Consider the following 130,711-nt stretch of genomic DNA (forward strand, 5'->3'; position numbering starts at 1 on the left):
GATAGGAGGGTCACCCCTGCACTTTGGAACTCCCTGCCTATTGAGATCAAGAAGGTAGCTGCACTCTGGTTTTGTCGGTGTATGCTGAAAACATCACTGCTCAGCCAAGACTTCCCAGATGCTCAGAAAGTTAAGGTAATTTTAATAAAAAAAAAAAAGTATGTTTTAAAGTATGGTTGTGAATTTTTCTTGATTTTGTTATTTCATCTTTTTGTAAACAACTGAGGTTATTGTCCCGCCCCCCTATCAAGCGACGAAATTAATAAGCAAAAATAAATAAATATACCCCCCAACTACAGTCTTAAGTACTACCACGTCAGGGAGAACTAGCCTCCCGTTTGCTACAGTGGACAGCACCATCCTACGACGATATCACAACCGGGGCCCAGTCGGGCGCCACAGCCCCCGAGGACTTGGGTGATTTAAGCGAACGCGGCCCCTGAGGCAGCAGAAAAGCCGCCATCTTGACCGGAAGCGCGTCACGGAAGACCGCGATGGCCTATTTCCTTTTCCTCCTCCTCTTCCCTGGCTCGCTCGCGCTCTCTCTCCCGCGCGCCTCTATGGTCGCCGAGCAGCATCCGGGTCCCTGTTGCAGCGGAGTGCAGCAAAGGCCGCGAGCGAAGTGAGGACGTGGCAAGCTGTGAGGGAGAGCGGAGCGGACGTGGAGGGGCCTTTCCGGTGAGCGGCGGCGGCGGGCACAGGAAGCGGAAGCCGGCGCCAGCGGCGGCCCGACGACCAGCAGGAGCGGGGACAGCCGGTTGAGGTAAGCGCGAGGCCGGGCCGATCTCTTTTGAGGCGCGAGGTTGTGAGGGGCCGGGACCCGGGGGGGGGGGGGGAGGCGGCTCCGCGACGAGGCCGGGGCTGAGGGATAAAGCGCCGACCGAGTCCGGAGCGCGCCTGGCCTGATCCTGGCAGGCTTACGCCTCCGGCCTCCCGGGGAGGCCCTGTGCTGAGCCGTCCGGATGGATCCCCGGCTTAGCTTCTCCCTTAGCGAGTTCTCATTACCAGGCCTTTGGCTGATTAAATGCCATTTTAAACGTGTTTGTGAGAGGATTTTGTCTGTTCTTTTTATTATGTATTTTGTGTGATCTCATTTTTTGCACTTTTATGTATTGAACCGCTCGGTGCTCTTCGCTCGAATACACATTTAACGAATGAAATTGAAATAAATGAATCTTTCCAACCCAACCCTCCCCCAGGCAGGAAATAAGCGGCGCTTTTCCTTCCTCCCCGCTTTGCTTCACACAGGCACCACGCAAAGTGTGTTCCGCTTGACGTGTGCTGCATTCACAAGTGCAGGTTGATAGGTGCGGGTGAGTGCGTCCCCGAGGCTTGTCGGTAACAGGTTTAATACAGGAGTTGGGGGAAATTATTCGGACAACTTCCAAATAGAGAGCAGGGAGGAAATGTTTTCCCTGGCCTGCTGGTGTTTTCTATATGTGGGAGATTTAGCTCATAGGGAGTAACCCCACACTCTGATCTGCAGCAAAAACGGGAAACAACCTGAGAAAAGCTTTACCAGTCGATCCTGCCGAACGTGTGAACAGGGCTTGACAAGGTGAAACTGAGATGAAGCAATATTGTGTTTATGTAGGAGTCAGGCTGCATTTCAACAAAAGCGTTACTAGGCGCCTTTTTCCCCCTTTTCAGAAGTAGTAGCAGTGATTACTATTAGAGACTTCTTTTGAAATGCTTGGTATTAGAAGCAGAGTTGGAAGATACCCTTAGGATCATATAGCCCAACACCCTGCAATGCAGGAAAATGCAGCTGTCTCTTATGGGGATTGAACCTGCAACTAATGGAATAACTTTGTTTTGAAACTTGGGTTCACCTTGAAGATTTCAAAGCACACCGTGGTGCTTTCCTTTTCCCAAGCAGTGCACATTAACTTGCATTCGTGCTAAATTGTACTTTGGACTGCAGCATTAGTTACGCATAGAACTCAGAAGAGTAGCTTCTTCATTTGCGGATTATATATGGGGCCACGCTTTAAATTCCCAAATTTTGTTCTATCCCACTACCTCATGCAACAGGACATTTACATATTGTTCATTTTCTAAGTTTTGTTAGAAAAGGGTTTCACTCTTGCCAGAAGAATGGATCAGTTTTATGTACAAGTGGTCCACTTATTAGTCTGTGCAAGGCTAGATGTGTATATAACAGGATGATTATGCTAATACTGTACAGAGACATTTGGAATTTTGGGAGTGTGTTGTGGGCACCAACCCTTCTTGTTACTTCTCTTCCCCAATAGAGAAAGCGCACAGGCATAAAGAGAGTCATTGTACTTCCAAGGGATCTGGGTAAAGGTTGAATATATAGCAGGATTAAAATGTTTCCTTTTCAGTCTACACAATTTTACATAGTATCCCTAAATAGTCACTGCCAAATTAAAGCTTACCTTGGTGGTAGACTGCGCAGTAAAAATCACAGAGCACATCTATGGATACAGAGTTGACCTCTGATTGGAGGGGATCCCTTGTAAAAATTATGATGATCCATAAGTTTCTATACCTATAACTTCTATACCTTTTCACAAGGGCAGTGCTAGAAAGCATCAATTCTGTGGTTTTTGGTTTTGCAGTTCATTCAGTATATGTGACATTTATTTGATTGCCAATGGGAAAGGAGCCTGTGAGAAAATAAGAGTTTAAAGAGGATCTGTTGTATTGGATATGGTGTGCATATGTGAGTGTGCATTCCTGACTTCTGTCCCACCAGCTGCTCCATTATTCTCTACTTCTCTTCCGTTTACCTCCTACTCTGTCGCTTCTGTTCAAGTGCCAATTCGGCAATAAGAGCCTTGAAAAGCACATAGAACTGAAAGAAGTGGTGTCCTTTTCAAGGGGTGAGGAAGGGAGCAGTGAGTGAGGGTGTTGCAAGCACCCCAGCTGTGGTACTAACGTAACAGTATGATACGCAATGTTGGACTAGTGTAGCAATTCTAGGTGATGTTATTGCATCCTTTTAAAGCACAGGTGGGCTGAAGGCAGATTGAGATCTACTGATAGATTTCAGGGTGATCATCCATAGATTGGCAGGGATTTCTGATTAATTGTTTAATCATAGCAAAATTGCTTTTCCCACCTAAAGTAGGCTGCTGAAATGAACTAACTAGATGGGGACTTCTGTATGAAAGGGCTGTGAGCAGTTCAGTTCTAGGAAACTAAACACAAATTGGTTGGTTGGTAAAAACAAATTCCTAGGCTCAGAATGTACTCAGAAACACCCGTTCTTTAACCAGTTCTGATTGGTAGATCTTGGGGGGTTCTAATAAAAAAAAACCAAGCAGATCCAACAAGCCTAAGTCTGCCCACTCCTGTTTTAAAGTCTTAGCGTGTTAGGTGGATATGGAGAGGGATAGGATAAGTCAGTGGTCTCATTAAGCACAACTTTATCCATTAAAGGGAATCAGTTTGCACACGTGCCATCCTACTGCGCTGTGGTGATCACAAAACAAGAGTATTAATTCAGAGTGAGGTGTGCCAAAGTCCATAGCTCAAAGGTCTTAAAGGAGTTTGAGTGTATACCTCACAGTACTGGGCTGCATACCAGCTGTACAACATACTGGCATGCTTAGACACTGTCGTAGAACCCACTGTGCCGGCACTTAGATATTTGCAGATGGCAAAAATAAAAAAGATGGAGAAAGGGAAATGAGCAGGAAGCTTGCAGAACAAAAAAAGGGACATAGCAAATGCCATTCCCCTGCTGTAGCTTCACTTGCTAACCAGGATGCAAAAATTAAAACATGCATTATGGAATAAGCACTGTCCTCCCAGTATGATTCCTTGTAACATTTCTAAAAAATGAATTCAGTTTTATGCTTGTGCATTTTTGGTCAATACTGTCATTATACCAAGCCATAGTCTTTACACTATAGTTTAGGACCAAACCATGGTTTGAATTTCTAGACACATGCTAGGGAAACTGTAGCTTAGAGCTACTTGTTGAGAAGGTAGAAAGCAAAACTAGACAATCAGCTTCATAGTGATGGCCATAACATTAGATTCGCAAATCATGGTTTGTACTATTTCTTGTTTGATAGGTGAACCATGAATTTAGTTTGGCCATCATAGCAAACTGTAGTCTTTTAAAATTTGTTACGTCTATTTGTTAATACTACAATAGCGCAATGACATATTTTATGCTGTTGTAAATAGGGCTGTGTTTTGCTGTTAATGGTTGTAGCCTTGCTTTAAACTAAAATTTCAGTGTGTTATGAAGGCAATGTATTTTATTTCTTCTGGATTATGTGTGTGCTGATTCAAATCACACCTGCAAAACATCCCTTGCACTGATACAATCTGACATACTACTAGAAATGCTTGATTATCCTGCTATAAATGAACCTTTTTGCTACTAGTAGATAGTGTTCTGAAGAGTATCAGCTACTGAATACAGATTATTGCAGGAGACTGACATAAGGACTAATCTATTCTTTAAACCTTATGTTCAGAACCATGTAGTATATACAAAGTTCCTATAAACTTTGTCCCCAAATAGTACCTGGTAGTTTCAGGTCCAGCATATCCAGTAGTCAGGGACCATGGGAACTGTAGGACCACAGGTTAGACAACCAAGATGTAAGGATATGCTGGCTGGGCCTCACGAAGGTTGTATAAATGCCTTATTTGGTCATAGCTTTTAGACCTTAATTCTTGTTGAATCTGTGTTATTTTAAAATTTTCATGTATGAGATGTTTTTTATTTCTAAAATAAGTGCTTCATAACATCAACATTATTTCTCATTGATGGCCCAGTTTCTTCTGGGGGTAATTGGCAGGGACCATAAACTGGTGATGAATGGGGCCAGAGATAAAAGTGTTCTAGATTAGCTAATCCAGAATTTAAGATTAGAATTCCCGATTCTAAGGAGATCTGAGAAGTAAGCCCCAGTGCTATACTCACATAAGTATGTGGATAATTTTTTTTTTGTACAGTGAACCAATAAAGTTCATTGTCTAGAAAGCAACTGAAAGTATTTTCTGAATTAGTCATTCCTATTAGTCCTGTAAGGGACGCGGGTGACGCTGTGGGTTAAACCACAGAGCCTGGGGCTTGCCAATCAGAAAGTCAGTGGTTCAAATCCCTGTGACGGGGTGAAATCCCGTTGCACAGTCCCTGCTCCTGCTAACCTAGAAGTTCGAAAGCACGAAGTGCAAGTAGATATATAGGTACCGCTCTGGCGGGAAGGTAAACGGCGTTTCCATGTGCTGCTCTGGTTTGCCAGAAGCAGCTTAGTCATGCTGGCCACATAACCCGGAAGCTGTATGCCAGCTTCCTTGGCCAATAAAGCGAGATGAGTACCGCAACCCCAGAGTCGTCCACGACTGCACCTAATGGTCAGGGGTCCCTTTACCTTTTATTAGTCCTGTATGCTCTATCCTGTTTTATATTACAAACGTATATAAATGGCAGAAGCCTACTATTTTCTACCCAGATGGGGGGGGGGACTTATCCCCAAGCCATACAAACCAAGGAAGAAATGAAAAACAAATCATTATTTTTTTTATTAAATAAAATATTTTTTGTCTGATTGCTCTGAAACTACACAGAAAGAGTTAAAAAAAACCTCCTGCCTCTAAAGGTCAGGAAAAGCAAGGAGCAAACCAACTAGAAGGAAGAAATTTTGATGGGATGAAAAGGTTGGGCAGCTTTAAGAGATACACCTAAAAGAAGCTTGGAGCTCACAAGTTACTCAGCTGTAGTGTAATGTGTGTGTAAAATTAGTTTAGAAAACTGCACACATTTGCTAGCGCTGCAAGGTCTGGTTCTTCATTTCAGCTCTTTTGCACAAAATCTTGTTTTGAATGATGGCTCCTAATGTTTCTCTTTCCTTTCTCACAGGTGAAGGCTAGTTTGGGGATGTGAGCACAATGAGCGTAAACCAGCCAACTCACACAGGGCCACCTTATGGGCAGCCACAGCCTGGATATGGAGGATACCTGCCGCCTGGTTACGGAGGGCAGCCAATCCCGACCGTTCCCACCTCACAGTATGGTGCTTACAATGGTCCAATGACAGGATATCCGCAGACAGCCCCCCCACAAGGTATCCTTCATTGGTATAAAGGGGGAAATAACCTTTGTTTTTAGATTTTTTTTAAAAAACGTTTACCCTACTTTTTAACCTTCTGTATGTGCCCCTGAGGTGGTAGCAACAAAAAAATTCAAAAGTGCATCTAAAATATTCAGTATAAGGATTTATGGTACCACTCTATTCTTCCCGGTTAGACCACACCTAGAGTACTGTCTCCTGTTCTGGGCACTGTAGTTTAAGAAGGATATTAACAAGCTGGAATGTGTGCAGAGGAGGGCAACCATGTTGATAAAGGGTCTGGAAACTCAGCTGTATGAGGAACGCTTGATGGAATTGGGTATGTTTAGCCTAGTAAAGAGGAGACTGAGAGGAGATATGATCGCCGTTTTCAGATATCTAAAGGGCTGTCACATGGAAGATGGAGCAAGCTTATTTTCTCCCTCTGCAGAGGGTAGGACCCAAACCAATGGATTCAAGTTATAAGAAAAGAGATTCTGACTAAACATCAGGAAGAACTTTCTGACAATCAGAGCTGTTTGACAGAAGAATAGACTCCCACGAGAGATGGTGGACTCTCCATAGAGGTTTTTAAGCAGAGGTTTGATGACCAATTGTCATGTATGATTTAGTTGAGATTCCTGCTTTGGACTAGATGACCTTCAGAGTACCTTCCAGCTCTAGAATTCTCTGGATGCAGATAAACGTCCTTTGTTCTTCATGATTTAAGAACTTGTGCATACAATTATATTTCATAAAGCAATGGGAGATGGTTCAGGCGGCAACGTAGTTTCATGGTTATGCATGGGGTTTGGGAGGGCTCCATGCTTTGGTGGTCCACAAGCATTAAAGCAACTGGAAGCCCCTAGCACAAATTTAGCTGCCTAAGAAGTTGTGCTAGATGCTTAGTTGTTAGTCAGCTGGTGTAAAGAAGTGGGCATTAATGGCAGCAGAACTAGCTGAAAGGCCACTTGAAGGAGTAAAGTTTGTGGTGTTAACCTCAGGAAAACTAGCTGCTTTATCATGACTTACAGTCTTGGTATGGGAATTAATATTAGTTCTCTTACCTTTGCACATGGGAATCATAGTGGAGACCATAGAGAGTTGTGTTTATACTAGGCTTTAATGAAGGAAGCTGCTGCAAATGTAATAATAATAATAATTAATAATAATAATTTATTTAAACCCTGCCCTCCCCAGCCAAGACAGGGCTCAGGGCGGCTAACAACCAATAATAAAAACAAGTTGATTAAAATACAATTTAAAAAGATTAAGATACAACATTAAAACATTAGGGTGCAATCTCTTCATAGGAGGAGAAAGGAAAAAGAAAGAGGGGGAGGGAATCAAACTGATTCCAAGCCAAAGGCCAGGTGGAACAACTCTGTCTTACAGGCCCTGCGGAAAAAAATCAGATCCCACAGGGCCCTGGTCTCATGAGACAGAGCGTTCCACCAGGCTGGGGCCAGTGTTGAAAAGGCCCTCGCTCTGGTTGAGGCTAATCTAACTTCCTTAGGGCCTGGGACCCCTAGGGTGTTGCTATATATGGACCTTAAGGTCCTCCGTGGGGCATACCAGGAGAGGCGGTCCCGTAGGTACGAGGGTCCTAGGCCGTGAAGGGCTTTAAAGGTCAAAACCAGCACCTTAAATCTGACCCTGTACTCCACCGGGAGCCAGTGCAACTGGAAAAGCACTGGGTGAATATGCTCCCATGGCAGAGACTCCGTGAGGAGCCTCGCTGCAGCATTCTGCACCCGCTGGAGTTTCTGGGACAGCTTCAAGGGCAGCTCCGCGTAGAGTGAATTGCAGTAGTCAAGCCTGGAGGTGACCATCGCATGGATCACTGTGGCCAGGTCGGGGCGGGAAAGGTACACGTACTACATTTAATAGTTATTTATGTTAAACAGAAAGGTAATGTTGATGTTGCATTCTCAGTTTGAAGGCATGTGTAAAATTGGCAGATATTTGTGGGGGAGCTTCTTGTTTTAGGGTAGCTTACTGGGTGAGCTGCTCAATTTGCTCACCAAGTAGTTCGCTCATCAAGCAGAAGGTTCTTCTGTTTGAGGTGAATCTTCTCATTTTTTTTTACTTTGGAACTACTCATCCCTGATGTCTCATGACAGGTAGCAATACAGTGGTGCCCCGCAAGACAAATGCCTCGCAAGACGAAAAACTCGCTAGACAAGAGGGTTTTCCGTTTTTTGAGTCGTTCCGCAAGACGAATTTCCCTATGGGCTTGCTTCGCAAGACGAAACGTCTTGCGAGTTCTTGCGAGTTTGTTTCCTTTTTCTTAAAGCCGCTAAGCCGTTAATAGCCGTGCTTCGCAAGACGAAAAAACCGCAAGACGAAGAGACTCGCGGAACGGATTAATTTCGTCTTGCGAGGCACCACTGTAAACTATATTGAAAATAAGCAATGATTGCTAAGCAGGAGGAAACTCCAGCATTTGTAGGACTAGCACAATGCATTTTATTTGAAGTTTTCCAAGTCTATTCTTACTGATGCATATATTGTCTTTCTAGGTTACTTTCCTTCAATGGGGTTTCCTTCTAAGGGCTCTCCTGTCTCTCTTGATTCTGATGCTTCTTTTACTCCCAACTTCATAGGTAAATGCTTTCCTTTTCATGCACTGTCTCTTATGAGAAAAGACTGTTTCAGATGCATTTCCTTCTGAAACATCACTCTTGTTTCATCTGAAAGCTAAGCCATGTAATTATTAGAATGTGTGGAGCTGTGATGCCTTATTACAAGGAATGTGCAGGTCTCTGGGACACAGCGGTGAGATCCAACTAAGTTGTACTCAGAGGAGACCTAAATCCATTGATTTCAGTGGGTTTGCTCTTGAGTGTGGCTAAAGGTGGAGATCACCCTTTGAACATGATTCATTTCCTTCAAGTCTTTTTGTACTCAGGGTAAAGTTTAAAAACAGCATGTACTCCTTACTTCTCGGTGTGCGTATGCTGCAGCAGAGTACATGTTTATGCATCTTTCTTACATGGAAGTGCTGTCACTTTAGCAGACTGATTATTTCTAAAGTAAGGAGGATCATACATACTCTGAGCAGGACTGGTGTTGGATGAAACCCTCTGACTTTTATGTAGCTGTAATCTAGACTACTATTCAAAGGTAAGGGTTGCATCCATTGCTCTGACCAATTTGCCTCTGGCCCCGCCCATCACTAGCATGTAACTGTCAGAAGATTTTGCGTGAGGAAATGAGCCCCTTAGGCTGAAAAACTGGTTTACCGCTTTCATGTCATAGTTGCTCAGCCAAATGGCTTAACTTTTGATGATTGTGCTTCTCCAATAGAAATTCTTTCTCCTTTTGAGAAGGAAGTGCATTAGATTATATGACCACTGGTGAAAAGGGAGCAGCAAAGCTTAACTTCACCATGGCTGTATAAATCTTTATATTAAAGTGCATTTCTCCTGTACTTTACATTGTTGAAGTAATTTGACAAGGCAGTTAACTTTTATGAGTAGGCCTACTTCTGTTGTTACCCTAATGGTTTCCCTAACAATTCAAAAAGGATATTAGGCATATGTTGTAGTAGGCCATTGGTAAACCCATATTGCCCAAAGGAGAGGAAGCTGAACCAGAGAAGGTGACTAGTGATAACTCTTCTTACTGTAAACTACAAATTTGAGTGGACTTGGCAGAACCTCAATAGATGCATAGAATGTTACTAGAGGAAGAGAGCAAATAGAATGCAAATCAAATGAAGTTTTGGTACCTCTTTCTCTTGTATACAAGCAAGCAGAGCATCAGTTCCAAATCGCATGCATGTGCACACAGTGATGCATCCCCTCCCCTCCCCATATGTACTGCCTTCTAATCCTTTGGTCTGTCAACTCCAGTGACAACCATTTTTTCTTCTGAGAAGCAGATGCCACCAGAGAATCCTGAAAGATGTGTGTTAACAGTATTTGTCTTAGAGGAGTGACTGGCTAATTAAAATCTCACATATTTAGCAATACATGGTGAATACTCAAATGAACCAGCAAAAGGCAGTCTTTCTTTAAAAAAAACAACATTTTATTTGCCCAGAGATATAAGAACAAAGTAGTTGCACTTACAAGACACCTGCCTTTCAACTCAAAATATTTCAATTGATGATATAATCCTGCCATTCTTATGTCAGAATTTTCCTGAACTTTGGCAGATAATACATTATTCCTAATTTGTGCAACAAATTGTCTTTGTTTTATAGTATTATTTTTCAGGCCTTTTAATGATAAAAAGCTGGAAAAGCTGTACACCTTAACTCTAAATCAGCTCCCATATTTTGGTAATAGTTCTAATATTTCCAGTAAGACTTGTTAGAGAAGATTCTCATGCAAATAAAGATTGTACACGGCTTGTCGAAAAAGAAAAATGTTATAAGTAATCTGACAAATCCTTGTCTGTTCCTATCGTCCACAATAGTGACTTTTCTTGGGATCTGAGATGCTCTTTAAAGCAAAAAAAAAAGAAAAAAGCTAGGAACAGCAAGCCTTATTTTTACTAGCATATTTACATGCTTCTATTACTTTTCTGTCTTTGCTGTTGAAAATCTTGATAGCTTTCTGTTCTTCCTTGTATTCATTTGCTTCCTGCTAATCTCACGAGAGATCATGCCTCGCATATTTTAAGTATCTTCCTAAGTGGGCCCCCGCTTATTTACTTGTACATGACTGACATGCAGTTCAATATTTCTAGGTTCCCTGAGAGCTCCCACTACTTCTGGAGCACCTGCTTCAGCATCTGGCACATTAGTTCCTCCTGGGCAGCCGGCCTATAGTCAGTTTGGACAAGGAGATGTACGCAATGGGATTCCTGCATCTACAGCTTCATTGCAAAGGTAATTAGGACAACAGTCATCAGACTCTAAGCCTGTCAGTACAGACAGCGACCATTTTACAGTCAGATGCTCGATCACACACACACTTGTTGCTGCCAACCTGGAAGTGGCCCGAAAATGGGGTGTGGGAGGGCTTATGCGCATTCCACCAACGCTTGTGGGTTTCAGGAATGGAACCCCCATGCAGAATGGTTTCCGTCTGTATCAAATTTTGGGGGACAGAGCACCCATCCACTCCCTGTAGGGCAAAATAGTGTGTTTTTGGTTTGTTACGTAGAGAAGTTGTTGGGCTGACTTCTAACAGCTACTAAATGTGGTGGTAACTTTCTATTTTCTATAAGCACACTTAATTGGATATACTTCATTTATTTGTAATGCACCAGAATGCTCTTCTCAAGACAATTAGCAATTAGTATTATAGTAAAGCTTTAGAACAAAGGTGAGCAGTACGTCTCTCTCAGTCAAGCAGTCTACCCACAGCTGAATTTGCGGTTAGGCAACAGGGACAATACATAGTTCACCACCACACCTAATTCATCCATGTTGAGTGAGCAAGTTACTCATCATCTGGGTAATCAGGCTGCTGCTTGCGCAATTGGGCTGTGCCTTTCTCCCTTCTGCAGAGCAGGAGCTCTGCCTCCACTGCTTTTGCAAAATAGTATGTCTTTGATAGCTACCGTGTAGGCATAAGCTTGCACATAACTTTCTTATTAAATTAAATATTTTATTTATTATTTAATTTAATATTTATACACACATGTAACCAAAATACACCATCACAGTGGAAATCATTAAAAACTAGAAGGAAAAATAGATCAAAAATTAAGTGGGAAGAAAGTGAACCCATTAACCACAGCTTGCAAGTTCATATTTTACTTTGAAACAAAGCAACCACATTTTGAGTGGTCACAGGCTTTAGGAGTAGGGGAGCAGCAGCATTGGCACTAGTGCAGAACCCCAGAGCTGCCTCTGCAAGCCACTTATCCACCTTTGTCTGCTTTCCTAAGAACAGAGATTGCAACCTATCATCCCAGGCAATAAATGTAACAGAGGGTTGTGAAACCAACAGATGATGAACTGGACAGTTTCTCCTTTGCTTTTCATCTTAGATTAGGAAAGTTGAAGTGCCTGAACGTTTGTTGCTTTGATTGATTGGTGTGCTGCAAAGGGGTTTTAGAACCTTCCCATTCTGAAAACTGCAGAGCCACTGGGAAGATCTTCTTCATCACCACTGTCTCATCATTAATAATAATAATACATGAGTGGCTCATGTAACAAAGGACTGTCTTTATTCTGCTTCCTTTTCTTAGACCTCCTGCTTCTCAACAGTTCATGCCTGGAACAACGCCCACATCTGCTACCCAGTCAGCTACTTTCCAGTCATATGGGCCACCTCCAACGAGCACACAACAGCTGACCAATCATATGGCAGGAATGCATATAGGTGGTGCATCGACCTCTGTTCCTTCCCCAGGTGTACTGGGCTATGGTGAGTAACTAGAACGTTTGAATGCTGCTTGCTTGCTCAGACTGATTTGGACTTCCCTTGAGAAGGATCTTCCAGACTGCTATGGGTACAATTACCAGTACTTCTCTCTTTTGCAAGTTCTATAAAATGCAATAAAGCAGGTCCCTGTGTTGCAACTATTGCATGCTGTCAGAACAACTCGTAATTGGAACTCAAGTAGTATAATATATAAAATGGCTCCAAGATATTAAGCAAGGAAAAAGGACCAACTAAATTAACTAAGGTTGATAATCCAGCGTAGGTCATACTCGCAGTAGATCCACTAAAACTATTGATTTAAGTGGGGCTACTCAGATACCAGTCAAAGTAATCTGGGGTATTCATATTAAAAGAATCTCTGAGAACTGCAGAGACAGCCCATTTAAATGCACATAAAGTTTGTTATGTTTGGCCTTTATTTCAGCTCCACTAAAGATAATAACAACAACAACTGTAGTAGTAGTAGTAGTAGTAGTAAGGTAAAGGTAAAGGGACCCCTGACCATTAGGTCCAGTCGTGACCGACTCTGGGGTTGCGGCGCTCATCTTGCTTTATTGGCCGAGGGAGCTGGCATACAGCTTCCGGGTCATGTGGCCAGCATGACTAAGCCGCTTCTGGAGAACCAGAGCAGCGCACGGAAACGCTCTACTTATACTTTGACATGCTTTCGAACTGCTAGGTTGGCAGGAGCAGGGACAGAGCAATGGGAGCTCACCCCGTCGCAAGGATTCGAACCGCCGACCTTCTGATCAGCAAGCCCTAGGCTCTGTGGTTTAACCCACAGCGCCACCTGCATCCCAGTAGTAGTAGTAGTAGTAGTAGTAGTAGTAGTAGTAGTAGTTAAAAAAAAAAAGTATACCGTCATTCATCCAAAGAGCTCAGGGCAAAATTCAAGTGGGAAAACTGCAACTTCATCATGCTCTCACTTCCACTCCATTCTTAAAACTGAATGTTTTGATAAGTAGCTCTTTACAATGGTTTTCTTACCATAGGATACCATAAGGTCCGGTGACGAATACCAAGTATTGGTATCGGTAATCATGAAAGTGAATGGTAAAAACTGCTTGTTAATAAGCACCTCAATTTCTGTTTTTTTTCTATCTCTCTCCACCTTGAAATAACTTTGGATCCAGGGATGAGGGGCTAGTTTACTAAAACACCTTATGCACACTGGGAGAAGAACAACATTTTTATAAAGCAAGATGTGAGCATAATTAACTTCTTCTCCTCAGGTCCGCCAACATCAGTCCCTCCTGCCTCAGGAAGTTTTACTTCGAGTGGATCTGGGCAGTATGTGCCCTATTCAAGCCAAGGACCGCCACCTCCTGCTGTGCCCCACGGATTGCCTCCTACCACCTTGTCTCAGGGTCTTCCTATGGCACAGCCTGCTATTTCTGGTCCTCCGTCAGCCCTGAACCTCTCCCATCAAGCTCCTGGGTTTGCCCCGCCGCCTTCATCTTCTGGGGTCGGTGCTTCCAATTACCCTCCTGCTGCAGGAGTTTCAAGGCCTCCCCCGATGCAGGGGACATCATTACCGGGACAAGCAGCTACTGGGCCACTCACTTCCCAGCCAAACCATGTGACCTCACCACCACCTCAGCCAGCTATGACTGGGCCACCCCTTGGACCACCAATGGCGGGCTTGCAAGGACCACCTCCCAGCCATCCTTCCCAACCAGGATATGCACTGCAGCAGAATGGTATGTTCAGTACATTGCTAAGGAATAAAAGTCAATTGAGTTTTAACACTTGTTATAACACTTGTCTGTGCTAATTTGTAGTGAGGTCTTTAAAATACATCACATTCTCTACCCTTCATGTACAGGGTGGTTCTGATTGCTGTTATTGCATCAAGGTTTTTTTCTGTAGTTGTTTAAACAAATATATTTTTCCTGTGGATTTTAAAACCTAAATATAAAGGTGGGGATTGGCTTGTTAATCAGCTACTGTTTTTTCCTACATTCCTCTGATGGAGACTTCCAAAGTTGAGTTTTCTTTGCTTCCTAGCTCAGTGAACAGTGAGTTGGAAAGTTGCTTTCAACCTGTATAAGAACTGCTTGCTTCTCTTTGGGGAGGTCTTTTTATCTTTTGGCAGGTCCTTTTTTCTCTATACTCAGAATCATGCTGTTTTTGGATTACTTGGTGTACAGAACTGGATTGTTAAGTCTTGTGGCTACCAAACACACATAGTTCTGTGTATGAAACTTCTGAAGAAGGAATGCAAAATCTGCCAGCAGAGATGCGATATGCGCAATAGGTTGGAGCTAGAGAAACTCTGCCATAGCATTGCTCCTGTTGAAATCACTGAGACTTAAGTTAGCCACGGCTAACTTATTCCTTTAGTTTCAGAGAGGCTAAAGTGGGACTAAGTTTCTCTGGATTCCAACCCTTTTCATTCTACTTGCATAGTTGTTTCACCATGGAGTTATTTGGAATGCATTAGGATAGAGCAGTGTAAGGCAATGAAACAGAAATTATTGGGGAAAGGGGTGCCTTTTCAAGCTGATTTTCCTTACTGAACTTTACAGTATTGAAAAATCTGTCTGCAGGTATGTTTATCAGGCATCTTAAAATTGGTTTCATTCTTAGTCATATAACTAAATCATAATTGAAATTTTTGAATTTTAAAAAATTTATTTCTTGATAAATGATACAGGAAAAAAAGTAAAATAAACAAACAAATGCTGATACAAAATCGACCAAAAGAAATCAAAACAAAACACATATATACCCTACATTACAAACATAAACCGTACACCCCCCCCCGTGACTTCCCTCCACCACGACTCGACTTCTTTTAGTTCAAATTTGAATATTGTCATTGCATTCTTTAGGTAATACGTCTTAAATCTATTTCTGATCTATATTCTTATACTTTACATACTTAATCCATGCATATCAATGTACCGTATTTTTTGCACCATAACACTCACTTTTTTCCTCCTAGAAAGTAAGGGGAAATGTCTGTGCGTGTTATGGAGGGAATGCCTACGGGTGGCATGCCTACGGATTTTCCTCCTCTAAAAACTACGTGCGTGTTATGGTCGGGTGCGTGTTATAGAGCGAAAAATACGGTATTCTTTGTAGAGCAGTGTTTTTCCATATATTCCTCAAAACATTGCCATTGTAATCTTAATATTTGATTTTTCTGGGGCCTTATGGCTGCTGTTAACTTTGCCAGTTCTATAAATTCACTTAATTTACATATCCAGTTTTCTTTTGTGGTTATTGTCTCACCTTTCCCTTTACTAGCGAGAACTATTCTGGTGATTGCCGTGGCATATAGAAAAATTGTTTTCTTTTCCTGTGGGATGTACTTCCCTAATAAAACTAGTAAATACGCCTCTGCTTTCTTTTCTATGGGGATTTTAAGCATCAATCATAATTTGAAATTTGTATCATCAGAATCTTGGAATAATATGTATTGAAAAGTGGTTATAGGTGCTTTTGTGGAGATGTGTTTACGATCAAAGTTGAATTTATTTTAATTCTATTGCATACTTAAATCTAGCACATATATTTTTCAGGGTCCTTTGGACAGAATAGAGGTACCCAGCCAAACTATGGGCCAGCTTACCCTGGGCCAGCAAATTATGGGAGTCAGCCTGGACCTCCACAGCCACCTCCACCAAAACGTCTAGATCCAGACTCCATTCCTAGTCCAGTAAGTTGTATCCATTTTAGAAATAAATATCCTATCCTAGAAAGTGATTCTGAAGATTAAAAACCTGCTTCTTTGTAGCTTCTATCAATTTGTTTCATTCTTGCTCGTTTTAAACAGAACAAGGCATGCCTATGCACTACTGTTATTGGCAATCCTGACCATCTCTGTATACTTATATAAAGAAATGTAGCGTATCAACTGGATTATCACAAGATAATAATCATCTGCAGCAAGCCCTGCAATTACACTACCTGGGAAAGGATCACAGGAACTACTGTGATCTAGTTCATATCTTTTTCCACGTGATTGGCCTCGGTTGGAGTATGTTAATGTTAGTAAAACAGTATTTTGAATGGCTTCTTTGAACTTGCGAAATAGGGCTAAGCAACTTAACTTTGCTTATGGCGGGCTATTATGCCGCTACTCGAGTTGTAGCAGAATGGCATTTGGTCGGTTTTCTAGCATATAATGACCCTTGCTAGGTTAAGGCCATGTTGTGCAAAACAGCTGCACAGCGCAGTCTGGATCCAAAGAACTGCATGAATCTTAAGGGAGAATTACAGAATTCTTAAGGGCGCTTTGGGTTTGGGTGCCTTGAACACCAGTCTCCATACTTCAGTGCTGCCTGGCCTGAAGACACGCCTTTTTGAAATTAAGGGGAGTTTCAAAAACAGTTTGTTACCAGGTACCAAGATCAGGTGTTCATGTGGGAGAGTAAGCTTGACGTGCCCATGCCCAAGGGCATGTAGTTTTTTGCCAGCCAGTGAATGTAGGACTTGCATGAACCCTGGTGTGAAAACATGAGGATTTGTTCTTAAGTTTTATGTATTGCAACTCACATATGAGAGTTCTAGGGAACACCACAGCCGTCTATCCAGTTGTACAGAGCGTCTGCTTGCTTTAAATTCTGGTGTGCTGGTCTTTTATCCTCTCAATTCCAGTGGGGTTTTGTGAATCCATTGTTCCAAAGGCCACAACTACAGGCAGTTAAAGCAGTGACAGTGACAGCTATTTTTCCAGAGTAGCTCTTTGTATGTCCAGCTTTATGCTATCGTGCTAACTTATACTTGTGAAGGATGAAGCTACAGCCTCCTTTGCTGTAACCCTGAACCTGCAGCTTGAAAACTTTGAGATATGTTAGTAGCTTTGCTTCCTTCTGTGCTCTTCCTTTAATTGACATCTCAAAAGGAGTTGCATGTTCTTGAGCCTGTCGTTCTCCAAAGTTGAACTGAGCAAGCATGTAAGCTGCCAGCTTGGTCAAGAATAGTGCTCATTTTAAGTACATTTCTAGTGAGGGAGCAAGATGTGGAAATAACAAGTAGAACTGAAGATGGTAATGTTGTTTCACCTCTTGTTGCATGAACTGTTGTCCATTATACATATATCTAACAGTGATGGAAACAGGAGTAACATTGCTTGTTAGTTTTGTTTTACTATTCTCTCTCTTTCCCTTTTTGTGGCAATTTTACTTCTTTTTTCTTTTTTAAAACAAAAAAAAAGCAACTCAATGAGCTGCCACCTCAGCAGAAACCCAGACACAGAATAGATCCAGATGCAATTCCTAGCCCAGTAAGTGCGGTGTCTCTCTGTCTGCTATTGTCTGCATGTTGGTGGCTGCTTGTTTGTGTCTGCAAAATAATCTTACTCTTGCTAACTACCCCCTGGTGTTAGTCTTTCATCTTTATCCCACCCCTCTCTTTCTGCTCACAACATTACAATAAGTAGAATAAAATATCATGAACTTTGAAATCCTCTTCACACCACAAATCAAGGGGCAATAGAAGTTTGGCATTATAAGGTAATGAAGTGGTATTTCCTTCTTGAAATTAAGTAATTTATAAGCAAAATACTTCTGAATATTACATTTGTCAGTTTTGCACTATGAATAATTATGAATTCAGCATTGAATTTGGCATAATCCACTTGGAACTCTCTTTCAGTCCTGCGCTTCTGAAATGAATGGTGTGCTTTTTCACAAGGCCCACTGAACTAAGAGGAAATTTCCAGTGGATTTGTGCATAACCTGTATAATATTCCTGGACAGAAGTCCTAAAACTCATTTTATTTATGTCATTCTGTTACATTTAAAAAAGGGTTCAAGTTTTAATTTTTTTGTGAGATTCAGAAGTCATTATTTTAACTAATTTCCCTCCTAATACAAGAAGTTCATGCGTGTATATTTGAGAGGAAATGGAGATGATAAATACATTGAATTTTCTACTGTAATGTCTCGCTTAGGCAGCAGTTTATTGAATATGGTTTATTAATGAAAGATAGTCCATCACAATACTATTTCAGTAACAGACAAAATGACAAATTGCAAATTGGTTTGCAATTAAACTTTTCAGTGTGGCTTGTCTATTGCCCCTGCGATGTTGTGTCTTGAACAGGCTGAAGTTGGTTCACAACACTAGAATCTCCTCAGTGGTGTTAACAACTTCAGTTAGTTTGTAGTATCTTCCCAGCATGGTCACTCACCTTTTGTACGCAGCCTCTTCATTGGTGTGTTTCAGACCCAAGTGTAAGGGTATTTATTAGTGCTCTTGTCATAGGAGGCATACTAGCAAAGGAATAAAGACATGAAGGGAAAGGGAGGGTTGAATGTCCTCATTCGCAAGGTGAAGTAGATTTCCATCCTAGTACTTAAAAGCCATACAGCGGTGGATTGCCAGAGAATATCATCTTTTCTATAACTTTTTTTGGAAGAACAAGTACATATTTGTAATCTAATAGGTGGAAAGTAGTTTCAAATAATATTACATTACCATTTTAACTTGCCTTATTGTTTTATGTTGAAGGGCTGAAAGCAGGATTATCCAGATTTTAAAAACTTGTGGCCGCTCCTTGGGTTACAGACCAGCAACTACTGTGGTTAACCAACTATTGCTTAATGGCACGATTGTTCTTAGATTCGAACTGAACTCAGGGTAGTATGAATGGTAACCTGAGATTGCAATCTGGGAAAATGTGAGGACAGGTGCCTGATAAGTGGACCTGAAAGGGCTTTGCAGAAGTGCATTTTTGGAGAAGCAGCTTGCCAAAGACTGTGGTGGCTTGACAGATGTGGGAATTCCTTTCCAGACATTGGGATTAGTACGTCCAGATTGCCCAGAATGGCCATAGTAAGATGAGAAGTGGGAGGGAAGAATTAGTCTGGCTGGGTGTAAATTAGCACCCAACTTAGCCTTCTTCCTGATGTGAAGCTTTTAGGTGGATTTTGTCTTGTTTTGAGAATCAATTCATTATATCACTCACACCTGCATTCAGAAGTGGCACAGCCCATACGCAAGTTATCTCGGTGAAAACTAAAGCTTAACTCTCACGAGTTCTTAAATTTGCCACTGTATTGGTTTTGTCTTGTTGTTTATCATCTTAACTTGAATCACCTTTTGAAAACAAGCGTACTGGGACATGGCAAACTACAGTGCTGCCAAAATACTGCCAAAATTCTTGGGCGATAAATTCTCAGACCCTGCTGCGTAGGCAGTTTGCAACAAAAGTTGCTGATGAGCAATGAGCAGGAACTTCCTTGGGCCCGGGATTTTTAGATTAGTGGACTTAATATCTGGAAATGTAGAGTTTAACATGCCAATTGTATTATCTTCAAATTGACTATTTACTTATCCCCAAAATCCTCAGCAAAAGCAAAATGATAGACTCCTAAACCATACGTAGTTGTTATTTAGTGATCGATTGCAAATCTTTGGCTACCGCTAAACTTGAAAGTTGCATTATCACCAGTTTTTGCGCAGCGTCCACTGTACCACTAACTTTCTGCTTACCATTTTAGATCCAGGTAATTGAAGATGACAGGAATAATCGTGGGTCAGAGCCATTCATCACTGGAGTCCGTGGGCAAGTCCCACCCCTTGTCACTACCAATTTTTTGGTCAAAGATCAAGGTAAAATGTTCACCTAACCAAAGATTTTCCATAGGTCTAGCCGTGCTAGTCTTTTGCAGTAAAGACAACAAAGTCTCTCATGAGCTACAGTCAAAGATAAGTAGCAGTCATTGCCGGAAAAAAGAAGGAAAACAACATGGCCTTTTGTCATAGAGACTGTGATCACATAGATTCAAGTGATACTTGAAGGTGCTCATACTGTTTGTGTTCAGAACAACTAACTCAACCTGAACATGAACACAGTAAACAGGTTTTTTAAAATAAATGTGTCAGAGCTGTAAAGAGACAACAGGCCCCTGATGCAGGAACTATGCATAAAGCTAAGTAGGCTTGGATTTTATCAGTACCAGAATGGGAGACTGCCTGGGAACCTGGTGTGTGTTCCATTATGAAATAAAAGGTGATTAATATATTAAGTTAAAAAAATAAGACAAAGCTAGAGGTTCCTGAGAACCACAGTATTAAAAACAGCATGTTGGAGTGGGGGCTTGACTTGCAAGAAAAGTTTTAGTTTCTGAAGTTGCATAATACCCTTTGGTGTTAGTCGCACATGGGTGCTTTTCTAAAATTGATTAGCTTATTATGACATGAGATTTCATTGAAATAATCAATTTCATAGGGTTAAGTCCAAATCATAGATTAATCTGAGTATTTCCCTTACTATTTCATATAACTAGATATATCAGTGCTAGTCACCGACATCCTGGCTGCGAACCCTAATGTCCATACACACAGGAGTCCCTTCTTCCACTTGAAATTGCCTGCATGCCAGTATATTCTTCAGAGGTCCTTCTCCAGGTTCCCCTGTGCCCCAAGGTTAGGTGGATGGTGACTAGCAATATGTGACTGTTAGTCCCCCTTGAGTGTAAAAACTGAAGAGTTGGGATATAAGTCATTGAAATAAAGTGATTTGTTGGTGTTGATGTATGGATAGAGTTTTGATTTTCTTCTTCTCTGTTTTTCAGGTAATGCCAGTCCCCGCTACATAAGATGTACGTCCTATAATATCCCATGCACCTCAGATATGGCCAAGCAGTCGCAAGTTCCTCTTGCTGCAGTCATAAAACCGTTGGCTGTGCTTCCTGCAGAAGAGGTGAGACTGATATCCCTGACCCTTCAGATAAAATAGCAAGTTTGTCAGTAGCACCTGTTTGTTTTGTCACCACTCATACTTTTAGCACTGCTAGTTAATGAATCTATCCAAATAAAAGTGCTCAAGTAGATGTTCAAAATTATTTGCTGTGCAGTGTTATGTGCTTGTGTTTATTACCTAAGCACTAGCAATCTTTAATTCAAACATTTGTGTCATGTTCCACAAGGTTCCAATGTGTTGCCCATCCTCTTTAACATCTAGATCGGAGTGGGGAAGCTTTTCAGCCCGGTAGGCCAGATCCTTAGCATCCAACTTGAAGCCACTGAGCCTTGGCACTGATCTCATGCACCCTTTTTGGCAGGGATTGGCTCCACTCCTAAGTAAAGAGCTCCAAGTAAAACCAATTCCATCAGGGTTTGGATTTGGTGCAAAATTTAAAAGGCACAGAACCTAAGTCCTGCTTTTCAAGGAACAATTGGGAATGCATTTTAAGGCTCCTAGTGGAGTCATTGAAGCTGTGTCCCCAGACCTGACATCATATTTACTGCCCACTGTCCCCAAGTCATAGGGGAATGCTGCAGATTTTGTTACCAAAGTCCAGTGCTTTACTTTATCCCATAGGAGTGAATGAAAAGCTGAACAAGACTGTTCGCTGCATATCCCTGCCTTAGGTCGCATTAGAGCATGACAGCACAATGAAACCCAATTTTTTCTACAACCTGTTTCAGCCATTCAAACCCTTTAAGCCAAAAAAAACTATCTGTAGAGAAATGAAAGCTGGACAGATGTTTCGCTTTCAAAAAGAGCTATTAATCTAATTCAGTAGTCTCCTATCTCAGGCTGATGAACTGGTTTTTAGAAGCCGATGCTTATTGAGGGAAGGGGAAGGTTTTGCAGTGGCCGCCCGAAAGCCTTTTGATAGCTTCATGCAGAGCCTAGCTATGCAATACTTTTTTAAAAATTGGCAGGTGTTGCTTCCAGTGTCCAGGGACTTGTCTGGCAGCTGTGTCCCCCACCTGTTAGGGGAAATAAGACACTGAATCAGTTAATGTTCAGAAGTATCCAGGAGAAGGGGTGTTAAAGTGAGACTAGCAAAACCCAGCTTTCAGAATGGTTGAAATGTTGCACCTGTCCTTTAGAGATGTTTGCTGCTTAGTGCAAGGAGGCTTCTGGAGGCCATGAAAAGGGGTACTTGCTGCCTTAAGGGCTTCATTTATAGCCTCTGCAATGGCAGCACACTACATATTTTTTATAAACACAAGTATGGATTCTGGTTCTCTAATATGAATAAAAATGGGTCCATATTTCTTACCTCTTAAGAGTAAGATGCTCTTAATCAAACATAAGTTGTTTCAAGCAAGGAGCTTGTAAGCTTTTAGCTACGCTAAAAGTTATGCTAAAGAATGGGTTTTCTTTTCTTGGGACGGAGAGCATGATAAGAAAAGATAAGGGATTTGCTGCTTGGTATAGTCTTACACAGCTGATCTTATATTACAGGACAGATGTAGGAAAAGGCAAGTTGCTTTGCTGACATGAATGCTAGAGCAAAGTGGCAGAAGGCATGCTCCCAGATATCACCTGTTGAGGAAAAGGGAAGCTACTTTAAATAGCACCAATGTCTTTCCCCCCGTTTTTTTCCAGGCTCCTCCGTATTTGGTAGACCATGGAGAATCAGGCCCTATCCGATGCAATAGGTGTAAAGCCTACATGTGCCCTTTTATGCAATTCATTGAAGGTGGAAGAAGATTTCAATGCTGCTTCTGTAGTTGTGTCACTGAGGGTAAGAGTTTTCAATTAAGAAGCAGTTCTAGAGGGTGGGGAGGGAGATGGTTCTATTTCGGCCGGAAAAAAGTGCAAAGACGGTTATCTAATGGTGGTATAACAAATCCGTAGTTTAATGGTAATAGTAAAATTCTGGGCAAATCAATTAAAATGCTCTAGCTGAAGAGACATGCCACTAGATTCTTGAGCAATTTTTCTTGCTTTAAGTATTCCTAAACTTTGGAGCAAGTCTGTGCATCAAACCTGTGTATATGTACAGCATTCTTCAGTTTTAGTATACCTGCAGACCTGATTAGGTAACACTGGTTGTAGCAGACTCTTCTTTCCATGCTGTGCCTATACTAAGACTTGGTTTGTGAGTATACACATAAGAATCAGGGAATTTCAGTTTCATGAGAATCCCTGCGTAATTGGCTGACTGCAATATTCATTAACATGGAACTGCTCCATTATTTAAAGCGGTCCGGGTAAGTGACAAAAATAGGAAATGTCATGCATGAAATTGGCCCATAGCTGGCCAAATCGCAATAAACTGGATCCAGGAGGCTTTTGATAGTTGCAGTTTCTTTCTTACTGGTGGTGTTTTCCCAAGTGTCTATCAAAATCTTCCTGCTTTGGTACCTGGAGTGCCCTTCCTTACCATGGTAAACATCATGGTTACCCATCTAGGAAATTGCATGTATTTGAGCTTCTCTCTTTTCTTCTCCCCTTCCCCTTTCCTTAGTGCCATCTCAGTACTTCCAGCACTTGGATCACACGGGCAGGCGGGTGGACTACTATGACAGACCTGAGTTATCATTGGGGTCCTATGAGTTCTTGGCAACTGTTGACTACTGCAAGGTACGATGACTTGTAAGCACAGTGTTGTCTTAAGTAAACGTCACTTTTGCCCCATTGCTCAAGGTAGGAGCAGTAGACTTTTATGGGTTTGTTCTTGAAGTCCTTAATTCTGCCAAGGGAGAAAAAAGTATTTTCTTGATGATAACCCAAATAACACAATACAAACCAGCACTGCACCAGGTTACCACTGTCAGATTTTTGAAACTAGAAGGCAAAGTACACAAAGTACAGTGGTACCTCAGGTTAAGTACTTAATTCGTTCCGGAGGTCTGTTCTTAACCTGAAACTGTTCTTAACCTGAAGCACCACTTTAGCTAATGGGCCCTCCTGCTGCCGCCGCGCCCCCGGAGCACGATTTCTGTTCTCATCCTGAAGCAAAGTTCTTAACCTGAAGCACTATTTCTGGGTTAGCGGAGTCTGTAACCTGAAGCCTATGTAACCCGAGGTACCACTGTAGTTGTTTGCTTACCTAAGAGCTGGACTCTAGGCTCTTAAACTCTTTGCATGCATTTAATGAGCTTAGGAGATCCTGTCCCGGACATCAGCTGAGGAATGCTCTCACATGTTTTTCTTTTACTGGTGCATTGGTCATTCTCTTCCTTTGAGTTCTCAAGGGAAGAGGGTTTCAATCTGTAGAAAAACCACTGGGAAAGCAACTTTGCTCTCTGAATGTGTAATATATGTTTGGGAATTCTCACTCAGGACATACATCCTACCAGGTTCTTTATAATTACCCACTTCGTTCTAGTGCGGTGATGCTAAGGATCATGATGTGATTTTTTCCCCCTATCACTGGCATAAGAAGCATAGTTATCAAGGCAACAGTGGAAAACGGAAGTGGAACTAGTTGCAGATTGAACTCTATACAATTTTTTGTGTTCAATGTGCGAAATACATGTTAATAATAAATGCTTAGTGATGGTGTTTTCTTCTTCTCTTGTCAGAATAACAAGTATCCCAACCCCCCTGCTTATATTTTCATGATTGATGTATCATACAATGCAATAAGAAGTGGCTTGGTAAGGCTGATCTGTGAAGAGTTGAAGACGCTCCTGGACTACCTGCCCAGGTAACCATTATAAAGGAATGAGTAGGATGAATGTGGAATGCAAGCTTCCCAAGACATTCTCATTGTGTGGAACCATAACTGCGTTGCTCATTTATTTAGTTAGAAAATGTTTAGTGATTTGCCTCTCAATAAAATACTCACAAGGTGGGAGCATTTGACAATTGTATGGTTTGTTTTATTTATTTGTATATTTTCTTTTCCTGCCCACCTAGCAGTTCGAAAGCACCCCTAAGTGCAAGTAGATAAATAGGTACCGCTTTATAGCGGGAAGGTAAATGGCATTTCCGTGTGCGGCACTGGTGCTGGCTCACCAGTGCAGCTTCGTCACGCTGGCCACGTGACCCGGAAGTGTCTTCGGACGGCGCCGGCTCCTGGCCTCTTAAGTGAGATGAGCGCACAACCCTAGAGTCGGTCATGACTGGCAGGGGTACCTATATTTTCTTTATCTGCTAGGAATTTTCAGTTGAATGCTGCTTGTAGAATCTGGAGCAGAATTATATGGTGCCACTGTTATTTGAGCTTACACTGCTTTACTTTGCATGTGTGTTTTCATGGCGTATTTAATTTATTCTCCCCCTTTTTTTCCTTTTTGGGGAAAACAGAGAAGGAAACATGGAAGAATCAGCCATCCGTGTGGGCTTTGTCACCTACAACAAAGTTCTGCACTTCTATAATGTGAAGAGCTCCCTGGGGCAGCCACAAATGATGGTTGTGTCAGATGTAGCAGATATGTTTGTCCCTCTGCTCGATGGTTTCCTGGTGAATGTTAATGAATCCCGCACAGTTTTCACTAGGTAAGTAGGAGCTGGTACAGATCAATCAATGGTTTGTATGTCCTGTTACATACAGTAGCTATCGTGGAACACATATTTCTAAGGTTCTTTTGCCCGTACATAAGCTTAAAGAAAATGATGTATTAAATATCAAAACCCATAAAAATAATTGTGGTTTTTGAGGATGAGGTAGAGAAAGGGAGCACCTCTTGTGGTGGGCTGGTTTACCCTCTGTTGTGAGAGCTTGCACTGCCTTCCTTTATAGATATAGAAAAAGTACAGTGGATGTTGGTGGCACCTAGGAGGGGCTCCTGGGTGGAGTCCAGGAGGTCACAATGGCAGAGCCTTGGCAGTGACTCCCTGTGAGGTCCTCCTCCTCTGCCTTGCAAATAAATAGTGAACATCTAAGCAGTTTGCTGTGTTTGCTTCACCAAAAGTGACCTCTCCAGGGCACAAGCCTGAGTAGTGTGTTTGGAAGTCCTGATCTGTCCAGACGACAGTACAGTTGTACAGGTGCTTGGCATCTTGGTTCGGAATGGGTCCCTGCTGTCACACTTGTTCTCTGGAATTCCCTCTGCTCTCAGCCTTGGTCTTTTGTTGTGTGACAGGGCCTTGGGGAGGGGGTTCAGAATCTTGGCAGGGCTTTGTCCCACTTTGCCCGTAGAAGGAGCCTCCCCTGAAAAAAGGTCAGGCAATTGGAAAAAGAAGGTGAATACATGACCCAAAACCTGCTGTTCCATATGCAGGGAAAGGAAGCAAGCACCTTTTCCCAGAAGCTGTTAAAATGGCCAAACAAACATGCCATATCTTTAATCTGCAAAGCATCAGTTTCCACTGACTGGAATTGACCTAGTGAATTTTACATGTCTCTTGACTTGCACTTCCTTGATTTGCAGCTTGCTGGATCAGATACCAGAAATGTTTGCTGATACAAGAGAAACAGAAACTGTGTTTGCCCCAGTAATTCAGGCTGGCATGGAGGCTCTGAAGGTTTGTTCAGCATTCTAAACTGACTTCTAACATCTCTTCATTTTGTATTGTAGTATTGGAACCTCTTTCCCAGCACCTCGTAAAGTTGCTGAAGCGTTGAGAGGAGGTCATAAATGTATGAAGCATTTATGGAAATGTAACTAATTTACAATTAAAAGTGGCTTTTTAACTACAGCTTGCCTTGCAACTTATAGGATAGTCTAACTGGTAAAAACGGGAAAAAGCAAAGAGGTATTCTGTTCCATGAGCACAGAGGATCTTACAAAGTGGAGATGGAGTTGGGTTTCAGGAATGCGTTGAAAGCAAGAATTTAATCTATCACTGCACACTTACCATACATTTCTAGTGAACTGTTTTAAAAATTGTTCATTACCAGCGGTAGCAAACACAGTCATGAGACTTCTCAGTAAGCTTTTGTGGATTGTATGTCTCCAAAGATAAGAACGATTTTTCCATGCTTTTGAGCCTGACATAGAAGTATCACAGCACTGTACATCTTCATGGCCTTTTGGTCCCAATGTCTACATCCCCCATACCCATTTTGCAAGCACATACAAAAATCTGCCAACACTTCATGCATCACAGTGAGCTCTAGTCCACAAAAACCTACAACACAATAAATCTGTTTGTATTTGAGCTTCCACAGGGTTCTTGGTGGGTGCTTTTCTTTTTCAAGGAGTTAAATTATCTGAGAGCGCATTTATAGGAACTGTAGATGGGCAGTCAGAAACCTGGTGCTATGTTTTCCCTTTTGAAAGCTTGTTCTTGCAGTCTCAGACTTCAAAGCTGTTTGAATGGTATGCTGAAGTTTTGGCAAACCTACTAAGTTAATCTGACAAGCGTACAAGCCGTATATGTGTAGCTGGTTGTTAAAGCTGAGGGCTGCCAAGTGCCCCCCCCCCCGCACCCATTCATATGGCCACTATTCCCTTCCAAATTTTGTAATTGAAAAACTTCAGTCTTCTGCTTTCAGGGGTAGCAGTCAGGCTTCTGGGCAGATATGGTGGGCTTCAGTAATGAGCATGTGGCTACTAGCATTTGCTCTAGTTTCTTTGTTCCCTTGCCAAACGTCTGGGGCTCCAAGATGAAATCATAGTAGTCTTTATGTGAATACATATTGCAGCATGTTGAGAGTAAGGAGACTGCATAGAGCACTATCTTGGATGACAGGCCATGTCAAGTATTTTAGGCCTTAGTTCTACTTGTAGGGGAGCCGAATTGCTTTTTATAGCAGACAGCACTCAGTATCTTACAACAACGTATGTTTGGAGAACATGGTTGCTGAAGGCAGACCCAGGGTCGCTGAACCCGGAGTCCCTCGGTTATATTTGTGTCTTACTTAATGGCTTTTGTATGCTTACTTGCAGGCAGCAGAGTGTGCTGGCAAGCTCTTTATATTTCATACATCACTGCCTATTGCGGAGGCCCCAGGGAAGCTGAAGAACAGAGATGACAAGAAACTGATAAACACTGATAAAGAAAAGGTAGCGGGACTTGTGTTCTGTGGATTGCATTTGGCTTTTGTTCACCAGTGGGTTCATTTAAGGAAAAATATTTCCTTGTTAACTCCTCTGCCTGCTTTTCTTCCTTTATACTTTCCTGTTTACAGGATGCACATTTCACACAAACACACCATGCCTTATTTTCTCTCCTGGAAATCAGCTGAAATTCTCAGCAATGTGGTCATTTTCAACATTTGAGGGACATACCGGTTCAGAAAGCTGTATAGATCTCTTCCATTAGTTGTAACCCCCCTGCTGTAACTTGCAGCAAAAAAATGAAATGATTGTTTTTAAATGTGGTGATTCCCAAGAGAGGCAGTAGTTAGTATGAAAGCATGTGTTGTCACTTTTTTTCAGCGGTCAGAAAAGAAAAAAAAGAATCCTATATATGTAAAACGTTTTAGCAGAATTCTTAGAACCAAATTTAACATTTAACTATGAATATTCACTCTGCCTCTTGAGGTACTCTGAACAGCACTTGGGAAGAGAGTTGTTGAGAGAGCCTTCCTTTTTTTAAACAGGAAGATGTGCACAGACCTGCTAGTTCCCATTCTGAGCAGAGGAGCTGAGCTTGCTAGTTCAGAACAGAGCTATTTGCAAAGTGTTTTGTTTTATTCTAAAATGGTTTCTGTAGCTTGTTTCTTAAAGGACATGCCAGGCAGGATTATCTTTTTTAAAAAGCTCTTTCCAGTAGTTCCCCACCTAAACTTTCCTCTTTTCTACCCTTGTAGCATCCTAGAAACGACAGTAATTAGTCATACAACAAAGAATAACCTGCAGTTATTAGAACAGGGGTCCCCAAACTAAGGCCCGTGGGCCGAATAAGGGCCAAGGGACTCGTTTATCTTGCCCGCAGCAACCCCCACCGCTGCTGCCCGCTCTTACCGGTGCTGTGCTGCGCGGCTGCCCACTTCCGGGTCGGAGGAGCACCGGAAATAGGTTGTGCGCATGCACAAGTGTTATTTCCTGTGCACATCCAGGTTGGAGGAGGCCTGTGCACATGCGCACAAGCTATTTCCGGTGCTCCTCCGACCCGGAAGTGGGCCAGAAATAGCGTTTGTATACACATATGGGCACACATTCCCCCGCCCTCCGGCCCACCGCGTGATCAGCGCTGGAGACACCGGCCCGAGGCGCAGTAAATTTGTGCTGACCGCTGTATTAGAATATAGCAGTACAATGGTATCTCGGTTTTTGAACGTCTCCGTTGACAAACATTTCGGTTTTCGAATACCGTAAACCTGGGTGTAAATGCTTCGGTTTTCAAATGCCCCTCGGAAGTCAAACATGCCACACGACTTCCATGTTGAGGCTTCCATTTTCAGTTTTCTGTTTTTGAATGTTTCGGAACTTGAATGGTCTTCCAGAACGGATTACATTCGAAAACAGAGGTATCACTGTAGTGTAAGCCTTGGAAAACCTGAGATGCTGGATCAAAAAACTCTGTAGAGGACCTTACTTCCTTTTGCAGGTTACTTGAGTTACTTGTTTATCTAGTTCTGATTTTAGTGATATTTTGTGCTCTTAAATTGTGGGTGGTAGGTTTTTTTAGGTTTCAAAATTGTGATTTATTATATTTGCTAAGTTGTAAATCAATTTGTAAATCTTTAGCTTAAAGCATGCTGTAAAAATATTTTACATTAAGAAACTTTGCTAAAAACTGGTTGAAAAATTCATCAAGGGTCTTGCAAAGCTGGCCTTGTGTGGAGTGTTCCAACATTGTCATCATTGAAGGTAGAACGTTTTAATGTTCCAGATGTACTGCTGGACATCACAGCTAGACATTTTGCTTCTTTTTTGTCACATGATCAGGAATAGAGAGCAGACCGTAAACCTGCTGCATCAGAAATTGTCAATTATTAATCTTATTTCTTGTCTCTCTGCTCTTTTCCCCCCTTTGCCTCCCTAGACTCTCTTTCAGCCTCAGACAAACTTCTATAACAACTTAGCCAAGGAATGTGTAGCACAAGGCTGCTGTGTGGATCTCTTCCTTTTCCCAAATCAGTATTTGGATGTGGCTACCTTGGGGGTTGTTCCTCATCAAACAGGTGGCTCCCTTTATAAGTACACATTTTTCCAGGTATGATCTATCTTTGATTTGATGCCTGCTCCATATAGATGATTTAAGTAGACAGTAGTTGCCCTGCTGATCTCAGAGGAGAGAAGATAAAAAGCTAGATTAACTTTTTCATTGGACCAGTTTGGGTTTTTTAGGCGTCTACACGCCTTTACCAGTTACATGAAGAACAGTTCTCTTGTTGTTTCTTAGTAATGACGCTGCCCTGCTTCATGATTTCTCTGAAACCTGTTGGCTCAGTAGTCCAATTTAACTTATCATTTGTACATGATGAAATGTTCAATTGACATTTTGTCATGGATAGATGAAAAATGTACAGAAAGAGCAATGGTTTCTTGCAGTGATACTCTTTCAGAAGAGTGTCTTGGCTTTCAGGTGAATTCCTCCAATCAGCATACACTAAGTAGGGGTTTAATTTCCATCTTAATAGTACAAAATAAAGCATAGCTTACAGAATGACGGCCCAGAATTTTTAGTTTGTTTGAAACAAGCAGCCTTCATGTTGTGCCAAAATGCGATAAAGATGGCACCAGGAGTCTCCTCTCTGGAAGGCCCCTCCCATGACTGGATTGCTGACACCAGTTCTCTCTCTGTAGTAGCCACCCACCTTGCCTCATTTTTGTGGGGAGGGCAGCAATGGGCACAAAACAGCACCTCTTAAGAGAAGCTTCAGGTTTAGGTAATAATAATAATAATAATAATAATATTTATACCCCGCCCATCCGGCTGGGCTTCCCCAGCCACTCTGGGCGGCTTCCAAAAAAATATTAAAATACTATAATACATCAGTTACAGGTAGGTAGCCGTGTTGGTCTGCCATAGTCAAAACAAAAAAATATTTTCCTTCCAGTAGCACCTTAAAGACCACCTAAGTTAGTTCTTGGTATGAGCTTTCGTGTGCATGCACACTTCTTCAGATACACTGAAACAGAAGTTGCCAGATCCTTCTATATAGTGAGAAGGTGGGGAGGGGTATTACTCAGAAGGGTGGTGGGAATGGGTGATTGGCAGATAGCTGTGATGAGCCTGTTGACGACTCTTAACGACTGCAATAGGTCATTGCATTGGATTCTTATCTCATTATACATGACAAAGCCATTTTTCACCTTCTCACCCCTTGCTTTTTCCTGTAAGACCTATTGCAGTCGTTAAGAGTCGTCAACAGGCTCATCACAGCTATCTGCCAATCACCCATTCCCACCACCCTTCCGAGTAATACCCCTCCCCACCTTCTCACTATATAGAGGGATCTGGCAACTTTTGTTTCAAGTGTATCTGAAGAAGTGTGCATGCACACGAAAGCTCATACCAAGAACTAACTTAGTTGGTCTTTAAGGTGCTGCTGGAAGGAAAATATTTTTTTATAATACATCAAACATTAAAAGCTTCCCTAAACAGGGCTGCCTTCAGATGTCTTCTAAAGGTCTGGTAGTTGTTGTTCTCTTTGACATCTGGTGGGAGGGCGTTCCACAGGCCCTCGGCGCTGGACCTCAGTGTCCAGGTAGAACGATGGGGGTGGAGACGCTCCTTCAGATATACTGGACCAAGGCCATATGCATGACAGAAGACCATTTTTCATGTAACCTGGTCCCAAGGTCCTAAGGGCTTTTAAAGTTAAAACCAGCACTTTAAATTGAGCCCAGAAATGAACTGGGGAGCCAATGGATCATTGTATAGCTTGCAGATAATGGGTTTCTTTAAAACTGCCGGTGTGCTTGCATATTTTGTGTGTTAATTTAATGGGATAGGGTTTGTTCCTGGAGAGAGTGTAGCAAGATGATCCTAGGCTAGTACCACTTTTAATATCCCTGGGGCACCTCTATACTTCTTGTGTGACACCTACTGTCTGTCTGTGTACGCTAGGTGGAAACGGATCAGGAACGCTTCTTGAACGATTTGCGCAGAGATGTTCAGAAAGAAGTGGGCTTCGATGCTGTAATGAGGGTCCGCACAAGCACTGGTACGTACGTATGAAGATGCTGTCTGGATTTTAGGAGTGTGCAGGGGTCTAGCGCTCGAACCTGTGAAAGTTAGGATGCCCTATACTGCCAGTATCAATCCCTTTTGCTCAGTGGTAGCTTTCTGGAATGATGGACTCTAAAGGATTTCTTACCACGTGTTCTCTTGCCTCCCAGGTATTCGCGCAACAGATTTCTTTGGAGCTTTTTACATGAGCAACACCACAGATGTGGAATTAGCCGGCCTAGACTGTGACAAAACAATCACTGTGGAGTTCAAACATGATGATAAGCTTAGTGAAGAAAGTGGAGCACTTCTTCAGGTGATGCATGCAAGATGGGCGATAATGGGTCGTGTTTTCCCTCCCTTATTCCAATTCTTGTTTAGCCCCAAAATATTCAGTGCTGTTTAGGCCTTCAGCCATTTAAGCATGGCACTTGTGTCAGATTTGTTGGAAGCCCACGTAGTGGTACCGAACTTTCTTTCGCATGCTAACGGTTCTGCTTGTAATTTCTCTCTCATGTAGTGTGCTATATTGTATACAAGCTGTGCAGGACAGAGGCGACTGCGTATTCACAACCTCTCCTTGAACTGCTGCACCCAGCTGGCTGATCTTTATAGGAACTGTGAGACGGACACACTTATCAACTTCTTGGCCAAATTTGGTAAGGGGTTGACCTGTAACAGTTTCCTGGAGAAGACAACTATTTACAAGAAGCTTTGGGAGGGAACATTATTCTTGTACTGTGAATATAGTTTAATGTAAATGTGTGTGTGCTGCCTTCCAAGCGAATGTACTTAAAGACAAAGTCAAAATATTCTTCTTCAGATACACTGGAAAAAGCAAGGAATCCAATAAGACCAGATATGAAAACTATGGAGAGGCCTGGTCTTAATAGAGATATTGGATCCCTGTCTTAATACATATGCTAATCATTTGCATACTATCCCTTGCTTTTTCCTGTAGGACTAATTGCCCTCGTTAACAGTCATCAGCAGGTTTACCATACTCATTGAGCCAATCACCCATCTCCTACTACCCTCCTGAGAAAAACCCCACCCCACCCTCCAACTATATATAAGGGTCTGCTGACTTCTGTTTCAGTGTATCTGAAGAAGTATGCACACACACGAAAGCTTATATCGAGAACAAACTTAGTTGGTCTCTAAGGTGCTACTGGACAATTTTTTTATGTAGTGAAAGACAGTTTGCACAGTGGGTGGTACATATAAGAGCATCCTAACCAGGACTTGGCAATAGACTAACCTGCTTTGACTAAGCCTGTTCTCAGTGTCTTAAGACCATGGCTAATGATGGGGAAAAACCTTGCTTATGTTTTCTCCCAGCTGTTTCAGCCTATGACAAATTTATCCCCTCAGTTTGCCAGCATGCATGTGATTTAGCACCACATTACATCATTGTGTGGCCTGAAACCATGGACTCGCCTTTAAGAGAGGCTGCCAAAATAAACACATGGAATGTATCGGCCATAATTTTTATTGAAAGCAAGAGGGCTAAGCAATAAGTGCTAAAATTACTGATGTCCGTGGTGAAAGTGTGTTTAGTAACAGTTGATCTCTCTTTATCAAGACAAAGCAATTAAGATTATTCCCCCCCCCCCCATTTCTCTAACACGATGATCTATAGTGGGGAAGCATGTAATTTGCATGCAGTAGATCCCAGGCCCAGTCCCTGACACCCCCAGTTAAAAGATCTCTTGATAGCAGAGCTGGGAAAGGGTCTGTCTTAGGCTTTGGGGAGACACTTCCAGCCAGTGGACAGCACTTAACTAGGTGGAGCCATGGACTGACTCAGTCCAAAGCAGCCTCATATTACCACAGCAGAGCAAGATACCTTGTTGGTGGTTTTCCAGGCGACTTATTTAAGTCTTTTTTACATCAGCTTGCATAGGACTTTCTAAGCAAGATGTTGTTCTTTTCCTAAAGCATATCGTGGAGTTCTGAACAATCCAGTCAAGACAGTGAGAGATACGCTGATCAATCAGTGTGCGCAGATACTGGCATGCTACCGGAAAAACTGTGCTAGCCCTTCTTCTGCTGGACAGGTAACTTCTTGGTTGTGGGGTACTAATCCTGAATTGGGAGGCTGGGAGAGCAGCTGGAAGTGGTCTGTCTAATAATGATGCTAACATGGAAAGGAACCTTCTGGCTCGCTCCTTAGAACTGCATTCCAGATAGTTGCTTTGTGAAATAGGGTAGTGGCTCCAGCCTTCCTGCATTTCATGAACTTTATGAAACCGAGAAATGAACCTGAGTTCATTTCTTGCAATAACGTTAATCTTACTATAGCACTGTGATAGTGAAGATACTTCACCATAGTATTGCAAGTGAAAAGAACCTGAAAGGCCATATAAGCCCCAACACAGGGACAAATCTATTCACTAGCTCCGATCAACATACACAATCCAGATCATAATATGCCTTGAGCTGCAAGTGGTTGTAGAAGCAATTGCTTTTACGGCAGTTTACTTCAAAGGCCCCTGCCTATAAGCAAGCCACATGCTACAGAATATGCAGTATGTACTAAACAGTGTTCAAGGAAGTTGTTTTCAGGTCTCTTCTGACATTTACGATAGGTTGCAGTTTTAGTCTGAAATACAGCAGTAGAAATTAAAGAATCCCCTGAAGTAGTTACCCTGATCTTTGTTAAAGACTGAGGGTTTTGTTTCTTTTACATCAGTGGTGTCCAAACTTTTTTCAAAGAGGGCCAAATTTGATGAAGTGAAGGGCCATAAGGGCCAACCATATTAGTTGAGGTTTTTTTAGGATTGAAGTTGAGCTTTTTTTTAGGATTAAACTGGACATACCTGTTTTGCATCTATGCCAATGTTAGTAGTGATTCTCTTCAATTTTTACAAAGTTAAAATGCTCGTAAGTTCTCTTTCTCTCTGCCACCCCTTTCCCTAACGAGTGATTTTCTCTAATTTCATCTCTTACCACTTTCAGCTGATTCTTCCTGAATGCATGAAACTGCTCCCTGTGTATCTGAACTGTGTTTTGAAAAGTGATGTGCTTCAGCCTGGGGCGGAAGTCACCACTGATGACCGATCCTACATCCGCCAGCTAATCACCTCCATGGATGTGGCAGATACAAATGTTTTCTTTTACCCCAGACTCCTGCCACTGGTAAGCATTTCTGCACATAGAAAACTTGTAATTGCTTAAACATACAACTCATGGAATAAGGGGGAATTAAGATGTTTGGGTGAGGCCGCTTTGTCTAAGTTGAGAGTACTTGTAACTTAGAAAATTGTAACATTTCTTCTGTTGGAGCTCTGACACATACAGTTGTGTTTATGTCAAGACATGCTGCCTGCAATATAAGAAAATAAAAAGTATTGTTCTCCCTGGTACTGCAAGAGTATCAGGAGACTCCATGCACAGTGCTACCCTTGAGCTCAGCCTGTTAGTAGCTTTGGGAAATTGGGCACAAGTGTCTGAACAAGGAGCCATGATTCCTGTGCGATACCACACAATATCCCTCTGCCACACTTTCCAGCTGTAAACCTGGAACTGCCGCGGGATGTAAGGAAGGCAGTGCAAGTCCACTGATAAGGGGAAGGTCAGCATCCTGGAGATCACAACTTTTGGTTCTGTACCAACACCAGCCAAGAATTGTTGAGCCCTGTTTGCATCCCCTTGATACAGGGAAATTGGGTCGTATTCTCAACCAGGTCTTAAAGACCAACTAAGTTAGTTCTTGGTATGAGCTTTCGTGTGCATGCACACTTCTTCAGATACACTGAAACAGAAGTTGCCAGATCCTTCTATATAGTGAGAAGGTGGGGAGGGGTATTACTAAGAAGGGTGGTGGGAATGGGTGATTGGCAGATAGCTGTGATGAGCCTGTTGACGACTCTTAACGACTGCAATAGGTCTTACAGGAAAAAGCAAGGGGTGAGAAGGTGAAAAATGGCTTTGTCATGTATAATGAGATAAGAATCCAATGTCTTTGTTCAGACCAGGTCTCTCCATGGTTTTAAGTTTGGTAATGAGTTGCAATTCAGGTGCTACTGGAAAGAAAAAGAAAAAAAATTTTTTTTTGTTTTGACTATGGCAGACCAACACGGCTACCTATCTGTAACTTCAACCAGGTCTGTCAATGTAAAGGTTACTAACAACTTAGGGCAGGTGTCTGAAGGGGCAGCACCTCTTCCCCATATCATTTTGGCCAGGTTTAAGGTTAGCTGGGAAGGCTGTTCTGGCAGTGCCATTGTTGCATGAGATTAGGAGATCCGTGGCTCACCAGAGAACTTCTCAGCAATAGCACCCCAGCTATGGAATATTCTTTCCCACCCATGAGGCGACTGTCATGGGCAGCAGGATCGCCAGGGGCAGAAGATCTGGGCTCCAAGGAATGCATTGCCTCTGCTGCTACCACTTCCACCGCCACGTTGGCAAAGTCACAGTGGCAGCAACAGCTGCGGCACATTCTCTGGAGGTCGGATCTGCTGCCTCAGCAGCCATGCAGCCTCTGTAGTGGCCTCTTGGCAAACAACAACAACAGTTTTATTATTTATACCTTCCCATCTGGCTGGGCCATTCTAGGGATTCCCCAGCCATTCTAGGGATTTCCCTAGGCACTGCTGGTCTCCTATCCCTAGGGAGGAAATGGCATAGGCTGGGTCTCCTGAGCTCTGCAACTGCTTAGCGTGATTCAAATCAGGCCCCTTTTCCTCCTGTGACAACTTTTGATTCAACCGGTGGGTAAGGTTAGTTTGATTCCCTTGTTCCCAGTGTAGATCTTTATTTCCTCCTCATTCTGTTGTAGATGCATATGGTTCACCTCTTCCACCATGCTTTCTGAGTGGGCCATTATGCGCCTGGGAGCTCTTTATGCACTGAGTTACATTGCCATTCTAACTGATATATTTTGTGAAGTGTGGTCAGTTTTGTTGTTACTGTGTTTGAAATGGTTGTGACTTGCCCCCAAGGTCCCATGTAATGGGGTGGGATATAAACGTAATACATGAAGCAGATCAGCTTGGTCCAGTCACGGACAGAAGCTGTCCAAGAAGTCTTTTCTAGCCCAACTTGGAGAGGTTGGGGGTTGAATCTGTGCCCATTTGCTTGCAAAGCATGTACTGTACTGCTGAATTACAACCCTCCTCCTGAACATGTCTATTTAAACAAAAGATGGGATTCGGAGAGTTTTGCAACGATTGCCACATTCTGTCCCAGTCTGTGTGATTCAGTGGTCATTTGCAAAACTGTCCATCCTGTTTAGTAATGTTGTGAACTTGCAAATGTCCCGCAGTGCAGTGACTCCAGTTCTATATCTACAGACCAAGATAGATCCCAACAGTGACTCCTTACCACCAGCAATCAGAAACTCTGAAGAGCGGCTTTCCAAGGGTGACATATATCTGCTAGAAAATGGGCTGAACATCTTTTTGTGGGTAGGAGCAAATGTTCAGCAAGGGCTGATCCAGAACCTCTTTGGAGTGGCATCTTTTGGCCAAATCAGCAGCAATATGGTAAGTGGGGTCATGCTGGGCAACAAGAAGATTTCTCCTCATTCTTAGGGTGCTGCCTAACTTTCTGCTTGCAGGATTTCCCCCAAAAGATCTGGCAAGATTCTGACTAGTGGGACCAGCCCTGTGTAAGGGTCCCAACTCTCTGATTTGTCTTCTGACTCCTTAACACAGTAGATAGAACAGATCAGTTACTTACAATTCCACACCTAAACCGTTGCTCCATGTAGCTCAGTATTGTTTAGTTGTAGTTCTCCAGGATTCAGACTGGGGGCATTCCCAGCCGTACCTTGAGATGCCAGCGGTTGAATTTGGGAGCTTCTACGTGTAGTGCAGATGCTTTGCCACTGAGCTGTGGCACTTCCCAAATCATGGGTAAGAGTGAGCAGTGCTGTGAAAAGAGTTTCGGCAAGGTTGGATAGCTCTTCTACATGTGGGTCAGGGTGGTTTTTGTGATTCATTCATCATTTTGTGTGTGTATGTGTGTGCTGAGGGACGCGGGTGGTGCTGTGGGTAAAACCTCAGCGCCTAGAACTTGCCGATCGCATGGTCGGCGGTTCGAATCCCCACAGCGGGGTGCGCTCCCGTCGTTCGGTCCCAGCACCTGCCAACCTAGCAGTTCGAAAGCACCTCCGGGTGCAAGTAGATAAATAGGGACCGCTTACCAGCGGGAAGGTAAACGGCGTTCCGTGTGCTGTGCTGGCTCGCCAGATGCAGCTTGTCACGCTGGCCACGTGACCCGGAAGTGTCTGCAGACAGCGCTGGCTCCCGGCCTATAGAGTGAGATGAGCGCACAACCCTAGAGTCTGTCAAGACTGGCCCGTACGGGCAGGGGTACCTTTACCTTTACTTATGTGTGTGCTGAACTGGGAATATTCCTTCTTGCTAGTTTTGAGAAGATCCAAGCTAGCTCTTTAGTACCTCTATTGATTATGACATATTTGTGACTAGTAAATAACTCCGCTGGCCCATGTGCGAATGGATGTTTTGAAGTGGTTCTTGATCATCTTGTGATATGTTTTAACTCTGTGTTGCAGTGCGTGCTGCCAGTTTTGGACAATCCCTTTTCGAAGAGAGTACGGTCCGTCATTGATATGTTCCAGTCTCAAAGATCACGCTATATGAAGGTAATTGATGCTTGCTTGTGATTGGGGTATTTTTAATCGTTGCCTTCTGTAATCTCTGTGCATCAAATAATGTATATGAAACTTATGTTTGAATAAAGGGGGGGGGGCGTAAATAACACAATACCATAGTACTTGCAGTTTCTAGAACCCCACAGTGGGTTCTAACAGTGTTTTCCCTATGCAGATTAGAACGGGGCTTCATTATATCGGTCGGAAACTTATTTGGTTGTACAAACCACAGCTAGCCAATGCTAGAACTTCCAAGGTTCCATCAATACTTTGCACCAAAGGCACCACTCTCTAACATCTTACTAACATTTTCCTTTTGCTTTGTAGCTCATGGTTGTCAAGCAGGAAGACAAACTGGATATGCTGTTCAAACACTTTTTGGTGGAAGATAAGAGCATGAATGGGGGTGCTTCATATGTGGACTTCCTCTGTCACATGCACAAGGAGATCCGCCAGTTGCTGAGCTAGAGCTGGAGATGCGCTGGATTCCAGCACTGACACTTCTATGTTCACTAACCGCCTGATGAATGGGCCCAGCTCCTTCGAGAAGGACAATACAGAAAGCTGTACAATTCCATAATTTTTAATACACTGTGCATAAACAGTTTCAGCATCTCCCAAAACCCCTTGAAGAAGTGAGGCATGGACAGACGAAACATCAGCTATAGGGGTGGGAGTGGGAATGTTATTTGATTCCAGGCCTTGGACCTGTGCCCTCTTCTTGTGCTTGGCAGGTATCTGTACTTCCTGCCTCCCAACCCCCCAGTTCTGTTATAACAAATGTTATTTGAGTTTCACTATACAAGATTAAGCATCAGGTGAAAAGGTGATTGCTCTTCAGAACCACACAGTGGGTGTTAAGTTTGTGCATGTGATACACTGGATGAAAAGGAGCCAGTTTTTTTGGGGGGGCGGGCTTGGGGGGGAGTGGAAGGTGGCAGGCCCTGTTCAACCAAAGAGTAGGAGATTGATAAAGCAGCCAAGCTGGGGGTTTTTACACCTTCACTTATAAGTGGAGAGAGCAATATACTGTAAGCAAGTTATACAGTGGCATCTTCTAGGAAACACCTGAGCTGTTAGGGAAAATAGCAGGGTAGGCGTGCCTTCACTGTAGTTGCTTTGCTGTGTGGATATGCCTTGGAATAAGTGAGTGATAATGAGCAGGTGCTGTTTTGGGGAAAGTGAAATTATTCGGGGTTGGTATAAACAGGTGTCGCCTCCACCACCCCTTGAGAAAAACAGCATCTTCTTTCTTTCTTTCTTTCTTTCTTTCTTTCTTTCTTTCTTCCTTTCTTTCTTTCTTTCTTTCTTTCTTTCTTTCTTTCTTTCTTTCTTTCTTTCTCTGCCAGTGTCCTCTTTCTTTGGTGGTCTGTTGCCTCTTTCCATTCACGTGGTAGGGTTTTGTCTGGAATATCCTTTTCAAAGGAGATGGCCGTGCTTTCCCCTTCTTATCACTTTGAAAAAGTTGTGTTTATACGCAACACATGAGTTTGCTTGGAGAGACAGTCTATGTTTGAATTGTATCCAAGAAGCACTGAGAGGTCCTGTAGCACCAATGCAGAAGGAGTTGCTCATATTCATAACGTAAGGTTCAAATCATGCCACTAATGTATTCTGAAATTCAAACCTTTAGTAGCTCTGAATAATTTTGGTCATGCAGTACTTAAATGGCTACATCTGGGCAGTACTTACTAGTCCATCAGTGTAGGATATCTGTGGCATGCCTGCTTGTGGTCTTGTTACAACAAATCAAGCAGGCTTATGGCTGACCTCTCCAAGACTGAGCAGAAAGTATTCTGCTTTGTATTAGACAGAAAGATGATGAGTTTGAGACTCTAGGAGTCAAAGGGCTCATTCATTTTTTAAAAAGACACTAACCTTTTGTTTCTAATGCTACACTTAGGAATTCATGCAGTGCCCAGAATGTACTTGGGGAATCGGCAGCACCGAAACGTGAAAAAAGGAAAAGCAGGGAGGTAGATCGCTTAGACAAATGATGGATTAAGACTGAATATAAGTAAAGCATTTATTCCATCTGCCATTGAAAATTGAAGTTGAAACCTTATATACATGACAGATTAAATAATCCAGGAGTGTGGTTTCTAGTCCCTTGAACTATAGTGTGTGTATGTGTGTGTGTTTGTAAATATTTTTCCTTCTACTGCAGCTAGTTTGTCTTCCCTTTCATCACACAGTGAAGGGGAGTATCCCAAAAACTGTTAACTGGCCACACCTCAGTGAGTTTCTCAGCAGTCTTAAACACATTTGCAAGTGTGGCTAACCCCCCCCCTTCCTCCTGCCAAACATACATACTGTCTCCAACCAAAAAAATTAGAAATCTTTTAAACCAGTGAAGAGATTTGCTCCCCAAGACTCCACAACCGGACTTCCAGAATACTAATTTCTAGAATTAATATAAAAGAAAATATACGATCATAAATCTTTCTTCACTTTTTTCAATGCATCTTTTAATTTGTAAAGAAATAAAAATATATGAAGATGTATTTTATGTCATTGTTAGTAAATAAATACTGATTATTTTTTTCCAAGCCCTGTATTTTGGGGATGGGAGAGAGAGCTGGTGTGCAGGTGACTCAATCAAGTTCCGTCATGGCAAATAAAACTGTTATTTGCAACGATATCTGAAAGAATTCCGTAAGGTGCTTATAATGTTTTGCTTTCTGGATTAAACACATTTCAGCTTTCAATACTATGACCTTCACTTCCTGCTAGGAATGCAGTGAAACATATTGGCATACATGGCCTTCTCATAAAATGAAAACACCATCTTGAAAAGATGCTCCTCCATAGCTTCCTATTTTCATAGAATATAGAATGATCTCAATCATGGCATAAGATCTTGCACTTTCTTCGTAGCCCATTTTGGTCAGTGTTCTACTGCATAATTCTTATGTGGTTGCTCAAATAGAAATGAGGTTTATTTCTCTTAAATCACTGATATTGCTGCTGCTACTGTTAATAATTGTTGCATATTGGCTGTTGCTGCCATTGTTTCCAAGTCCAGAAGCAATCACAGGAGCATCAGAATACTTCTACAGTGGAATCCATTCCTGATTTCTTTGGAGAGTTAGCAATTCATCCTGGTTTTCTGTCCACAACCACAATCATTATCCAGTTGCCTTAATTGCTACTTGCTTTTCTTCACTATTTAGTTCTGCTAGGTAAAGGTAAAGGTACCCCTGCCTGTACGGGCCAGTCGTGTCTGACTCTAGGGTTGTGCGCCCATCTCACTTAAGAGGCCGGGGGCCAGCGCTGTCCGGAGACACTTCCAGGTCACGTGGCCAGCATGACGAAGCTGCTCTGGCGAGCCGGCACCAGCGCAGCACACGGAAATGCCGTTTACCTTCCCGCTATAAAGCGGTACCTATTGATCTACTTGCACTTAAGGGTGCTTTCGAACTGCTAGGTGGGCAGGAGCTGGGACCGAAAGACGGGAGCTCACCCCGCCACGGGGATTCGAACCGCCGACCATACGATCGGCAAGTCCTAGGCACTGAGGTTTTACCCACAGCGCCACTCGCGTCCCCATTTAGTTCTGCTAGTGTGCCTTAAAAGTTAAGTCTTCAAGCATCAACTCAGCAGGCCTGCTTCAGCCTCAAGGTTAGCTGCATTGGGGGAGCCTGTATTTGAGAGTAAGAGGAAGAAGTTACGTATGATCCTGTGTAGGTCTGCTCAGAATAAGGACATCGTGGATTCAACCGAACTCGCTCCCAAGGATGCAACATAGCAAAGAAGGCAAGGAAGGAAGGTATGGCTTAAAAGGTAGCAGGCTGCTGCAGCATTTTATGTTGAGAAGCAGTATTTCATTTACGGCAAAAACATTCCCATTGATTCACTCCCACCTACGCCCTCTAACAGTGAGTAAGACTGCAGTATAAGGGTTAGTATAGGACTACAGCTGGGGAGAGCTAGCTTCAAATTCCTGCTCATTCACAAATCTACTTAGGAAATAAATACTGGGTATGGTCTCATGCATACATAAAAAATAGGGGGGACGACCTGAATTTTTTGTATTGCTTGCTTGCCTCTGACTAGAAAACTAAAGTTGCTAGACATGTGTGTGGAGGTTGTCATCATCCTTGTTCCTGCCTGCCTGTGTGTTGGTGGGTGTCAAGGAGCAGATCTCCTGCTTTGCCAAGAAGGGCAGGCTCTGATTGTGCAAGTTAGCCATGTATTTGAAGAGAATTTCCCGTGGTTGAAAAGCAACCACCACCTCCTCCCTCATTTCACCTATTCCTCCCCCCACCCGCCAACCATATTTTTAAAACTGCTCATTCATAGCAATTTACAGTGCAAGCCTAACCATATACACTAATAAGCCCCGTTGAATTAAATGAGGCTTATTTGCAAAATCCCAGATACGTGGGGTTAGAATTGCAACCTAAGTATTTGAGGATCTGGGTAAAAGGTAAAGCGATCCCTGACCATTAGGTCCAGTCGTGACCGACTCTGGGGTTGCGGCGCTCATCTCGCTTTATTGGCCGAGGGAGCTGGCGTACAGCTTCCAGGTCATGTGGCCAGCATGACTAAGCCGCTTCTGGAGAACCAGAGCAGCACACGGAAACGCCATTTACCTTCCCGCCGGAGCGGTACCTATTTATCTACTTGCACTTTTGATGTGCTTTCGAACTGCTAGGTTGGCAGGAGCAGGGACCGAGCGTCGCGGGGATTCGAACCGCCGACCTTCTGATCAGCAAGTCCTAGGCTCTGTGGTTTAACCCACAGCGGCAATTTTTCCTCCCTCAAACCTGTAAAACAGCAATATAAAAACACGTAAAAGTACATAAAATAGGAATTCGGAATTGTCGGGCATGTACAACACAGTCCAGTCTTACAGGTGACAAAAATATAAATTGTCAGAAGACATCTGAAACAGCTGGTGGGTTGTTGCATGATTCTTATATGGCAGGGAGAAATCCATATCACTGCCCTGTGATATTATGTATGGTGCCGTCCCATGAGTAGTTTCCCCATATTTAAGTGATGTTAAAGTCATATACAAAGGCAGTTGGTCTTTCAGGAAATCTGTTTCTGAAATTTTTATTAGAAGGCTTAACAAGAAGACCTTGGAAATGGGTCGTTGGCTTCTTAGCAGCCAATACTGGCTGATAGTACATGCTACTTGCCACAGAAGTCATCTCAGCCTTCAGTGACGGGGATATAAGGCATAGGTGCCTCCTCTATAGGGATGAGGCATCTTCAGCCCCCCAAAAAAGTCTGTTGGGATGTGGCTGAGTCCCCCCAATCTCCAGGGGGCAGAAGAGGCGGAGCCCTTCCTCACCTGCCCACTCCTTCCCTCCCTCCTATCTCTACAGCCTTTGAAGATGCCATGCGGCCTGTCTGGATGTTGCCCTGGGTCACACAGCATTTGTGACAGTCATACGATGTTGTGTGTTGCACATGTGATGTCACACATGTATGACGCCCCCCCTTGGTTATTACAAATAATAGCCCATAGACAAATGCCCAAAACACTTTTAAGATGCTCTGATGTTTCTACCTGTTGAGGCCTTTCAATTCCTTGCCATTTTGCTTGTAAAGAAACCAAGTTCCTGTTTGTCAATACAGTGGTACCTCAGGTTAAGTACTTAATTCGTTCTGGAAGTCCATTCTTAACCTGAAGCACCACTTTAGCTAATGGGGCCTCCTGCTGCCACTGCCACACAATTTCTGTTCTCATCCTGAAGCAAAGTTCTTAACCTGGGGTACTATTTCTGGGTTAGCGGAGTCTGTAACCTGAAGCGTATGTAACCCGAGGTACCACTGTATAGTGTTTGTAGCATGGGATCTTGCTTCTTAGAAAAATGCCTGGCTGAATACATAACTTGTTTTCAAGTAGGTTTCCATGACTGCACAAAAATAGCTTGCAGGCACGACTGAAGTAATTTCTTAAACTATTGAGATGTTGGCTGAACTAATTGTCCTATTTCCAACAGTAAGCAACCCAGGACCACTGCAGAAATGATTAAAGCTTTACACTTAAAGAAATAATGCTTGAAACCACAAGCTGTTCATGCAAACCCTAACTACAAAACCACATCTCCAGCTATAAAACGCCAAAAGACATCCTGGAGTTTATTATGTCTTAACTTTTTATGTGTTGTAATATCTGTTTATCTTTTTAAATATTTTCCCCTCTACTGTCAACCCCCTGCCAAATCATATATACCGAACAGATTGCTTACTTCCTTTTTTAAAAATTTGCGGGCATGGATATTCAATTTTGTTTTGTTTTTAAAAAGAGGGGCACATAGACCTGATGAAATTCTGAACAGCTGGTGGCAGCAGAGAGTTAAACCAAACTGGATGCTTCTCAATATTAACAGGGAAAGGTAAGTGTGGCTGCAGGATTACTGGCAGAGCTTTGATCAGGATGAAGCCTTCCCAGTCACATTAATGAATGAACCACACTAGGGGAGATTTTGGGAATTACATGCACAAAGTCAAGGCTCTTTTAGTGTTATGAATTCATAACAAGTAGAGTAAGCACAGATTTACCAGTGCCAGAGCTGTTGTTCTGGGACAAGTTAAAAATAATATTCATATGGTATTCTCACTCTGGAGACTACAAAGGAAGAAAGGAGGGGAGTCACCATGCACAAGCAGAATATTTACACCATGAGTACGCAAACTAAGGCCTGGGGGCCAGATCCAGCCCAATCGCCTTCTAAATCCGGCCCGCGGACGATCCAGGAATCAGCGTGTTTTTACATGATCAGAATGTGTCCTTTTATTTAAAATGCATCTCTGGGTTATTTGTAGGGCATAGGAATTTGTTCATGTATTCCCCCCCCCCAAAAAAAAATATAGTCTGGCCCCCCCACAAGGTCTGAGGGACAGTGGACCGGCCCCCTGCTGAAAAAGTTTGCTGACCCCTGATTTACACTGATGGGATGCATTGGATACAAGCCATAATCTCATACCCTCCAATGTTTCTCTGATGAAAACAGAGATGTCCTATTCCACAATAATAATTTTATCATTTATATCCCACCCATCTGACTGGGTTGCCCCAGCCACTCTGGGTGGCTTCCAACATTATTATTTTTTAAATACTCTGGTTTCTCTTCAGATCAAATGGGAGCGGCTGCCGAGACCATATAACACCGGTCTTGAAAGACCTACACTGGCTCCCAGTACGTTTCCGAGCACAATTCAAAATGTTGGTGCTGACCTTTAAAGCCCTAAATGGCCTCGGTCCAGTATACCTGAAGGAGCGTCTCCACCTCCATCGTTATGCCCGGACACTGAGGTCCAGCGCCGAGGGCCTTCTGGCGGTTCCCTCGCTGCGAGAAGCCAAGTTACAGGGAACCAGGCAGAGGGCCTTCTCGGTAGTGGCACCCACCCTGTGGAACGCCCTCCCACCAGACGTCAAAGAGAAAAATAACTACCAAACTTTTAGAAGACATCTGAAGGCAGCCCTGTTTAGGGAAGCTTTTAATGTTTAATAGGTTACTGTATTTTAGTGTTTTGTTGGAAGCCGCCCAGAGTGGCTGAGGAAACCCAGCCAGATGGGCGGGGTATAAATAATAAATTATTATTATTATTATATAAAAATCTTCCCTATACAGGGCTGATGGTTCGGGAGTCGGATAACTCTATGCCCTCCAACATTTCTCCAATGGAAACAGGAAAAGCGGGACATTCCGGGATCGAATTAGAAACCGGGTCGGCTTCTGTAAATCTGGGACCGTCCCTGGAAAATAGGGGAGGGTCTGTAATCTTTATTCTTTTATCATGTTACTTGAGATCCAATACGGTTAGCTTGCTTTTCCCTATTCCCCAGGTAGTTCAAGAGAAGAGGCTAAAAAGAGAGTTCAGGATGGAAACTTGTGTGGAAGCCATAAAGCAGAGGTGGCTAACATTTGATCCTCCGGCTGTTGGACTTATTTTGCCACAATCCCAGACTATTGGCCATGCTCGATGTTGATGAGAGATGGGTATGCAACCACATCTGCAGAGTCTCAGGATAGCTATAAAGGTTGGGTAGCTATGCACGGAACATAAACTCAGTTTCCATAACCCTCGAATGTGCCATAGAAACAATTGGCCTGTTTTAAGCCGAGATCTACGAATCTAAAGTTTGTAGCAGCTAGCATGGGAAAATGTTGCACATATACAAATCTACAAGCTATTCATGCTTCTCTTTAGAGGCAAATATTTTATTGGTCTTCTGTATTTGGATGGTAATGATGAATGGGGGGGGGCATGAAAAAGCTCAAGAATCAACAAATGAGGGTGGCAGATTGAGGTGAGGAGAGAATGGTTTATAAAGGGATTGAAGCAATGGGAACTACTCTTAATAATACCATTGTTGCTTCAGAAGACTTAGCTCTGGCACAGGACTGGTATTTGCACAGATTTTAGCTTTCAAAAAGGTCCTTTATGTTTCTAACCTGGAAGCTGGCCACTGTAATAAAGGGAGATATTGTGTTGGGTTTAAATAATAAGTATCTGTAGCTTAATGTGAATTTATAAACTTTATTTTGCCAGCATTACGCCTTTGAGAACGGCTGCTCATTTGTTCCCGGAGAATGACAGATACCACCTCGTTAAGCTATCAGTATAGCTGGCCTAAAAATGTATTTGAAGTTCCATCGATCTCTTGTTCAGGAAGAAATCCTGACTAACATAATCTTAGAACAGTGGGTTTCCCCCTCAGGAATGGAGTAATACTTCTCACTCTCTGCCATTTTTGACCCCAGGCTGCCTGGCATCATAGTAAAAAGTGTAGAAGAAAAATACACTTTACATTCACTTGCTTTGCCTACAGAATAAAAGAAGTTGTAAAATGCACTTTTGTTATGAAAACAATAATGATGCACTATGGAAACAAGAAATATGAACAACCTCAGATATGCAGATGACACAACCTTGATGGCAGAAAGTGAGGAGGAATTAAAGAACCTTTTAATGAGGGTGAAAGAGGAGAGCGCAAAATAATGGTCTGGAGCTCAACATCAAAAAAACGAAGATCATGGCCACTGGTCCCATCATCTCCTGGCAAATAGAAGGGGAAGAAATGGAGGCAGTGAGAGATTTTACTTTCTTGGGCTCCATGATCACTGCAGATGGTGACAGCAGCCACGAAATTAAAAGACGCCTGCTTCTTGGGAGAAAAGCAATGACAAACCTAGACAGCATCTTAAAAAGCAGAGACATCACCTTGCCAACAAAGGTCCATATAGTTAAAGCTATGGTTTTCCCAGTAGTGATGTATGGAAGTGAGAGCTGGACCATAAAGAAGGCTGATCGCCAAAGAATTGATGCTTTTGAATTATGGTGCTGGAGGAGACTCTTGAGAGTCCCATGGACTGCAAGAAGATCAAACCTATCCATTCTGAAGGAAATCAGCCCTGAGTGGTCACTGGAAGGACAGATCCTGAAGCTGAGACTCCAATACTTTGGCCACCTCATGAGAAGAGAAGACTCCCTGGAAAAGACCCGGATGTTGGGAAAGATGGAGGGCACAAGGAGAAGGGGACGACAGAGGACAAGATGGTTGGACAGTGTTCTTGAAGCTACCAGCATGAGTTTGACCAAACTGCGGGAGGCAGTGGAAGACAGGAGTGCCTGGCGTGCTCTGTTCCATGGGGTCACGAAGAGTCGGACACGACTAAACGACTAAACAACAACAACAAATGGAAACAAAGAACCAAAAAAATATTTGTTGGTATGCTTGCAGGCTGTGGCTGGTATCTGATTAAGTTTTACTCAGGCCCATTGAAATCAATGAATATTACTAAGTTAGGTCCATTCATTTCAATAGGTCTGTTCTGGGTTGGTCCAGTTGATGTGGTGACAAGGGTCCTAAGGAAAGGTAAAGTATTACATTGTGATTATTTTGGGGCATCTCACCTCGATTTTGGCTCAATTATACTTTCCCCAAGAGAACTAGGTGTACGTAATATACATACAGTATATGACTTTCTAAAAGTTGAAATGTTGGAAACAGATGCTATGTTTTAAACACAGGGTGCAATATTTCTTCCTGTTAAGGCTCAATCTATACACCTTCTCCCCGCGAGGATTACCCAAACGCTAATGAATTCGATTTTGAACAGTGGATGACAGGATGTGTTTAGATTTTATCAGCAGCAGCAGTAGTTGAATTCTCCTAAAATTCTCTTCCTATTCTCTAGCATTTACTGGGAAATCTTTCAGACGAGCAAGGCAATCTGCCACCCCAGCCAAGAGAGTAGCTGTGCTTGTTCTTCCAGCATAAAAGAGCAGGTTGCTTTCTATACCTTGTTCTTTACCGGACAGTGAAGTAGCCGCTCATTCTCCACTTCCAGCCTCTCTGCTCCAAGCAGGTCACAGGGAGCCAGACAATGCATTTTTCATTTCTCCTCTTACAGCCCAAAGGACAGTCCCACCGGTGAAGCCAGTGCGCAGAGTGTGCACATTATGAGTAGCATCGCTGACTGATGTGTAGTGTAAGTGGAGACATGCTTATTGAAATTGCATGGCTTTAATGTCCTTGATTTCATTTTCGAATGACGTTTTCTCGTTGCAAATTACATGCCCAGTGTTTTTCTTTGACAAAGAGCAGCTGTAAGCGGACTTAGAAGTGACAACTACTGAACAAATGACCCACTGCTTTCTAGGTCCCTGTTAGCTACTTGATTCCAATGGTCATCCCTTTCAGTCTCACAGCTTATGTATTGGCCAGTCCCCTCCCACACTGTATTTGAGAACTCCCTTGCTGTTCCCACTCAACACCACTCCTTTAATTGACTGGCTATCCTTTTAATTTCAGCAAGTTCCTTTAGTGGGAATAACTGAGTCTAATTGGACCCCAGGCACCGCTCGCGGAAGTGGATAAATCAAATGGGAGGGGGGCGTTTCCCGCGGCTGTGCAAAGACCTCCACTGATCAGACAGAATTCATCAGACAGGAAATCCTTTTAGTGATGCAATTGCTGAGCCAAGATAGACCATGCCGTAATAAATGGCATACTTACGGCTTGACCCAGACACTATCTCATATCTTGCACCATGAGGCACAAGGACACTGCAGAGAAAAGGGTGCGTCTGCAGATATTTATTCTGACTACAGCAGGCATGCTAAGCATGTCACTATTCTTGCTTTTGTAGTTCCAAGCACTATAGGCATGGCTTAGGAGAAATGGGCATTTCAGAGCTGCACATACCATCGATCCCTATCTTGCATCATGCCAGAAGTTGCTTTCTTACTTAAAAATGACAGGTTAATCTGCAAGCGGGCTAAGGGAGAATAACGAAGAGAAAATGTTGGGACTGGTCTGATGGGGAACAGGAATTAGTGCGCTTTTGATTTGCACTTACATAGGATTTGCACTTGCATAGTGGCCACTGGCCTGATCCAGCTGTCTCTCCTTTTGTCCTTGAGCTACCTGTATGCTTGCAGATAATTGGAGTCCAAATTGGACTGTTCAATGCAACTGCATGTCATTGAGAACTTGGAAGGCTATCAGAGTAGAATATGACGATGGTCATCTAGTCCAACCCTCTGCAATACAAGAATCTTTCGACCCAACGTGGGGCTGGAACCAGCGACCCTGAGATTAAGAGTCTCATGCTCTTACTGGCTGAGCTAACCACACTCAAAACTTGAATACAGATAGGTAGCCGTGTTGGTCTGCCATAGTCAAAACAAAAAAATTTTTTTCCTTCCAGTAGCACCTTTAAGACCAACTAAGTTAGTTCTTGGTATGAGCTTTCGTGTGCATGCACACTTCTTCAGATACCTGAAGAAGTGTGCATGCACATGAAAGCTCATACCAAAAACTTGAATAGTGAGGGGAAAGAGACGGAATGATGGGTGACCATACTGACATACTGTTGTTGTTGAAGGGATTTAATCTTTTAAAAAGGTTTTCAAATGACACACACACACACGCAAACATATATAGATATATAAAATCAAAAACAATATTTTAATATTAAATAATAAAATATTAAAAATAAAATTAAAAATAGTATAAATTGTATATATACTATTTTTAATTTTATTTTTAATATTTTATTTAATATTTAAAATTAAAGTTATTCCCACCACAACCACAGTATTTTTAATACTATATATAATTAATATATATAATATTAAAATATTATATATGGGTGTGGGTGTGTATATATATAAAATATATATAACGGATCGCATTTTCCCCACAAGACTTAAGTCCCGAGGTAAGTTACCTTACCCCGCTGTACTTCCGTATTTCTAGCGCGAGTTCTCACGTTCCATTTCAGAGAGAGCGCGAAAGCGGAAAGTAACCCGAGAGTCCCCCGTTCCCCCCACCCCCGTGAGCGAGATCACGACTCCCGACTTTTCCTATCTCTACACAGCCTCGCGCGACGGTCATGCGGCGAGGGCTGCTTTCCGGCCGGCCCTTGGCTGTCGCAAAAGCGCAAAGATGGCGGCGGCGACTCCTTCGTCGGGTTACGCGGCTTGGGTGGCTCGGCTAGCCGAGCTGAAGAAGCTGCGGGGCAAGCAGCCCCGGGTGAGGCCTTACCGGCCCCTGGTACTGGCCAACCAGGTCTCCAACCGGCGCCTGGGCCTCGGAGGTGGGTTTCCTCCACAGTCCCAGCTAGGGTTGTTCCCTCTCGTGTCTCCTATTCCAATGTAAAATCCTACGTCCTGTATTGATACTACAGTTTTGTCCTGTATTTCAGGTCTTCTTCTCTCTCTTTCTGCTAAGTTAGGGACCCTCTCCGAATAGGTAAAAAAAGGTATAGGACCCCTGGACGCGGTTTACAAACACGTGTTTGAAAGAGTGTGTGAAAGGTCATGTATTTCATTGAATATTTACCAGGTAAACAGGATTATTGTAACAACCTGCAGTTGTATAAGAGTATACAGTGGTACCTCAGGTTAAGTACTTAATTCATTCCGGAGGTCCATTCATAACCTGAAACTGTTCTTAACCTGAAGCACCACTTTAGCTAATGGGGCCTCCTGCTGCTGCCATGCTTCCAGAGCCTCCCGCTGCTGCCGCACGATTTCTGTTCTCATCCTGAAGCAAAGTTCTTCACCTGAAGCACTATTTCTGGATTAGCACAGTCTGTAACCTGAAGCGTATGTAACCCGATATACCACTGTATATTTAAAGTAGATGAATAAATGAGCAAATTAAGTTAATTTGGATATGCAGGAGATATTAAAAATAAATTTAAGGAACCACAGAAAGAGGGGGAAGGAAGTCAAGTTTTGAAATGTTAAGATGATTGAAAAATTAGTGAAATGTATAAACCTGAAAAGCATAAATAAAATTTAAGAAAAAGAAAAAGAAAGGTCACGTATTTGAGCTCTGGGTAGCCAAGCGCAGACAGATTTGCAAATTCATGAGTGTGTGTGTGAGAGACAAATGTCAAAGGGGCCATCCTATCAGGCTGCAATAGATTGTAATGGATCACTCTGAAGTCACTTCTCACCCAGCCCTGCCCTGTATTTTGCCAGAACAAAGGTGGCAACCATAGACTCCCAACTCAGACTGCACCCCGCTCCACTCCATGCGCAGCGGACCGCTGTGGCTACACCAACCTGGTTCAGCAATGTCCATTAATTCCAAGGTATCTGCTGCTCTGGATATGAAGCCTAGAGTCGTAGGGAGTTGGAAGGGGTCCCATAGGTCATCTAAAACTTTTGCCCCAACCTGGGGCTTGAACCCACAACCCTTGAGATTAAGAGCCTTGGGCTCTACCGACTTTGCAGTACTGACATTTATTTCTCTGTCATATCAATTTTTTTTTGGCTGCATTTCAATCCCACTGTTCTCGGATGTATCACACAAACGTATGTTCTAAAGACAGAGCTAGGGATTGTTAGGTTTGTGAAGCCCTTGCTGCTCTGGGAAGGAGGGAAGGAGACTATTTCATAGAATCATATCGTGTAATTGTAGAGTTGGGAGGGACATCATGGGTCATCTAGTTCAACCCCCTTGCAATGCAGAAATCTTTTGCCCAAAGTGAGGCTCAAATATACAAACCTGAGATTGAAGAGGCTCACTCTCTGCAGTGCCAAATGAGCTGGTATTAGGATTGTGAAGCCCCTTTTCCCCTAGGCGGGAGGGATAATATTTCATAGAATTATATCCTTTATTTGTAGAGCAGTAGGGACCCTGAGGGTCATCTAGCTTGACATCCTGTGAGGGGAAACTGCCTACATAAATCTGGCGCTGCATGCGATTCCCGGTCCAATTTGAAACCATACCAGACCCTGCTTAGCTTTGCAAATGTGCTAACAGTTTTATTGTTGTGCCGCTAGGAGTAGCAATGTGACTGGTGCTAAACTTCACACCAGCACCCATACACTGATTTGATTTGATTCACTGTATTTCTGTGACACTTTTAGCTAAAGTAAATCTCAAAGCACTGCGAACCACACCCACACTATGTGAAGGAAAGGGTTGCAGCGTCTGGGGCTTCTCAGCTTAGAGAAAAAGCAAGCAACAGAAGGGCAACATGAGGAAAGTTTATAAAACTGCTTGGGGCATGGAGAAAGCAGACAGAGGAAAAGCCTCCCTCTCTCTCAAATGAAACACTTGTTTTATATTATTTATAAAATTTCCCTTTACCTGAGAATCACAGGGTAGTTTTGCAATATTAAAAACCCCCATGAAAGTGTATAACATAATAAATGAAATAATAATGTCCCTGAAGCTGGGGTATTGGTTAGTGTTTTTTGGGGGGTGGGCGGGGAAGTTGTTGCTGTTATTGATATTATTTTCTGGTATCTTTATTGTTGGTCTTTATGTGGAAATTGGTTTGGTTGTGTACTTTTTGAAGTTTTCTTTGTTGTTTGTGAATACTTTTGCTATGTAAGTCTGTGGTGCAATGGGTCAGTGCGTCTGGGTGTTAACCAGAACGCTAATGTGGACTTGACATGGAACAATCAGTGTTGCAAGGACATGTTTTTGATAGTTTCCACAGCAGAGCCACACTGCAGCTTGCACACAGATATACACACCAATATTTAAACAAAGACACTCGTCATGAATCAGCTAAGGTCTGTCCCTACCTGGGTGAGGAACCACATGCATAAATACATTTTTTCGTATATAAACCATTCCTCATACCTGCTGTTGGATTGATGCATGTAAAAAGCGAGTTTCAAATGAACACCCTGGGGGTTTTTTTTGGAGGAGTGCTGATTGGTCCAGGATCCCCACAGAAAGAATACATCTGTATGTGCAGAGCACATGTGAGGGCAGCTGTCAGATGCAACCTTGTCCACAGGTGAGGGATGTTCTTGTTAACATCCCTAAACTGATAGAAATGCAGAAATTGTACAAATCAGCTATTTGGGAGGGTGTGTTTCACAGGCAAGGAGGAAGTGATCATTGTGATTAATGTTTTTCTAACATGCTTCTATGCTGTGTGCATGCTTTATTTGGATTGGCGTTATCATTGCTGCGCTTTTGAGAACAGAGCTCTTGGTGTGTTAAGTTCTACATATGCAACCTGAGGCAAATGGCTTAGTGATCTGTTTCTCTTATGAACAGAGCCTTTGAGTATGTATACTCAAGCTCTACTGAATTCTTTGGGAGTTATTCCCAAATAAGTTTCATAAGACTGCAGCTTAAAGTTCTTCATTCACACTGAAAACATGTTTTGATGCTCATATGTTGTTAACTGAAACTGGCTGCTAATTTGCAGGGATACTTTTATCGCCTCCTTGGTCATTGTCACACATGCATGCAAATTCATGGGGCGGGGTGTGTGTGTGTTTGCCTACATTCAGCTGAATATGAATGTTTGGTCGAATCATTTTGCTTCATAGTGCCCTAGAGGCTACCAGACTTCATCTGTGGCAAATGGCCAGAGGGAATAAATTCCACAACTGGAACACTGTAAAACATGCTAATTGTTCCCTCAGTATTTATAAAAGTAAAGTAAGGGAGAAAACCATGTGTTGTATGTAGGAAATATTCTTTCTGGTTGGCAGGGGAAAATGGATTGTTACTTTGTGATCAGGACTCTATTTTCTTCAATTCAGCCTGCATAAAATTTCATAGACAATCCAAGAACTGGTACAGGCTTCTGAGAACCTTGCCTTTTAATTACAAAAAGTGAAACCTAATCCTTAAAAACTTGCGTTATGTTACATTTGTTAGCCTTTTACAGATTTCATATGGCCTTGGTTTAAAATATAGTTTTTGCCAAAACTTCTGTTAAGTGTTCTAGAGTTTGTAACTTGTTCATCTCTAATGTCCTTGTGTTGTGTTCCCTCCCCTGCTGTTCACCATTTATACGTGCATTTTCCTTCACACAGTTCCTTATGGAAAAAGAAATTCAAAATTCATGAGAAATGCAAACACCGAGTCCCTAATTGAGTTACATTATGAAACCTAAGCATGCTTACATTAAATTTTTATTCATTTTGAACTCAGAATTTGCCTTTCCTTTGTGCAGAACTTCAGTTTTTGATGTTTCTTGTGCAGAAAAGAACAGTGCTACTATGGTCACTTAGTTCAATTGTTATGCCAAACCGTGGTTTGCACTAACCATACACTAAAACCCAAATCATAGTATGGGCTTCCAAGCAAATGATAGGTAAACTGTGGTTTAGATGCTTGTCTGTTTTCTCTATTTGGTCACCCATCTTATCTTTAGTTGCAGTGTCTTTGTTGGAACAATAGTCATAACTATGGTTTATTAATTCAGACGTCATGCCAAACCATAGTTAGCAAAATATTAGATTTGCGAACAATGTTTTTAAATTCTGGTTGCTGGCTCATTAGCTAACCATATTTTTGTCCAGTCAAAATATCAAACCAAACTTTCCTCAAACTTCCTTGCCCATGATCTAGCATGATGTCTGAATTGAGCCGCTGACAACATATGAAGCTTTGAGAAGAGGCAGGCAGACTGATAAAACCATTGCCCTCATCCTTGTGGCTTCCTTACATATGAAAAGTACAGTCAAACCTCAGTTGTTGAATGTAATCCGTTCCGGAAGCCCATTTGGCTTCTGAAATGTTCGACAACCGAGAGCAACTTCTGGTTGGTTTTAGGAGCTTCCTGCACTCAGCGGAAGCTGCGTTGGACGCTCAGCTTCCAAAAAACTTTTGAAAAGTTTACTTCTGGGTTTTTGGAGTTTGGGAGCCAAAATGTTCCCAAACAGAGGCGTTCGGTATCCGAGGTTTGACTGTACAGTATTCAAATAGTAACTAGAAGTGAAATTCCCAATTCCAATGGAGGCATGTCTTTTCTTGGATTAAGGATACAATAGAAAACAGTGTGAAGAATCTGCTTACTTTTACCGACTTTAGTGTTTCATATGGTATTCATGCAATAGAGTTGTCACTGTTATAAAATGCTCCTGAGTAATGGCAGTTTCCTTTCTTTTCCAGAGGCAACATGCATCACAGAGATGTCATTAATGATGGCCTGCTGGAAGCAGAATGAGTTCAGTGATGTAACTTGCGCCCAAGAGATCCAGACATTCTTCAACTGCGCTGCAAAGGCAGAAGTAATTATGTCCCAATTTATCCTCTAATCAAGCTGCAGGAAATTAGTTTCCATACATAATTTGAGCATGTAATACCACTACAAATCTCCGTCATTGTGTTTGTATTATCTTGGGAGGCAGGTCCTTACATTGTAATTGCATACTGCTGAATGTTAACCTGAATGTGTGAAACTGGCAACAGTGGTGGTTTAGCAAATGGTAAGCATATTTGCCCAAGACAGTATAATGCAAAGGTGCAACCCAGATAATACAGCTTTAAAAAGATATGGTGTGCTGGTTAATGATGTGAGTAGTTTGAATATGTGTGAACTTGCCATTAGGACCCCTGCATGGAGATTATAGGTCCATCACATACCAGGTGTCATTGAAACTAATGAAATCGCTACAAAACTAATGAGGTTAAGGCCTTGGTTACATCAGGTGATATGCTATTGTGTGGCTGCATATTTTTAAAATACCGGTGTGTGGCAGATGGAATTGCTTCTGCAATTGTTGAAACATCTATTTCCTATGGCATCTGTGGTTTCATATCTGTTTGTTTATTACTATTTTTTAAGTTCTCATTGTGCTTTTTAAACACAAGTTTCAGAGTAGTTCATAGCAAAAATGTCTAAAACAATAAGAAAATATATAATTGAAACAGAAACAACCAAACATAAAAAATAACAGAAAAGATCAGCTGTTTTTATTAGCAACTTTTTTCTGTTTTATATTTCTTTGGTTCTTGGCTTATCGTGGGCAGTTTTGAGTTTCAGGTTGCTGGAAAAATTGGTTATAGAAATTGCAAATAGCTGGTGCAGTCTGCACCAAACACAAAGTCCTGTTCCCTTCAAAGGGCTGCCAGATTGTTAACAGGGCTGCATACATGTGACTCCCATTTTGAAACAAATGCCTACAAGCCTGTCTACCCATTGGGATTTGGAATAATTATTACTGTGGCTGCATTGTATTTTTACTGTTCTCAATGGTTTGTTTTTTTTGTAATAACTTATATTTTAAATTTAAGTGATGGTTTTGTTAGCTTTTAATGAGGAAAATCAGGGTATAGATATGTTAAACAAGATGTACTATGTACAATCCAATTTGTAAGGAGAGAAACCTCCACTGTATAGCAGAGGAATATGGCCTTGTGTTTTAATGGACAACAGCAAGGAATTCATGTTTCAGGTAAGCCATAGAAATGTAAAAATCCCATGAGAGTTCTTTTTATAAACAAATATCAGTGTGTTCCCCGGTTTATAACTTTATGATATCTGGGGTGCTTCTGCTGTGCACTCCATGCCTGAAAATGAGATTGATCAAGTATTTGACTTCTCAACCAATCCAACCAGTAAAATATAGGCTAAGCATGTAAATTTGGAATCCTGTACACAGTTCCTGGGGTTAGTACTTTTCAGTTTGTTTGGGCATATTCCTGAGTTGATAAGCATGGGATTGTGCCATTTTGTATGACTGTAAAAAAAAGAGAGAGAGAGAGAGACTTAAAGCTATCACTGCTATACCAATATAAATTCATGTAAACAATATTCAGGAAATTGACCAGTTCTTGATTTTTTTCTACAACACCTGAGTCACAGTCATTTTTTAAAAAAAAAAATCAAGACAAGTTGTTTTTAAATGTGGTTATAGCTGTACATCAGGGAATTGCCTTCCCTTAAATTAAACAGGGAGTACAGTGATACCTCGGGTTACAAACGCTTCGGGTTACAAACGCTTCGGGTTACAGACTCCGCTAACCCAGAAGTAGTACCTCAGGTTAAGAACTTTGCTTCAGGATGAGAACAGAAATTGTATGATGGTGGTGCAGCAGGAGGCCCCATTAGCTAAAGTGGCACCTCAGGTTAAGAACAGTTTCAGGTTGAGAACGGACCTCCGGAACTAATTAAATTCTTAACAAGAGGTACCACTGTAAAGGACTCTTATTCCTGCCTTTGCTATGAAGCAATGATGCAGTTTTCAGAAGTAGGCCACTGCCTACACAAGGGCATTTTTTACTTTGTGGAATATTTGGCTGCAGGCTTATAATAGTGGACCTGTATCTCAACCTTGTTAAAACGTGTAATGAGACAGATTAAGTTCTGTTTCCATCTTGCATGTAATAATCATTCCCATTGTGCAGGGGTGACTTTTGAGTGCACCCCACTGTGTCATTAAACCATAAATTGCAAGTAACCGTGAGGGCATGTGCCAATGGAAACAAGCTTCAAGAAGGAAGAGGATGCCCGGGAACCATGGACCACAAAATAGAAAGTGTACCTGCCAGTGTTTTTCTTAGGGTTCAAGGACTACAGTCAATCGAATTGCTTCAAATCACAAGTGTTTTGATATAATACACATACTCTATAGTTACTTTGCCAAGGCTTCTGTTTTGTGAGTTACACTTATTCTTAGAAAAATATGTTCCTCCCTTGTTGCTGCACTCATATCAACAGGAAACTGACTAGACGCAAAATGTGACCAAGTACATTCAAATAACGTCTTAAGGATATATTGTCCTCCTATTCCTAGGAATTGATAGTAAAAGTCCAGCTCCTCTTCCTTGACTGTAATATTTATCATTTCACTGTTTCAAATAAATTGAGTTGCCACTGGCTTCTGAACGCAGCTCTTTCTAATTGTCCAGAGGTTGCTGCTTGCAACATTTGTGCGTCAGTTTAATAAATATAGGAAATTGTTTCTGTTCTTTTCAGGCAGAACGCAAGCAAAATCTTCGACAAGAATCTCTGGGCCAGTCGGGGAAACTTGGTTCCAAACAAATCAACAAATTGCTGAAAAGGTTTCCAAATATCACATACAATTATTAAAGAGAATTGCTTCCCCAAGTATCTGTGAACACCAGGACTGGAATTTGAAGAAACTCACCGCTTGTTGGTCATTCCCTTTGAAATGGACGGGAAATGTTTTCCTGCATTTCATACTGTTTTTTGGAATAAAACTTCTGTTGAGATAAGATGAAGACCTAAAGTTTCCTTGGATACCAAGAGAAGCTACAACAGTTATTTGACCAGATAAACTTTTGCTTGAAATGTTCTTCAATAGCATCAAATTTGGGTCGTCAGTGAAATAAAATCTTTTGTGAAATCTTGTCTGCTGTTATAGAGCAAACTTTCTTTTTGAACTTTGGCCTCCAAACTGCTAAACAGCAGCATCCCATAAGCGTGACCCTTGCAGCCAAGAGTTCCCAGTATGACATGAGTGGTGGTGGGAAATATTGTGAGTGTTAAATTATTGTAGGATCACACAAAGTTAAAGCTCAGAGTCTTTTTCATAGTGCCATCTGTGTGGTGCCACCACCAGAACATCTGCCTCACAACTAGGGAACTTCCTTATGGGAACTTCCCAGTCTAACCCTGACCCTGATTTTCAGTGGTGGATAGGAAAAAGTTGAGAAGCAGGAGTGCTTTAAGGGGAGTGAGAATGGATTGAGTTCTCTCCATTCTGTCCATAGAATTTGGCAGTTCTTAGAATCCGTTCCTAGATTCCATTCACTTGTGAGGGGCAAAAACCTCTCCCTGCTCCCTGATTTAACACTTCTCTACTTTTTCCTCATAAAATAAAACTTTTAACTTCGGTTACTAAAAGTATTGCATTTAAGGGTGCTGTGTTTGCTGGGGACTAAAGGGAAGGTAAAGCCTCAAAATATGCTTGAAGTGAAACAATTTTATGCTGTATTGCACCCAACACTTTTCAGCATGCTGCCTTCTGAAGGGTCACTAACTAATAACAACAAAGATTACTTTGAGAGATTGTGGGGGGGGGGTTTAGTTAGATAAAAAGAATCTAATTGCATTTTAGGCGGTGGTGATGAAAGACTTGTGAGTATACGACTTCAGTTTTTGCTAACTGCTACATTTGTTCTTTGTCATGTTCCATAGACCTTTCCTTTATTTGAAACTAAATCTGCAGAATGCTAAATTCAGTTATCTGACCTTGCAAGTGACTTACGTTCTGATAAACAGTTACATTTTTTTTATTATTAAGGCATTCTTTTGTTTAACGTTTTTATTTTAACCAAAAAATTTAGACTAGATTATATTTGGAATTCTTCTCTCTTCTGGATATTTCCTATTTTCAATAGTGTGGATGATATACCCCAGGGGTGGCCAACTCCCAAGAGACTGCGATCTACTCACAGAATTAAAAACTGGCAGTCAAAGTTGTTGAGCTTTTTTTTTAGGGAGGAGGGTAGCCATGTTTTGGGGGGAGGAAAAGGAACAGCCACTCACCAACAGATCTGGGAAAGCAAACAGCCTCACTGAGTAAACTTCGTCTTCCGTTTTGCAGATTGTGCAACAATGAGACGAGGGGGTGGGACAGGGTTCTAATTTACCAATGCTGAGGAAAGGGAGCCAGCGATCTACCAAAACCTCCAGGGGATCTACCAGTAGATCACGATCGACCTGTCGAACATCCCTGATATACTCCATTTGTTTATGTGGTTGGTGGAATATGTAAGGTTATTTTAATGTTCAGTATTCTTATTTTTGTCCTTTTTATTACTGGTCTTTGTGCTCCTGAGGAACACATGTTGGGCATATTGCATTGTAAATTATTTGGGCCTTCTTTTGAGGCTCTCCCTCCTTAAAATATGTTAAAATTTACAACCTTATCATATATGCAATAATAGTAATAGTCAACTATACATGACAGTAAATGGTTAAGGGAGCAGAACTTTGCTCCCTGGGAGAGTGACTGAGGACTGTAGGATGTTGAGGACCTCCCTCTCTGTGGGTGGAGAAGCATTTCTGCCAGCAGATGCACATGAAATGGCTGGTATGTTGGCAGCAGATCAGAGGAGGCCCCTTCTTTCTACTGACACATCCAAAAGAGGCAAAAGCAACAACAATCCTATAGCAGCCCGGGAGCTGTCAGTGGGATGGAAAAAAATTAAAACAACAAATGGGAGAAAAACTCGGAAAAGCTGTTCCCACACCTTCCCACAGTCACCTGTATGATTGGCAGGGCTTCGAAGGAAGTGATTCCTTCACCACAGACCTTAGGATTGTCCTACCCAAGTTCAAACAGGGGAACACTATTAAGCACAAAGACACAAAACTGGAGTACATACAGCGTTAATATGAATACATTGTTCTGGGTTTCCTGACCCGAGTTACACTTTGATACTTAGCTGCCAGTGTCTGAAAGGCAATCATCTTAACTACTGTTAACTACTTTCCATGTTTCATAAAACTATTTCAGTTTATTAAGCCATGCCACACCTTTCTTGGTTTCTAGAGTGACTTCTACAATCAGCCAAAAGGTCTTCTAGCATGTAAACCAGATCCCTAGTACATCTCACCACTGATTGTACACTGAAGAAGGTCCAGTCTAAGAACCTCAGACTTTTCTAAAGATAACACCTGGTTTACAAAATCTTGCAAAATTTCACCACTCTCCTACAATCCTGTCAGATCTAGTAGAAAATTTCCATTAATTGGTTGACAGGGCTCTCTCATGTCTTATATATCTCATCTCTCTCCTCCCCCCCCCCCGACTCCCCGCCATGCTATTTCTGATTCAAGATTTATTTGCTTTCAAAAGTGTAGCCAAAATGGCACCCTATATGCACAATAAATAGGAATCAACTGACTTGGGGTAACCCTGAAGGGTTTTATTTATTTATTTATTTATTTATTTAATTGGTTAGTTGCTTTATCCTGCTCAGGGCAACCCAAAGCGACTTAAAACCAGACACACACACACCTAAATACATTAAAGCCTAGAGGGGGAATGCATTAAAAATTATCACACCCACTTGTAAAAGGCCACATATATAATGAGGGTGCTGGGAGAGCATTTCAGAAAGCAGGGAGCCACTGCAAAAAAGGCCACTTCTCATGTTGCCACCTTCCTCTCATGGAGGGGGCATGCGAAAAAGCACCTCTGATGATGATTGCAGGGTCCGGGTTGGTTCACTTCGTATCTGGCTCTGGCACTGTTCAGACAATGACATCTGGGTCCTTCTTGGCAACAGAGCAAGACTTATTGGGGGACAGGAGACGGGCAGGTGTGGAGGATTCCCTGGTCCTGAATGGGGTAACTGTGCCCCTGAAGGACCAGGTGCGCAGCCTGGGAGTCATTTTGGACTCACAGCTGTCCATGGAGGCACAGGTCAAATCTGTGTCCAGGGCAGCTGTTTACCAGCTCCATCTGGTACGTAGGCTGAGACCCTATCTGCCTGCGGACTGTCTCGCCAAGAGTGGTGCATGCTCTGGTTATCTCCCGCTTGGACTACTGCAATGCACTCTACGTGGGGCTACCTTTGAAGGTGACTCGGAAACTACAACTAATCCAGAATGCGGCAGCTAGACTGGTGACTGGGGGCGGCCGCCGAGACCATATAACACCGGTCTTGAAAGACCTACATTGGCTCCCAGTACGTTTCCGAGCACAATTCAAAGTGTTGGTACTGACCTTTAAAGCCCTAAACGGCCTCGGTCCAGTATACCTGAAGGAGCGTCTCCACCCCCATCATTCTGCCCGGACGCTGAGGTCCAGCGCCGAGGGCCTTCTGGCGGTTCCCTCATTGCGAGAAGCAAAGCTACAGGGAACCAGGCAGAGGGCCTTCTCGGTAGTGGCGCCCGCCCTGTGGAACGCCCTCCCAGCAGATGTCAAAGCGATAAACAACTACCTGACATTCAGAAGACATCTTAAGGCAGCCCTGTTCAGGGAAGTTTTTAACGTGTGATAGTTTACTGTATTTTTGGTTTTTATGGAAGCCGCCCAGAGTGGCTGGGGAGGCCCAGCCAGATGGGCGGGGTATAAATAATAAATTATTATTATTATTATTATTATTATTATTATTATTATTATTATTTCTGTTTGCACCATGGTATATTCTAGGGGTGGCCCTCCAGATGTGGCTGGATTTGTGCTATGCTGACTGGGGTCTATGGGAGTTGTAGTCCCACACCATCTGGGGGGGTGGCACACATTCTCCACCCTTGCTACATTCCCTCTGCTAAAGGTAGGCAATATTTAAAATGCATCAACATGCAAATGTGGCTTAGAACAGGATTCCCTGCCCATCAACTATTGAGTCAGCCTGGTAATGGGTGGAACAGATTTGGGTAATGCTGACAGGACAAACAAGCTGTAGGAAACAGGTAACCATCCCATTTTTTTATTTGCTTCCTGTAACCAGAGCTTCCTCTTGTGTTCATGATAAAGGAGTATATCAACCCAGTACTGAAATCCCCTTCTTCCTTTGTGAACCATACTAAATACAATCCGTGAGGACTTGCCAAGGTTATTTCTGTACAAATCCATGCTCCACCCCCCTTGCCGTGTCTCACTTCTGAAGGCAAGCAGAGCCTGCTGCTAATTAAATGATTGCAATTCCTTGGCCAGACACACTGCAGTAGAAAACACCCAAGAGAAACCACTCCCTTCTCATAGCAGCAGCCCCTGCAATTAATTCATCATTTGACACAACTGCATTAGACCTTGGTAGCAGTGGCAGAAAGAAGGCGCTGGCAGAGAAGTGCAGGGTACTGGGAATCAAAAAATGAGAGGTGCCATTGGGAGGATGTGTGCACATTTGAGAGCTGTGTCAATTCAACCAAAAAGTTCTTGCTTGTTTAAAGGAGAACTTGATGTTTTCATGGAACAAAATGAAATGAATCACACAGGTTTTTTGTTTTTAAAAAGGTTAGTTGAGGTGGGGTGAAGAGAATAGGCAGGAAAATGTATCTGTCCTTGCCATTTTCATTTATTCTTTATATTTTTTCTTCTACCATTGTGTTGGAATACAGTCTTCCATCAAATCAAAGAGGACTCAAGATGTATTTCTATCAATTGCTGTCATGCTTAACAATAGTTTAAGGGAGAGGGAAATATACTAAACAGCATGGCCAAATTTAATACATAGCCACATCTAATACATAGATATTTAAATGTTCCTGTATCTGTTCTCCCCTAGCTGTTAAAAACTAGGCGGCACAATATATTATTACAATGCTTCCAGAGGACATATGATGGAAGGCTGACAGACTTTTAGAAAAGGAGTTCAGTTCATCAACTGTGGAGCAGCCATCAAAGATTCCTCCTCATGTGTCCTGCCTGTTTGAACGCATGGTACAGAAAAGTGAAGGTTAGAAGAGTATTCTTGCCAAATATTAGCAGAACACTCAAGCAATCTCAAGTGTGCTCACCAAATGATATAACTGACGCACCAGCATGTCATGATCAACAGTATCAGAAGCTGCAGAAAGACCTACCAGAATCAGTAAGGTTGAGTTGAGTTGACATCTGTCTGTCTCGGGAGGCAATGGAGGATTGTGTTTCTGGAGGTGAAGTCAAACTGTTGGGAGGTTGCAGCGCCTGCTGTGGCTGTAGAGACTGAAATGGGATACGGGAGAGATATGTTTTGTTGCAGCTTGGGCAGATGAAGGTGTCCAGTTGTGCTGTTGCAGATGCACCATGGCGTTTCTTCTCTCTGCGCTCCTTCCAGCAGTCGTTCCTCCTCCGGTCCCTGCTGCGGATTCAAGACCTGACTATCTGTCTCCAGGCACTGTGGTCCTCTGGAAGGAATTCCCACATGGCAGGGTTAATGTTACCAGCCTTTATGTCACGTTTGTAGACATCTTTGTAACACAGAGTTGGTCTGCAAATGGGCCTGGTGCCTGAAGCCAGCTCGCAACAGAGCACGTCCTTGGGGACCTTGCCATCTTTCGTTCTGTGGACATGACCAAGCCAACGTAGACAGCACTGATACAGGAGTGTGAACATGCTGGGAACGTGGGCTTGGAAGAATATGTCAGGGTACAATCATTCCTATTAATCCCAAGGCAAGGACTGGAAGCCATGAACCTAGTCAGTGCCACAGTGAGGCTGAAAACCAGAGTGGCTTCTCATTAGAAAGTGGGTAGTATCCAGAGAAGTTTTGAGCTGGAGAGCAACCACTCAGTAACCTCACCTACAAGTGGAAAGAAAGAACTAGGGGAATAGACAGCGCGAAAGTCTGAATCCTGACTAGCCAGTTAGGAGGTAGAGCTTTTGAAGAAAGGCCAAATAACTCTGGATTTAAGCTTGTCTGGTGCTCTTCCCTCCCTCAGCAAGGCATTAATAGTTTCAGTCAACTGAATGCCAAGCCTCTCCCAGCTGGCTTTTCACCAGCCAGTGTGGGTATGAATCAAATTTAGTTCTCCAGCATGCAAGATTTAAAAACTGGTAAAGGGACCGTGTGATCTGGGAGCTGCAGAAGTTGCAGGTTCGTCACAATGGGCAGTAGATGTTTCAGTCTCCGAACCACAAGTTGCTGAGCACCTGGAACAGTTCTGCTGGGTGACACTTAGATCACAATGGTAATTGAGAAGAAGGGTTTATTCACCACTGATAGTATTAAAAAAAAAACTATGCTGCCTGCAATCAGGTCTGTTTCAGTGCAAATCATATGCCACCTTGGGAAAGGATTGGAGCTCAGTGGGAGAAAATCTGCTTGGCATACAGAAGGTCCCATGTTCAGTCCCCAGCACCTCCAGGTAGGAGTGGGAGAGACCCCCATCTAAAACCCTGGAACACCACTGATGGTCAGTATAGACCAGGGTTTCCCAAACTTTTTTTGGACTACAACTCCCATCATTCCTAGCTAGCAGGACCAGTGGTCACAGATGATGGGAACTGTAGTCCCAAAACAGCTGAAGACCCAAGATTGGGAAACCCTGGTGTAGACAGTACTGAGCTACATGGACCATTGGTCTGACTCAGTATATGGCAGCGTCTTATGTTCCTGCTGTTCCTTCCAATAGGTCATCTGAGAAGGAGAGAATCCTGTGCCGACCAGTGGGAGAAAAAGCCTGGGAGTATCTGAGTCAATGGCCGATGTTAGTCTGCTACCACACAACGTGAGCCGCAGAGGAGGGCATCAGCAGCAACCAAGCCATTCTTCCTGCCACAAGGAACCACCTCCAAGCCTTAGTTTAAGGGAGAGACCTGTCAACTGAAGGAAATACAGATCAGCTTCTAATTCACCAATCTATCGGTAGCATCATACAGATCTGGAGACTTTTGTCTGGCTCTCTGTGCGAAGCTTTTCCTAGGGAGGGTGGGAAGCCGAGAATAATATAGTCCAGGGCAACTTCAAGTAGTTGATTAAGCTGAAAGGATAAAGTCCAGATTCCTTCGAATCACTTTCAAATTCAAGCAGAGGATTTTGCTCCACTTGAATTATACTGTTGTTCTTCCAGTGGATAGCTCTGAGTTATCACCTTGCAGCTACCCTGGGAATTGTACTTTACCCCTAACAGAGATACCATTCTCAGCACCCTGAACGAACTACGGTTCCCAGGATTGTTTGGCAGCAGGGATTTGCTTTGAATGTGTTGTGTTTTTAAGGTACAGTGGTGTCCACAGCCACAATAATGGTAAGGAAATAAAAAGGATGCTTTCAGGAGGAGAGAAGGAGACCCCTGGTGGATTGATCCAGGTTGGAAGGGAGGAGGCTGGAACCAGAAAGAGATGTGTATAAACTGTGCCAAAGAAAGAGCTTTGACAGCAAGAAAAAGGGGAGGGAATGGATTGGGAGAAAGCCAAGGAGAGGGGGAGGTAGGAGAGAGAGAGAGAGAGAGAGAGAGAGAGAGAGAGAGAGAGAGAGAGAGGAACCAGCCTGGAAACCTAAAGGCTGCTTTCTGCTCGTCTACACTTGCCCCTTGTTATTTGCAAAGCTGGTTCAGAACTTCTGGATCACATGGTATTCCCTTGCTTTGGAGAAGGAAAAGAGAAGGGAGAAAGAGGAAGGTGAGGCAGAGGAAAGCAAGCACCCCAGGCTGGTGTTGTTCCATCTTCCCCACCCCTTTGCTCTCTTCCTTGCACAGAGATGACAGGAGCCTCCTAGCCCCTGTGAAACTGAAGGGGGGTGGGCAGAGGAGGCCAGATGATCAGCTCAGCAGTAGAGGGAAAATGTGAAACATGAAGAACCAGCTCACTGTTTGTGGAAGGATGGTGCTGCTCCAAGTGTTCCCGCTGCTGCATTTGCTCCCCTGTCTTGGCTCTGTGAAGGTAGGAGATTTCATCTTCTTAGAATTAAGTCTCTTGGCTGCTTAACGTTGTGATGGAAATGGGGCTGTGAAAATGCAATCTGGGCTGCGCAGGCAGGTTTGCGAAAGGGGTGGCAAATGCTGCGGTCGGGGAAGAGTTGTGTTCATAATTTCCTTTCTCGTCATGAGAATATAGCCAAATTTAAGGGAATCCCGGTATTTTACACTGGTGTTTTTTTTTTGGTTTTTTGTAGACTGCATGTCTTTCCCATGTTCCAAGTGCTGCATTAGAGACTTGCTCTTCCAGTGCTGGTTGATTGTTTTATGATAAATGGGTGTGTGGTCTGGACTCAGAAACTGAAAGTATTAGGTGGGTGCTAGAATGGTTAAAGGTATCTAACTCCTCTGTCAGTATTTTTACAATGGGGTGTGTGTGTGTGTGTAAGATAGCAAAGGAGGGTGTTGCTCCCCAACAGTTGTGAGTTGTAGCATCTTCATTCATGCTGGGCTAGGGTGGAGCTCCCTTAATCAAGCCCATCCCATGCTGTCTGAATTGCCAGCATACTGACTTGTCAGTACATACAGTGAATGCAAATCCGCTGGCTGTCTCATTTGTTCCTTTGCAGCAGATTCCCAGCTGCTGTAATTTTGGTCGCCTTTGGTTTGCCTACCTATACCATGAGGACTACAATAGTTTCCATTATGAAGAGCTTTGAAAAATTAAGACTCATAGAGGTCTACATCTTAAAAGTAGCATTTCCATGGAGAGAAGTATTCTTTTAAGCACTCATTCTTTCCTGAAGGTGCGAGAATCTTTACAGGGACTAGTTTTCTTTGGGCTAGAGAGAGCCCTGGAGCTTCATAGCAAACATATATACAAAGAGAGCCAATTGGAAACTAGTGGATTTCAAAAACAAGGCAGCACAACTAGTAATCCTACTTCAAATTGCGAAGAAGAGGAATGAGCTAACTCACACATCTCTTCCACCACACACTGTCTCCTCTCCCTTCCTCCCACTGTTCTGATGGTTGTCACATTCCAAAGGCTGGAGTGAGTTTCTAGTCCATTAAGGATCACTTTGGTTGTGTCGCTGGGTTTATAAAGAGAAATCATAGCAATAGACCTATTAATGCTAGCAATACAGCCGAACTCCAGTAAAACAAAATAGTATTTAAAACCGAATTTATGCTTGAGGCAATTAAAAAATAACAATGCCGTGAAATATGCTGTTACTTCTAGAAAGCCAATCTGGTGTTTTGGAAAACTTTGATTTCAGTCCACTGAATAATTCAAGAGGCTGACCATTGAGGTGGATTATTTTGGAGCATTTCTATCATCAGAGGACCTTCCTAAGCAGACGACATTGAGAGTGATCCATAGTTTCATTGTTTGAATGCTGCAACTCAACTCTATGCACTTTTACTTGGGTTTGGGAGTTGAATTCAGGGAGGCATGCATACCTTTCCCCTTTCTTTCTGTGAAGCCCATAAGCAGGGATGCTCATCTCGGTTTGACATTTTAATTGAGCTGTCCATCATGATCCCAAGTTCTTTTCCCTCAATAGATACCACCATTTCAGACCACATCAGTATATATGTGAAGTTGGAATTTTGAACACTGAAAAGTTAACATACCTTGTTTCTCATTTTCCATGTTGTCCATTCATTCAGTTTGGAGAGATCCTTTTCTCTTTGCTGCTGCTTATGTACAAATGAAATGGAAATGGTACTTTATGAAGTAGGATAAATTGGGACAGGTGGTTTTGTGTTTGTGTGTGTTAAGTATATAGAGTCTGGAACTGTGAACAGTTCTTTGTCCAGTAGATGGTAGTCATAGAACATTTTAAAGCTTTGCAAGCTACTGAGTTGCACCAGCAGCCATTAAATCGAACATATGGAGATGATACTGGAGATTCACATGGAATAAAGACTTGAAACAAGCAGTGCAATTTTAAGCAACAGTGGCCTTCAAAGCTATGAAGCGTGTCCTTTCAGGGTTGTGTGTGGGACAGAGAGAGCTTGGCGCCTTTGGTTTGTTCTTCAGTGTCAAATAAATGCTGAATCAATCAACCTTGGTAATGAAGAAGACAGAACTAAAATGATATGGTTATCTCTCTTCTTCAAATGGGATGTCATTGCGCTCTCTCAAAGTCTTCTTGAATCAGATACATGTCTCCTCCTCACCCAGTTAGCCAGATTCTCGCTGGTCTCACAGCAATTCCCCAGCAGCATAGATTATTTCCCCACCTGAAGAATCAGAAACAGTTCTGTCCATCCCCAGGGCAGTGGGCTGCTCAAAACGACACAGATTTGGGTTCATTCTTATAGGTCAGGGGATGGACTTTACCTGCTCAGCAGCTATGCCCAGCATATCATTGTTCAGAATTATAATGACTTCTGCCCCAAGCAGCAGGTTGGAATCTAACAATGAGCTGACCAGCCACATGAGCTGGACCAGCAGCACCACAGCCAAAGATGATAAAGAGGACATGGACTCCAGTACTCTTTAGAGCTGTACAAATGAGGGAATTTTGCAAGTGTGTTTTGTCAATATTAAAGGCATCAGAATATTGCCCTCTTTTGTATCTGTCTACCCTACCAACACCCTGCCTGAGTCTGTTAGTTACGGACCTCTCAAGTGAGTGACCCCTGAATTGTTACTTCCAGAGATGATGATGATTTATTATTATTATTATTGATACCCCGCCCATCTGGCTGGGTTTCCCCAGTCACTCTGGGTGGCTTCCAACAAAATATTAAAAATACAATAAAACATCAAACATTAAAAACTTCCCTAAACACTGAGCCTGCAGCTTCTCAAGAAACCAGCCCCCTCCACGCCAAGGGACCCAGGCACCCTCATGCCTGCCCATCAGTGCGGTTCACAAGCTGGGAGAAAACTAACAGCGAATTGCTAGGCTCTGGGCCAGAGGAATGCCCCTTTAAGCCCTTCCACTCTTTGCAGAAGGGTCTCATCCCAGGAACAAGATAGAAGATCAGTTGAATCCTAGCCCTCCTTAGAGAAAGTTGCTCACTGGGAGCTCTCCATGGTTCTGTGAGCCTGGACCCAACATGCCCTGTGAGCTTCCACTCATGGTCAGATAGGGGAAGAACCGATGTGCAGGCTGTTCTAACGCTGCCTCTGAGAGGCTCCAGCAAATCTCACAAGATAAGTTTGCATAAATATCCTGAAGCATGTTCTACAATTTATCCTCACTGTTTCCCTCAAGGCAGTGGGCTTATATTGTGGGACAGGACTCTGGGCTCCAGAACAGTATACTCAGCCCATCCATTCCTCTGCCCTGTGCTTGGACCTTATTCTTTTTCCAGCCAACAGCCAAGAGAAGCAGCTTAACTGAGATGACCTGTGCTTCAAATAGTTGCCATTTACTGGGGGCAGTCCCTAATTTATGGTCACATTTTTTTCCCTTTAAGGGATGTTCCATTAAAATTTTGTTTGTGTGATTTTCCTGAATGATTATACTTAAGGGTCTCTCCAGATTCACTAGAACATGTGTAGGGAATCTTCAGCCCACCAGGCCATTTGGGGAGAATCAAGTCCACCATCCCCTTGCTTAATGTCATTTGATGTCAGGTGCAAGAAAGCTGAAGCCATGTCTTCAAAGGTATAATCAGGAGTGCATTCTTTGCAGCTAAAATTCAGGCCTTTTTGAATTGGATTTCCTTTCTGCTGCTTTGAGCACCATCCCAGGCACAACACAATATTGGGCTGGAGAGGAGGGTTACATTCTGCGCTTCTGAGAATGATTCTAGCAGGTCCTTCTTGATTTAGTGGAAGGGAAAGCTTTGTAGAAGCATTTAGTATTCTGCTGGGTCAATGCAGGGAGGTCAGGGCAACAGGGAGGTGCCCTCTTTGGTGACCTGTTTTCTCTAAAAACAATGGAGAGGAAAACTTCCCTAAAGTACTGAAACAAGTACCAATGTGGACCATTCATTACTCTGTGGTAGGTACAACGATTACTCTTTCAGCTGCCATCTGCAGCCTCTCTCCACTCCTTCTCCCTGCTCCCAGAGCACTTACATAAACTCCAAGTATGGATGAGCAGCCTTTCAGCAGCCCATGAGCAAAGCCCCTGCAGCCCAGCAATTATTCATCTAGTTGCTCCTAGGCAGAAGTGCAAATGGATGAAAGTGCAAATGGATGACAGCAAGGAGGGAGGCAGGCAACCCTGCGAATGCACGCGTGTTTCCACTGTGCTCTTAATGGGCTTCACAGCATTGGGGACAAAAATCTATGTTTATTTTATGGGATAATCATCTCTGCACGTTTGCTATTCCTTCCTCCCCCCCCCCCGCCCCCCACTCCCCCTTGCAGGCTTTCTTGGGATCCCAGCCCAGTCAGAATAATTTGCAGAACACAGGTAAGAATACAGCAGAAAATTAATTTAGGTATTGTTATTCCCTCTAATTTCGTCTTTGTCATTATCAACGTTCTTTCTGCAACCAAATCTGTGTGGTCCCATGCTGATCAGTTTGGAAGCAAACTGGATTCTAAAGGGACAAAATATATTAGTTTGCAAATTCAAATAAGGGCGGGGGGAATTAAATGGAAACATCTCAGCCAGGCCTACAGCATGTTGAAGGTGTTCACTGGTTAATAAAAAAGGGAAATGTATGTGTGTGAGGGGGAGACTGACTTGCTGGATAGAGAGAGAGTGTGTGTACCATGAGATTTAAAAGATTCTTCCTTCCTTGAACTCTGTGGAGAAACTTCAGGATGGGAGAACAGAACAGGGAAGAGGTGTGTGCTCCCTCAAATACTAATCCTCCATAGCCCCGAGAATCCCCTCCTATCTCAAGGTCAGGTGAGCTGCGGCAGCGTTACCTAATGAGCAGAACTACTTCTGCTCCCAGGCAGGAAGGGAAGAAGTTCTCAGGCTTGGGCTTCTCCCATACAGCCACAAACTGGAGTGGAAGGCTTAACAAGAGTTCCAGTAGGCAAGGCACCGGTGCCTTGCATTATGCAAACGTTATATAAAATATGCATACATTTGCAAAATTTATGCAGGCCAGACAGTTTAGCTTTTCATGGTGCAAAGCTTGGACTAGTTTTCCTTTTCCTTTTTTTCAACCCACCCACAGAATAGTGGGCACAGGCTCAAGAGAGAACACTGACCTGAAAGTTCCCAATGGAACCTTTACTGTGAAAAGGGGTAGATAAGTGGGTGGATTTAAAGAGACGGAGAACATGAATAAACATAGTTGGGAGCGATGGTGAGGTTGTTTACTGGGGAGAAAGCGACAGCAGCTGCTTCCCCCACCTCATTGCCCACCTCTTGTGAACAGGCTGCTTCCCTGTTCCCCACAAAGCCTCAATTAGAAGGATGCTATATCATGATGTAATGTCGTTCTAGAGGCATTATTCGGGCTCTGGTGGGGGGGCACTGTTTCCCCCCCAAAAAATGCCTCTGGAACAATGCTTGGACCATGCCACTGTCCAGCGTGGGCTGCCATTCCCAGGCCCTAGCAATGCTTCTTGGATGATGCTATGTCATGATCATAACATAGTGAAGCACTTCGAAGTGGCGATGATGAGAGTGCTAATAGAAGAATGCCACTGCCAAAAAACAAAAGGGGAGCAAGAGAAACTGCTGCCATCACGTGGGCAGAGGCGGGCAACCATGATGACAATGGGTCTGGAAATCAAGACTTATGAGGAACAGGTTATATATATATTTGAATAATTTTGTTTATAAAAAGATAGAGTAAAAGAAAAAGAGAGAAAGAAAAAAGTGAGTGAGGAAAAAAAGAGACAAAACACTGTTACATTACCGTTCATTAATATACAGATGTGTATATTCTTATTATCCGATTGCCCACATAATTGTCAGTAACCTAATACATTCTGTGTAAACTCATTCCAAATATCATTGTATTTATCCAAAGAAAGTCTGTGTCCTTAAGTTCATATGCTGCCAATGTTGTCAAGCCATTGATTAAGGGGAATTTTATCTCTATGCTTCCAGTTCGTCCGTTATCAGTCTCCTGGCCACCATTGGGGCATGTGGAATCCATTTTCGCTATCCTGTTGTCAAATTGTCATACAATGGAAGGAAATATTTACCTCTGGAATTCTCTTGTTTATATAGTTTATATAGGTCTCACGGGGAAAGAGTTGAGGGAGCTGGGTACGTTTAGCCTGCAGAAGAGAAGGCTGAAACGTGATATGATAGCCATCTTCAAATATCTGAAGGGCTGCCACATGGAAGAGGGAGCAAGCTTCTTTCTGGCTGCTCCAGAGGGTAGGACCCAAACCAATGAAATAAAATTACGAAAAACCAGATTCCAACTAAACATTAGGGGGACCTTTCTGACGGGAAGAGCTGTCCAACAGTGGAACAGACTCCCTTGAAAGGTGGTGGAGTCTTCTTCCTTGGAGGTTTCTAAGCAAAGGTTGGATGGCCACCTGCCAGGGATTCTTTACCTGTGATTCCTAGGGGGGTGAACTTGATTATCCTTTGTTTCCCTTCCAATCCTACAAGTCTTTGATTAAACGAGCCTCCTCAATTTCTCGATGTTCTAAACACTTAAAACTTTATGGTGCCTCCCCATGTGCCTTTCACAATAAAATCAATACTGTACTAAATAGTAAAATAAACTTTTACTTTTTGAAATGGCACATGTATGTGAAAAAGTAGCTCATTTCAAATTTTTCTAGATGACTACTTAGACACTTAAAAAAAAAATCAAATGTCAAATTATTTCAAAAGCATTCTCTTTTTGGGTGCCTCTGCTTTGCTGGTGCCCTGAGTCCATGCTGAGTCTGCCAACTGAATAACCCAGCACTGCCAAAGAATATAAGAAGAGAGTGCTGGATCAGGCCAATGGCCCATCTAGTCCAGCTTCCTGTTCTCACAGTGTCCAACCAGGTGCCTCCCCTCCACCCCGCAAATGGCTGAAATGGCTCCGCATTTTGCAGGCCACAGAAAGAATGGGCGTTTTCAGCTCACCTCTACCTGCAGATGAGGAGCAAACCGAAAGATAATAACTTGCCTCTGGCACTTCTGCCTACTGTATTTTTCGCTCCATAAGACGCACCTGATCATAAGATGCACCTAGTTTTTAGAGGAGGAAAACAGGGGGGGGGGGGGATTCTGAACGAAACAGTGGATGTATGATTTTTGTGGTTCATGCTGTGGCTACAGACATGATATGTGATTTGACGGTGAGTTTGGGGTAGCCCAATGCAAAAATCCTGAGAATACATGTGGATCCATGCTTTGTAACCACGTTTTTGCGCCATTGCGGCCCCACGAAACAGTGGATGCGTGATTTTTTGATGCAGGCTATAGCCATGGACATGCTATGTGATCTGATGGTGAATTTGGGGGGACCCAGTGCAAAAATCCTGAGGATCCATGTGCTTTTACCTCTCCCCCTCCCAGGCAGCCTCCTTTATATCTAGAGTCCCTTATCCCTCCCGATTGCTTGCCGATCAGCTGCTCAGCAGTTTTGTTTCAACACCCCCTTCCCTCTTTTTTAAAAAAAAGGCATGATCTGCTTTTCGCCCCTGGGCAATTCGGCTCCAGGAACCACGCATTCACTCCATAAGATGCACAGACATTTCCCCTTACTTTTTAGGAGGGAAAAAGTGTGTCTTATGGAGCGAAAAATACGGTAAGTTGTTCCCAGAGGCAACTTAAGCCAAGTTTTTCTTTTTCTCTTCTGCTTCCAGTATCTGGTGCATGTGAGACGGAGCCCTTAGGATATTACAACGGCTCGCTGTCTGTGACATTGTCTGGGTCGGTGTGCTTAAACTGGTTGGACTTTCCTGATTACGTTCATCAGTATCCAAACCGGGGCTTAGGGAATCACAACTACTGCAGGAATCCGGAAGGTGGCGCCACGCCTTGGTGCTTCTACCAACTTGCCTCTGGAGCCGTAGGCTGGGCCAACTGTGACTGCAGCCAAGGTGAGTACCAAGTGTGTCGCTGCTAGAGAGACGACTGCAAACATTATGTGCTAGGAGTGCTTGCAAGGTGGAAGGAACTGCTCGCCTCCCATTTAAGAACTCAAAAGATCTGAAAGTCAATGGCTGCAAAAGAAGAAAGGATAAGGTTGAAACAACAGGGAAAAGTGGAGGAGGGTGGTCTCAGCTTTTGCCAAGGTGATAATACTTTGATTCCTAAGAATCTAGGAACTGCCTCCCTTGTTTCTGCTGCAACTCTGGGTGTCCTTCTCTAGGAACCTGTTTTCATGGTTAGAGAGGCTCTGAAGATGGAACCCCAAACTAAAAGAACTATTCAGGGTCTTTGTTTGACTTGCTTTGTTGTGTGTGTGTTTTGATGTGGGGAGATTGCGCTTAAACATTGCTCGGCCTTTTCAAAGATTTGGTGCAGTACTGTTTGGCTTCTCTCTGTTTTGATACAGGTGCCGTGCGACTGATTCAGAGTGGCAGGGTGGAGCTGTACTTCAATGGGCTGTGGGGCACTATCTGTGGGGATGACTGGACGGACTGGGATGCCAGTGTGGTCTGCAGACAGCTGGGACTCAGGTAGGGATGTCTCATTGTGGGGAGGCAGTACCTCTTATGCTAGATGCTGGAGACCATAATTTCCTTGACATTCTTGCACACCACCCCTATCTCTGAGCAGTGCGAGATTTCAGGGGTTCCAGGCATTCACCCAGGGTTTGTGTTTCCTTTTGGAATCAGGCACAGTGGAGACTGTGGTTTCTTTATGATATATGGTTCATTTGCACATATATCAACCCTGAACCTGTGATGAAGGGGTTCACGGCATTAACACCCCCAAAAGGTCTTGTTTCTCCCATAGCGGCAGCCTTGGACTCAGATAGAAATCAATCATTGCTCTAAAACATTGCTCTGACTCTGTTTCCAGCTTCTTTACTTCTAGGTCACATCACTCAGCTCTAACTCTGTCTTCATCCTTTTAACTAACCATGAGTTGAGGGAGGGACCCCGTCCATTTGCCATCTCACACTGAACCCCTTCCCTTTGTTTCCCTTAATGGCCCTTCACCCAGGTGATCACCTCAAACAGGAAGCTAGCCTGGCTGATATTTTAACACTTGATGGATCCAGAGGTTAGAAGGGTCTCTGCATACAATCTACTTCCTCCCTGCCCCAACCCCCAAAAACTCACAACAATATTATTGAAAACATACATACATTTTACTCATTCCTAAACAGACAAAGAGACAAAGGCAGTCTAAATATATTAATTTTCCACAACCCCAATGTGAGGAAAACCTGACCTGAGTTCGAATCTGCTTCAAGGATAAAGGGGCCACCGATGAATAGGGCAAATATGGCAAACCAATCACAACTGGACAAAGAGAGAGAGAGAGAGCTTCTGCCTCCCTAGAGTGGAATAACATTTCCTCCATAGGTGGTCTTAGGTAGTCTTCATTTAAATAAAGAGAGGTTCATAAAACTTGTAGCACTTTTCAAAATTGGGCTGGAGCAACTGAATGATCCTCTGAAACTCTCTTGCCTATACATATCTCACCTCTTCTGTAACAATGCAGTTCAGTTCCATATGGGAGCATTTGCAACTTATTCTTAAGTCAACAATGAAGTAAAAACTGGATTGCTTATAGCATGTAAGAAGGAAATGTATCTAAAAATGGGGCTTAATTTGTACATACACACCACTGTAGCACCGGCACCGAAATCAGCAACCCCCCTTCTATGCACAACTGTTTTTTGCCTATTTTATCTTGCCAATAAAAATAGACGGTATATCCACAGAATCCTAGCATATCAAGAAGAAGGCTAGGATAGAACCCTTTCCCATTGACACCCAGCTTCTAGGTGCGAAACTGGTTTCTTTTTAATGGAGGAATGTTCAGGCATGTGATAGCCCTCCTGGTTTTTACCACAGGACCAGAACAGTGTTATGGTATTTTGTTGTTATTATTATTATGACTTTTAATCTCCATTGGACTTATTGCATGCTCTACTTTCCGGCTTAGCGAAATTGGCACAGCCCAAAGGGAGAGTTATTCTGGTTTGGGTCCAATACCCTTCCACCTGCAGTCCGCAAACTGCCGTGGGGATGAGAAGATGTTGTTGCAATGTAGCTACCAAGAGATGTTCAGAACCTGCAAGCACGGAAATGCCGTGGCCAAATGTGCCCCACCGCAAGGTAAGCCAGAGAATTAATTTAATTTTGTTTACTAAAAGTATAAGCACACCCAAAAGACCATTCCAGCCCTTTTAGCAAAATGGCAAGCAACAAACCATCATTCTTAATGGTGCTGAAAAAGGCACGACACGGGTATTTTTGCCCAGGATGCACACATGAACACAATTTGCGTATTTCATTGCCTAATTGTTGTCTCTGGTCAAAGAAGATTTTGAAGCATTATGAAAACCTGCAGACTCCATATACAGTGGTACCTCAGGTTACGAACTTAATTCATTCTGGAGGTCCATTCTTAACCCGAAACCGTTCTTAACCTGAGGCGCGCTTTTGCTAATGGGGCCTCCCGCTGCCACCGTGCCACTGGCACGCGATTTCTGTTCTCATCATGGGGCAAAGTTCTCAACCTGAGGTACTACTTGTAACCCAAAGTGTTTGTAACCTGAAGCATTTGTACCCCGAGGTACCACTGTACTAGAACCAACAGTAGGCTGATGCTGTGCACTCCCATTGCTGGTGTTTGAAACCATGTACACTTAATCCCTATAGATCCTTTAGTTTCTTGAGGAATATTCTTGTTTGCTCTGATTATGGGTTTGCCCCCCTTTCTCTTTTGTTACAGCAGTAGAAATATTAGGAGTATAACCCCTGAAGCAACGAGGTTTCGTTGAACAAAAAACAATAAAAATAAAAGGTTTTATTGTTATTGCTAAATGACTGTTGTCCTTTGCTACGAGGAGCCAGTCTTTATTTTACTTTCCATGTTCTTTCTTTCTTCTTTTTGTCTCTCCCTTCCTGAAGAGCAGGTGTAGGATCTCCGCTTCGTCTGGTGGGGGGCAAAAAGAGCTTTGAGGGTCGAGTGGAAGTCTATCATGGTGGCCTTTGGGGCACCATTTGTGACGACCAGTGGGATGACAAAGATGCTGAGGTGATTTGCAGACAGCTGGGCTTCAGGTAATCTGTCAATGCCTCTACTTTATGTGGGGACATTTATGAACGCAAAGCTGCCATACTGGATCACATTTCTTGTGTAACTCTGTGGGTCCTTACGGTGTGCAATGTTTGTCTCCCTCCAAGCGGATCCCCAAAGGCCGTGTCTTGGGCTCAATTTGGACAGGGCTTGGGCCCAATCCTGCTGGATGAAGTGGAGTGCTCAGGCAACGAGCTTTCATTGGACCAGTGCAAGAAAAGTAGCTGGGAAGAACACAACTGTGACCACATTGAAGATGCAGGGGTAATTTGTGACCCCTTTGCAGGTATGGATCTCACTTCTTCAGAGAACATGCGGCAGACCCTCATTAACCCTTCTTCTCATTGAGATGGCAAATATTTGGCTGCATTGAACCACTTCTGAGTGCTGGTGGGGACTCCCAGATTCTCTGTGAGTCTAAAACTAGTAAACAAAGGAGACCAGCCTAGCCTCCTCCCTGTTTTCTATATGCAGGAATCTGTTTATTTTGTAGGGTGATGATTTCGTTTAGATAAGCTCCCACCTGCAGTCTAAAGTGATTCAGCTCAGGCACAGGTTTCCTACCTCAGTGATTTTGTCCCCAAATGCTGCAGTCTGCTCCCTTCGCTATTCCATGATTCCTTATAGCAGTATATACACAGGAGCTTCTGTGCTAAACGCAAAGGGGGAGTAATGGAAAGCTGCTATAAGAAGAAGTTGGGGAGGACTTGGATGATGTAATGAAGGCAGGCTGGGTATCTCCTTGCCAGTTTCTGGCTGAAGCCTTTAGGGAAAACATGAATGAAATAATATGTGAGGTGGGGTATTGTTTTTGTCTGTTATTATGCTATGTATTTTTGTGTTTTTATATTGTACACTGCCCCACAATCTTCAGAGGTATAGATAATAAATTTAAAAAAATATACTTCCAGCCTCTTTTGTGCAACTAGGGAGGTTAGAAACATGATAATATGAAAAGGAATAAAGTGGAGATTCTGAGATTTGATTTCAGTGCTGACTTCTCTCTTCAAATGCAAAAAAAAAAACCTATCTGAGGCAGCACATTGTTGGTGTTTTCCAACTTATTTATTATCATATTATATTTGTGCATTTAATTTTCATTTGTTTAAGTGCATGCATGAAACACAAGCTTAACTTGGTCTCATTAAAATAAACAGCATTTAAAAGTGTTTGACTTGGGCTTGACATTGTAGCTGCTGTGTTTTAATATTAAGTCATTTGGGTTTGGAGTAATGAGGACCTCCTGGCTTTGCTCTACAGCAGAAGGCTATAGGGCAGGCATGCCCAAATTTGGCCCTCCAGCTGTTTTGGGACTACAACTCCCATCATCCCTAGCTAACAGGACCAGTGATCAGGGATGATGGGAATTGTAGTCCCAAAACAGCTGGAGGGCCGAGTTTGGGGATGCCTGCTATAAGGCATCTAAGCTGTCTCTCTCGAAAGATTTATTGCCAAGAGACATTTCTTTAAGGTAATTGGGGGTGTTCACCTCTTGAACTGTGTGTAGTATTCAGGATCATAGGATGGGAGGGAAGGAATCTTCCTGTTTAATCACTTGCCTATCCTTCTCTCACTCATGCTAGCAGAAGGTACTATTCGACTGGCAGGAGGCCACAAACCAAATGAAGGAAGGGTGGAGGTATACCACAATGGAAGCTGGGGGTGCGTGTGTGACGACGGCTGGACAGGTATTAATGCCCAGGTGGCTTGCAGACAGCTTGGCTTCAGGTAAATGCAAGTCTAAATAATATTGTGTGTGTGTGTGTTTTGTTTTGTTTTGTTTTGTTTTTCAAAGGGGCCAGCTGTGTGGGTCAATTATGACAAACTAGTTAGCAGATCCCATGGTTTGCAAACTCACTTCAAACCACAGTTTCTGATTCTGGCTTGCTGGCTGGCAAGGAGCCAGGGTTTGTCGTCTTAGTCACTGCACCAAACCATAGTTAAACTTCCTCAACTATGACTAGTTGCGGTATCTGAATCAAGACAAAACCTTGCATATAAAAACTGACTTCGCAATTGGAGAGCAACACACAACTCCTGATGCTACTTTTGTGGATTGCCCTCAGTAAGAAGGGAAGATCTTGAAGAGTGTGGAAGTGGTGCAGATTTTTTTATACAAATGTTTACATATGTTAAATCTCCAAAAGAAACAATAGCTCACAAAAAATATTTTTTTTACAAAATGTGCACAATCCTATGTATGATTAATGTTAGGTTTTTCGCTATTATTATAATACCATGAACATACCCAGAATGACATAAGCAAAAAAGGCAAGTCGGTATACATACAGGGCATAGAATCCAGATTTTAGCTGTGAGGGTGAAACAGAGAAAAATGAAAGAAGGGAAAGCTAAAAATACCAAAGGATCCTGCCTTTAGTCCTTGTGAAAAGCACTGTTTTGTTAGAGTTAAATGAGAAACAGGGCAATTATTTATTCCTACTCCCTCCCATACATACATACATACATACATACATACATACATACATACTTGTATGTCGCCTTTGCACTGTTCAAGCCATGCTCAAGGTCAGGGGTCAGCAAACCTTTTCAGCAGGGGGCTAGTCCATTGTCCCTCAGACCTTGTGGGGAGCCAGATTATATTTTGGGGGAAAATAATAATGAATGAATTCCTATGCCCCACAAATAACCCAGAATAAATAAAAGCACACATTCTACTCATGTAAAAATATGCTGATTCCCAGACCATCCGCGGGCTGGATTTAGAAGGTGATTGGACTGGATCCGGCCCCCAGGCCTTAGTTTGCCTACCCATGCTCAAGGTAATTTACATCATGAAAAAATATGTAACTGCAACATAAAAAGTAGTCATAAACAATAAATAAAACATAAAAAGTACACCACCAATTTCCACATACATCACAACAAGATCTATAATAAAGGTACAAAAACCAACAGCAACCCCTACCTACAACAAACCCTCCAAGCAACGCCGCAACCCAAGAGTTTGTTCAGCAGCCTCAGCTTTTGTAGCTGGAGTCAGTCCTGGCCCTGCCTTCCCAGACCAGGGGGGGAAAGGCCTGCAAGGCAGAGAGCAGGCCTTCCAGGATTTCCAGTGCTTTCTGAGTACACTGTCAAGTATATGCACATGTATCTGCAGGGCCCCGTAAGAAAGTATATCTACAGGACCTTCCTTTGCATTGATGGGTTCAAAGGGATATTGAGCCCTTGCTGGTGCTCTGCACAGGAATCCCTTGAGGAAAAGATCTGCTATCAACATCTTTGCTTGCTTCCTCCAGTGGTCCTGCACAGCTGGCAGCAGAGGGGGAATTTGCTTCTGGACAAGGCTTCATCTTACTGGATGATGTGGCTTGCACAGGCAGTGAGCTGTCGCTCTTTGACTGCCCGCACAGCAACTGGGGGCAGCACGACTGCTCACACGAAGAGGACGTGGGTGTCCACTGCTCCCCCGATAGCAACAGGATCACCGAAGAGGCTACAGGTAACTAGCTATGGATTCTCCAGGGCAGTGAGAGCTTGGTGCTGACGCAACTTTGTGCAGCACATTCCCTCGTTGGGAAATCCACTTGGATTCCGGGCTGTAGAGCTCAAAGTAGTGGCCTTCTTTTATCCATTTACTTCAGGCCAAGTGGACATGATAGCAGTTTGTTTGTGTGTGCACCTGCCTTGTTCACACATCAGAGGGGCAGGATTTAATTTTTACATTAAAAGGGATACACACGCGAGGGACACTGAAGCCTCTTCTCCATTGGTAGAGGTACTTTTCTTGGATCCTGGCTCTAACCGCAGCTGGTCTGCGAGGAAAGTGAGAGAACAGGAGGGAGGTAAAATGGCGGGCGGCAAGACTCGGTTTGTTTCTTTCACATCCTCATTTCGATGTAAGAATTAGGTGCACACCCACCCACTCCATCCCACATGTGAACAGGACAAGTGAAAGCGTTGCATCTTGTTTGGCTCCTAGAGAGTGTACCTGGACCTGTTCTTGCTGTTAGTTTCCCTTTAGCTGTAGTTGGCGCTGTGGGTTAAACCACAGAGCCTAGGACTTGCCAATCAGAAGGTCGGTGGTTCGAATCCCCGCGACAGGGTGAGTTCCTGTTGCTCGGTCCCTGCTCCTGCCAACCTAGCAGTTCAAAAGCACGTCAAAGTGCAAGTAGATAAATAGGTACCGCTCTGGCGGGAAGGTAAATGGCGTTTCTGTGCGCTGCTCTGGTTCGCCAGAAGTGGCTTAGTCATGCTGGCCACATGACCCGGAAGCTGTTCGCCGACTCCCTCGGCCAATAAAGTGAGATGAGCGCTGCAACCCCAGAGTCGGTCACGACTGGACTTAATGGTCAGGGGTCCCTTTACCTTTACCTTTAATCCCATCAGACAAATGAGCTGAGGAGTGAATTAGTACAGTCATACCTTGGATCCCGAACACCTTGGTACTTGGACATTTTGGCTCACAAACGCTGCAAACGTGGAAGTGAGTGTTCTGTTTTGTGAATGTTCTTTGGAAGCAGAATGTCCGACAGGGCTTCCGATTGAATCTGAAGCTGTGCTTTGGTTTCTGAACATTTTGGAAGTCCAATGGACTTCCGGAACGGATTCCGTTCGACTTCCAAGGTACGACTATACTTAAAAAGAATGGGTGCCAGTTACCCTTTTCTAATCAAGTGTGATCACATCCACACCATACGTTTAAAGTGCTCTTACGCCACTTCATGCCATGGCTTCCTTCCAAGAATCCTTGACGCTATAGTTTATTCCTCATAGAGCTACAACTCCCAGCACCCTTAACAAATTACAGTTCCCAGGATTCTTTGAGGAAGCCTTGTGCTTTAAATGAACGGCATGGATGTGACCTGTGTATTGTTTCCTTCTCCTTCATTTTATCTATTTATAATAATAATAAATTTTATTTATATCCCGCCCTCCCCAGCCAAAGCCGGGCTCAGGCCAGGTTATTTAAGTTCCACAACAAATGGAGCTTCTTGGTTCCCAAACACGTTCTTCCTTTCTGTCTGTATCTCTCTCCCCTCCCCCTTTTTAATTAAGCCGATCTTATTTACAAGAAGAGCTTGCCTCCATACTAACTCTGGGTGGGATGTGTTAATCCTGCCACTTACTCTGATCTAAAGCTAAAGATCAGGTTTTCCCTGGAAAAGGAGCAGGGGAAAACCGCTTGGACCCATGGCCTTTCTAGAAATGGGACAAGCAGAAGTGTGGATGAACTCTTTGTTTTATGTTGGTTTCAATGTATGTGGTTTTTTTTTTATATAAATATTTATTGAAATTTTCAAAAAATAAAGAAAAAACAAAAAAACAATTAAAAACACATAAAATTTACATTCCTTACTATCAATAACCAATTTCCTTGACTTCCCCACACCTCCCCTTCTTGTATTCCAGTTCCAATTTTTAGCTCCGCAAGTTCTTGTCCCCAAACTTTACCTTATTTTCTTTAATTCATTTTAGTTAACCAATTTTAACTTATAAACCTCAGTCTTTATACAACAGTACTTATTCTTAAAAATCTTTTTCTAAGATCGACCCCAATTCCCTTCCACGAATTCCCCATTTTTATATTAGTAGCAAAACAAAACTAAAAGAAACAGAGTATAATTGTACACCCTTTGGATTCCCAAAGCCCCACCCCCCCCTTTCCCAGTTTCGAACCCCAGCAAATGTCCATCAGTCTATCTACTGTCAGCCTGGCGACCTCACGTCCGAGGCTCTTAATTCTCTCTCAATTCCTCTCTGCCGGTTTTTTTGATAGTCCTTTATATTGAACACCAAATCTCGAAGAAGCTCTGTCCCAATAAAGTCCATGTTTCTTCCAGCCAGGCCTCCATATTTAAAAGTGGAGCCAAAATCTTGTTTCTTGCTTCTCTTAAGTCCAAGTGTCCCAAAAGCTCCAGTTTCCACTTTAGCCAGGTTTGTAATCCATAGGTCTTCAGATCTCCACATAAGGAGATCTCTCCATTCTCCATTCTTCAATTCAAACCAAATTTTCATCATCCTGATCTTATTTTCCTTTGTATCCACCTTAACCAGCCTCTGGCTCTCCTTAATCATCTGTGGCATTATAGCTCCTCCTTCCTTTTCCTTCAAATCATCATGTATCTCTTTCCTCACATTCTCAAATTTATCAGATTTCTTTTCTTGTTCGGCTGCAGATATTTTTAGTTCAGCTACAAAATCTTTTTGTTCAGCTGCAAAAACTTGAGTCAAGTCCCTTCCAGGCTCAGTAGTTTTATTTACTGCTCCATTCAATATTGTGACATTTGTAGCCAAAACATCACTTTGTTCTTGTAACTTTCCCAAGAGAAAAAAAGTCCTCTCCAGTTCAGCCAGTGTTTTTCCACTTACAGCCATTCTTGTAATGTCCTGAACACCCTCTAGAGGGGTTCTGGTTTCTTAGTATCTTCCAGTTCCAACCCAAAAGTCAAATTAGCCTTTTCTTCTTTATTTTTAACAATTTATTACCAAATTGTAACAAATATAACCAGCAAAGACAACAGAAACAAAGTTCTCCTTTTTTCCCAACTTTGACAGCTAGTTTGACAGCTGTCAAAGTCTTCTATATCTCTTCAGCAGGCTCTCTCACCGATCGCTCCCGGGTCCTGGGGGAGGGGTGACAATTCCGCTCTCAATATTAGCTCTTATCCTCCAGCACAATCACTTATATTGCCAAAACGTGGAGTTAATTGCTTTTATCCACAAGAGAGAAAGGTGTTCTCTCAACCTTAGTTATAAAATCCTTGCTTTAAGATGTTTACAAGGCGGGTAGGCGGACTTCCTCTTTGCACCTTACCCGGTCGTGCCTAATTCTCAAGGAAAATTTCCCTTTTTAAGTCCAATTTCCGTATTACTCACGGGTTGTTACTTTTAGTCCAAATGTTCAGAGAAAGAAGTCAGCGCTCTCCGTCCATGGCATGCGGCTTCACTCAGTAGGGGAAGCAGTCGACTCTCAGCACCGCACCGCTCTCCGTCCCCCGTTCCGGAGCCTTTAAAAAGGCTCCTTCGCGGGTCGGGGGGGCGCAAATGGTGCCCGCCGAGTCACCAGGTCCACAGGCTTCAGCGCCTGTGGTTTCTGAGGGTCCCCGCGTCACCGCCGCGGCAGGACCCGACCCCTACTAAGCCGATTCCCTCCGGAGCTCGGAGGGAATCCGTCATTAGGCGATGGCGCTAACCCGGAAGTGGTTTCAATGTATGTGTTGCCTTTTGTAAGTCACTTCAAGTTACTTTTACATAAAAAGGGACTAATAAGTTCAATAAATTATAATAAACAACAACAGCTCTACTATATTGCACTATTCAGTTGTCTTCTTTCTTTAGTGTGTTCTAAACAGTGCCCTTTTTAACATGCAGGGATCCCTGTGCGTCTGGTGGATGGGAACGGCACCAAAGAGGGGCGTGTCGAGGTTTTCTTGAATGGACAGTGGGGCAGTGTCTGTGACCATGGCTGGACAGATAGCGATGCAGCTGTAGTTTGCAAGCAGCTGGGTTACAGGTAACTGATTTCAATGTATTGTTTAAGGTTGGAGGGTAAGAATATTCAAAGTCCATGGTGAATGGCTAGTTTTGTCTGATGAAGCTTTTAGAAGGGTGAAGCCTGCTATGCCCGCCCCCCCCCGAAATCCGCAGGTGCTTATTCATACCCCTCTTTTGCCTCTTGGTACTTTCAAATGAGCTCTGTTCCCTCATTCCTCAAGGGGTCTTTTCAAGCTCTCTCCATGTTGCAGTGGAAACAGCTTTGGTTTAATCTGCAAATGCAGTTTGTGGATTCTGTGTTGGCAAAGCGCTCTTTCTCGCAGCTTCTTTGTGCTGATTCCTCTCAGGCTATGTGAGGACAGGATTGATCAATGCAGGCATGGGGAACCCGCAGCGCTCCCAGTGCTGTTGGACTGAAACTCCAGTCGTCCCTTAGTCATTGGCTCTGTCAATTGGGGCTTAGGGGAGCTGGATCCAACAACATTTGTAGGGCCACTGGTTATTTTGTTTATTTTTAAATTAAATTTATATCCTGCCCTTCATCCAAGGATCACAGGGCTATTTACAGCAATTGACACAATTTGCAGCAATTTACACAAACATACACAACAAAGTGGGACACAAGTGGCGCTGTGGGTTAAATCACAGAGCCTAGGACTTGCCTATCAGAAGGTCGGCGGGTCGAATCCCCTCGACGGGGTGAGCTCCCGTTGCTCGGTCCCTGCTCCTGCCCACCTAGCAGTTCGAAAGCATGTCAAAGTGCAAGTAGATAAATAGGTACCACTCCAGCGGGAAGGTAAATGGCGTTTCCGTGTGCTGCTCTGGTTCGCCAGAAGCGGCTTAGTCATGCTGGCCACATGACCCGGAAGCTGTACGCTGGCTCCCTTGGCCAATAAAGCAAGATGAGCACTGCAACCCCAGAGTCGGTCACGACTGGACCTAATGGTCAGGGGTCCCTTTACCTTTTTACACAACATAGTAACAAACTAAATAATACTCCCCTCCCCAGTTCAAAGGACATAGATTGTTTAATTAGCTGTCCATGTCCTTGAAATGGCCTGATCTTAATGGTCTTGAAGTATTTGAGTTTGGACTGCATTGCTTATGATCTCCCTGCTCCGACTTCCTTGAGTTTTGGTTTGGTGCGGTTTGCTTCCTACCAGTGGGTGACATACTGTGACCTGGAATGTTAGGGGGCAAGGGAGTCCATAATCTGATGGGGATTGATTTTCAGAGGGGCTTTTCTAAACACAGAAGCTTTTTTCCCCATGGTGCTCCATTCAACTGATTCCCTCCTTGCAGTGGTACTGCAAAAGCGAAGTCCATGGCTTACCTTGCTGAAAGACACGCACCCATTCATCTAGACAAGGTGGAGTGCAGTGGCACTGAGCACACCCTGGGGGAGTGCGTCACCCGCAAGAGCAACATTCACAGCTGTTGGAAAGATGCCGGAGTGATCTGTGACTACATAGAGGAGGAGGAGGAGAACCAGGCAAACACAAATGCAGGTGTGTGGCATATTAACCGTACCCTTCTCTCTCCGTGGCATTTTCAATAGTTGTGTGTAGACTTTAGCATGAAGTTTAGCTTCTAGAGAATCATGGCTTTCATTAGACAAAGAGCAGCTTTGCATTACAGCAAATGGCAACTCCAAAAGCGAATAGCAAGTTGTGGGAGCTATTCCCCCCCACCCTGACAAACAAAATGGGAAGAAAGGGTGAAAAAACACCCCAACAAACTCTCAGTGACCCTTGGCCCTGATCCCACCCCCTAAAACACACACACACACACGAGGCAATATGCACTAAGTTAACCCCGATGAACAGGGTTATTTGTGACATCCACACTTGTCTTTTATTTACGCCCCTGGTCCCTGCCTCCAAAGCAGGCCCCTACGCTAGATTCCCAAAACCCCACCCTTCCTCAATCCCACTTACCTTATTTTTCGCTCTATAAGATGCACCAGACCACAAGACGCACCTAGTTTTTGGAGGAGGAAAACAAGAAAAAAAATATTCTGAATCTCAGGAGCCAGAACAGCAAGAGGGACCGCTACGCAGTGAAAGCAGCAATCCCTCTTGCTGTTCTGGCTTCTGGGATAGCTGCGCAGCCTGCATTCGCTCCATAAGACGCACACACATTTCCCCTTACTTTTTAGGAGGGAAAAAGTGAGTCTTATAGAGCAAAAAATATGGTAATTGTTTTGCAGTATGCAAATTACCCAATGGACAGATCAGTCCTAATGCTCCCTGACACTCCGTTTCAGAACCTACCGCTGGCAATAGCTTGTTGGCTTCTTGGTAAGGCCCCAGAATAAGGTTTCCCACTCCCAACCATGGTACTTCCCTCTGCTGACCATGGTGCTGCAACCTAGCATTGCCACCACCGCCATCAACATTTGCTATTAAAAGTATATCCTTAAAAGGAAAGGGACATGGGTGGCGCTGTGGGTTAAACCACAGAGCCTAGGACTTGCCAATCAGAAGGTCGGCGGTTCGAATCCCCGCGACGGGGTGAGCTCCTGTTGCTCAGTCCCTGCTCCTGCCAACCTAGCAGTTCGAAAGCACGTCAAAGTGCAAGTAGATAAATAGGTACAGTTCTGGCGGGAAGGTAAATGGCGTTTCCGTGGGCTGCTCTGGTTCGCCAGAAGCGGCTTAGTCATGCTGGCCACATGACCCAGAAGCTGTACACCGGCTCCCTCGGCCAATAAAGCGAGATGAGCACCACAACCCCAGAGTCGGTCACGACTGGACCTAATGGTCAGGGGTCCCTTAACCTTTACCTTTACCTTAAAAGGAAGATTATGCCATGATACGTTTGTTAGTGTTTTAAGGAGTTTTAAGGGTTGTTGTCAACTTAAGGCTGATACTGCCTCCAGTGGCGTAGCGTGGGGGGTGCAGGGGGGGCCGGCCGCACCGGGCGCAACATCTGGGGGTTAGGGTTAGGGTGCGCAAATCCACGGGTTAGGGGGCACAAATTACTTGCCTTGCCCCGGGTGCTGACAACCCACGCTACGCCACTGACTGCCTCCAACTACAACATCAAGTTTCTCAACACTGTAAGTTTCCATGACCTTTATGCTTGCCTATGGCTGCAACTGATTTTTAGATTGAATTTGCAAAAAGTGTGCGCAACGTGCATGTTTTATTTTGTCCGAAACAATTATTTTCTCTGGTGCTTTGTTTTTACGGGTGGGGAAATGCTTCGCCAGACTCTTCTTGTTTTCATTTTTAGTTTTCTGTATTGGCCATTAGCATTCATGATGGCTTAGAAGCATTTCCTCTGGTTTTAATCTATTGAAATCTTCATGCAAGATAGTGGTGCAAGAGAAGGGAAAAGTTGTCTTTTAATTAAAGTGGTATTATCTTTTCAAAATCTTTATACAAGGGCAAAACGTTCATTAAGGGAGTACCGGCAGATTGTGTTGAAGGGCTATGATGTGAGGCTACGTGTTTAAATCACTTTGGTTTTATTGGCAGGTTCGATATTCAGCATGTGTGGACGGCGCTTGCTTCACCACCGCAAAAAAAGGATAATTGGTGGAAACAAATCTCTCAGGTACCTCACTTGCAACTTGTAATAATAATAATAATAATAAGGATGTTGCTAGATGGAGAATGCAATACTGTGCTATATGGACCAACGGTCTGAGGTGGTATAAACCAGCCTCTTATATTCCTAGCCCAGTTGTTCTGTTGCATGATAGAAAAATGGATTAATTTGGGTGTATTTCATAGTTCATAGTTTCATTTTTAGTTTTCTGTATTGGCCATTAGCATTCATGATGGCTTAGAAGCATTTCCCCTAGTTTTAATAGTTCATAGTTCATAGTGACCACAAACTAGACATGAGCCAACAGTGTGACGCGGCAGCTAAAAAAGCCAATGCAATTCTGGGCTGCATCAATAGGAGTATAGCATCTAGATCAAGGGAAGTAATAGTGCCACTGTATTCTGCTCTGGTCAGACCTCACCTGGAGTACTGTGTCCAGTTCTGGGCACCACAGTTCAAGAAGGACACTGACAAACTGGAACGTGTCCAGAGGAGGGCAACCAAAATGGTCAAAGGCCTGGAAACGATGCCTTATGAGGAACGGCTAAGGGAGCTGGGCATGTTTAGCCTGGAGAAGAGGAGGTTAAGGGGTGATATGATAGCCATGTTCAAATATATAAAAGGATGTCACATAGAGGAGGGAGAAAGGTTGTTTTCTGCTGCTCCAGAGAAGCGGACACGGAGCAATGGTTCCAAACTACAAGAAAGAAGATTCCACCTAAACATTAGGAAGAACTTCCTGACAGTAAGAGCTGTTCGACAGTGGAATTTGCTGCCAAGGAGTGTGGTGGAGTCTCCTTCTTTGGAGGTCTTTAAGCAGAGGATTGACAACCATATGTCAGGAGTGCTCTGATGGTGTTTCCTGCTTGGCAGGGGGTTGGACTCGATGGCCCTTGTGGTCTCTTCCAACTCTATGATTCTATGATTCTATGATTCCTCATGAGGTTTGCATGAATTACCCAGAGCAAAAGATTAACACTGCTCCCAAGCAGTGTTTAGGATTATTTCTAATCCCTTCTTATCATTTGGTCAAAGGGTGAGATTCCTGATAGTCAAGCAACACACGGGCAAATTTAAGAGCGGGGTTTGTGCTCTGTTTTGGTATTTACAATTGCTGGTGAAAATGCAGTTAACTAGGCAGGACTCATTTGGAATTCTATTCTTGCTCGCTCCAATGGAGCCTGTAGTTGAACCAGCTCTGTCTTGATTGTTGGGCAAATGCCCTTTTGTATTGCATACTTCTGCTGTCTTCAGGATGGGACATATGCAGGGCCGGCTTTACCATTAGGCAGAGTAAGGTGGCCGCCTCAGGTGGCACTTTGTAGAGGAACATGTCACCTGAACGTGCACTGTGTACTCCCTGAGCTAGCCTCTGCTGCTTCAGGTGCATTGGAGGACTGTACCACCAGATGTGAAGTACAAGTCAGCTGCTGGGCTACTTATTGTTCTCAGCACATCTGTGGACATGGAAAGAGCTTCTATGTAAGAGGGCCCAAGTATGGTTTCCAGACAATATTTATTCCATATACATTTTATTTAGAAATTAAGCCATACCACATGACATAGGTTTTTGAAATAATGTATAAGTGATTTAAACCGCAAAAAGGCACAAAAGGAGCAAAAACAGCTCCAAAAGAGCAGGAAAACTGCAAAAATGGCATGAAAAGAGCAGGAAAACAGCTAGCGGTCCTAGGAGTCTTTTCTGCTGCAATCCCAGGAGCCTTTGCACCGACCTTCAAGGCCTGTGAAGAGTTGGGGTTTGAGAAAAGAGGTTTGGAGGGAGCGATTGTAGTTGGGCAGATTTTTGGCAGAGTTTGGCTTTTTAGATGTTGTTCCTCCCTATAAGCGATTTCACGTATACACGCACTACCCAGGAACGTAACCCCTGCGTAATACGCCTGTATTCATCCTTTGCCGAGAAAACTAAACAGACAACAACACTTTCCCTACACACCTTCCACTGAGTTCTCGCATCAATCAAAAGCTCCAGTGCTGAACTAACAAATAACTAACCAGTAATCATGTATAGGTGGGACGCGGGTGGCACTGTGGTCTAAACCACAGAGCCTAGGGCTTGCCGATCAGAAGGTCGGTGGTTCGAATCCCCGCGACGGGGTGAGCTCCCATTGCTCGGTCCTTGCTCCTGACAACCTAGCAGTTCGAAAGCACGTCAAAGTGCAAGTAGATAAATAGGTACCGCTCCGGCAGGAAGATAAATGGCGTTTCCATGCGCTGCTCAGAAGCGGCTTAGTCATGCTGGTCACATGACCCAGAAGCTGTATGCTGGCTCCCTCAGCCAGTAAAGCGAGATGAGTGCTGCAACCCCAGAGTTGTTCGCGACTGGACCTAACGGTCAGAGGTCTCTTTACCTTTAATCATGTATATAGAAATGGGTCCACTAAATGAAAACAACCCAGTAGCAGCAGGAAAAAGAAGAATCACCCATTGCCTCCCTGCCTGGGGCAATACAGACACCCTCTCCCTTCTTTTCACCTAGGGAGATTAAACCCCTTCCTCACCAAAAGACTTGCACCTTGATTGGTGAAAAGATCTATGCACGCTCACAGGCATTCTGACATATGTAAGTGCCAGGAAATGTTCTGATTGGGGCTATTTGTCCGTCCTGAGTTCCATCTGTTTGGCCATGATGCTATGCCTCAGGTGTGTCTATCTGGGCTCCTGCTTGCTGTGCCACAGCTGTCTGCACTGGGGTTGCGTTTGTGGCTGCTGGCGCATTGTGCTTTGTATTCATGGTGTGTAGGGTGATGTCATTGGGTCGTTTGGGCATTGCTGTGCATTGATCGGCTCCTTTCATGCATGGCTAATGTGACAGCAGGGATGCACAATGTAGTGGTTGGTGGGTGGCATCAGAATTGCCAAGGACACGGAGGGAATGTCTGCCAGTGTTTCTATGTTGACTCTCCTTTAAAGCAGGTTTTATCTTGTTGTCTACTTTGTCACTTAAGATTGTGGCTACATTATGCCAATGTTGTGCCATTGTTTCCAGCCACTGGTGTAGCAATACCATACGACTGCACTGCCCAGCTGCAGTTCTAAGCACCCTTACTAGAGAGTAAATGGAACTGAAGACAGTGGAACTTAAAGGTAAAGGGACCCCTGACCGTTAGGTCCAGCCGTGGACGACTCTGGAGTTGTGGCGCTCATCTCGCTTTACTGGCCGAGGGAGCTGGCGTACAGCTTCTGGGTCATGTGGCCAGCATGACTAAGCCGCTTCTGGTGAACCAGAGCAGCGCACAGAAATTCCGTTTACCTTCCCGCCACAGTGGTACCTATTTATCTACTTGCACTTTGACGTGCTTTCGAACTGCTAGGTTGGCAGGAGCTGGGATCAAGCAATGGGAGCTCACCCTGTCGCGGGGATTCGAACCGCCGACCTTCTGATCGGCAAGCCCTAGTAAGAAATAGTATCGTGTATATACTTCTTTGGAACTGAATGGTACTCTCTTCTTGGAAATAAGTTGATTTAGGCAGGAAAATGCTTGGCCAATCTAGGTAATTGCTCCTCCGTGTCCTTTCCCACAGAGCAGAGTCTATTCAGTAATGTTATACTAGGGAGCTTGGGACAATGACGGGAAGATGGTTCAAATGCAAGTGATGGGAAACTCAAGCCAAATTTAAAAAAATACAAGTGATATCTTGCATTTGAGCCTGTACTGTGTCAACGATGGTGATGACAAAAACATAAACCCTTTTCTGCCAGTATTGCATTTATGCAGTGCCACCCAGTGGAGTTACTCTGAGTGGTTTGGGGCTTTCTTTATCTAGGCCCAGAGGCTGGTTTTAAGAAGCCATAATTGGCACGTTGTTTTTGCGGTGTGTTTTGAGAATTAAAAATATATATGCTGGCATCCATCATGATTTGCATGCTTTTGACAGACTCCAGCCATAATTTATTGAATGAATTTCAATACTGAGGACTAAGGTTATAACAGAAAAGTTGCTTGTAGGAATGCGATATATTGCCTATTTGCTTGCTCTGTGCACCTCTTGGCTCATAAGACTGGGAAGAAGCGGGATGGCTTACTGAGCCCAGTAGGCATTTAATACCTTGTTATGAAAGGAGGCAGTTTTGAAACCACTCTGAAAGCAATGGTCTCTGAACTCTGATTATTTTTCCAAGCGTCATCAGGCTGGATTTGGGGGCAAGGTGCTTGCATACCTCTAGACATTCTTAGATTCCTTTATCTAGACCCATTTTGATCCAGATTTGGTACTGAAACTGCTTTGGCTGTCCTGTTGGATGACCTGCCCCCAGTCCCCTCTGCCAGTGCTATGGCAAGACCTAAGCAGGTGCATTCTCTTTGCATCCTCTTATTGCCTTTTTCGTGAGCCTTCAGTTGAATACCCTTAGCGATGACCTCTTGCTGTCTGTACTTGTACAGCACCAAACACCAATGAGCTCATTTCAGTGTTGCTAGCAGTCATGATATTTATGCTGGTGATGCTCACTTTACTCTAGAAGGTTGTGCCACTAGCTAACAGAGTTTCTTTAAGAAAAAACGCAAATTAATGAAGCATGGAGCATCCTTCACATAACCCTTCCTTCTGTCCTGATTTCGTCTACCTCTGTATTTTTCACGTTGCCTCCCATTTCTCTTTCAGAGGAGGCTGGCCTTGGCAGGTCTCGCTACGTCTAAAGGGGTTTCACAGAGATGCTCGTCTGCTGTGTGGAGCGACTCTTATCAGCAACTGCTGGGTGCTGACGGCAGCACATTGCTTCAAAAGGTAACAGGCTGTTTGCAAGTAAAAGAGTCCTTAAAGTGCAGAAGTGCAAAGCACGATTGCCATTCTGTCCCCAACTCAAAACCGTCAACCTATGGCCCTCGCCTAAAATACCTACCTAAGTAAAGAGAGCCCACGACTGGCCACCTTTTGTGAACACAAGAGAGTGGCAGTCTTGAGATAGTGATCTTGTGTATTCAGTGCCATCAGTTAAAGTGATGCTTTGCAGAATATCATGAACAGAAAAGCTGGGTCTGTGCCCAGGGAGACTGCAATCTAAATTTCAACGCTGAACAAGAAAAGGAGAAAAAGGTGAGTGATCTCTATGGATGAATAATGGACTGACTGATCATTCTCTCATGGCCAGGTTTGGAGTAGATGTACGGCGCTACCTGCTGCGTGTGGGAGACCACCACACTGGTGTGAGGGACGAGTTCGAGAGAGAGCTGCCGGTGGAGAAGATTGTCCTTCATAGGAACTACCAGTCTAGCAGCAACGACAATGACATTGCTTTAGTCAGAATTCGGGGCAAAAGCGGCAACTGTCTTTCCTTCAGCCACCATGTCCTTCCTGTCTGCCTTCCTGAGAGGAAGGAGAAGTCTTCTATAGATAGACAGGGCTGCGTCATATCTGGCTGGGGAGATACAGGTAAGTTGTAGATTGTGTCAGGATTTTTCACATGGAGATAATAAGATTTGGAGTGTCCTACCCAGCTTTGGATAATCTTTTAGGGCGCTCACTATATAGAGACAAATTCAGCATCAAATTAAAGCACAAAACAAGCTGATTTGCAGGAAAAAGAGTCTTTTTGCCAAATTCATTTTAAATTCTGCTGAAGAAAAAGACTGAGGTAAACACAGTCTGCACCAGCCGTTGGCTGAGAACTCTGGCAATTAATTTAAATACCCTCCCTGCTCATCTGATAGGGCATTTATTGAGATATTCGCAAACATTCCAGTTGTTGGAAGCTTTAAAAACTGCCAATGCATAAGGCCTCAGAACAGATGCACCCATATGCCATTGCTGGGAAATAGAGGGACAGGCAACGCCATCAAATGTGCTGACTATACTGAGCGTATGACTGCGGTGTCTCTGTATCATAGCAGTATGTGAACTACATGTGTAAATACTGTGTGTATTTGCTAAGTGCTTGGGAAGATGTTGGAGTGTATGAAGGAAGAATGGACACAGGAAAGGCTGTGCACAGGAAATGTACCCACAAATTTATGCAGATTTCTGTTTCTGTTTTCATAGTTGCAAGGTTTAAGAGGGATAATCCCAGATAGGCACTACTGAATAGGCTGCCAGCTACCCTGGTGTTATAGAACTCTGCAGATGATCACATAATACACATGGATTATTCCCAGATCTCAGTCTGCATGTCCCCAGATCACCCTGATTCTTTTCCTATGATCAGCAGCATGTGGGAAGCAGTGCTCCAGCAACCACTGCAAGATCACTCTGCTCTACAAGGATTTGGGCAGTTCACTTTGCAGAATTAATGTATGCCTAGACACATGATAAGGACGCGGGTGGCGCTGTGGGTTAAACCACAGAGCCTAGGAGTTGCCGATCATAAGGTCGGCGGTTCGAATCCCTGCGATGGGGTGAGCTCCCGTTGCTTGGTCCCTGCTCCTGCCAACCTAGCAGTTTGAAAGCACATCAAAGTGCAAGTAGATAAATAGGTACCGCTCCAGCGGGAAGGTAAACAGTGTTTCTGTGCGCTGCTCTGGTTCGCCAGAAGCAGCTTAGTCATGCTGGCCACATGACCTGGAAGCTGTACGCCAGCTCCCTCGGCCAATAAAGCGAGATGAGCGCCGCAACCCCAGAGTCGGTCACGACTGGACCTAATGGTCAGGGGTCCCTTTACCTTTAGACACATGATACTAGTTACAGCTAACCTTTGTGTATCCTGTCTTGTAAACACATCCAGCATTTTGCCAACTTTTTATTTAAACCTGCTCCCCTGCCCCATAAAAACACATTACAGTCATACCTTGGTTGTCAAACAGAATCCGTTCCGGAAGTCCGTTCGACTTCTGAAAATGTTCAGCAACCAAGGCACGGCTTCCGATTGGCTGCAGGAGCTTCTTGCACTCAGTCGGAAGCCGAGGAAGCCCTGTTGGACGTTCTGCTTCCAAAGACTGTTTGCCAACCGGAACACTCACTTCTGGGTTTGCGGCATTTGGGAGCCAAAACGTTCAAGTTGCAAGGATCCAAGATACGACTGTATAAAATCACATCAGAATCCACTTCACATTGCATTAAAATACCATCCTGACCCTAGGGAAGGATATTTTTTTCCTGTGTTAACCTAATCAAAATTGTGCAGGAGAACAATAGTTGTGTTTGGTGGGTAGGGTTTTTGGTTATCTGAGCTGCACTAGATATATAACCGATTATTGTTTCAGGGAGGTCATACTCAAGGACGTTACTCCAGGGCTCGGTGCCCCTACTCCCAAGAAGAGTGTGCAAATCCCGTTATGGAAAGAAGTTCACTAATCGTATGCTGTGCGCCGGAAACATTTCTGAGGATAACCGGGTGGACAGCTGTCAGGGGGATAGTGGGGGTCCGCTAATGTGTCAAAGGTCAGGTGGACACTGGGTAATTCTAGGGATCACTTCCTGGGGATATGGGTGTGGGCGAAAAGACTCTCCTGGCGTTTACACAAAAGTCAGCAAATTTGTGCCCTGGATCAAGAAGGTGACCAAACTGATATAAGACCATTCAATCCAAAGATGGATTTCTGTTGTTTTACTCAGCAGTATTTGGGCAGTGGCTTAGAAGAATGTCTTCATTTTGTCTCTGGTTGGGTGTCTGTTTTTTGCTTGTACCTAAACAAGGTTCGTTTGCAAGCGGGCAGCAAGAAAATATTTTACGCTACTGATAGGAGAAGGTGAATGAAAATCTAACATCCTTGTGGCTGATGTATTCATACAAAGTTCTGTTTATTGAAAGAACAAGTGGTGGCAATGCCACTCTTTCCAAAAGAGCTGCCACACGTCTTCAGGGCACAGGGGAGAATGGGCTTGGTCATATTCCATGGTGCTGCTACATGGAATATTTCTCATGGTGTGTCCATTCACACAAACTTCTACTCTTGCTACCCCGGATTACTCTGTACTGTTCACACCAGATCACCTGTATGGTTTCAGATACCTGCTTTCTTCTGTTTCCACTCTTAATCTCTCTTTTTAGGCAGATATACAGTAAAGGGTGACATTGACTTAATTCAGATATCATGCCAAATCATGGTTTGCAATTAGCTGACAACCCAGAATTGCAACTGTTGCTGGACCATGCAAGCCATGGTTTATGCTAATCTTGGGTTGGTGCGATGCTTGATTTTATAGATACCACTCTGTCTCTAACCTATGGCCCTCCAGATGTTCTTGGACTCCCATCATCCCTGACCACTGGCCATGTTGGCTGGAGAACCTGGCAGCTGGAGTCTACAACAATAACTGTAGGGTCACAGGTTAGCAACTTCTAGTTTAGAGGCTGCTGAGCCACAGGAAGAGTAGGGAATGTAGAAATGGATTGCTCTGAGAAAACATAAATGGATAAGGAGCTTGCAATGCTTGCCTTTTGTATGCTTGGAAGTTGCAAACATTAGAATATGTTTAATGAAAACCATGATTTGGCATGATGTCTGAACTGAGCTGTTGTGCTTTTAATCTCACATTGCTCTCCTGGGTGGTCAGCGGAATTATTTTTTCCATAGAACTATTCCTTCTCTCTCACACTCCTCCTTTCCATATTTTCAGTTTCCCCCCTCAGGTCAGTGAGAAAGTTTTAGGATGCTGACTGGGAAGATATGTCTGACTTCTCCTCCCCCTCCCTGTTTAACATTTGTCTACATATCTCCTTAACACTATAACATCCCAGATGTTACATATATGAAGAGAACAGTTTGGGAGAGTAGCATTTGAAATATCTTGCAGCTTTGGAAGACAGGCAGAAGTTTGTGAATAAATGCACCAAGCTAGTGTGGCTGGACAGAGAAACAAAACCTTGAGACAGCAGAAAACATAGTACTTTAAAGTGTTTGTGCCATTTTAACTGAAATGAATGAAACAAAATGTGGCATATTCATTTTATTCCCTCGTTTCTTTCGTAACAAGAGTTCTGAAATATATACTACCTGGAAACTTTAACTTGTGTCTTCCTAAATGTTTTTTTTAACACATTAGATGAACAGTTATGCAAATTACCACAGATGTTTGTTTATGTTTGTGTGTTGTGTGTTACATTGCTGGCTAACTATTGCTTTGTGAGGCAGGCTGTTGGTTCATAGCCCAGAGTGGTCAGATATGAGCTCTTGAAACTGCCTGAATGTTGAGATCTTCTTCAGTAGCCCTTCTGGGCCCGACGTAAGAAACAAGGCAGGTGATGAGCAGAGAAAGAGCCTGTCCACAGCAGCATTCATCTTTGAAATACCCCCACTCCAGGCTTGTGTGGTGCCAACTTTTTATATGTCCAGGGCGTTTAAAGATCTGTTTGCATTGTTGGCGTCTTGGGAGACAATGGAGGAGTATACCTTTGGGGGTGACATCAAAACCGTTGGAAAATTACAGTGCCTGCTGTGGCTGATACAGGAGAGACACATTTTGTTGCAGCTGGGGCAGATGAAGGCGTCCAGTTGTGCTGATGCACGTGTACCGTGGTGTTTCTTCTTTCTGTGCTCTTCCCTTTTAAGATACTGTTGTAAGAAAATAATTTGGATTTTACCTTGCTCTGGTGTTAATATATGGTTTTACTGTTCTGCTGTTTTGTTATTATTATTTATTTTATTGGTTGTTTTATTGTGCATTTTTATTTGTCAGGAACCCATCGTGGTTCAAGTTTCAGATACAAATTTGTGCCATTAATTAGAAATGATTAGGAGATAGTTGGGACTCTGTGTTTGACTGAGTTTCCCCTGAGCCTGGGAAAGAGGGAGTGGTGGAGGTGGCAGTTTTGGAAGAAACAAAGAGAAAGATTTGAGTTGGCTCCAAGGGGTAGCTCTCTGCAGAACAGATATGGGGAAGTACATTTGCTGCCTTGATGGAGTGCCTTTTTGACTCCACTTAGGTTTACTTGTATATTTGTAAATAAACTAAATATGACAAAGAAGAAGAAGAGTGTATGTCTCCAGTTCTTTCTCATTCAAAGGAAATCCACCCTGGGCAGCATTGTCACGGAATTTTTCACCACAACTCAGAATTAACAGCATTATAAAATCATGGTAAGATGTCTATGGTGTATAGCAGGCTTCCTCGGTCCTCCAGATGTTTTTGGTCTACAACTCCCATGATCCCTAGCTAGCAGGACCAGTGGTCAGGGATGATGGGAATTGTAGTCTCAAAAAATCTGGAGGGCCACGGTTGAGGAAGCCTGGTGTATAGTCCTAGTTAAACTGGGACCCTTATTGGTATTTATTAACTTCAGAGCTTTCCAAATTAGAAAATGTTGCTGTCTTGCCTAATCAAAGGAAAGGCTTTCAGATGCGTGTTAGATGGCCACACCCATCCTTTTAATCTGAACTTCCGCTCTTATATTCTAATAAATGTAAGATTTTTATTTTTATCATTGGATTTATAAAAGGAAATGAAAATAAAGTTGCTCTCAAATCTCATATGCAAAGCACCTCTCAAGTGGAAAAAGACTACTTCTCTCACTCTCATCACTGGGAATCTGTTGATAGCATGGCCAGTTTTCAGAAACTAGCACATATGTTGATTAATGGTACAGTAATGTATCTTTTGATTAAAACTTTAGCTAGTGCAAAACAACATAGCACTGTTTGCTTACATCATCCACAAACCGTCCCTTTTTATTCAATTAAAGTCAACACACTATCCCTCCTGCAGCACTATAAAAGACAAGGCACAGTAATTACCAAATTGTCTGTTCTGTGTTATTAGCATGAGGTGTAATTACAGCTGCCAGTGTTAATTACTATCATCTCTTCCTCACAGCCTAGAATGTGCTTTTCAGACAATCTATTCACAAGAGGGGGGGGGCATAAAATTCTGAATACCGAAGAACTAAAGGTCTAGTTACTGAATCTCTGTTATCTACTCTGTTTGGGAATCCTGTTTGGGTCCAATAGAAGGCTGTAAGGAAAGCACCCAACATTGTTTGAAGAAAAATAAACCATATTTCTTAAAGCCTTGACAGTCTCCACTGCATCTTTTTCTATTCTCCAAAGGGACACAGACCCTGTGTGGGGGTCTGGGACACCATGGACTTTTGCCACTGCTCTGTAGAGAGTGGCAGGCACCTGACTTTTGTACCAATATACTGGTAGTTGTGGTGTTAGTGACTGCCTGAGCTGTCTTCAGATCACAGCACAATGGGCTGCTGAATACAGTGGTACCTCGGATTAAGAACTTAATTTGTTCTGTTCTTAACCTGAAACTGTTCTTAACCTGAGGTACCACTTTAGCTAATGGGGCCTCCAGCTGCCGCCGCGCCGCTAGCATGCAATTTCTGTTCTCATCCTGAGGTAAAGTTCTTAACCAGAGGTACTATTTTTGGGTTAGCAGAGTCTGTAACCTGAAGTGTCTGTAACCCGAGGTACCACTGTACTGCCTTTCTACAACATCTTAATTCACCTATTTACACCTTCAGTCTGCATGGAGGGAGTCAGTGGCGTAGCGTGGGGAGTGCAGGGGGGGCCGGCCGCACCGGGCGCAACATCTGGGGGGGGTGCGCTCGCACTCGCAGCTCTCTGCCCTTACTAAAATCCATGGGTTAGGGGGCGCAAATTACTTGCCTTGCCCCGTGTGCTGACAACCCACGCTACGCCACTGGAGGGAGTCCAGATCTTATGGCATGGTTTTTTTCAGGAGGCAGCAGCGCAGCCTGCCTGCAGTCAGCCTCCCCCAAAGATGGATCTCAGCTTTTTTCTTTCTCCTCCTTCCCAGAAAACCCATTGCTCTCCCCCAGAGCAGTTACCCTGGCAACCTCCCCAATCCCCAGTCTCTGGTCATACCTGGGGCAAGGGGGAAGGAGTTCCCTTATATTGTTAATGGCCCTCTCTTGTTTCCTTGATAGCATAGCTCTGCCAGGTTAGTTTGCATAAACCAGCCCAGGAATCCTCTGTCTGGCAAGCTCTGCAGTTTGTGTTTTAATCCATATCCCAATTAATAAAAATCCTTGTATTTATTCATTTTTAGGACGGTATCCTCCCCAGATCTATATCAGTATCTACATAATTGTCAAACCACTGATGATCTAACTTGTACAACTCTACACTGGACTTGCTGCCACAAACCTGACAAAACTATTGATGCTTCCAGTGACTTCTGGACCATCCAATAACCTTATTTTGGAAAGCCCCAAAATGCAGTGGCCATTTTGGTAAAGGATACAGATTGATGGAGGTTCTGTCATAAGAGTACACCCTTACCTAAAGGGATAGGTAAAGGTAAAGGTAAAGGGACCCCTGACCATTAGGTCCAGTCATGACCGACTCTGGGGTTGCGGTGCTCATCTCGCTTCATTGGCCGAGGGAGCCAGCATTTGTCCGCAGACAGCTTCCAGGCCATGTGGCCAGCATGACTAAGCCCTTCTGGCAAACCAGAGCAGCACACGGAAACACCATTTACCGTATTTTTTGCTCTATAAGACTCACTTTTTCCCTCCTAAAAAGTAAGGGGAAATGTGTGTGCGTCTTATGGAGTGAATGCAGGCTGCGCAGCTATCACAGAAGCCAGAACAGCTGAACGCCATTTACCTTCCCGCCAGAACGGTACCTATTTATCTACTTGCACTTTGACATGCTTTCGAACTGCTAGGTTGGCAGGAGCAGGGACCGAACAACGGGAGCTCACCCCGTCGCGGGGATTTGAACCGCCAACCTTCTGATTGGCAAGTCCTAGGCCCTTGTGGTTTAACCCACAGCACTATCCGCGTCCCTTTCCTAGTCCCTAAAGGGATAGGGACTACTTAACTTACCTTGCAAATCTTCCCATGCCACCTAATGAGCAAGTAAACAGATTGCAGGGCTTTGTCTGGTACTTTAATACCTTCTTCTTTGCCTGATACACTACACTTTCAAGCAGTCAGTGTGGACCCCAGTGTTCAGAGTGTTTTTGCTTTCTCCTGGAGGGAAAACACAGGATCCACCTGTTTGTTTTGCTTTGCTGCCTGTTAGCCACATGGAACAGTAGTCAGGCAGAAAGTGTAAAAATAATTCAAAACTAAAAATAAAATTCCCTTCCAAAAATATTCACCTAAAAATGAAAGAAGCCTTGGGTTAGTATTAGCTGCTATCTTTTGTTGTGGAAGAGGAGCCCAGACTGCTGCTTTATCCCAGCTGTGCTCAAGGGTGGCCCAAGACATTTTTGCGCCTGAGGCAAAATCAAAATGACGCACACACATTTTTGCGCCTGAGACATCCTGCTGCCACCCCCCACAATGTAGCTGGGGAGTTTGAAGCTCTGCAAAGCCTTGCTGCTGGGCGTGGTGGGTTGCAAACTCCACAAGTGCACCCAATGGAACCTGGTCAGAGGGGGGCATTCTGGAGAGCTTTGGCGCTGGATGCCTGCAGGGGTGGGTGGAGACCAGTGGCAAAGTGGTCTCTGCCACTGGTAGAAGTGGTGGGGCAGGTGGGACGCTGCCTCTTGTGTTTCTGCTGTCTGAATGTTATGTACTGAGTTGAATAGGATCCAAAATGCAGCAGTCTGATTGGTCCTAGAACAAATTCAGAATGCAGCAGTCTGATTGGTCCTAGAACAATGCAGCAGTATGACTGGTCCACAGGAGCCACCCAATCCAGCTCCAGATGGAAGTGAATCCATGACCTGATTGGCCTACAGGAGAATCCCTGAATTAGCCAATCACGTGCAGCCCATTGTATAAATAATGTATATAAAGCAGATACTGTGGGGGAACTTCCATTCCTCCTCACCACTATGAGCTGAATAAAGAGCATGAAATCCACTCTTGATTCCAAGTATATTTCACTGAGGCAGCTGCTTCTTCCTGCCTCATCTGTGGACTGGCTCAGGCTACACTGAAGTCCTGGATTTCTCCAGTGTTTTCTATAGGCTGCTCCTCACTTCCACCACCTGGCAGGGTCTGGCAGTACAATCCATGCATGCCTGGTCAGAAGCAAATCCCACAGAGTTCAATGAGAGCTGAAGCACATTCAAAGCACATTCTTGGGCAAAAGATTCCTGCATTGTGGGGGGTGGGGGTTTGGATTAGATGACCCCTGTGGTCCCATCCAACTCTACAATTCTATGATCCTCACACACCGAGCTGCAATTCCCACAGCTGGCATAGAATTGTAGAATCCAAAGTTGGAAGGCACCCTGGGGTCATCTAGTCCAACCCTCTGGCCCTTCCTTACATATCTTTAGGCACCAGGCAAAATCATCTCTCTTCAACGAGGCTTTGGGATGATTAACATTCTATGGACTTGTGTGTTTGCGTGAGGGGAGTTACTGGTTTGTTTTTGTTTTATTACATATTCTGTGTTTTCGTTTTGTTATTTTATGTTGCAGACAGCCCTGTGATCTTTGGATGAAGGGCACTAGACAAATATAATAATAAAAATAGTTGTTATTATTATTATTATTATTATTAATATGCTGCCTATCTGACTGGGTTGCCCCAGACACTCTGAGTAGCTTCTAGCAAATGATAAATAATAATGATAATAAGAACAACAACAACCACCCCCTGCAATGCAGCAATACAGATCATCCATGACCCTACGCAAAACCACAGCGCTCCGAACGCGCGCCCAACGCGTGTTCCGCAGCCGTGACCCCAGGTAACCCTGCGCGGATACCTAAAGGAGCCCGGAAGATTCCGTTTTTACGAGGCGACACTCGCGGGCGTCTCTACTATTCGCATCTCTATGGCAGGTTCGTGGTATCTTCTTTTCCTCCTCCCTATCTCTGCAGGCGGTCGCGCAGGAAGCCGGAAGCGGCGCGACCGGAAGCGAAGTTCAGCTGGGCGATAAGGAGGCGGGAGGGAGGGAGGGAGGGAGGAGGAGGAGCCTAAAGGGCCGCTTCGCTGTGGTGGCTGTGAGGGAGGGCGGCGCGCGCGCTCGCCCGTGGCCGTGCGGGGAGGCTTCTCGGGCGCGCGCGTGCGAGCAAGGGGGGCCATTTTAGCGCTCGCCCAGCGGACGGCTGAGAGGGAGGCGTCGGCGCGCCAGGCCCAGGCCCGGGTTAACCTACCTACCCCTTACTTCGCTTCGCGGAGCCGCCCCTTCTTCCTCCCTTCGCTCCGTCGTCGCCTTCGCCCCGCTCCAGGAGGGGCCCGCCGCCGCCATGGCGCCCCCGTGAAAGGGATTCCATTCGCTGGGCCCGGACGACGGACGAGACAACCCCCCCCCAACCCGTCCGAGGGCCGCTTCAGCTGGTTCCCTCGCCGCCGCCTGAGGCAGCTCCGTCCGCTTCCCCCTCAAGCCCGCGGTGGGGGGCGCCGCAGCCTCCCTGTTTGCCGGGCCTCCCCGCCCCCCCGCCCCACATATCTCCTGTCTCTCAACCCCACAGTTGCCTCTCTCCTTACTCGACCCTTTTCTGTCACACTCTCTGGCGGAGCAACAGCCTTCCTGCCCCCACTTCTCTCCCCTCCCCACCGCTCCAGCTGAGAGGCGTCCTGCGAGGGGCCTCGTCTCGTTTGCGGGGGTTTTTTTGGGGGGGTGTCAAAATTTCGGGGTGCGGTAGGGGGTAGGCATAGTTTTGCACATGTGCACTCGCCTGACATCCCAAGTTCCCTCGCCAAACGCTGGTGGCTTATAGACGGGCCTCGGTGAGCCCCCTGTTTGCATGCAGTTTCCTCTGGGTGGGGTTTTTATTTTGTATATCCCTCCCCTTTTTTCTGCTTTTTTTGGGGGGGTTGAAAACCTCGCTTATTTCGGCCTCTCCCGCGTTTTTGCTAAATACAGGTGTCCACATGCCAGCCAAGCCAAGGAGCGGCTTGCGGGTGCACTTTCCCCGTTCTTTCTTTTGAAGAAGCGGAGTTGTGAAGACGTTGCAGCTGTGGGTTTTTTTTGGGTTTTGTTTTTTTTAAAGTTGAGTGTATACGGGCAAAAATTTAGTTACTTCGGTCGCTGTAGTTGCTTGGGTTTTTTGCTGGTGTTGCTCCTTCCCCCACCCACCTAGCCTCCGGAGACAAATGAGCAAATTGAACTTGAAGTACTAATACAGGTTGTCCTGGAGTCCTGTCGCTGCACCTCTCTGAGAGAGAAGGCCTGCTTTTTCCCTTTCCCTGTTTTTTTGGATGTGATGGAACTCATGTTTGCAGAGTGGGAGGACGGGGAAAGGTTTTCATTTGAAGATTCTGACCGCTTTGAAGAAGACTCCCTTTGTTCCTTCATCTCTGAGGCGGAGAGCTTATGCCAGAATTGGAGAGGATGGCGGAAGCAATCTGCCGGACCCAATTCCCCCACTGTCAAAATGAAAGGTGAGTGGCTGGGTATAGAAAGGGGTTGGTAAAAACACTGAGGATCGATGAGGTGCCTGTAGGCAGGCAACCAGTCAAGGTATGTTGGCAATTAGAAACAGGTGTGTGTTGAAATAGAAAAACAAAAATGTTGTAACTTGGATCAGCTGCAGACTCAGACTTGCATTAAGTCAGGGGCATGATCCAGTGTTGCTTATTATTCATGACCTTTAGCTGTACTCACATGCACACTAATTAGAGCTGGTTAAAATTTTTCTTTTCTACCCAAAATCTGCCATTGATAAGGACTGTCAGTGCTGCCTGCATCTTCTATGGTGTGGACTAGTTTTATTCCACAGTCTAATTAGGATATTGTTGCCTGAATGAAATGCATTGCAATGATTACTAAGAGTGTATAGGCATGTTACAGTGCAGCAAGACTGACCTAGTTATATACTTAATCTTTTGCTAAGGAGATTATACCTTGCTCTGTGATAGTTGTTCTTCCTCAGTCAAAGGTTAAGTTGGTGGTTCCCAACCTGTTTGAATGTTAGTTTTTGCATACTGGGCCTCACAGTTCACCATTGATGGTACTTTTACTCAGAGTAAGGACAAAATGCAAGGAATGCAAATCAGGGATATAATAAACTGTTCTTGAAATCGAGCTATAATTTGCAATATTGTCATGCAATGTAATAATGATTCTATGATTCTCTGAAGGTAAAGTCTGTCCAAAGGGGAAGCCAACTGTGTGTTCCTGGATGGTACATTTGAACAACACTTTACATTCAGAGAAGTGCTCTTTTTGCTATCGTGTCAACTCATGGTAAAATACTTTTCTGAACCAAATAGTTGCAAATAGCTTGTTGCTGTCATCCAGCTTTGGTCTTTTGGTCTCTCAGATTTAACTATTGTAACTCAGTTTTTTAAAAAGCAGATATCTGAGGCTGCTACACAAATTATACCCTACCAAATACACATACTATGCATTTTGTGGCAGACAGTCACAATCCAGCTCCTGTCATACAACATATTTTGACATACAGGCACTTCATATGCATATATGAAATGTGTTGTGTTGCCATTTAAACCAGTGAGGAGAAATTGATGGTGTGTAAAGAAATATTTACAAGCCCAGTCCGTATTATAAAGTTGATCTTTATTCTTGGTTGCGTGTGGTGAAGGATCTGCTCAGAACTGAGCTTGATTTTACAAGTAGTATGCTCCCTGAAGAGTGTGCCAGGTTAAATTTTCTCAGGTATTTTAATTTGTGTAATTCCTAGGCTTGGTGTATGTTTTTAGCTGCTTCCTCATATTAGAGTTAATGTTACCAGTTTTATTGTAAATTATAAGGTCTTATTAATCATTAAAATTATTCATTATTTATACTTGTTCACCACCTTGGAATCTGTTGGATGAAGGGTAATATGTAATGTGTTAAATAAAAATAAAATAAAAATATTTCAGATAAACAAAATAAACAGAAATATCTGTAAGTAGTTTAACACAAAATACTGTGAAATATTTATGAAAAATATAGGTAAAATCAATGGAACTAAAAAATGTATTCATAATAAAATTACACGTCTGGCTAGACTTGCTGAAACAAAGAAGTTTTTAGTAGGTCATATCAAATTGTGTCCCTTCCCCCAGCACTTGTTAGCATCTATAGCTAGCACTGTTACCCAGTTGTGAAAACATTCTTTGTAACTTGGGGAAGTTCAGGAATATGGTTAGGATTGCCAGATGAAAATGTTAAAATAGTATGTTTTCTTTGCACAGGGGTTGCCAGTATGAAACTACTCAAGGCTTACTTGATAGTTGAGATTATTTTGATGGAGAGCTTTGTTGCAGGTTGTGGACAATACTATACAGCAAAACTTTGTACTATATCTAGTAGTTATAGAATGTAGAGCGTATAGTGCATTAATAGATTAACTCTGCTCATTGCTCAGGATGAGATAAGTGATTAACCTGTTGTCACTCAGAGTTTATGATCACAGACCAGAAGGTAACTTGTACTGCTTTCAGAAAATGTTTCAGAGTTTGTCCCTTCTTTGGAAATAATGGTACTTTGCCAGGTACCATGGCCTTTCTTTCCACTTAAAGTGACAACCTCCATGGATTTGGTGGAAAATTGAATTGTTCGAGGTAAAATTGTTAAATTTCCACCTCCTAGCTAGAAAGAAAGCATTGAAAGCCATGGGGACTGGAGAAGTGAGGAGCAGGAAATTGTTAATGAAATGCATTCACTAAGAAACTTTAAAAAACAAAGGAGTACATTGGGTGTAAATGGGACTATTCATTTCTGTCTTCATAACAGCTCCTTGGGATGGGTTAGACTGGGTTAGCTTTAGTATCTGACCCAAGGTCACCAGTGAGTTACGTGGCTGCATGGTGGTTTGAACCCAGTTCTCCTTGGTACAAGTCTAATACACTAGTGTACACTTGTGGTTTTTTAAACTATAAAAGTATAATGGCAGTAGCTTGGATACATGTTCTAAAACACATGCTTGGTACAGCTACATCAGTGGTGGAGAACCTCAGACCCAGGGGTCAAATGTGGCCCTCCAGTCCTCTCCATCTGGGCCTCGGGACTCTCCCAGGCCGTGTTACTTCTGCCCAAGTCTCACTGCTCGCTGGGCCTGACCATATCCTCCTCAAGTACTTTTGCCTTGTTGGCATGGGTCCTTGAACTGTAATAATCCTTGCGTGTTGCTTGATGGAGGGTGAAAACAGACTTATGTTTGTGTAGAAACCTGTATTTTGCATGCCTGTGTGTAGCCTATTGCACCAATCTCAGAATCTGTTAGTTTGTCCTCTTTTAACTCTGGTCCCACACATATTTTGCCTCAGACCTTGCCCACCACCACCATATGGCCTCCAGAAGGTTGCTTACAGGGGAGTATGACCCTTGAGCTTAAAAAAACTCTCCAACCCCTCAGCTTCATTTTGCAAGGAGCTCTTGAATGGCTGTACTTTTTTGCCCAGTCTGCTAATAATCAGGAGATTTGCACGTTTGGTTCACTAGTGTGAAGTGATCCCTTAGAAATGAGATAGGCTTATTAGGGTTCTTTTTTTCAGTTATGCCAGTGGAGAAACACAAGGTCCTCCCAGAATCCTGTAATTCACCATTGACTCTGAAGTCTTGGAGAGGTAGTTATTGGTACATGCTTTAGCCCTTATAGTATTCAGAAATGACTTCTGTAGCTTTTTCGGTGAAGCTTAATTCATCTTAATGAATTCTGTCACTTGTCCATAATTACATTTAACTTCCTTTGATTTTTATAGTGCATTTTATAGTGTTACAAACAAGGATGAGGAATGAAGTGAGATGGAAATGAGCTATAATACTTGAATGGACACTAGTTGCCACCTGCTAGAAATGTTTGTGCCTTATGGTGCAGAGTAGCAAAATGTAGAAGTTTCAACAAACAGTAGGTCAGTAGGATGACTTGAAGTTGATTAAAGAAATATTCTTATCCAGTATCAGGTCTTATTGCCCAAATACTTCAGTGTAAAAAGTATTACTTCATAAACTGCATAGAATTAATTTTGTTATTTTGAAGAAGGTAGTTCATGCTAACGGTGATACTAGATTGTGAAAAAGCGCAATGTGGCAACACATAATATGGTAACAGAATCTACTTTCAGGATCAAAGAATTGGGTATCCGATGGATTACATGAAAAAGCTGTTCTGAATGTACTGAAACTGTTCGGTGCTGAATTCATTACAGAGGCAAGTCTGCCTGTTTACTTTAAATGGAAAAACTGAATTCACAATGTCAGTTTTCTTCTTTGTCTTTATTGCATCAGTATGGAATACTGTTGTCAGTGATCTAGGACACAATTTCCTTTGCAAAGAAAGATTGGCCACAGCACTGAAGATTTAGTCCACAGAACAATGAAAAAGGAAGTTATGCTTCCTGGTTATTCTGGGCTTAACTGTGTGTTTGGCTTTTTGGCTAAATGGAGAGTTTCTATATAAAGATTTTTCTAATTTAATTACATTATAGGAAACATGTAACTTTGTTTTAGTCTGCCTTGTCTATTTACTAACACTTGAGCAAGTACTTTACTCACACATCCCCTTCATACTTCCTGCATAACATAAGTGTTACAACTTGAAATAAAGATTTCATGAAAATGTACCGTATATAATTTGGGGGATTTGGAGGTAATGTTCATCTAATTCAATCCCCAGCCCATTCATACTTGTTTGCTCTTTGATACTATTCAGTATTGTAAGCTGGGCAGGTAATGAGACTTGAGTTGAAATCTCAGCCAGACAAATTTTGTCTGGCTAGCCCTTAGCAAAGCCCAGATCAAAGTTTTGATTCATTCTGCAGAATGAGAATAACAGTGTCTAAATTCACAGGGCTTTTAAGGGACTGGGGCATACCCACCACTACGTTTCTGCTCATGAAAATGAGCTTCCTCTCTTTGTTTTCTTCAGCTACCCCACATCTTTAAAATCAGCTTCAAAGGGGTGGTGGATCTTCCAAAGCAAATTTTGGGGATGTATGGTTGGGAGGAGAAGAAACAGAATTCCTGTTGTGTGATTGGACCACTAGTGCAGTTTGAATACAACCCAGTAGTTTTGATGTGTTACCTGTACCAGGTGCTGTTTCAGGCAGCATCAGTTTAAGATTATTCAGACCAGGCTGTGTGGATGGTTAGCAGGTATGTGATCTTAAACGTCTCATCCTAAATCCTACATGTGTTTGCTTTTGTTCCATTACAGAACCAACAAAAGTGTTAATAATCTTAATACTGCCAAGGTTTGGAATTTAGAAAGGTAGGAACCTTGGTATTTATGTAAACAGTTCAACTTTCTCCTAGGAAGTAACAGTGTAAATGTTTTAAAATAAATTTAGGTAGAATGAATCAATGAAGACTACAACGTTGAGAAGTTTAGCATATAGAGTGGCACTCACTGCACAACTAGCAGAGCTGAAAGACATTTGACAGAGGAATGATTGTGCTTTGTATCAATGGAATCTGCAGGCATGAATTCTTACTCCCTCTCTCATTTCTTGAAGGGCAATGTTACAGCTTTCTGCTTATATGACAGCCTTGTTCTTATATTAAGAAATACTTGTAAAATATCTCCAAAACATGTACTGTACTTTGCTATTGAATCTGGTTAATTAGCTGATAAACCACTTGTAAAATACTAGAGTGAGTTAACTGACTCTTTCTGGTGGGTGAAATTGGGACTTGCTGTGAATTTGGGGCAGGCAGATCTTTGCTTAGAGTTTTGCTTGAAGAAAGAACTGAAGTGGTCTTAAAAATAAGCACAGCAAAGATAAGCTCTGGACTTTAAATATGTCAAATGAAAATGCAAACAATTTCTCCTTGTCTCTTGTTTGGAAAAATTGAATTTCCGGGAACCTGTTGCAACTGCAAGCATGATACGTGATCTTAAAATAAGACTATCAGTTATAAGGCTGGTGACCTTATCAAGCCCTTCAGGGTTTGCAATGTGCAGATTTTCACAAATGTGACTTTCAGATTGTTATTGACACTTGTGAATTTATCCTGATTACAGCCTGTTTCAGGAGATCATGACACCCTTTTCCTTCCTCTTGAGTTGTGCATTGCAGAGAATTCCAAAGAGAGAGTGGTATTTTGCTTTGTGCCAAGTGGGACAGATGAAGTCCTCTGGCCTGTGCAGAGGGCTTTGGGGAAGGGTCATCTTATCAGAATATGCAAACACTTGGAAGCAGCAAGAATCCAAGCCTTTCTATAATCTTGCACAGCTGTCTACTTTTCTCCCCAAGTCCACAATTAGTGGGGTACTATGAAATCTAGCCAAAACGTGTGAACATATGCCAGTGCATCATATGGCACCCATAAGACATTCTACCTACACTGTTGAACCATCTGTCATTATTGTGGTAATGACCCAGCTGTGGCTAATACTGGTTGTTTCATGCGTATTTATATGAGCTGTGCAGGTATTGTGGTGTGTAGGGGGAACAGTGAAATGGAGCAGTGCAGACCACAAAGCTTGCATTTTGCTCATACTTACTGTCAGATGTGAAGAATATGGAATGGATGGTGGCAGCATGTGGCAGTGGAGAAAGTGATTTAGATGCCAGTGATTGGCTGTGGGTGGGATCAGGGGCTGCTTTGACGTATGAGCAGGCATAGGCAAACTCGGCCCTCCAGATGTTTTGAGACTACAGTTCCCATCATCCTTGATCACTGGTCCTGTTAGCTAGGGATGATGGGAGTTGTAATCCCAAAACATCTGAAGGGCCAAGTTTGCCTATGCCTGGCTTTGAGCATTTGAAAGTGGCATGTACTAGGGAGCAGTGGTCCCACTGGAAAATAAATTAAGGGTGAAAGGTTGACACTGAGATGGCAAGCTCTGTTCATACATTAGCCCTTCCCAAATACTGATTTCAAGTTACCTGGTAAACATTTTTAGAACTGTAGCCTTCAAATTCTAATTTAGAACTCCAATTTCACTTAATTGTAGTCTCCAGGTACTGATAAAAACAGAAGTCTTTTTTTTAAAAGTTCTGAATAGAGAACAGTAATGGAAGGCTATTTCTACCTGTTTTTAAGAAGTATTATGCGGATGGAAAAGTGTGCTTTTAACAGCTGCATGACAAAATTGTAAAAGGAGGATCTTTCCTGGAACACAGGTGCAGTGATGAAAAGCTCCACCTGTTGAAACTGTAACCTTGCAGTTATTAAAAGTACAGAGTCTTTATGACCTTTAACAGAGAGAAAATATGACAATCACAGTTACCAGGTTGTATTATAAATGGCATGATAAGATGGTTCAACGAAACAGATGACGACGACAACAAAACAAAGAGTCAGTTGACACACCTTGGGTTCAGTGCTGCAAGTTAGGTTATAAAGCAGGGGTGAGAGGGGCTGGTCATCTGAAGTGGTCATGACATCAGATGATTGTCAAGTTGGTGCCTCCACCCACGGTCAAAATTGGCCCACAGCTTGGAGGGAGATAAAAATTAAGAACTGGCCCATCTGCCCAAAAAGATTATCCACCCATGCTACAAGTGAACCTTTCACAGAGGAGGTGGTAGTGTTGTGGCAAAAATGAAAACATGGAGAACAATGAGGATTAAACATGCTTTGAAATGGGTAGAAATCCACCCATACACAACATCATGTTTATTTGTATGAGACCTGGAATAACTATCTAGACAGCTTTGTTAGGAGTGGCATACAAATGTTTTTAATGTTAAATGCAAATATATTTGCATGCTAACTAACATGCTAGTGAAGGAGTTTATATTTTAGTCCTTCTGGGTTCAAATATGTGAAGACCCTGAATTGTCTTAGAGGTTGTAACCTCTTCACCTAGAAGGCAGCCTGCAACGACAATAACTAGCACAAACGGTTAAATGAATCTTTAACTGCAGCTGCAGCTGGGGAGGTTGTTCCTGAAATCTCAGGTTGGGATACTATTTTGGTAGCAGGTGAGGCTGTTTTCTGTTATCTGAAACTCATCCATGCTGATTTCTCTCTCCTCAGGCAGAATACACCAAGTAATTTATAAAGGCAGGCTTTGGCCTCTTTGCTGGCACACCACTTTAGTATCTTCTGCCTAAATCTTGGAAAAACTATTGTAAATGGCTGAACAGAGGTCGAGTGGACCAAGTAGTTATAGGCAGAGAGAATACAGCATGTGCTCATAAACCATTTAATGCATTCTGCCAGAAGTCCAGCCAACGGACAAGAGAAGAGGTTAGGAATTGTACTTCACCAGCTTTCAGGGCAGTTTTCTGGATGGAAAGGACTTCCCACCCTGTGATATGGCCTAGGAGCTTATTTGGTGGAGAGGTGAGAGTTTTTTGACAGGTAGGTAACTTGAGATTGAAAATGGTAGGTGCAAGATACAGAAACTGTATCTTCTTGTGTTCTCCCCAAGCAAAAATTGCAATTAATTTTTTTTGGGTACAGTCCCAGCACATCTGTTGGATGCCTCCATCCCCCATCCCATTTTATTAGACAAGCTACCCAAACATGCAGTTTTTATTATGTGCCTGTAGATAGATAATTTTTATTATGGTTATCATTTTAAAGTGTATTTTTATTATTGTGATAGTTTATACCATTTTATGTAAACCACTTTGTTTTTTATATTAAGTGGTGTAAAAATTTGCTAAATAAATAAAAGGAAATGGATCTATTTTATGTCCATGAGATTGTAGCAATGTCCTTCCAATCTGTGATACTGCTGCTGTATCCCAGCCCATGTTACATCATTGCACCATTTTGAAAGATGCACTGAAACCGTGAATGAGCATAGTTTCTCATGCTAAACTTACTATGTGTACTTCTCTGAAATGCCTTATTATGACTTACTAACTAGAATCCAGGGATAGAATGATTTCAATGGCATATTTGCTCACCTGTTGAAAAACGACTGTTCCTGGGTATAGAAATGTGCTTGGCAATTTGTATTCTTGCTGAAGAGTGAAGTTAAATAAATGCCACGTTAAATAAAAAGTTCTAGAAGCAGCAAAGCAGTTCCTATAAAAGTTTGAAAGTTTGATTTTATTATATCAATCTCTAATGATGGTTCCACTAATATGAGCATTATTTTTAAAGTATAGTGAGTATTGCATGCCATGATGTTGGTTTTTCAGAAAACCTTGAGTTGGAAACCTTCCCTGAAAAATGTTCAGTGCCTTAAATAGAGCATAGTTAGCATGTGCATTTTGTATTTAGTAAACAAAACTAAACAGTTTCAGTCTGAGATGTTATTACAATATATGTATTTGATTTATTTTACCTCCTATTTGCAAATCATTGTAATATATATGTATTCTCTCACGCTTTATTGGGATAGGAAACTAAGAACATTAATTTCAACTTTGAAACTTTGGCAATCCACAATGGTGTCATCCATTCATTGATACTAATTAATGTTATCTAATTAGATAGCTTCCAGTTAGAACCTTCCTTGTGACTCGGCAAAATGTTTTTTCAGTAGTTATCATATTGTGCGAAAGTTATTAATTCAGCTGAGACTCCGATTGCACCTGTAGCAGTTGGTAAGCAATCAGCCCTCTCCCCTTGAACAGGTGGCCAGACTTAAATAACAACTCTTAATCTATAATACAAGTTGCTAGAAACATCAGGAGGGGAGAGTGCTCTTGTGCTTAGGACCTCCTTGAATCTTGCCCATAGGCACATGGTTGGCCACTGTGAGAACAGGATGCTGGACTAGATTCAGCATTTTCCTGATCCAGGAGGCTCTTACATTCCTAACAAGCCTTTTGTACTGCAAGCAGAGTCATTAGGAAGGTGGAAGTCGCCTCCATTTTTTGATTGGCTAATGAGACTGGTGATACTAGAAATGGAGTTTCTAATACATGATTGGGCCAAATGACAACCCATCTTAGGAATGGAGGCCAGTTTTTACTGGCCTCAGACTCCTTTAAATACGTAAGGCTTTTCCTTCTGCTTTTGGATTCCTGATAAGATTTCCCTGGAAGACAGAGAATGCACATGCTGTCAAACCCAAGCCTGTTCAAGCAAGCAACAAATAACTAGCTAGGTTAGATTGACTTGATTTGGTTTTATTTGCAACTCTGGGTGTGTGGTTGTTGTCTTCTCTTTTCCTTCCTTTTTTCCTTTCCTGTTATACACTAATAAAATTTGATATATGTTAACATTTGCATTCATTGTTTAAAAAGGCAATTTTCTGGAATTTCTTATTAAAACCTTTCATGCAGGTACTAAGATAGTACAGCTAAGCTTTAGGTGTTGTTGTTTGTTCTGAAGAGATTTCACAATGTTTTGCGGGAATTTTAGCTTTCGGAAAGTAAACCCAAAGCTTCCCTCTTAGTTTTTTCCTAAAACTGGAATGAAGGGGGGGGTAAAGGTAAAGGTAAACACCTTTAGACAGACTAGGGTGTGTGGCAGGAGGTTCTTCATTCTCCCTGGCGGTAACCTATCCTAATTCTTTGGGGGAGAGGTGGGGGCCATTATACAAAAAATGTGTTTGCCAGTAAGGCAAGCTCCCCCTTCCCCAATCCATCACAATGCTATTCAGAGGACGGTATATGCTATCTAAATAATAATAATAGTAATAATTTTTATTTAATTTGTATCCCGCCCTCCCCGGCCAAAGCCGGGCTAAGAACGGCTAACAACAAGTAAAAATAGCAGAATGTACCTAAAATCGCACAGTCGATTAATTAAAATACATTCTAGAATCAATTCAGAATTGAATTAATGTCAACCATCGGGTTAGAGTTCTATGAAGATTACAGAAGGAGAGAGGGGGTCAGACTGTGCCTTGGCCAAAGGCCTGGCAGAACAGCTCCGTCTTGCAGGCCCTGCAGAAAGATATCAAGTCCCGGAAGGCCCTAGTCTCTTGTGACAGAGCGTTCCACCAGATCGGGGCCACGGCCCAAAAAGCCCTGGGTCTAAAGCTACAAAGTATGGCATAACATTCTACTTGTGTTGTGATTCCAGAGTACAATAAGTTCATGATGAAGATACATTTTGGAATATGAAGGTGAGCAAGCAGCTTGAAACTTCGTTTCTTAGCTACTGTCTGGTGTAACAACACATTTACAGGGTTCTGAATAGAATATAACATCACCTGTGTTCCACTAGACGTAGGATTAGCTAGGAAAATCCTGACTCAAGTTGGCATTTTGAAGAAAAACAAATAAATCACCCCATAATTCCTTGCCACAAAATCCAGAAGTGTCAACAGCAGAATTTTTAGTTTTCAAGATTTGACACTTAGGTTGTGTGCCAAAGAAAGGAAAGACGGCATTCATTGCATGATAATACATGAGTCTCAGACTAGAATTTAAGGTCTCAATGTGTGGTTTCATTGCAAGGTCTCTCCCCCTCTCTCTTGCTGTTACTCGTAATTCACAACTCAAAATTATTGCACTGATATACTTGCGCCAAAGTTATAATTGTTATATGAATTGTAAACAGCCCTGTGATCCTCAGATGAAGGGTGGTAAAGAAATGTAATAAATAAAATAAATGTTAATGGCTGTTTTATGCTTAAAAACTGGGTCATTGTGACCTACTTTTGTTTAAGTTTACATGGTGGGGTGTTGAATCCGATAACGTGAAATTCTTTAGCAGGCGCTGAAAATACGACAGTGAAGGTGCCTGTCTGATTTGCAGTGGAGGGAATTCCAAAGGGCAGGTCCTGTAACACTAAAAAGTCCCAGTTCTGACATTGTACAGAACGGATTGCCTGATAGGATGCAATCTGCAGGATGTCCTCTCCTGCAGAGTACAGCAATCAGTTGAGTATTTGGGATTGAGGTGATCTTGTAGGTCTTTTACTTGAACAGGAAATGAAGACATTTAAAAAAAAAACTTGCAAATGATACAATGCTTAATAACTTCTACCAGGTATTTTTTGGGTGGGTGGGGTTGATCTTTCTGAAGACTGCAGATAGGGAGGAAGGGGTGAATTCTCCCTCTCCAACTGCAGTCTCCAGGAAGATCATCGCCACTACTGAAAACAGGTTTTAATGTAAGGTATTTGGAATTTCTAATGTAAGGTATTTCTAACTACATTATTTCTAATGTAAGGTATTTGGAAGTCTGATTGCAGCAGTGGGGGCTGGTCATGACTGGGGAGGAAAGATTTAAAGTGAAAGCGTTCTTCCTCCATTGCAGTTATGTTTGAAAGAATTACATTATAGCCAGATGACTTTCCTCAAGCCTAATTGTGGTGCAGAGAGCTTGGAGGGGGAGGGGTCACAGCGAGGGAATGGTTGGCTGGTCCTGTCCCAGTTGTGACTTAATGCCTACCTCCCCCCCCCCCCCATGCCACTATTGGACTTGACAGAAGCCTTCTGTTGGCACCACTAGATTTTTTTTGTCAGGAGGGAGGAAGCCCCAGGATCCTCTTGGGGTGCCAGGGAAGGTCTTGATGCACATCTGTGGGGTCACTTTGGTGATCCCCCTTAGGCCATTTAGAGCTGATTAATGGAGAAGAGTATTTCAACTCTTAGTTGCTCCTTGGCATATCAAATGATTGTCTGTGATCTGGTGTGGCTTGCCACTTTCCTTTTGAGTTGGTATAATGTTTAGCTGAAGAAGTGCTAGAAATCCAGGGGTGGGTGGGAGGGAATAACATTTCTGAATGCTTATCTCCTCCCAGAGAGATAATTTCTTATAAGTACATGGGAAAGGCTCCCAGAAAGTTAGAAGTGCAGTGGCTCATACACAACACTTGCAAGAAAAGAGCTTAACCAACAACTCTGTATGCAGGAATTGGGTGGGGGGACTTGGCCTTGTGAATGTTAGCAGTTGCTGCATTGAAGGGTAGAGTTGAGTTAGCACACTGTCCTCTGGATCATGCTGCAAGCGAGCAGAGGCAGGAGTGGACTAGTGATAGAGAAAGCAAGTTAAACCCTTATCTCTTTCTCATACACACCCCTCTCCCAATCTCATTGTTCAGTGAAGTGCAGGTTTGAACTCTGGACCCTTATGGGAACATAGTAGTGTCCTAACCTTCAGCGTTTCTGCTTGTTGTGTCTTTGCCAGTTTATTTGGCTCTGTTTGTATCTTGTTTTGAATAGTTTTCAACAGCTTGTGTTCTTTGAGGGAGAATGCTATTTTTGCATTGACTCCTGACAGAAGATGGGTGCCTAGTTCTGGAATGGGTGAGTGAAGTGAGGCAATGTACTTCCCTAGTTGTGGTGCTGTAAGAAACTTTACTTTTTTAACTTTTCTGTGATTTTGTTTTTAAAGACAAAGGAGGTGGTGGCCTTCAGTGCCATCTAGTTGTCAGCCCTGCAGGCAGTATCTTGCCATACTGAAACTAGATATGCCAACTAAATATGTATATTTTAAACGGGAAATTTTTGCTTTGTGCCTAACAAAACTTGTGATGAGATCATTTTTGCATGTTTCAACTAGCCTCACCTGATATTCTTTGTTGTATTAGATGGGCTGGTGATCCCGCTGGTGGAGTTGTCAGCAAAACAGGTGGCATTTCACATTCCATTTGAAGTGGTTGAGAAAGTCTACCCACCTGTGCCCGAACAACTGCAGCTTCGTATTGCCTTTTGGAGCTTCCCAGAAAATGAAGAGGACATCAGGTAATGCCATTCAGAATTCTCTTCGTGTTTCTTTCCTGTTTAAAGTTAACTTTATCTTCGACGCACCATCAGTGAAATAGGGAATTTCATGTAGCCATATTGGCCCATTAGGGGAAAATCTATAAAGGTATGAGAGTAATATCTATTGATTAGAATCAGTTAAAAATGTTACAAAGAGGGAGTAAGCTTTTATGTTTTCACGATCACTTCATCAGGTTGTATGCTAATAAAAAAATGATATTGTGTTGCATCCACACTGTGGATGTTAGTGAAAGGACTTCTGGCTTCCCTCTCCTTTTCCCACATGTCCCCAAAATCTGTCCAGGGGGTTCCATCTGGGGCAGATTTGGGGAGGGCATGCGGTGCACACAGGGAGAGGAGAGGGAGGAGAACTTCCACTGAGCAAACAGAAATCTTTGCACTACTTTGTTGGATCCTGCCCATTAGATTGTTCCCAGCTGCATAATGGAAATGGTCCTGGGCCCTTCCCTACAATATGAAGACCAGTGATCCAGAATGCAGTGCTCTTTGTCTCATCTGAAGTACATTTTAACAACAGAATGATTTGCTTTTCCTAGGCTGTACTCCTGCTTGGCAAATGGCAGTGCAGATGAGTTCCAGAGAGGCGAGCAACTCTTCCGAATGAGGGCTGTTAAAGATCCACTGCAGATAGGTATTTACATCTACCTTATGTTGGTACTGAGAAGAACTGAAATCTTATCCCAGATACAAACCCTACCTTGAACGTTTGGGAGAGAAGGATTTCTGAGTTGGGATGACATGGTTAGGTCCTGCCTCAGCATGCACTGCCTCAGCCTTTTGGGCTCTCATCCAGAAGGCCTGATTGGGGGGACGGACCCAGATAAAGATTCCTTTATCCAGATCTGATCCACAAAGATATAAAAAAGTGGCTCAGCAGACCCAGTTTCAGTTTGATGGAGTCCTGGAAACACTGCAGGTTTCAGCTGGTGATTTTTGCTAGGACTACTAAATTAGTTCTAGAATTTATAGACTTTTTTGCTTGCTATGTAGTCATCCCAAAACCAGAGAGCAGTATGACTGGAACATATATGGTATGTGCTCACCAGCAACATCTGGTTGTGTTCCTTTAGTTATGGCATACTTTCCCCCACCTTCATGATTAACTTTATGCCACAGTTATAAGACATGAAATAAGAGGCTTGATGTCTGCTTCTTGGGAATTTTAGGTACGGGTTGGATAGCGTAATCGACTGCAAGACAAAAGGTTCACATGTTGACTCTGAGTTTATTAGGAAGCCTTAGCCTCAGTTAATGCAGTAGGTCTATTGAGAGAATGAATGTGTTTACAATGTTAAAGTGCAATATAATGGTTGTTAATAGAAAGGAAATGAATCTAAACTCTGTTTAATGGGGGGTTCTGTAGTCCAGCCACAAATCTTTGCTACTGAACATTCCTATGTTGAAAGCCTATTCTCATTAAATTGAAGTGACGATTGATCTTTGAAATAAGTTATGGTTGCCAAAATAAGACATTTCAGATTTTGATTGGAGCAAGAAGAAGGAAAGGTGTAGTTAAAATAATTGGTCTGTTAGTGCTGTATGTAATTTTTTTTATGCTGAATGCTATATCACCATGCTTCGCTGTCAGACAATAACTTTTGGCCTGTTCTCCCAACAGGTTTCCATCTGAGTGCCACAGTGGTACCTCCCCAGATGGTACCACCAAAAGGAGCATACAATGTGGCAGTGATGTTTGACAGATGCAGGATCACCTCATGCAGCTGCACTTGTGGAGCTGGGGCCAAATGGTGTGCCCATGTTGTAGCCCTCTGCCTTTTCCGGATACACAATGTAGGCCTTGAATTATGACTATTGTTCTATTAAATAGATAATGAAGTACAGGGAATATTTATTGATAGCCATAAAATTAAAGTGTTCAGTAACTGCAAGTTCCCCCCTTTCTCTTCAGTCCTTTATACTAACATCTGTGAAGCTGCATTGAGTGGAACATACTTGAAGTGAGGACATTAGCCCATATTCACTAATCTGTACTAAGTAGTGTTTAACATATATATTGTAAGAAACAACTGGCTGTACAAGCTGAAAGGATCAGTGCTACATGTTTGCCTAAATGGCCGGATGCTTCAAAATTGATTACCAGAATATGCAAATAGACTTTGATGTGTCCAATGGTCTACAATAGACAGTGGTGAGGAAGGTGGTTATGCTAGTTCACACAGCATTGGATGCAACCCTATGCATTAGTAGTGTTGAATTGCTGCAATGGACAATTGAGTCTATGTGTCAAAATTTTGTAAGCAAAAATCAAATGGATGTGCTTAAAAACACCACCACCACCACCAAATCAATTCTGCTTTTGTACAATGCCAGCAGTATGTTTTGCACTCTGCAAATATAAATGAATGAAATGTATTCCGATTCTTTCAGTGAAGCAATTCCCCTGCCCCATTGGAAAGAAAAATATTTAAGCACATTTATCAACATGTGGTCAAGATACTGTACATTGTACAAATTGAGGATCTAGTCCTGCAGTTCAGCATAATCTCTCCCCCTGATGAGTTGTTGACATGCTTATAATCAAATGCGGGATTTAAATGTTGATGGTTGAAAGGAAACAATGATTAGGTATGGTTTGCTTAGCCATAGTTTCTGAAGTAGACGATAGACAAACCATAATTTTACTTAGTTTAATCTGAGAGATAATATTGTATATGAACCCCCTACAAAAGCACTGCCAATGTCCGCCTCCAAGCATATTCTGTTGGTAGTCAACATAATGATGTGGAAGCTTGAGAATATCAGTGAGTTTTCTGTCTCCCTTGAAGGATTAGTTGCAAGAAGTCTGGAGTCCCCTGCATGTCAGAAATTGGTTAGTGCTCCTGCTGCTTATTGTAAACAGGGTGGGAGAATTGAGATGTTAAATTCAGAGGGAAATGTATGCGTGAAATAGGCTCTTTATGATGAATGTATTTTGATGCAGAACTAAATTTTCCTGAGTGGTTTAGAGAGCCTGTATGATAAAGGAATAGGCCATAAGTTGTAATGAAATGAATATAACCATGTAAGGTGGAGTAAACAAAGGTTACTGTTTGGTCATTGGAAGTTCTAATTGTTGCCTAGTTCCCTAATAAAGCAAATGTGTATATTTTGAACAGAATCTGCAATACGTATTTCTCTTATTCTAAGCGATATCCTTCTGAAATACCGTACTTTGTTCTGATAAACTTGCTAGATTGTTTCTGAAACGTCTTCTATTTGCAGCTTTATTTAACTTGGGCTGGGGAGGTGATGTTTAGCAGTAAGACTTTGTTAAAAGCAAGGCTCTCCGTGTTTTGCCTTTTCTACCTTAGGCATCTGCAGTGTGCTTGCGAGCACCTGTTTCAGAATCCCTGTCTCGACTGCAGAGAGATCAGCTGCAGAAATTTGCACAGTACCTCATCAGTGAACTTCCCCAGCAGGTATGATTTCCAAAGCACATTGTACTCAAATCATACACATGGATTCACTTTTTAGTCCTGCTTCCCAAATTGTGTGTTTAGTAGCCTTGAAAACAAGACCAAAAGCTTTTACTAGCCCATGTTTTTTAGATACTGTTGTACAGGTTGACCTGTGGTATTTGGCTTCATAGATAGCTGTTTTCACTACAATACTGCTTTTCCTTTCCTCAAGAAGTTGGTCTTCTTTTCCAAGAATGGGCATTGCCATGAGAGCAAACTACTTTATTAAATAAAAGTAGCGGCATGAATAAATTGAAATACCATTTATGTACTTGTATATTTAAAACATTTTAATGCTTCCCTTCATCTGAAACTATTCCTGGTGGTTTATCAACTTAAAACAGAAGCATATTAAAGCAGCAAGTAAATAGTACAGCCATAAGGCTATGCTTCATGCAATAGCATGCTTTTCCCTTTCCATCATCCATGTCATAATATCTGCTGGATTCTCTGCATGCATGCCAAAGCAGGCTGAGTCCAAGCCTTCTCTCTCATAAAAAGCTTGAAGAATTGCATGAATCTGTACCAAAATTGTTTTTAGAATATTTTGTTTTATCACAATTGTGTTTGCAGCCCTGGGCTCCTTTGGGAGGAAGGGCAGGATATAAATTAAATAGATAAAAATAATACATGAATTGGGCCCCCTTGTGATGGGGCACCCATTCATGGGGCCTGGCCCACATTGAATGTCATCTGCCTAGTGGAAGGGAGCAACTTGCATCATATTGTTTCCGTGTCACCCGTGGCTGACAGTATATGCGAAGCTAAGATGCAATCCATGTTAGGGCAGTAGGCTCTCATGATCAGCATTTGGGAACAAGGACCTTCTCAAAAGCAGCCTAGCTCAGTGGAGTGATAGACAGGTGTTTGTGCAGACATAGCCATTCCCCAGACATTTGTTTTTATGCACTGAGTAGTCTGCTGTGATGGCAAACTCTCATACTCCCTACCACTCCCTATCACTTTGATGCTTGTAAAGCACAGCTGTGGTAAAAAGAGCAGCTAGTCAAATTATATAATTTGGATTTCAACTGTGGGGTCCTTTTGTGGGTAGGGAAGAGCCTTATTGTAAATTCTGCCAGAAGGAATAGCATGAATAGCTATACGAAGATCAGGTGATTTTTAATGGGCAGGCTCATACGGGGGAGGTGAACCTTAAGAGATGAGGTCTAGAGTTAATACAGAAGTCAATAATAGCACTTCCAATTGAACCTGGAATTTAACTGGCAGCTAGTGGAGTTTTCAGAATACTGCTCTCATGATCCCTCTACCACATATCAGTCAGGAAGTGGACTGCTGCATTGTGCATTAGCTGAAGTTTCTGAATGCTCTTAAAAGGCAACCGTGTATAGAGTGTGTTGCAGTAGTTTTATGGTCTTGGTCCCAGGGCCCTTCCTAATGGGTTCTATTTTTCTGTGTGGTAGATGTTGAGCTATTACTCATTTCTGCAGAAAATCCTGCTGTCTTTTCTTGTGTTAGTTGTGTGCATCTAGCATTTCCCCCAATTTTTTTTAAAAACTGCTTCCTTTGGCTAGTGTGTTTATACCAGAATATGTGGTATTCAGATTTTGAGTAAATAGAAGCATGAAAGGCATGTGCTAACTAGGATTGGGTTCAAGTGTAGTGTGCAATTATCTTTCAAAAAGTTTTTTTTTAAAAAATGTATTTACCTTTTAGCAAGATTTTCAGGGTAGCTAACAACAGAAACCCAGACATAGCTACTGTCTGATAAAACAAGATGTTAAAAATAAGAATGAAAACTGTAGGGTGTGGTGGCAAAAAATAAATGGTCCAGCCAATGCATGGGAGAATAAAAAAATGTATTACATCTGACTCACAGTTAAAGAAGCTGGTACCTGCTATGTTCCTATGAAGAGTATGCTACAATTGAGGCACCTCCATTGAGAAGGCCCTACCTCCAGCTGCCATTTAGCTCACTTTTGAAAAGAGAAGTACCCAGAGCAGGGCTTCTGAAGTGAAATGTTTGGCTACTGCAAATGTGGCTGGCAGAAACACAATACTGTCAAGTTAAACCAACATTTCTGTTGCAATCCTATGCACTCTTTCATGAGGAGTAAGCTTCATTGAGCACTGGGCCTTATATTCTGAGTAAATATGCATAGGATTGTGCTGGATCATAGCGTATTTGGAATGCTGCTAGTGCTTTTTTTCTAGAAACAATGATGCAGGAAAGAAAAGGCGCACAAGCAGGAGGGACAGGGCGGCTCTGTGAAGGGGCAGAGCAGATGCTCAGAGAAGCTTCTTCCATGCACACCTGCTCTGCAAGCTGCCTTGTCCCTTCTGCTTACGTGTGCAGGAGAGGCAGGGCGGCTTACAGAGCTGAGGCACAGGAAGGCTTCTTCCCACGGGACAGCTGTTAGCCTGGGAGGCTGAAGAGCCTCATTAAAGGCCCACTGTGCACCTCTGGCTCATGAGAAGACCGTCTCCAGAGCCCATAGAGCAGTGATGGCAAACCTTTTAGAGACTGAGTGCCCAAACTGCAACCCAAAACCCACTTATTTATCACAAAGTGCCAACACAGCAATTTAACCTGAATACTGAGGTTTTAGTTTAGAAAAAACAACTCGTACATTAACATATTTTGTCTTAAGAGAAAAAAATAATAACAGAGCTTTCAATGATACAAACAACTTTTTATTGAAAGGTAAAAGTTTGCAATATCCTTGTTTGGGAAATCATGAAAAAGGAAATTACTCCCAGACAACATGGCCGTTTTGATAATTTCCCTTCAAGAAACAATTCTTTGGGAGATTTCAAAGCAGAAGCCAAATGGCCATCTGCCATGGATGCTGTAGCTGAGATCCCTGCATCGCAGGGGGGTTGGACTTAGATGACCCTCGGGTTTCCTTCCAACTCCCCACAATCCTATGGAAAAAACAAGGGTCTCCTTTGCCCTCTGCTGTGTGTCCCCTAGCAGGGAGGATCTTTCAGTTACCCATGACGATGGGAGAGAGTTCCCCTCAAAAGTTTGCTTCCCGGCCTAACCAAGCAGGCAAAAAGGAAATCCCAGCGTGAACCCCAGAGACATGCGGCGGTTCAGCGCTCTGCTGGCATCGGTCGCAGCCTGGAAATAAGGCATCACAGCACAGCTTAGGGGCAGCACGTGTGCCAAGTAGAGCTGCTCATTCGCGAGTAGCTGGTTTGCCGCCCATGGGCTGCACCTGAAACGTGAAAGTTCCATTCCGCTGTCTTAAAGCACCTCTGCGCAGAACTGCCAGTAAGCCCGGCGGCATTTTGCTCCCTCCTGCAGCCTGGCTTTAGAAGTGCAGCCAGGCGGGTTAGCCATCAAATCATAGGATTGTGGGGAGTAGGAAAGGGCGATGGCGCACATGCCCACAGAGTGCCCCCTCTGGCACACGGGCTATAGGTTCTCCACCACTGCCATAGAGGATGTCCTTTTTGCGCTCCGGGGAGAGTCTTTTCATGAGCCAGAGCTGTGGTGTTGGGGAGAGGTGTCGGAACTGCGTTCTGATGCGTTCTGGCTGGGGGGGAAAAAGCTCTGAATGCGCCTACTTTAAAAACAACTAGCTGCAAATAAACACCAGTTTGAAATCAGAGTGCCTAAAAAGTGCATACACTGCTAAATGCCCAGGAAAACGCAAACGTACTTAAAAGTTAGCATATTTGATGCAAGGTGAACATAATGGAGAAGGGAATTCCATAGTCGAAGCACCACTACTGCAGAGACCCTCAAAAGATAAGGGCAGAGTTGGACCTCACTAGAGGGAGCAAACATCAGACTGGTTCATATGGAATGATGCTGTTCTTCAGATACCCCAGCCCTAATGGGTTTAAGCTTTAACAATTAAAACTGCACATCTGAATTGTGCCCAAAGATAAGCTTGTAGTGCATAGAAATATTTGAGTATTGCCAAGATAAGATCCATTGTAGTTGCTCCACATCTCAGTCTAGGAACTGTGTTCTGAACCAGTTGAAGTTTCTTTGAAAACTGAGCACTGTTCCTTAAATTATGAATATTTATGCATTCTAAACAAGGAGCTTCTTTTCATCTTAGAAATATAAATTATTTCATCCAGTAACTATCAGCCTTTGCTTCTGACTTGCATAACAAGCAGCATTATGCATTTAATAAAGTACTATACCATGAAATATTTTCTAAAATTAGTAAAAATATAAAATACATAAATTATGCAAAACACATTTCTCACGGTAATTCTCTAGCTACAGATTAATATATTTAAGCGTTTTGGTGAACTGGTTTGTATGCATTGTTTTGGAAATAGATGAAGTACTAGTGAGAAATTTTATTTGATATCACACCTTTTGATACTTTTTAAAAGATCTAACTCATGGGAGAGAGTCAGTGTTAAATGTCTTTCTCACACACAGATCCTTCCCACTGCTCAGCGCTTGCTGGATGAGTTGCTCTCTTCTCAGTCCACTGCTATCAATACTGTATGTGGAGCCCCAGGTAACTCTACCAGAATTCTGTATGTTAATATAAATAATAGCTTTCAAATAGGCAAACTTTGTTTTTGAAATGCTAGGGCATTGTGCTCTGTGTTTGGTAAGGGGGAGGGCAGCACAGTCGAAAGAATAAACAGAGAATCCTCTGGACCTGTTGGCTTATGAGCGGTGAGAAATGAAACATTATTTTCTTAGGGTTTCTTTTAATCCACCATGTGGTACCACTGGGATGAGAGTACAGTTTTGTTTGAGCTTTCATAAATATATTTGGAATGAAGCCCAAGTGTACTCTTTCACCTGCCACTCTGGGTAAATGGGGAAGATAAACCACATACAGAAACATATGCAAAAATGTCTGTTTTTTTCTTAAGATCCCACTGCCGGTCCCTCTGCCTCAGATCAAAGCACCTGGTACTTGGACGAATCTACATTAAGTGACAACATAAAGAAAACCCTTCACAAATTTTGTGGTCCATCTCCTGTTGTCTTCAGGTAAATTCTCTTTTTCCTTTTTCCTTCACAACTTGTGGTGGTTCACCAAGCCAAACACAACCTCATGCCTTCTATCATAGGCTGCCAGGTGCTTGACACGCCCCCCCCCCATTTTTGCAGACTGAGTCAGGCAGTGAAAATAGATGGTTTGTCAAGCATCTGGCTGACAGCCATAAATGGCTAATAGGCTATACTTGAACAAATTAGTTTAAATTGTGCGGGCACACCTTTTGGTTATGATTTCTCTGAAGGTGGTCTGGATCTATATTTTGTGGTTGCTTCTAAGTTATAAATGTCAGTACAGTGGTACCTCGGGTTAAGTACTTAATTCGTTCTGGAGGTCCGTACTTAACCTGAAACTGTTCTTAACCTGAAGCACCACTTTAGCTAATGGGGCCTCCTGCTGCTGCCATGCTGCCAGAGCCCGATTTCTGTTCTTATCCTGAAGCAAAGTTCTTAACCTGAAGCACTATTTCTGGGTTAGCGGAGTCTGTAACCTGAAGCATATGTAACCTGAAGCGTATGTAACCCGAGGTACCACTGTATTTGTATTGCTTTGCCCTGTGTGTTTAACCAAGAATTTGTCTAGTCAGGACAGCAAACCATCGGCTATTGATGGAACACAGTGACAGCTTTTTTCAGAAAGTGCTCCTCCTCTGGTCGCTGCTGTGGATGCATGACCTGACTGATGGTCTTCAGGTGCAGTGGTCATCTGCACGGGGCACACGCAACCAGTGCAACCATAATATTTGCCTGGATAGTAGTTCTCATCAGAACCCTGGCCACTGCATACTGTACATGTCTTCCGCTAAATGGATGGATAGATTGCCCTATATTTCCTTTGGTGCCAGGCAAAAACGTTCTTCTTCAACCAGGCCTTTGGCTGATTAACATCCAAACCCTTTTAAATGTGTATGGGGTGAGGGTGGGGATACTGATTTCTTCTTGTTCTCATTATGTATTTTGTGTTTTTTATCTAGTATTTTTATGTTGTGAACTGTCCTGAGATCTATGGAGCATATAAATTTAATAAACAATAATAGTTTGTGTCATGCCATTCAGGTTTCTACTTAAAACTGGTTTGGTGGCTACTTCTGCATTGCACTAGGGTTCCATCTTTTTTTGGGGGGGGGAGGATGGTGAAGAAGCTGGCTTATCTGTGACTTTGCTCCTAAGTGATCAATCAGTGCTTTGCTTGCATTACACTGTAGAAGAGAACCCTCAGGGGGCTTGCAATTTGATCTCCAGTTTTTCCCCCTCCTACATACTGTTACAATGGAGAGGGTATCCTCTGAGTACTCTTGGACAAAACCACATCAAGAGAAAGCCTTGAGCCCTTGTTGAAGCTCCCAACTCCAGCACAGGCCCGGGTTGAAGATGGAGACCAGCTCATGGCACTCCCCAGTGAGTCAGGAAAACAGAACTCCAGCTGAGACAGTTCATCAGTCCAGATGTGTACTGCTGCTCCGCAAATGGCTTCAAATGTTTGGGGAATTCTCTTCATTTCTCTAGGCATTAATGTAATTGCCTTTGGGATACCAAGGACTGCAGTTCACCTGCCCATCTTCATTTTACCATAGGGAGCCTATGGGTAATACAAGGCTTCACAAGATGGATGCTTGCCTTTGCCTTTTAGAAAGAACTGCTTTCACATCCATTTAACAGAGGGATGGTAGAGAATCTTATTTCCAGCTCCAGTGAGTAGTTCAGGGCATTCATGATTTCTCTCTTTTTGTCTTGAGTCATCAAAAAGAACATAGGAATAGACATGGCTGAGACCTACTGAGGAGTTTAATGCAGGAGGCACCAGTTGGTTGGTCTGAATGCTAATCACCAATATATTGAGTCAAGTTTGCTCTCTGAATCTTTTGGAGATGGAAAGGAAACACCTTGGTGTTTGTTTTCTGCTTCTGCATTCCTGACAATTTAGACTAAGGTCCTGGAAATGCTCTAGCTGCATATTCCTATGATAGATCCCTGATAGAATTCAAGTTCATGGCATGACTCCTAAGACCCAGAAGACAATGCTCTTGGTCCTTTATTTTGGAGATGTTCAGTCAACACATTGGTCATGGACTGACAAGGTACCACTCAAAACCAAAGCACTGGAATATATTCATCCTTTCTCATTTGATTCCAAGGAGTAGATGTTCCCTAATTTTGAGGCAACAACATCTGTAACCAGCGACTCCTGTCTGATTCCAGAGGGACATGCCTTGAGACTAGACTGCTAGAAGGACTGAGGTTGTGTTTAGAAGATCTTTAATGGCTGCTGCTGTGTTTCTATGCTCCAGGATGGCCCTTGCATGGCTGAAATGGCAGCACTGGAAACAAAAACCCAAGAGCAGCTCAAATTTGTAGTTAATTGTACAGCAGCACCTCTTACCCTGCTTGATGGCATTGTTTATGTGCTGCAATATGCAGCTAGGATCACAGCATCCACAGTTTCAACCAGTGGCTCTGGTTCTAACTGTGGGGAGAATAGCTGACTACCAAGTCTGTCTTTACGTAAGTTTGAAGGTGACTGAGCAGGAGGGACAAGTGATAAAATGAAAAGGATCCAGAAAATGCCCCTGCAACACACACTAAAATTTCCAATGAATTCAGTGTCCAGATGGCCTTCTATATCCAAGGTAGTGGGCTGTGTGCAAAATTTTGTTCCCATGTAGGATCTGGCTACATCAGACAGTTGGGTATAGGAGATGGTTCATCTCGAGTCCTGGCTATCTTTTTTGTCTTTCCTGTGCCACAGCCTTGGCAAAGTGAAAGTTTGTGTGAGAGATCACCCAGAAGCTGCTGAAGGCTTGGTTTATTGAACTTGTGCCCTACCTACAAAGAGTCAAAAGTGTCTCCTCTCTCTTTGTTCATGTGGTCAAGAAAAAATGGAGAGGGAAAGGCCACCCTGAAACCGAAAAGTCAGGTTTCACTGGATACTCGGGCCTCCATTTTAATGACAGTGGCCCCAGGTGAGTTCCTGACATGCATAAACCTCAAAAGATCGCATCCCAGTGAATTTTGCATAGCAGATTATTTGCTTTGCTTCATAGGAAACCTCATTTTCAGTGCTTCACACTGACCTTGCTATAGGTTTCTGTACAAGAACCTTCACCAAGTTACTAGTGGAAAGCACTGCAGACCTTGGACTTTGGGGAGCTGAAGCTCATCCTTATCTTAGCAACATTCTTATCAGTATCTGGATGTAGAAAGAACCAGAGGTACATGGCATTAGTAATAGCCTCCCTACGGAGTTATCTCTTCCCTTCTTTCATGATGGAGAGCCTGGGTGTAATTATAGAGACTATGCAAGCTGCAGTTTTCCAGAACATTTGCTAGCCCTTCAAGTGATGGGTATACTGGCTCATCTTTTTGGGCAGCACACTAGTAGCTTGAATGGATCTGGTGTCTTGAGGTTGGCCCGTTTCTGACCACTGCAGCTTTATCATGCAGTCACATCAAGGATTCGTTATGACTGTAGGTGGTTATACAATTCCAGTGTCTCCAGTCTTTAAGCCATCCCTGGTTGCTACAGAACTACTCCTTCTTTTGCTGTCAGATCCACATCTAGAAAAGTGATGCTAATGCCAGCTTGATGGTCTGGGCACATGTTGTGATAATGATGTAGCTCATAAAGCCAGCTTCATCATTAATGAGCAAACAGCAATCTTCCTGGCTTGTCTCCACTTTCAGCACAAGCATCAAGGGGCCCATGTCATCATACAGACACAACATGCCAACCGTGTTGTACCTGAACAAACAGAAGTGAATCACATCTCCTGTCTTGTGCCGAGGACTGTGTCTCATTCTGGGCCCTTCACCTCAAAGGAAAGG

The 130,711-nt window shown here is 43.1% G+C and overlaps 4 protein-coding genes across 15 annotated transcripts in view; all 4 read left to right on the plus strand.

Moving 5' to 3' along the window:
* The first annotated feature begins 569 nt into the window (after positions 1-569).
* Positions 570-41,213, plus strand: SEC24C (SEC24 homolog C, COPII coat complex component). 4 transcript variants are annotated; one of them, XM_053388008.1, is made up of 25 exons: positions 570-763; positions 5,852-6,055; positions 8,563-8,646; positions 10,739-10,880; positions 12,191-12,369; positions 13,620-14,087; positions 15,915-16,051; positions 17,552-17,620; positions 19,842-19,953; positions 20,919-21,046; positions 22,688-22,826; positions 23,553-23,668; positions 24,613-24,737; positions 25,340-25,531; positions 26,407-26,500; positions 27,868-27,984; positions 29,912-30,082; positions 31,943-32,039; positions 32,215-32,360; positions 32,565-32,703; positions 33,986-34,104; positions 35,006-35,185; positions 37,345-37,536; positions 38,571-38,660; positions 38,997-41,213. In XM_053388008.1, exons 2-25 carry the CDS (start codon positions 5,881-5,883, stop codon positions 39,135-39,137), a joined length of 3,552 nt encoding a protein of 1,183 aa, XP_053243983.1. In that variant the 5' UTR covers positions 570-763; positions 5,852-5,880; the 3' UTR covers positions 39,138-41,213. The 4 variants fall into 4 exon arrangements, with proteins under 4 accessions (XP_053243983.1, XP_053243984.1, XP_053243985.1 ...); XM_053388009.1 differs by lacking the exon at positions 17,552-17,620; XM_053388010.1 differs by lacking the exon at positions 8,563-8,646.
* A 9,838-nt stretch (positions 41,214-51,051) lies between these two features.
* CHCHD1 (coiled-coil-helix-coiled-coil-helix domain containing 1) lies at positions 51,052-59,229 on the plus strand. Its single transcript, XM_053388012.1, has 3 exons — positions 51,052-51,238; positions 56,026-56,144; positions 58,835-59,229. The coding sequence occupies exons 1-3, from the start codon at positions 51,088-51,090 to the stop codon at positions 58,946-58,948; spliced, it is 384 nt and encodes a 127-aa protein (XP_053243987.1). The 5' UTR covers positions 51,052-51,087; the 3' UTR covers positions 58,949-59,229.
* A 1,223-nt stretch (positions 59,230-60,452) lies between these two features.
* On the plus strand, positions 60,453-97,334 carry LOC128413697 (neurotrypsin-like). 3 transcript variants are annotated; one of them, XM_053388014.1, is made up of 17 exons: positions 60,453-60,595; positions 65,894-66,126; positions 66,959-67,142; positions 71,457-71,502; positions 74,817-75,053; positions 75,512-75,635; positions 77,077-77,249; positions 78,053-78,200; positions 78,324-78,502; positions 79,800-79,944; positions 81,477-81,679; positions 85,552-85,693; positions 86,977-87,182; positions 89,154-89,232; positions 93,850-93,972; positions 94,337-94,617; positions 96,381-97,334. In XM_053388014.1, exons 3-17 carry the CDS (start codon positions 67,053-67,055, stop codon positions 96,689-96,691), a joined length of 2,487 nt encoding a protein of 828 aa, XP_053243989.1. In that variant the 5' UTR covers positions 60,453-60,595; positions 65,894-66,126; positions 66,959-67,052; the 3' UTR covers positions 96,692-97,334. The 3 variants fall into 3 exon arrangements, with proteins under 3 accessions (XP_053243989.1, XP_053243991.1, XP_053243990.1); XM_053388016.1 differs by having other exon boundaries at positions 79,803-79,944; XM_053388015.1 differs by lacking the exon at positions 60,453-60,595 and having other exon boundaries at positions 64,245-66,126.
* A 6,720-nt stretch (positions 97,335-104,054) lies between these two features.
* Positions 104,055-130,711, plus strand: part of ZSWIM8 (zinc finger SWIM-type containing 8) — a 58,689-nt gene continuing 32,032 nt past the window's right edge. For 5 of the 7 annotated variants that reach the window (XR_008330406.1, XR_008330405.1, XM_053388017.1 and 2 more), the window contains exons 1-7: positions 104,055-105,379; positions 118,288-118,441; positions 119,020-119,114; positions 120,102-120,274; positions 121,795-121,902; positions 126,314-126,395; positions 126,763-126,883. Coding sequence is in view for 5 of the 7 variants with exons in the window: in XM_053388017.1 (XP_053243992.1) it covers positions 105,202-105,379; positions 118,288-118,441; positions 119,020-119,114; positions 120,102-120,274; positions 121,795-121,902; positions 126,314-126,395; positions 126,763-126,883 (911 nt within the window). In the remaining 2 variants the exon portion in view is untranslated. The remainder of the gene's footprint in view (positions 105,380-118,287; positions 118,442-119,019; positions 119,115-120,101; positions 120,275-121,794; positions 121,903-126,313; positions 126,396-126,762; positions 126,884-130,711) is intronic. The other 2 variants (XM_053388020.1, XM_053388021.1) reach the window with 1 other exon arrangement.

Source organism: Podarcis raffonei, chromosome 5 (assembly GCF_027172205.1).
Source record: "Podarcis raffonei isolate rPodRaf1 chromosome 5, rPodRaf1.pri, whole genome shotgun sequence".
NCBI lineage: Eukaryota > Metazoa > Chordata > Lepidosauria > Squamata > Lacertidae > Podarcis > Podarcis raffonei.

What these genes read in the sequence shown, in the direction of transcription:
- LOC128413697 (XM_053388014.1), top strand. Translation starts at nt 67,053, where the DNA reads ATGAAGAACCAGCTCACTGTTTGTGGAAGGATGGTGCTGCTCCAAGTG. An exon ending in TGCAGACAGCTGGGACTCAG is followed by an intron (nt 75,636 to 77,076) that starts GTAGGGATGTCT and finishes TTTCCGGCTTAG; the next exon opens with CGAAATTGGCACAGCCCAAA. An exon ending in CAAATGTGCCCCACCGCAAG is followed by an intron (nt 77,250 to 78,052) that starts GTAAGCCAGAGA and finishes CCTGAAGAGCAG; the next exon opens with GTGTAGGATCTCCGCTTCGT.
- CHCHD1 (XM_053388012.1), top strand. Translation starts at nt 51,088, where the DNA reads ATGGCGGCGGCGACTCCTTCGTCGGGTTACGCGGCTTGGGTGGCTCGG. An exon ending in CCGGCGCCTGGGCCTCGGAG is followed by an intron (nt 51,239 to 56,025) that starts GTGGGTTTCCTC and finishes TTTCTTTTCCAG; the next exon opens with AGGCAACATGCATCACAGAG. An exon ending in ACTGCGCTGCAAAGGCAGAA is followed by an intron (nt 56,145 to 58,834) that starts GTAATTATGTCC and finishes TGTTCTTTTCAG; the next exon opens with GCAGAACGCAAGCAAAATCT.
- SEC24C (XM_053388008.1), top strand. Translation starts at nt 5,881, where the DNA reads ATGAGCGTAAACCAGCCAACTCACACAGGGCCACCTTATGGGCAGCCA. An exon ending in ATATGCACTGCAGCAGAATG is followed by an intron (nt 14,088 to 15,914) that starts GTATGTTCAGTA and finishes TATATTTTTCAG; the next exon opens with GGTCCTTTGGACAGAATAGA. An exon ending in CTGTGCTTCCTGCAGAAGAG is followed by an intron (nt 21,047 to 22,687) that starts GTGAGACTGATA and finishes GTTTTTTTCCAG; the next exon opens with GCTCCTCCGTATTTGGTAGA.